Source organism: Mauremys reevesii, linkage group 4, assembly GCF_016161935.1.
Source record: "Mauremys reevesii isolate NIE-2019 linkage group 4, ASM1616193v1, whole genome shotgun sequence".
NCBI classification, from domain to species: domain Eukaryota; kingdom Metazoa; phylum Chordata; order Testudines; family Geoemydidae; genus Mauremys; species Mauremys reevesii.
In genome coordinates this window covers 17171489-17290016 of record NC_052626.1, presented here as the reverse complement: position 1 = coordinate 17290016, position 118528 = coordinate 17171489, and the positions used below count along the sequence as shown (strand labels likewise).

General features: G+C 40.7%; 1 protein-coding gene across 1 annotated transcript; it reads right to left on the bottom strand.

The window, feature by feature from the left end:
* Positions 1-12656: 12656 nt before the first annotated feature.
* JAG2 (jagged canonical Notch ligand 2) lies at positions 12657-104455 on the bottom strand. The gene is given in 27 exon segments (XM_039536874.1): positions 12657-14749; positions 17961-18117; positions 19190-19321; positions 19810-20058; positions 22388-22503; positions 22687-22800; positions 25309-25394; positions 26682-26709; positions 27828-27944; positions 29051-29164; positions 29634-29747; positions 31600-31713; positions 32403-32567; positions 33093-33243; positions 35962-36135; positions 36466-36512; positions 37103-37216; positions 37831-37944; positions 39331-39444; positions 42661-42780; positions 43210-43340; positions 57630-57690; positions 58983-59237; positions 69080-69134; positions 102876-103199; positions 103963-104070; positions 104073-104455. Coding segments are annotated over 27 exon segments (3804 nt in total). The 5' UTR covers positions 104124-104455; the 3' UTR covers positions 12657-14270.
* Positions 104456-118528: the final 14073 nt, after the last annotated feature.

Below are 118528 nucleotides of genomic sequence, written 5' to 3'. Positions count from 1 at the left end.
ATCTAGGGCCACCAAGCCTATTCTGTCATTTGTCTGCAAGTATTTGCCAGTTCTCTAAGTGAGAAACCGCCCAGCTTCTTTCAGCTTTTCATTTGCTCTGAACTACTTAAATGTTCAAATGCAGCACTGTAAAAATCTCCACAGTATTTAGACTGTATAAACAAATAAAAATTAAAAAAAAGTTAACCTGCAGATGGCAGATCCTGTGGAGTTTTCCATTTCTGTCCCCTTTTCAGAATCTGTGGCTGGAATCCTCCAGCGTAATTCTAGCCTTGGTAATAAACTCGCCTGATGGGCAAACAGCTCTGTAGCTTGAGGCATGCACCATTCAAGTGACACACACCATACAAACACATGCCTGCTGGACCATCTCTTTGCCATCTGATCAGGGCTGAGTGCTCACAACTACACAAGTCTTGCATCCATCACATAGTAATAGAGCAAGACCCTACCTACAGAGGTAGCTACAGCTGGTCAAACTGTTCTCAGAGTGCAATATATTCATGCCGTGAAGCTTAAGTTTTCCTTCTGCAAATTGCTTGATTGAATTGTACAGACCATTCCCTTTCTGCAGTTGTTTGAAGAAATGTTTCGCCTACAGCTTGTTCAGAAAGTGGCCACTGGTTCAGCCTTTGCTATTTTTATTTTTTAAGGCAAATTAAATGATTGGTCAGTTATATGACATGTACCATTTCCAGTACCTGACTGGGTGACCATAACGTTAGGTTTCTGGTGCTAGTGGGTATTTTCGTGCAAACTTATGTGAAAAGGCCTACCGACAAATATCCCCACAGAAACAAGGGAGGCTATGAGAGTATTTCAATGAGGGAACTCTCAGTGCTGTCTTGAACTGGAGAGCGCATAGATAGCACATTTACAGGGGCCTCCAGAAAACCTGACAGATGGATGCTCAGATATTTTTCTGCAGCATTCACCCAACTCCACGGGTCATTCACTTTGAAATCACCTCTATTTATCCACGTCAGGGCATCTCACGCACTAAAATGCTTTCCAGCTAAACTCCCATTTAAAAGACCAAAGAGCTGCAGAGCTCATGCATTAGGTTTTTAAAAGCCTTAAGAGAAGCCAGATTACATGGCTTGAGAGCCATACATGTTTGGGCATCAATTATTTATTACTGATGACTAAGGAGCAGGAATGTTATTCGTTGACTTCAATCAGATCAGAATAGGAGACCAACGCACTTCACTTGAGATGCATCCAAATATTTTTCAGACAGATGTATGGATTTTGCTATTCCTTGAGCTTATTGTTTTAAATTCACTTTCCAGAACAACACAAACTCTTGTAAGAGTGCTCACAGTCAAATGGGTGGCTTATGGTAAAAGTCATATTGGGCAAATATACCACTACTAACATATAAATGCGTTCATTACAATTAGAAAACACTAGCATGACGTCTTGTTTTAAAGTTGATTTACTAGGGAGGAAAAACAGTCAGATTTATTAGGAATGCTTATGCAGTATCTCAAAGTAATATGAAACTGAATTAGAAAGCCATGAATCATCTGTAATATTGAAGAAAACAGTTGAAAAAAAATCGGTAGGCTGTAGAAGTTGGAAGTTCAGCAATTTCTATAGATCTCTTAGGTGTTTATACGGTTGCCTCACAACCTGATCATCACTTCTCAACATCTGTGAAGTGAGTAAGTGCTATTATCCTCAGTTTGCAGAGCTACTAATCCGCTTGCCCAGGGTCACAAAGGAAGTCCATGGTAGACCCAGGAATTAAACCCAGATCTCTCCAGTCTCAGACTATGGCCCTAACTACTGGGCATCCTTCCTTCCTTCCAAAGTCCAATCTCATGGGGCACTTGACATGCTAGTCAATTTAACAATAGATGGCAGTTTAAACCTGACCATTATCCTTGCATCATCAGGAGTGGATAGGCTGAAGTCTAGCAGTGTTCTGAATAAAAGGAGTACCTGATCAGAGAGTTAATCTGACCCTCAAACCACACCACCATATCTTGGCTCATACCTACATCCCTGAGCCTGTTGGTCAAGTAATGAGGCCATTGTCAAAACTGGCACTTCAAAAGAAAAGGTCCTCCCACAAATGCAGGTAAGTGGACAGCATGTGTTTGTGTGAGATGGTGAATGGTTCCCTCAAGTTATCTAGCTTTGGGCTGGAGTGAACTAGAAGAATTCAAACACTGAGCCTAGACAACCTTTTGGCCAAAGGTTTCCTTGGTGTGTCACCCATTTCTATACATGGGAAGGGTTCCAAGGGCAGTTCCAACTTGGTCACTTTTCTCTCTCAAATGGGACTCGATCTGATTGTAGTGGGATGCTAAGCAATGCAGTTTTTTGGCTCCCCCTCTGTCCCAGGTCCTAAAGAGCTAGGACTTGAGGAGAAGCTCCCCCACGGCAAACAGTGACAAATTGAGCCTCCAGCCAGATGATCAGGCCTCCAATAGATCTTGGGTCCCTGTGTGCTGAATTCCACCCCTGGGAGGTAGAGGAAGAAGGGGGCAAACCCTGGCCCATGTCATCCCCCCTCCCTGCTCATTCTGCTGTAATAAATGGCCAGTCACAATAGATATATCTACCCAAATAAATACATCAATAAATGCAACCCTGAAGAGATCCCTGCAACCTTGCAGAGTCTTGTGCAATCACTGATGGGAATGTGAAGCACCAGATGAAAGGGCAGCAACGTCTCACTAATAGAGAGAGCCAGCCTAGCTCGGCTTCAAAGCTCTACATGGCACACACTCAGGAATTCCCAGCCAGGGCTACAGCCAAACTCTCACTGAAAACCATTCTTGAGCCACAATGTCACAGACCCCCATAGGGCAGACTCAGGAAACGGTCAGTAGATTGCTAGTTTCTCACATAGCACCATCTCCACTTGAAGGAGATTGCAGAGACTTGAATTTCAGAGGGGCTTGAGTGCCCATGGCTCCAGGGCCAGTGCAACCATTTAGGTGACCTAGGCGGTTGCCTAGGGTGCTGGGATTTAGGGGGGCGCCATTTTCTTCAGCAGTGACCATGGCGGCTGGATCTTCGGCCGCCCTGGTCGCCACCAGCATTTAGGCGGAGGGAGCTGGGGCAGGGGAACGCGGGGAGGGCCACCTGCAGCAAGTAAGGGGGGGGCAGCACACAGGGGAACTCCCCACCCCAGCTCACCCCTGCCCTGCCTCCTCCCCGAGCACACTATGTCTGCTTCACTATTCCCGCCTCCCAGGCTTGCGGCACCTAAGCTGATTGGCACGGGAGGAGATGGGGCAGGGGTGAGCTGCTGCACTTCTCCCGCCTCCCAGGCTTGCGGCACCAATCAGCTTAGGTGCCACAAGCCTGGGAGGTGGGAGAAGTGAAGCAGCGACAGCGTGCTCGGGGTGCTCGTGCGCAGAGCAGGGGTGAGCTGAGGGGGGGGCGCCTCCGGGTGGAGGAGCTGCTGCAAAGGGGGCGCCTCAGGGTGTGGGGGGGTGGCGCAAAGTGGAAGTTTCACCTAGGGCGCGAAACATCCTTGCAACGACCCTGCATGGCTCCCATTCACTTTAATAAGAGGTGTATGTGCTCAGTACCTCTGCGGGTTGAAAGGAAATTATATTGGGCCAGTAGGGCTTAAGTATGACCAGCAGTACCTGGGAGAGCATCACCTTATGCCAGTATTCTCTTCTTCAAAAATTCTCCAAAACAAAACCAAAACCACACCCAGCTGAAAGAAGCAGAATATCACAGATCCCAGTAATAATCAATAAGGTGGGTGTGTTTTACACAGAGACCTGAACCCTAACCCTAACCTAGATCTGAACATTATCATACTTCAGATCTGAATCTGAAAGTCCTGAACTTATGAACCACTATATATAATGTAGTGGCACCTACATCGAAAAAATTCAAATCCCGCCCCACAACAAAGTGGCTCCTGAATATATTCAAGACCTATCTCACCCAGCTCCACATACCAAAAATCTGATAAGCCACAGTAGAGGCCCTTTTGAAGACTTGGAAGGAACCATCGGACCAAAAACCTTTTGACTTCACTCCCCTGTGATATTTTAAAATGGTTTAAGTAACTACTGTTATAGCACCTTACAACAGCTATCTCACCATTTTGTATGAATGAACAGGCTGGCTTTCATCCAGGTCTGTCATACTGGACAGCTTCTGAACTTGACAACTTATCAGAGATATTGTAACTTTAGCACCCTCCTGGCCAAGATGGAGTCTGCTCTGCAGGCAGCTCTGGCCAAGAGAAGGCACGCGCAGGAACGCAGCAGGAGAAATCCCTTCCACCCCAGGGGCACCTGTTCCAACCCCCCAGAGTGAACACACCCACCCATCAGAAAAGTACAATGGATAGAACAAAGGGAGATATTTATTGACAACGGGCTGAGAGGAGAAAAACAACAAGGGGAAATATAGGGGGAGCAGTAGAACAAGGCTGCCTCCAAACCAAGGCCCCACAGGCCCAGCGGTAGCACAGTCTGGAAAGGCAGACACCGAGCAATGTGTCTGCACATAGAGTTCAGGGGGCCTGAGCGAAGTTCCAGTCCAGTGGTGAGTCTTGGGTGCTCCTGGTCATCTTCGGTGCCAGTGAATTCTCCCCAGCAAACCCCTCCAGTGCTCTCTTCTGCCGCCCTCTGCAAAGCCCCACAGAGCGACCACCTCCCCACTTAACTAGCTACAGCCTCCCTCCTTGTTCCCAATGCAGAGTCACAAGCCCCAGTACTCACAGCCCCACGCAGCCCTGGGCAGCCGTGATACTGGGTCCAGCTCCAGCCTGTCATCCTCAGGCGATTCCCCCCCGGCACAGGGCTCCTCCTGGCTCCTGTCCTGTCCCCGCTCGGCCCTGTCCTTCCCAGGCCTCAGGCAGGTTCTCTGCTTCCTTTTCAAGGGCCTGAGGGCTGCTCCCCCTCAGACCCGCCCCCTGGATTTAAAGGGGCCATGCTCTCTAAACCCCAAAGGGGTTACAATATGAAAAGGGATTGATTATGGGAGCGGGGATTGTTGCTCTCTCAGGTGCTTAACAATACAGTCAATCATTGTGGACTCATTGCCAAGATATTAATAGTAACGAAGAACCACCATTTCACAAAGCTAATACAGACCATACTGGAGAACAGAAGATTCTTCGTGAACTTTTGTGGCAAACTGAGCCGAAGGAAATAACAGAAGAATTGCATCCCATGAGGAAGTGTCTTAGCACCTACATTATTTAATATTTATACAAACGAGCAGCCAAGCTAACCCAGCACAAGGACTTTTATCTACGTAGATGACCTGTGGGTCACCACCCACTGCAAGGAGTTTGGTATGCTACAGCGTACTCTGGTGAACGCACTTAACATCCTAGACAAGTACTGTGCAGCCAACTACCTGCATACTCACCCAGCAAAGATGCAAGTCGGTGCATTCCATCTCAAAAACCAAGAGGCCAAATGCTAACTCAGCATCAGCTGGCTTGGGATGAAATTTACTCACTCCATAAATCTCATATACACCGCTACCTCGATATAACACGAATTTGGATATAACATGGTAAAGCAGTGTTCCGGGGGCGGCTGCGCACTCAGGTGGATGAAAGCAAGTTCAATTTAACACGGTTTCACCTATAAGGCGGTAAGATTTTTTGGCTCCCAAGGACAGGGTCATCTCGAGGCAGAGGTGTACCTTGATGTTTGTCTGGTGGAGACTCTCTTTTAGAGCTCACATAGAAAAAACTAAAGCCAAAGTTAGCAGGCGAAGCATCCTCAGCAAGCTGGTTACATCAGAATGGATAGCAGACCTGTTCACGCTGATCGACAGCACTGGAACGTTGCTACTCCTCTTCTGAATATGTTTGTGCAGTGTGGGCATAATCCCTTCACACAAAGAAGCTGGACTCTGTACTTTACACTGTCTGCTGCTATATTACAGGATAGCTTAAGCCTAGCCATGTCAACAGCCTCTATATCCTTGCAGGTATCACTCCTCTTGATATGCACCGGGAAGTTGCTACTAGAGTTGAGTGCATAAGGCAACATGCAGATCCAAGACTTCTTCCTCTATGTGAGTCAACTGAAGCCACAACAAAGTTCTCTGGCCACTGCTAGTCCCCTCACATTGTCACCCACACAGACAAGGGTTCAGTTACAGCAAACAAGAGCAGGGAATGATCCTATAGCCCTTGTGCTCCAGCTCCCACCAGCCCAGCTCATACCACCCAATACAGATCAGCTCTGCACTACATGGCATTGCCTTAAAAATCGACTCCACACTGGAGTTGGCCACTCTACAGCTGTGATGATCAAGTGGGATGACATCACTGGCCCCACTACCTTTGTCTGCAACAAAGATCCTCAAAATAGGAAGTGCTTGAGCACAAATGTACTAGTGACCTGGCGGCGTGCAACGATCAGGCAATCACAAGTGCGGCAGGAAGCAGGAGGACATCACAAGCAACAGCAGTACCTAGAGAGCTTGACCAAGTTGGGATTCCATTGTGCTAAGCACTGTACAAACCTGGAGTGAGCAATGGTCCCTGTCCCAACCAGCGTAGGATAATGGTGGTAAGACATAGCAGGTGGACAATGTAAACGAGCAGGCAGGGGATTGGAGGGAAGTAGGAGAGGGTAACAGAAATAACAGGGCATTTTAGCATAGACCTGATGTGTGCTGTTTGGAGTCATTCAGTAATCACGACAATCACTTGAACTAGATTCAAAAATTCTGGATTAACAAAGAAGTTGAGCTACAGACCCAAACAGTTGGGGTTGGGCCCAACTCTCTCATATATAAACACATATATACACACCCCACGCATTGGAAATTACATCTGGGGAGGCTATGTTCATGCGATAAACTAACTTAACATGCATCTTTGAATGCCTCACCTGTTCTGTCCCCTACTGCCTTACCCCAGGATTCATTCCAACATTCCAACCACCAAGCAGCTTCAAACAGCTGCTTATTTTAAAGCCACACACACACGCTCCATATTACAGCTGTCTGGAAGAGGCAAAATTGAGTCCTAGCTCAGGAACTGCTTTATGTATTGCACCTGTGCTAACTCACAGGCCTGCATAGGCTGTGAAGTGGAGATTATCAACTCCTACATATATGGTATATAAAGAACACCTGATGGTGTAGTGTGATATGAAAGTAAATTTTACTGGCACTTGTAGGAGGGGATCTGCATAACTTCCTTTCGGCTTTAGAATATATGAGTAACTCAACCATCCAAAATTCATGCTGACAAAAAAGTCCTGCATATCTAAAGCTGTGCATCCATACCCTCAATTATATCTATCTTCAGACAAAAACTACTTTCAAATGGAGTTAAGATTGAGTGCGCATATCAATAATTTAGGATAATGCACACAACAGGGATGTTGTAATTATCCAAAAAATCAAGCATTATAAACCCACGAAATTCAGAGTTAAGGTTGAAATCCAGGCATATTGTATTTCTTTCAGGTATGGAAATCTATAGTTCGAACACTCAAATAATCTTAATTATTTCCTATAGTGACACCAAACCACAACTACAAGATCATGACTGGGGTAGGGTAGTATTGCACTTATGATCCCATATTAGAATAAATGGATTTTTAGAAAAATCAAATGTGATTTTTCTTTTCTCCTGTGTCTCTCTAGGGCTTTCAGTTATGAAGAATCATGGGAAAATAATTGCCAGTAATCCAAGACACAGAAGCCTTTCCAAACAGCCTATGCAGAAACTTTCAGTGAGTTTTAATGGTAAGGGAAGTTTGAAGTGGCTGTGTTAGTCTGTTGCTAAGATCATTTGGGAGAAAAACTGTCCAATACCCAGTGGTAAATTTCTTAAAATGACCCAATCAACTTTTACTCAAGCTAATTAATTTACCTGAAAATTCTGCAAAAAAGTGTTCTTTACTCAGAGTAAGTACTCCAATTTTGGGGAGGATATTTTATGTATAAAGAATATAGTGTACTTGAATACCTGCTTTAGGTGTAAAACTCAACCTTAACTATGGAACGTATTCTACTGTTATGGCAGGAGACATCCGATGGTACTGTTATATAACTTGCAAAATTGTATAAGTGTGAAAAAATGCTGCATTGTTAGTTTTGTAACAGATTGTTTTGGGGAGAGTTGTTTTCTCTGTTTTAATCTGCCTAATCTGTCTATTTTTAGGGCAGAGTTGATTGGTGATTGCCTACAGGTCATTTGTGAGTAGCTCTGTTCCAGGACTGGTCTATATATTGTTTTATATACAAAGCTACACTAAGAAACTATCCTGAGTCTGCAACACAGATGTCTTTTCCAACAGGAAGCGGAGCTGTAAGGCTTTGACATTTGTTACCATTTAGGAAGACAATACATACCCACCACATTTTCATATACTCACATGCCCCCTTGTACTAAGTGTCTGTTAGAGTACCCCAGGAAAAGAAAAGCGGAAGAGCAGATTTTGCAGATTTTTAGAAAAAAGTTATTTAATAATGACTTATGTTGAAACAAACTTTTTTTTTTTAAAGTTAGGCAGTGTATGTGTGGGTGGATAAGTGAGGTATTGGTAAAGGTTATGTCAAAATTGTTATAGCCTTTCATACTATGTCCTTTAAACTATTTTACTATCTGCTTCTTTATTCTGAGCTCTACAACAATAAATAAAAAATAAAAGTTTAACAAGAACATATGGATGTTTAGAAAGGTCTCTTGTATTTATTTTTAATGCTACTAAGTGATATCCAAAAATCGATAATTCAAATTACACCTCACATCTGCCAGTTCGCTTTTGAGAAGGGAGGGAAAGTGGAGTACAAGACCTCCTTCCTCCCAAAAAAAAGCCTCAGAACGAACGCCCAACAAAATAAGGTATATTAGATCACAACCAGCATCTATTTTACTATGAGTTTTAACTGTCTGGGTAGTTTGAAGCAGCTTTGTTACTCTACAGCAGCCACAGGAAAGAGAAAAAAAGACTCTCTCCGTGCTCACCCATTATTTATTAGGATCATTCTATGGACCCTTACACCTTGGGCAATTAGCAGTCAAGGGTGTAAATGAGAAAGCTACCCATTGCTGGGAGAGATTCTATGCTGCCCCTCCAGGACGTACATAAATAATAAGTCTGCCTCAGAGCCCAGTGCCATGAGCTATGCTCCGTCTGGTTACTCTACCCATTCACTAGGAAATGCCCTTCCATGAATTCCATGTAGTTCATTAATGTAATAAAGGGCAACATCAAGTTATTTTTCTACAATCAACTTTTCACTCAAGCACAATTTGAACTCAAGGGGATTAATTAACTGGCCCGCTGAAGAACAAAAAACAAACAGCAGACGGCAAACGGCCAAAAGAACCACAAGCAACAAAACTCGGTAAGTTCCAGGTCAGTAGCGCATTGGAGCATAAAAGTGAAATTACTTTCAGAAAACCCCAAAGGTTTCTCTGTGAATATACTTGAAAGGCTACATATTAAAAGTCACACAGTACAAAATTGCTCATTACACAGATAGGTCACCGACTCGACTAAAACATGATCACTCTTAGCTGTTTTACTCAAAATAATGTGATGTTGGCATAATGTTAAAAAAAATATCTATAGCAGCAAACACATTGGTGTCAGTCACATGAATTTCTGAAAAGATTAAAATACAAGGAAACAATACAGATGACAGACAGGAGTTTAGAAGGGGCGGGGGAAGAGAAGAGATGCAACTTAAAAAAACCCTTAAAAGTGACTGAGCCTTTATGTTTCATACAGATTTCTATCATTTATATTTAAAATTTGTTTTGGTGTTAATAAAGATTAAAAGCTATCCCTCTCTCCTCTTTAAAAGACAATTCTCAAAAATATACCTCCTCTTCCTTCCTTTCTGTCCAGGTGCCTCATTCCAGGTAATCTGTCTTGTCACCACATACAAGTGTCATGGAACAATGCCATTTATGTAGTAGGGAATCCATCAGGTATAGCATGGAACACCCAGATCACATAATCTTGTTTTTCTGCATGATTTCAGAAGTATACCCAAGTGGGAGCACTCCTTGAACAAAGATGGCTAAGCAACACCAATAGTCTACATCAAACATTTTGCCGAGACACCCTAAATATATTGGGGTGGGTGTGTATTGGGTCACATTGGTCCTGTGAAGAAAATACCAGAGTGAAGCTTTTCCAAGTATAGGAAAGGTCATTTCAATTCATATTAAATTGCTGCTATCACCCTTTACAGTCTTGTTTATAAACAGGTACATACAAGACACTAGGTTAATACTTGTTTTGGCGAATATGGGAAGTAGTTTTGTAATTCTGCAGCCTCATTGTATCATTAATAATCATTTGTTTATGCACATAAAAGGCACTAGTTTTTTTTGGCACTGGTATGTTTTCACTTTGGAACGTGTAAAGATGACCCTACCCTTATGAAGCTGTTCAAAAACACTAGCAACTTCTACCTCTGGTAGGCCCAATAGCTATTTGAAGATTTGTATTTCAAGTGCAATGTTTTATATTGCTTAGTGATCTCAAACATTATCTACTTACTAGGCATGTTACATTATTTAAATAAGCAAAATTAGCTTTACAAATACCATTTCTTAAGACCCAACTTCAAGATCTATGGTGGATAGCAAGAGCCATATAAAATAAGGCCTGTAATTTCTCATTCTGCTGCAGTTGTACATCTTTGCGATGGTGTTTGGACATCAGTCATCCAAAGCAGCCAGTAAAAACACCCCCTCAATTACTATATCAGCACTAACTTCTAATACCGAAGTCTTTCCCCACCCTCTGCAGCAGGTAGCCACAGACATTGGCAGGAGTTCCCAAAGGCAATAGGCTGAGTTTCTGCATCTTGAAAAGATATTTTCTTCTCTGACTGTCATAAGCAGCTAGTGCTGATCCCCTACTGATGTGGCACAGGGATATCTTCTAGCAGATGGGAATCCTGGAAAAACCAAGACTGGCTTTGGGAAGTCACAAGGGGAGTGAAGTCTCTTCGCTATAGCTTTGGATGTTTTTTGTGGAACCAAATTTGTTGTACGGTTCATGCACCCCACGGCAGGAATCAGGCTTGTTAGCCTAAAGTAAAAGCAGATAATTCCTGAAGTATCTCAGAAACAGCTCTAGTTTAAGTCAAGCAATATCAGTACACACATTTTCACTGAAGAACTAACTGTATGAAGATTGAAAGATGAGCTTTCAGGATCAAATAGACTCCAGTGCCCCTGTTCTCTCTACCTCCAGATCAGGTGCTAGGGCAACATCACAACACCGAGTCCCATATTTCACTACAGAAATATTAGTCAGTCAATAGAGGAACTATTTATGGTAGAACCTCAGAGTTAGGAACACTTAGGGAATGGAGGTTGTTCGTAACTCTGAACAAAACGTTAGGGCTGTTCTTTCAAATGTTTAGAACTGAACGTTGATTTAATAAAAAGTTTTGAAACTTTACTATGCAGAAGAAAAATGCTGCTTTCCATTTATTTTTTAGTAGTTTGCATTTAACAGTACTGTACTCGCTTTAATAAAAAAAAAGTCTTTGCTGGTGCCTGATTGTGTACTTCCAGTTCCAAATGAGGTGTGCAGTTGACTGGTCAGTTCATACCAAGGCTTTGGAGCACAGCCCGGAGCAGCTCCGAAGCAGTGGAGCTGCAGGTTTTTGCCTGGAGCTGGAGCTGAGATGGAGCACAGCTCCAAAGCCCTTGTTCATACCTCTGAGGTTCTACTGTAGTATGTTAGAGGCATCATAGGTTTGCATTAATCAAATAAGTCACCTATGTTTAAACCATGTAAGTTACTACAATTGGCAAGAATACAGTTGTACCTAAAGCAGACCATATACTAATATGGTGTCATCTCGTACAAGGACTGGACAGCTGCAGGTCCACAGTGTGATTCAAGTACTTGCAGTGAATGTTTTAGAGTCTCCCATCTTCAACTGAGGAAGCAGGGGACTATAGCAGTAGAAAGGCTGCTGTTTACATTAGCCAACAGTTGAGGTTGGAGCCCCTCCATACGGCGCACAGTCCTGGTGGGCAGCATATCAGCTAGTGCTTCTGAAATAGAGATGGCGAAGGATGAAGTCTGGAATTTGATCTAGAAGCTGAAGGTGTAGTGCCCCCAGGTTCAGTTTCTAGAGCTAGCAGTTATGTTGAACAGTAAAGTATTCCATTTTGATGGAGCATCAAGGCAGCCAGATAGCACAAGATACTGCTACCATTTTTCCTTAAGTGTACAGATGTTCACAGGAAGCCAGTTACTCATGGCTATAGGAACAACCCACAGCTAAAGCAGCACTCTGGTTCCTTGTTAATCTCACCTCCTGACTGACTCAAATTTGAAAGTGCTGCTGCTGAAGCAAAGTAAAACAGACTTCTTGAAATAGCAACTGAACCCACTACTCTGCCCTTCCAAGTCTGATGTGGTAGTTCAGTAGAACAAGGAGTGTATTGAATACATTTTGAAAGCAAACACAGTTTAAAAATGTATTACACACAATGAGGGAATCATTTTATTAGATTATGGAAGACAGCAGCATTTACAGTACAAAAAGTTACAAGGGTAGCAGAAAAAGTATTTTTGGTTTAAATACTTAGGATTATACTGGGGAACATGTGAAGGATAGTACCCTTTCTAAAGCTACCTTCTAAACCAGGTTATCAAAATAAGTTTTGAATATTTAGCACAAAGTAAAAAAAGTTACAACAAACATTGTTATAAAATGCTTTAATAAATAGTTTTCTTCTGAAAGTTATTTAAGAACATGTCAAACAAAATGTACTAAACAGAAGATCCTGCAAAACAATTCCTGCGTTCATGTATAAAATAATTGGTTTCAAAACATTCATGTTTACATTGTTCATTGGCCAGGGTTTATACTTTCAGATAAACATCCGCTTTTCTCACTGGTAAGGTAACTAAGCGTATGTAGTGTTATGTTTTTCCAGTAATTAAAAATAAACGTATAGTTTGCCCAGTTATAGCAATAATAAAGCTTTTAAAAAGTCAAAAACAAAATGCACAAGCCTTCCATTACGAACAACCATTTCTCTTGAGGTACTCCATCTTCTGACTTTGCCAACCTTTTTCTTAGAGCGATAGATGAATAAGCACAACAGAAACAAGAATGAGGAAAATATTGTTCCCTTCATTAGGCCTGTATTTAAATGCAAAAAAATATGTAATACCACATGTAATTAACATTCACAAAAGAAAAACAATGCCTTGCTATGTTGTATTGTACAGTATATGCACCCTCTAGTGTTCTTGAGATGGGAAGAACTTGGGTAAAATAAACGTTTCTGGACCTATTTACACGTAAAATGATTGTGTTCCAATGTAAATACAAATGACCAACAGATTCCTAACATCGATTGTATCAACTAACTTCTTCTAATCTGGACATAATACAAAAAAAGTTTTATAAACTGCCATAAAACCTCCCTTTCGGCAACATAAATTAAAAGGAATGACGTAAAAAAAGACCAAAATATTTTAAGTTATTAAATCAAATATACAGAGTGATTCATTTAATATATACATATTTACAAAAGAAGCATTTTCACAATTACAAAATAAACCATGTCAGTTAGGGAAACTGAGAGTTCTCAAAATTTAACTATATCGGTATGGCAGTCTTTGACAGTTGCTATAGAAAAAGTTTAATCTCAAGGCACTTGTCACATGCTTCAATACTGCAATTCTAAAGTAATTAAAACAAAAAATAAAAAAGGCCACTTTTAAACCACAGTTGAAAGATCTCTATAATTTTTGTTCCTATTACAAAATGTGTAAGGCAAATTTGAAAAAAATCTTACAGAAGCTACTAACGTAACAAGTGCAGTGAGCTGCCATTAATAGAGATTTGAAGTCAAGAAACAGTTTAAGTTCACACAATTTCCTCAACCAGGAGGTTTTAAAGCCACCATTAAATTAGAGCAAGTAATAAAAAGAAATACATTCTGTAAACAGTGTACAGTCTCTTGTAATAAACTTTACACATATATTGAAAATACAACCTCTCTCCTCTGCCATACAGCGAGTGTATTACAAGTAAACTTTACAAAAATAGCAACTATCAAAGATTACTCTTTTTTTTAAATCTGACAGTCATTGAATAATTTATACAAGGCTAAAGAAACAAAATAAACTTTTTTTTATTTTATTATTATTTTTATTTTTATTTATTTAAATTTTTTTTTACGCAAAATAAAGAAACTATGAACATTTGACTCCAGATATTTTAGTCCTTGATGCAAAGTGGAGATGTCAATTTCCCCCTCCCCATTAAGTGTAGGCACAGCACGCCTATGTTCTGAATACAGGTTAGCCTCTACCGCCTTCAAAGTTTGATGCATTCACATTTTTTACAGATCTGTTGTCCATTTTGCTTATATGATGGGATCTCTTTACTGGACTGCTCTCTGACGTGTCAGATGCCTTTGCTGACAAAGGCATTGCGAGTTTGTTTGTGAGGAATTTGTCCATTTCCATGACCTCTCTTTCCTCCTCCTCCTCCTCCTCCTCTTCCTCATACTCTACATACTCCTCCACTGCATCACAAGTTCTTTTTTGAGGAGATATAAAATTTTTACATTCATAACGAATGTCTTTGTTACTGTAAGGTTTGTCTATAGGATTTCTTATGGGATTTAAAGGTGCCCATTGGTTGTTGGTACTCTCCTCTCTAGGTGGGCGACTTCTCTCTCGCTCTTTTCTTCTCTTTCGAGTCCACCACACACAGATGATTATACAAGTCAGCCATACAATACTAAAAACTACACAGAGTATTGGAACCAGATAATCTAGGGGACAAACCAAAACAGAAAGCCTGGTTATTGAAACTTGTTAAACAATGCTGAGCATCTGCAATAAGAAATATCCAGACATATGCTGTAGGTACATCCTCTCAGAATCCTTTTGGAAAGGATGGAATTGCCACAATATATCAAGTTAATTTTCTCTATTCCTTTTGAGTGGCAAAAATGGTTCCTGAGAAATATGATGGCAGAAAAATCAGAGGAGATTTCTGTTCTACTGGACATTGCTACATGAGCGTATACCAGTGGTATGAAACACTATTAGAATTACATTGATTAGTTGATATCTGGATTGACTACTTCCTGAAAGGTAACTGGAAGAAAGTTACATATGAACTATGTATTCATTGTTTCTCTCTTATTGCATGTCTTTATGTGAATGTATGTACTACTGATATAGCTATTTTCTAGAAAATGTAACTAATCCAAATACTTCTCTATATAGATAAAGCACTCTCACTTGAGTTAATGGAAACTATATTCTTTTCAAATGTGTCATGTTTTTTTTTTTTAAACTTGCTTGGTTTAATACCCTGAACAGTGATCATGTGAATTAAAAAAACCATTACATCTAGCACTTTTAGAAGTAAAAACAACAAGCAGAAAAAAGTACAAGTTTATTCGTTCAAAGTTATTGATATTTGTTGTGACTGCATTCCGTCAGTGCAAACATACCTTTTTGCATATCACACTACAAGGTAACAGTCAATCAAAAGTAGCAGTTTTTCCTTTCTCCTTTCCAGCAAGCCCCAGTGAGTGCTTCCACAGATACATGAATACAGAAATATGGCAGAGAACAGGCTATTTGCCTTGCAAATTATGTTTTCAAAAATCAACCTCTGGGAGATCATTTGCTTTGGAAATGTATTTTTGCTAGCTACTTTTACATCCAGTGGAGGATAATTTTCTGTTTACTTCTCCAAAGTCAGGAAGGGAAGCAGTATTAGAGGCAAATACGGAAGAGGACGTTTCAAGAGAATTCAAAAGATGGGATAGTTGGTGCTTTTCTTTGAGACCTGGGGTATTGCTAGGGAATGATCATGCAAGATTCTAGTCATATCCTATGCCAGCCAACACTATGCAGTCAGACTGTGTAGCAGGAATACCATGCCATTAATTGCCTTAAGTTTATCTAAGATCAGGAAGAATTAAGTCAGACTATGGGTGAGCATTCTCCAGGATAAGTGTTATATGGCCATGGTACCTAGCTACACCAAGATCTGGAACACACTTCCTTCTTAAACAAATGCCAAAGAGATGGATTTGCATGTCTGTCTTGCCTTGTCCAAGAAAGAAAAAATTTGTTCAGAAGTTTTTTTGGACAAGCTATTTTCTTATGTAGAAGCCTCAGTTTATTGTGAATGAGGCAGCCAATGAGGGTTTGCAAATCTGCCCAGCATATCAGATCATCAAATGCAGCTTAGCCATTAAGACTGGAGGGTTGAGTCAACTTGGAATGCAGAGGGCCCATATTATATTTCATCCATTTGGAGGATGACAGACTTCTACAGAGTTATGCTTCTTTTCCCTCTGTCACAGAGGAACTAAGTCACTGCTGTGCTGTCAAATTCAATTAGATGGTGGCTGAAGGTAGAATACTTCAAGGAGAGGAGGGCCATTCCCACCAACTTCACTGCCAAGATGAGGATATTAAGCTTGCATTCTCTTGGCAACTGACTTCCGCCCTCTGCACAACCAATGTCGCATCACCACTGAAGTAGGTTTGTGCCCATGGTCACCTGAATACAAGGAGGTCTTGGAAGGAGTCCCCATTCAGGTAGGTGACTCTGTCCCATCACCAACCCCAGGATGGTCTGTCTGCTTAGATCTCGAAGTGTATGAGAGGTAGATGAAGTGTTTAGCTCAATCTCCTATCTCAAAGAGATGTGCCTGATCATCCCATATACACCTTATGATTCAGATAGTCATGGATGGAGAATATTGGCCTTCAGAGGCAGTTGAGAGTTAAGAACGAGATACTGTTGCCAAGTTAATTTTAAAGTAGGCCAGCCAAAGACCATGAACAACAATATTTAATTTGTAGATTCCATGTGTGTTCTTAGGAAGAGATGGTGCAATCAGGAGCCAAGCACACTGCACCTACTATTTCAAGGATGGGAGGGAGTATTTGATGAGCTTCCTATAGTTAGACTGGCTTCATCCTCTGGAGCTTTCTAATCTATTGGAGAAGTGGGAGACTAAGTGATCCCATTCCTCAAGAATGACTCTCCTGGGGGCAGAAGATATGACAGCCTGGGATCAGAGTCTGGATCCAAACCTACCTCCTCTAGAGAATTCCTGTCCAAGAAAGAGATGAAGTATGCAGATTTTTTTTTTTGCTTCAGAGGACTTGGGGAATACATGAGGGAAAAATGTGTCAAATTTCTTGAAGGATGGAACGTATCCCCTTCCCCACCCCAGTAGTGAAAGCAAGGAGGCCATACATGTGACTGACCAAGACTGTTGGTAGGAGGATTCCTTGGATGAGACCCTGGAGAAGTTAGGAAGAGACTGGGTATATCTCCCGTCACCATAAGGCTCCCATTCTGGGATTCCCTGGGGGGGGGGGGGGGGGAAGTCCACTAGGGATTTTCCACAACTGCTTCCTATACATCTCTTGTGCTGGGAGGGACTGCTGGTCTGGGACACCTAGCATCTAGATGTTCTGCACCTGCCCTCACAGTCTTAGGTCTGTATCGCCAAGCGAAGAATCCATGCAGAGAACCATAATACGATCCGAATGACTATGGAGAGCAATGACTGACTGTATCAGGCCAGATGTTAGGAAACGGTGAGTATCTTTAACTCTTATTGAAGTGACTAGGCATTGAGTATGCTCAGCACCTTGCAAGGTTGCTCATATCATGACCTTTTCTGCTCCTGGGATGGAGACTTTGAAAGTTATACTATATGTTCCACTGGTGCCCTTTTCCCTGTTTTGTTATCTAGAACAAGCTGGGGGGGGGGGGAGGGAGAGAGAGAGAGAGGGGCAATTCAGTGTGCCATTAAACGACACATTTGTTATGAAGCAGGAAACTGGGATCCTGCTACAAAAATGAAGTAGAGAGGGTGACAAAACAGCTTCTTTATGATTGACTGCTATTGCCCCCCTGGCAGGGCATAGGAAGAAAGTCATAAAACTGGTAGCATCGGAGCACTGAGAATACTTAAAAACACCAATGTATCTTTGACTTACCCGATGATGAATGCCCAACAACTATGGTCTCTACTTTGACTTCAGTAACTGCCAGCATAACAGTGCTGTTTTGCCGTTTGGTGATTGCATTTACTATTGTATTAGCAGCGTTCTGTATTAGACTGTTATCTTGCTCATCTTGGTGTGGGACAAAAGACTAAGGGGGAAAAATGGCAAAATCATTTTTATAATTCCTGATCTGTACTTCTCTATATCAATGATTAATCTTAATTTAAATTAGTCGTACAGATTGATAGTTACACTGGAAGCAGTTTAGAACATCCTAATTTACTATTTCCACAGGGTGGCTGGTTCAGTTTGAAGTAGCATGGAAATATTAGGACAATACTATACTCTAAATCTGTCACATGGCAGGAAGACATTGTCTCCTGCTATACAGCAAGTAAAGGCAGCAGACCTCTATACTGCTTACACTGCAGAGCCAAACTTAGTCATAGTGTAAAGAGTTTCAAGGTATCTCGATATTAGCTTGCACTAATGACATAATCCATTATATTTAAACTTTGCAGGTCCCCCTATTTGCATCATAGCTCAGTATGCTCTTTACTGGCACTAGTAAGCAAAGATAGTCTGATAACACACCTTCTGGCTGGATTTACTGTCCCACAACCTAAAAGCAACTTACAAAAAAGATCCTGCCCAAATTCCCTTACAAGGAACCAAGTAGTTCAGCAGATTTGAGTCAACTACCACTTAGCTGACTCATATCTCTGACAGATCTCCCCCACGGCTCCCTCCACTAATGTTTTCAGTGCTTTCTCTGAGTATCCTGGAGGCTGAAGTTCTCTTTACCCACAGTAAACGTACAGCAGTCATGAAAGTTTCTTTACTCGGCTTATGTGCCCCACCAATAATTTTTTGCCCTCAAGGACAGCTTAGTGTCTCTGCTGAGATTGTCAATAACCATGCCAGGTGATTGTTTTTGTGATTTGGGTCACTGTGCACTAATAATTGTACTCAATTTATTTCAAAGAGACAACTTAGCATAAAAAATAAGATGACAGCAATTTTCTGCCAATGTGAGAACTGAGTGTTTTAATACAGATCTATGAGGTAATAAACAATTATAGTCAAAATTATAGTCAAACCTTAATAGGGATACTAGTTTCTGTGTTTGAACATGGGAAGAGTAAATAAAACACATTCAAATCAATCTAACTAGACAAACAATTTTCATGTTTAGTTCAGGAGAACAGTCTAGTACTTACAATAGCAACTTCCACTGCATTCTCTGTGGAGTACGACAGATCACACAATACTATCAAAGTCCTGTCCCTAGAAACACTCCGAGTGGCTGGTAAATATCGAATTTCAGAGCAAATGTTTTCAATGGTAGTGCCCTATTAGAAGTAAGATAAATCATATCTTTTAGTTCAAGTTAAAAATTGTATTTAAAAGGCTACTGGTGTATGCAGCTTTTTCATCAATTTATTTTTCATAGTTATATGAATTCTGGCAAAAACAAGCATGGGACAGATTCTCTGGTCTACTCTAGCAATATCTGGAGAGAACCAGAGTGGTCTGAACAGCATATACTGGTAAGTACTTAGCCAGTTTTATATACATGTTTAAGGAGAAATATAAAATAAGCCTTATTTAGCCCTCTAAATTACAGTGGGGTTTTTTTTTTGCGTGCATTGTGGCTGAATGACAACATCATGGAGCAAAGTTCTCACAGTACAGCTACACGCATGATAAAAGCAGCTTTGTAAACAGAGGGCAGTAGCAGACATTGATAATAAGCATGTTTTATACGCACCTACACAGGGTATACACCAGAATCTAGTGTTTCTATACTATTGGGCAAGTATAACAGTTTTGTTCTCACCTGGGGTACCTTGTCTCTGTTAAAAATTAAAGTAATTCTGGCACAATTATTGTCTAAATATCCAGAACTAGGCGGACACTTGATATTGACAGGTAGAGGCTCTGATGTGCTGCATTCTCCCCAGTTGGTACAAGGTGGTTGAAAACATTTGATATACATTATTTCTTGGCATTCTTGACCAATGGGGCACCAATTATTTGCATGATCCTGATATTTCTGTAATAAACATGGTTTACCCCCACACCACACCTAGAAATTAAAGGAGATGAAAAATGCCGTGAGTTATTGTTGATTAGCTACAATAGTGCATTATAACTAGAATTTACAGGAATTACCAGTAAGCCACAGAAAATGGTAATGATCAAACTCGACTTTTATTCTTACTGAAAACAGTCATTTCCTACACGTCATGTGCTGTAGTTTTAACTACTGTATCTCTCTTTAATAAATAGTGTGCTTCAGATTTATACTCATGATAAAAGCTTGGCCATGTTTTCCTAGTGTGACAATGATGATCACCACCACAGCCTTACAAGACTTTTCATACAAAGCACTTAAAGACGCTAAGTATCATTATCCACATTTTTGGGAAAATGAGGCCCAAGGTCACCCAGCACACTAGTGGCAGAGCTGCGATTATTTGTATTACTATAGCTCCTAGGACAAGAACCCGATTGTGCTAGGCACTGTACAAAACACAGAACAAGAGAGAGAGTCCCTGCTTACAAACTAACCGATGGCTACAGAACATACAAAGGGAAGTGGACGGAAACAGTGAGACACTTTTGGTCCGTGTGATGGGCAGTAGGCTCAGCACAGCAGCAGCTTATGTGGTGTCACATCTTTTCTGTGATGGCTACAAAGAGCTCTAAGGAGGAATTTGAAGGATGACAATACTTAGTCCTGCAGATAGTTTGTAGGCCTCCTTTTAAGCTTGAGGAGTGTTCTATCCACTAGGCCAGGGGTTCTCAACCTTTGTCCTTCTGAGCCCTCTCCCCCCGCCACAAGATGCTATAAGAATTCCATGGCCCACCATGCCACAACTGCTTTCCAGTAGGTTAAAAGCCAGGGCTGGCATTAGGGGTTAGCAAGCAGAGCAATTGCCCAGGGCCCTGCGAAGCGAAGTTACTCAGGCTCCAGCTTCAGCCTGGGAAGAAGGGTTCAGGCTTAGCTTTGGCTCAGGATTCAGCTTTCTGCCCTGGGGCCTCAGAGTGTCTCATATGTTGGCCCCTGCTCTCTGATTTATTTTGGAAGACCCGCTGAAACCTGCCTGTGGCCGCCCAAGGAGCCCCAGACTCCTCGTTGAGAACCACTGCAGTGGGTCATGTTACCTCTTCCTGATAACTTTGGGGTGGGAAGAGACACTCAGGTGAATAAGTACCATGCTACCTCACTAACACACTTCATTCCTCCTTCCTAGGAAGGTGTACTATAGGCACACACAGTTACTGGGAGGTACAGAACACCTCAAGCACAGCTACACTCTAACTGTATACACCAGTAAATGGCGTATCCTAATGTTATACAGATTCTTCTCCTAGGAGCACATATGGTGCCCTTGGAAGTCCAGACTGGATAGCAAGGATGTAGGCAGTCTTGTCATAGCCATGTCAGTCCCAGGACGTTAGACGGAATATCTTTCACTGGACAACTTCTACTAAGGAGAGAGACATGATTTCAAGCTTACACAGAGCTCTTCTTCAGGTAAAAGATATTACCTCACCTACCTTGTGTCTCTGGATATTAAGGAAGCATATATTTTATTCCATTATGTATGAAAGAGCCACAAAAACAAGCTGTTTATTTACTGTGATAAAGTCCACTTATAGCGCATCTTTGATCACCTCACTTGCACTGCACCCACTAGTCTTCACTAGGACCATCATAATGAGCCTCCAAGAAGCTCGTAATCATCATGTTTTTAAAATATATCAGATCTGAAAATGATCTAGAAAATCTTAGTTATAATTTCTTTGCACTTGAGGCATGTATAGCTGGACAAAGAATATAACGGCAGCTAGCTTTACTGCTGGACCAATCTGCAAAGTGGTTAGAATTTTTTTTTTTTTAAACTTGGCATTTTTTCCTACAAATTTTGTAGGAGACTATACTGTGATGTAGTATTACAGAGATTATTGGCGCTCACCTGAAATTAGCTGTATAACTCACAAGCAATGAGCAACATTGGTACTATTTTTCATAACTCTCCAGCTGAAAAGCCAGTCTGTGTTAGTACCACAAGTCCAACCATACAGTCCTGAACACAAGCACTGTATTCTAGTGATAGTCTGAAAGCAACGCAGAAGTTTGGAATGTTCGATATAGCAAAGTGGAGACGAATTAGTGGGCAGATGATGCACTCAAACTGAATTTATCATGCATCTTTACCACTATGATACATATATTACCTTACCCAATATGATACACATATTATAGTATATAGTAGGGGTGATGTACATGGGGAAAGAATACAGAAGGAAGGGGACTGAAGACTAGTAATTGCACATGAAGAAATCCAGGTACAGAAGTACAGCTGAAAAGAGTATTTCAGAAGAATATTTATAGGTCTAATCATTACCTTGGTGCAGTCAATATGTCCATCCAAACAGTGGCAGTTGTTACATTCTTGATCCCATCTGCTGCCATGAGGAAATGACATTCCTTTAAGCCAGCAAGATTTTCCAAAACCAATCACTTTAAAAAAAATTGAAATACAGTTAGTCTTTTAAAGCACTGAACTAAATACAGGCCTACATTAATTTGATCTATCTACAAGAGCGAATAGCATAAATAAAAACGATGTTAGTAATGAAATACTCAGTTGCTTCCTGAGTTAATCTTCTAATTGTTAAAAAAAAAGAAAAAGGAAAAAGTTACCTTCTTGGCATCTAGGGCCAGCTCTTCCAGGAGGACAGGTGCACCTGTATCCATTTATTTCATCTATACAGGTGGCACCATATGCACAAGGGGAGGACTGGCATTCATCAATGTCTAAACAAAATCAACAAGTAAAACAGTGAGTGGCAAAGATTCAGCATGTTTCATTATATGCCTAATTACAAGCAATCAAACAGGACATGATCTGCCATCCTCACTTGTAAGGAATGTGTTGCTATGGGTCTGTGCAAGAAATAATTTGACTTTTGTGCTACATGCAACAGCTGCTTAGTCGCAGCAGGTTGAGCCTTATTAAAATGCATGTCCATTAATGTAGGCATCTGAATTCAAGTACTAAGTAGTAAATTGGCTTGGCCGTGTTTAAAACAAATGGACTTTGTTAATATAATCTGGCCCATCAAATGATGAAAAGTAACATTTATGAGTCTAGTCTCTTCTCCATACACCCATGTAACTTCTGTTAATGTCAACAGGAGAGGAAAACAGATCGAGTTAATAGTTTAACAAAAAACTGAACTATTATCTTACTTTAAAAAGATCTTTAGAATCCCCTGCAATCAGAGCAAGAATTTTTGAAAAGAAACTCATATGCTTGGCCATAAAAACCCAGCCCTTTAAAAAAAAGGGCTAAGAATCAAATGCATATTTAGATGCACAGGGAAATGTATTTTTTGTAATGCTAAGGAAATGAACAGCTGTCATTTATACAACACATCCTTTAATCTCAGAATATACACAGATGCTTAAAGTTGCAAAACCATGAACACTGAGGGCAGGTCTACACTATCCGTTAAGTCAATCTAACTTACATCGCTCAGGGGTGTGAACCTCCCCTCCCTCCCTAAGTGATGGAAGTTGTGTGCTGTCCACACCGGCGCTATGTCGGCAGGACATAGCTGATGTTTCTCGCCAAAATGGAGTAAGGTGCAGTCAGGTGCAGCTGTGTTGCTATAGGGTAGACTTGGCTACTGTTGGAAAGGAAAACGCGTAGGGTGTCTCAGCATTTCTCCTTTCCCCAAACAAACATTTTAAATGATATTTGAAACTTTTAAAACAAATTTCTTCCCAAGATTCACCATCATTATATAAGCGAGTGTGGTTTTTAAGTTGTAGTTTGTAACTGGAAGTGAAAATGGCATGGAACAGCAACATGCCAGTTATCAGCATAGCTAACGGAAAATGACAGCGGAAGTACATGTAGTTCTCACTGTCTCTGATGTCCTCCTGGAGGGCCAAGGGAGCGGTTTACCATTCTGTGCTAGATTCTTAACGAAATCCTACAATTGGCTGGGTTTTTAGGAGAATACAATAGTACCTAAACCAAGCAAGTAGAGTATGTTACCACTCCTTGTTCCTTTCAAAAGGATCCTAGTTAAGTCTATCAAATCACCATATATATGTTGATCAGCATTCACTCAGTACCACTGTCACCCTGAAGAAAGATTCATGGGTCAATTCTCTAGCTTACTACAGAGTAAATAAGGAAGAGTGCAAATCAGGAACCCTGTAACAGATACAGCTGTAACCATGCTAATAGAGGATAGCTTTATCCCTCAACCCATAACTAGGCCACAAGAGTCTGCTTCAGCCTCTGAGCTAATAGACTTGCTCATGCGTTTAGGTACAGATGTCCCAGGTTCAATATCTGCAGATAATCCAACCAAGGGCATCGTTGTAAGTGGGGTGACATAGTTGCCAAGGTAACACCTGGCTCCCCACTTGATATCCCCTGTTGGGTCATCTAGAGAGTAAACCCAGGAACTCGGGGCCTAAAGGCGTGAAACTCTTGCTTGAGTTGAAGGACCAGGTGCACAGGCATAGAGACAGTCTATGTGTGGTCTTGCCACGAAGGGGAGCAAAGAGCCACACTATCAGTGTGGGTTACACAATATTAACCATTTCGGGTTTTTATTTAAATTAACTACAAAGTTAATGTTTCAATGTAAGGGTCATGTTCTTTTGGTCTTCCATTTCCCCACCTTACAAGCCACATAAAATGCATCAGTTAGTTTTTACAGTTCTCATGGTCCGTATTGAAGGATAGCACTAAACAGTCCTTAAGATAAGCTTGCAAATGTGGTGCCACATGTTCCACGCATTACTCCTTATGTGACTATACCCTGCCCTCATCTTTTTGTTTCAGTTAGCTATGAAATTTCCAACCCGTTACATCGGCAGTAAGAATCCAGAGTAAAGAAACACTAAGTTATTACCGCAAAGAAGGCATTTGTTATGGTTTAAGCATAAAAATATGCAAAACTGTTCTCTCTCACTACAAAGCTAACGGCAGGGAAAAAAAAACAAACAAACAAAACAAAACACCTACATAAAATCCAGCAACAGATCTTTTGAGTACAATTTAAGCCAAGTCATTTTAGTTGCATTTATCAAATGAATAAAGGGATTCTGTCCCAGACAAAAAGAGCCCATTATTCACAAGGTGAGGATCAGTGTCTATGAATAATTCAGTTAGCTTCTGCTTCATTATTTGGGGTACAGCTGACCTAAGCTTAATGCATGAAATGTCAAAGGGTCAAGATAACAAAGATTTTGGGTCTTGATGGCATGACCTCTCAGTCCTTCAGCCATACAGGTACTTACTAATTCTGCAGTCAGGACCAGCAAACCCGGGAGCACATTCACATCGAAACCAATTCACACCATCTACACAGATGCCTCCATTGTAACTGTAAAAATAATAAACCTATCATTACAATGAATCCTCTCAGGGTAGGTTCACAAGCCTAAAGATAAGCAAAAACCCCAGTTCTTTCACATAATAGTCTGTTCAAATGCAAATTTCTATTGTCCCTATTCATGGTATTTTCTCACTGTTCAATATGGAATTAAAAATCCTTGCTAATTCATAATATGAGTCTATTTAATAAACCATATGCATTGTTTTGTTAGTCTCTCTAATTAAACCTTTGTTAATTAAACCTTCTGCTGCTGTTTAAAGGTATGGTCTGTTCCCACTAAGAGAAAGGGTATCTGGGATACTGTTAGATAAATTATATTGCTTAATAACGCATCTGATAAAACAATATTATAGAAACTGTGGGGAAAAAAGTATAATTAGGAACATTTATAAAGATATGAACACAACTCAGGAAAAAATACAATGGCTGTGCACAAGCTGTAAAATAGAAATTGAAGGTTTTTCTCCCAGATTGTTTAGAAGTGTACAAAATGCAGAGTTTGGATCAGAAAGTGAAAACTTGCAAGATTTACTGGATGTTTGCTTAACCCAGATAGCTGCATTTTAAAAACTTAGATTTTACATTAAACAAAAAATTATGGGAGTAGCATTGTTAGTAGCAAAATGTGTTAGACAATGGACAAAGGAATCTGTATTTTCAGTATCAAGAAAATGTGTGTATGAATATCCTGCTACTTCTCAAATTTCACTAAGACATTTTAGAAGATTCAGAACCAATATTTGATATTAAATGGGATATAATTTCTTGTATATATTATAGTAAGAGCTAAGCAAATAATTTTCAATGAATAATATGGGTGGACTAAAATTTGTGATGGCTACATTCTTCTTTCAGGGAGTATTTTTCATTCAAACTTGATAGTAAATATTTTAATGTTGATCTTAGTTGAGATTCACTACATAAAATGCTATTTAATGCTTCTATTCTTTGACTGGATGAGCTTTCAAAAGTACTTCTGGCATGAATACTAACACAAGATTTGGAAATAAATTCTTATAAATATTTTCACCAGTGAACTCTACATTGCTCTATTGTTGGCAGAAAGTAAAAAACAAAAAGGAGCACAAAAAAAAAGCATTTTGTTAAAAGTTTCAGCAAGAATGTTTAGAATGTTTTCTTTATAAGCCCTGGTCTAATTATGTTTAGAGTGCAATTCTGATTCACTGAAGTATGAATATATTTAAGAGTAACACATAACAGTATGTTCAAGTGCTATGAAAATAAAAATAAACAGAAGGTTTTTTTAGTGCTTACCATGGATGGGGGTTGCAATCATTGGTATCTATAATAGAAGAGTAAATGAATTGTATGAATTTTAAAATATGTAGCATACCAATTATAATCTGTAAAACTAAATCTATAATAAAACTAAAAACCTAAAGGAAAAAGCATAGTAAGCCAAAAGAAAATTTATTTTCATCTACAATAAAGGAAATGTAATATGGCATGAACTACAAAAAGGGTTGTTTTCAGGTGAAACTCCATAAGATGACAGTAAAATGGTTTAATATTAGCTTTTATATACAATGTAAGTGACAAATGCAAAAGATTGTATCTGGCCATTTAATTCAGTGACCTTTGAACTCGTCTCAGTTGGACAGATCACAACTTCAGAGATTAAAGTGCTGTGGGATAGCAGCTAAACTCAGGAACAGACAGCAAGACTATATTGACAATTACAAGGGTATTGGCTATTGCTAATTAAACCAGCCTCTAGTTTCTTAAAGGAGCTCTACTCCTTTGACCTTTCATATGCATGTTTGCAATTTAGCCAGTTACAATAAAGACTTTTTTTTAAAAAAAGTATATTTTACAAAACCTTGCAATTATAAGCAAATTCAGAGTTTTTAGGGTTAATATCACCAGTATATTCAACTTTGAACAATCTAATGAAGGCATAATTTCAGAGTTGAAATAAGGTGAAAATGTAGTTCAGATGCAATGTTTTCTTCATGTTATGTCTTGAAGCAGCAGAAATGCATGCTTTGCCCCACCTAAACAAATCATCCTGTTGGTATGTCACTAAAATAGTGAAATATTATACTAAAGGAAAATAAAAGCCAACCATTTTAGCATTCTAAACAGGATATATAGTTCAGTCTGCTTTTCCTCCTGCTACTAGTTTTAGAGACAAATATCCACAGAGAAAACAAATCTTTGTAAAGTTTTGGAAATAAACTTTCAAAGATCATTTCTCCATAGGAAATTAAACGTTTACGCTGGCAAAAATTAGGTGCAAAACAAACAAGCTCTCACAGTTCATTAGACAAGCTTTGTCCCCTCCAGCCTGAATGATTCATATATGTTGGCACCTGAACATCAAAAACCTGCTTTGGTTTAGTTAACAGCTTTGTACCAGACACCCCTAGTATCTTAGTGGGAAAAAAAGGGAAGTCTTACTCTGTGTGCATGTACGTCCTTCCCATCCTTCTTTACAGATGCAAGAAAAAGAATCGCCACTGCCAACACATGTTCCCCCATTCATGCAAGGGTTAGGAATACAGCTGCTGTTTTTAGCTTTGATTTAAACAAACAAAACAATTATGTAGAACAGTATCAAAATCTAGGATTTCAAACTCTGAACCTATGAAATGGGGAACTGCCATACTGGATCAGAGTCAAGGTCCATCTGGTCAGTGACCAGTACCAGACGATACAAGGGAAGGTTTAGGAATATAGATATAGAATATTATATCCCCTGTCTTAGGTCTGATCCCTATTAGTCAGAGATTGCCGTAAGCATGAGGTTTAATATATCTTTCAAATTTTTGTTATGACTAACTCTGGATATTCTTGTTATCCATACAAGTGTCCAATCCAAAAGTCTTGCTAGTTTCTTGGCCTCATACTCTTCCTGTGTCAACATCTAAGGACACAATGTGGTAACTATGAATGCCAAGCTATGATTTAAAATTCTATAACCTAGTTAAACATGAGTACGATATATATGAAATGGAACCAGAGCCCAGTGGAATGACTAAAACTGTGCTGTCTTCATCTAATTTTTCATCTCACATTTCTAGTGGAAGATGTGAACAAATGGAAGTGATGTCTTCCATTTGTTCACATCATAGGTACCCCCCCCAAACAAACAAAAAAATAAAACCAGCTCCACCCAACACAGCAATGCAAGCTTTCCCACATTGCTCCCAATGAACTTAGAATATAGAATATTAGGATTGGAAGGGACCTCAAGACATCATCTAGTCCACCCCCCCTGCTCAAAGCAGGACCAATCCCCAAATGGCCCCCTCAAGGATTGAACTCACAACCCTGGGTTTAGCAGGCCAATGCTCAAACCACTGAGCTATCCCCCCCATGCTTCTCCATGCCTATTCCATCTTTTCCTGGAAGTCTTAGTAGGTAGGAGTCTTGGTGCTAATTGTAATGCATATATTTTATTATATGGACGTTCTACTGAATACTAGGTAGAAATGACAAAATTCCTGTTCAGAATCTACATGAAATGAAAGGCATTAAAAAAAAAACAGATGGTCACTGGCCACTGGGTTGGATTTGAACTAGCCCCTCCCAATTACCAAACATTTGAGAGCTATCAAGAATCATCTCTGTCTCAGCCCATTTTGGACTGTACCACAGAGTGAGTAAAGTTAAAAGCTTACCAATGTTGCAAGTGCTCCCTTTCCATTCTGGAGGACATGAACATCTAAAAGTGTCTCCATCATCATAACATGTTCCTCCATTGCTACAAGTATTGGCATCACACTGATATTCACCTAGGAGCCACAACAAAACAAGAACTAAGCAGCACATCAAGAGTAAATGGAAGTTAACCAAGATATTAAACATTTTCTGTGACAGACATTGCAGAGTACGTTTGGATGTAGTTTGATTTATAGTTTTTAGAACAAACTTTATATTTCAAAGTAATACCATGAAGAAAGTGCACAGTTCCATTTGCTCTGGTATTGTAAAGAAATCAAGCAAATGTCAGTTGTCTTTTTCTTCCACTGTTAATTCAACAGACCTAAAATGCTGCACAAGAGTTTTATTTAAAAAAAAAGGGGGGGGCGAATTCACTTTTGGACTGGGAAGGAGATTATGAATATGGACTTTGATTCCTCCACAGGTGCTGTCTCAAATCCATTTCAGAAAACTGGTAGTTTCCCCTCCACCCTCAATGGGAAAAAGAATACAAGTACTGTATGTGCACAAAAGATGAATATGAACAACGTAAACACTTACGTGAATGGCAAGTTTTGCCTTTCCAACCATTTTTACATTCACAATAGAAGTCATTCACCAAGTCAATACATCGGCCTCCATTGTGACACGGATTAGGGGAACAGTCGTTAAAATCTATTAAAAAAATTCAAAATGCTCAACAAAATGCGGTAGACTGGGACAGACGAGTTTCTTTTTCTAAAAGTTAGGTACCGTATATTGTCTTTTGTAAAGAGATAAAATGTCTCCAGACAGAGACAAGAACTGGTCAGAATTGCAAAGAAAGCTTCAGACCTTGGCACAAACAGCAGCAAAAAGATGACATGAGAATCAAGAGTTTAAAGACTGAAAACCATGAATTCAAGAAGCCTTAGATGTTTTGAATCTGAAATATTCTTAAAGGAAAATTTAAACAATTGTTGGGAAAGGTACTATACTGACCAATCTGGATACCGAGCTTTTGCTACCCATAGAACAGGTACTGCGATAGGGCAAGCTTCCTTACACGGGGCTTGAGCCGAAGCCCACTGGAATCAGTGGGAAGATTCCAACAGACTTCATGGGGCTCTGGATCAGGCCCATACTGCCCTACCAATGGGCCTCGACCCAGACCTAGCGGGACCACCTCTAAGTGGTGTTCAGTATTTGTTAAACACTTGGCCCCTCCGATAAACTTTTTGGATGAGATAAACTCATCATCAACTGACACCATCAGTGGGAGTTTTTGAACAGGAAGAGAAGAATGCTTTTTTCTGTTGAACGGGGACAAATTTTTGTAGGCAGAACAATGATCTAAGATGGAATTTAGCCAAGACACCACATTAACATCTCTTGCAAAAGGACCAAAGAGTTAAAGGCCCTTGTTTCACATCTCATCTGAAAGATGAGATGTGAAACCCTATACCCTAGCAAGCCCCTAAATGCAAGGTTTAGAAATGCTTTTCTAATTCAGAGGGAAGAGAGATCTACTAAAATACCAACTCCTTTCTCCTTTGCAGTAATCCATCCAAGTACTGATCAAATATTATCCTCTTTGCGTTCATCAGTCCAAGGTGGTAGGAACATAGGCCCTAAATCATTCAAGAGGGAAAGTTTTTCCCTCATGGAAAAAGATCCAGATAGGATATAACTTGGTAACAATTGATAGTACATTCTAAAATCTAGGTTATATTAAGTTAATTCTTTCCTTCCAAACGCAAATTACATCAAATTGTTATGGTGATGCTTTTTAAAAATATGCTAGTTCAATTTTTGCTATATATTTAATCTACAGTATTAGATGACTCAGTGGGTTCTCATTAGTGGGATGGATGGCATACCTCTGAAGCAGAAGACCTTGGAAAAAAAAAACCAACAAAAAAAACCTGTGCTCTGGGGCAGTTACCCAGGATACTCCAGTACATCAATTACAAATAACTAGCCTAGACAGCCTCTGGCTGGCATATTTTGGTTTGTACTCTAATAGTACTTCTGGAGGTATCAGTAGGAGGATTGACTGTTTGAGCATTCCATTCTTCCAACCTCTAGCACTTAAGATTGAGTTGTGGCCCAAGTCTGGGCATTAATCTAGATTTCCATCATAAAAGACTGATTCATATCACAGGTTTGTTTGGTTTTTACTACACCTGGACTATCAGATTGCTTTTGGTATGGTGACAACTGTGTTGCAAGAATGTTCTAAGGACCAGCATATGGTTTCCTCTAACTATTTAGAAAGCATTAGTTAACAGGATGAAGAGTGATAATTACTGAAAGCTTTTATCAAAAGCACACTATTGCAAAATCAGGTTACATTCACATTTAAATAACTGATCCCCTTAGAAGCTGCATTCTTAAAGCCTCCTAAAAACAGTCATTTGGCAAGTGGAATAGGAAATGCCATGGTTCTATAGAATGAGTTTCTCTGACCAATTCCAACATTATTAACTGCAAACTAAATGCCTCAAAAGATACATTATCAAAGCTGGAAATTTTTAGTTGTACCCACTTGTGTCACACAATTCTCCTTCCCAGCCACTTAGGCAGAAACACCTAAATGAATCTACTTCATCAATGCAAGTCCCACCATTCTTGCAAGGTTTTCCAAGACAGTCATTGATATCTAAAGAGAAAGTCAACACAGGGTTATAATTGGGACTATGTTAATCAGTGCATTAAATGCAGAAGACAATTTCAGGTTTATGTTAAACATTTTAAAGAGCTACGTCCAACAGAGTGTGTGCCAGATTGACAGCTCTGGAATTTATGTGCTCCATTCGTCTACATACAATGGGCGTGCGCGCACACACACACACACACACACACACACTATTAAGTGGTTCTAATCATATTCTCACTGTTGATACTGGGAATTTCCTTCCATCTGGCAAATACTTTAAGTCACTGTACCAAAAATGCTAACAGTGCACAGCAGGCTCTCTTACACTGCCTCACCAATATGCCTCAAAACCTGCTCCAAGAAAGTTCAAACTCTACGTCTAATGAATCCATAGCTTCCTGTGGAGGGATTGCCCATGAGGGTGCCATTTGTAATGAAGACACCCATTCCCTAAAATCTGGATTAAAACCACAACTGGTTTTACAGAGAAAACTAAAATAGTATCATAAATAGTATCAGTCATCACCAATATGATGTGGGTTTGAACAAGTGACCTAGAAGTGAAGCACTCTGTATAACATTAGCTGTCCATTTTTTAAAGAAAATTTCAAAGCAATGTTCCTTTAATTATTGAAAAAAAATCTAAGCCTTCAAGCTCTTTAAAAAGATAGACAGGACAGACTTCCACTTACTTTCATGGCAGTACGTTCCAGTAAAACCCCTCTCACAGGCACAAGTAAAATTCCCTCCTGGCTGACTAATGCACCGTCCATGAGGCCCGCAAACGTTAGATGAAATGAAACGGATACCTTCCTGCGTAGCATTTGTGAATACTTCTATTGTACAGCTGTCTATTACTAAGAATAAAAAGGTAAATCAGTTACTCTTAACACCATTAGCTATATATAGAAAAGATTGTGCCAACCAAGAACTGTGGCTTTTTTAACCTTAGAGTAGTGAACACATTGTTCATATCTTATTGGAAGACATTTTATGCACATTCTAAGATTATAATATTAAGTAATAGACAAGATTACAAGCATATTTCCCATTCCCCCAGCCATCATGTACTTGACATGGTCTGACTTCTGCTAGTGACAGACAAGCTTTTGAGTCACACACAGCTCTTCTACAGCTCTATGTGGCTTGAAAGCTTGTCTCTCTCACCAACAGCAGCTGGCCCAATAAGATATTATCTCACCAACCTTGTTCTCTCTAATAACCTGGGACTGACACCGCTACAGCTACACTGCATACACAGGATAACTACAGCACTTCGGTAAGAGACACTACTCCCTGCCACCCTATAATCCTCTCCATTTTTCTCCCATTGTGTTCTACATGACTGCCCCAGTAATGAATTCCTGGGGGACAGCACATACCTTTGCAAGAACTGTTCTTGCAGTGGTCCTTGAGGTGAGAACAATTCTTTCCATCATAGTCATCAGAGCAGGCACAGTAATAATCTCCTCCTAGATCATAGCATTTAGCCCCATTCTGGCAAGGGTTAGGTTCACAGAAATCAATATCCATCTGTAATAAAGAGAATCAGCTATCAGGAACTATTTCCCAGCACAGTAAGCAGCATTATCAGTGTTGCCATTGACACAGATGAAATTATTTTAATCAGGAAATTAATATTAAACACAACGTTTATAAATGGTCTGTATTGCATGCCATTCTATAGTTTGATACAGGTTGCAAGTTACTTTAGTCAAGTTCACTGCAAAGCAGTTCTGTTACTACTATAAAGGATCATTTTGAAGATTCAGCAAGGACTTGTTTGTAATAGTTTAGTTTTGTCAGCAAGCTGAAAAGGTAAGAAATTATGCACAACTAAAATACAAAATTTAAACTCAAGAAATGTCATGTGATCACTACCCTTTACTAATTCTCTGTGTATGCTCTCTAATACGCAATACTATAACCATGAATGTGCATATTTAAGAAAGGTGGTTTAAAAGATCTCTTAAATCCTGTCTGTTACTATCATTAGGATGAAAATGCCAAACAGACAAAAAACTCACAGCATGTAAACCTTTACACAGACACATACTTTTAAGGAAGTGACTCATCTTAATATATAGTCTTCATATGTCTGCTACATTTGCTTAAAACAGCCCTTACATGTCATTGAAAGAAAAAGTACCCTATACCATGGTACCTTTCCTACCAACTGCTATTCTCAAGGGCCTGTTTTACTTTAGGAAAAGCTTTAAGTACTGTCCTGTTTTAGTGTTCTCCTGGGGGGGGGGGGGGAGAAAAGGAGGAGATTTTATTAGCTTCACTGCAGAGTTTTCATTATTTGCATGTAATTCTGACAACTTTATAGACAGTCTGAAAAAACTGTCCGTAGCCAAAAGAAAATAATAATAAAAGTAAAACTTAAAGGCTCAAATATCATAGACGTGTTTTAGTTCAATGCAGTATGTGCAACTGAAATTAGAGAGTTTTCAGCAAGCTATTTTGCTCTATTCTTTTAGAGAGCATTTCATGCAGACTACAAAAAGCATTTAGATTCTGAGAAAGATATTCTCAGATCTTGTTCTATCAGAAGTTTCCATTTGTTTCCTTCCATTAGAGTAAATTTCCCTTTCTCAATTCAAGTTCAGTAGCTGCTACTTTAGCATCTGGAATCAGCAGCAGCGATTTCCTGCAACACTCATGGCAGTCAGCCAACTCCCTCTATTATTCATTGGGTTTGATAAACGTATACATTGTACTAGAAACCATGCAAAAGGAAGAGCATTCAAATAATCAGACCATGTAGAAATAGCGTCTGAGCTGCGAGTTAATGGATCAGCTTAAGAACTGGTCCACGGCTGTTACTGGCAACTCATTTTTTAAATTTTAAAGCAAAGACAGGGTATTGGTACTGTAAAGTAGCTGTATTTCAAGCAGAGGAATTACTTTTGCAATCTTATTAAATTGAAGAAATCCCTAAATTCTAATCTATCCTCACTGGTGGATGTTGCTGTTCTACAGTTGTATCAATGCTTGTGTGACTGCTCAGAAATTCACACGACTCTGAAAATAAAAAAACAACAACAACTAGATACTGGATGTTAAGGGGAAGAATTATAGGTTTTGATTAGAAAGGGTTGAGTGCCCTCCCCACAAAAACAAAATCTTCAGCATCATGAGTGGATTTAATTCTTACTCATGCTTTTGTATGGAAGTTCTAAACCCTGCTGCAAGCAACATCTCCACACACTTCTGGTGAGATATCAGATTTAATATCCAGATTCTGCACTCTACTCAGGACTGGTGAGGCCTCAGCTGGAGTACTGTGTTCAATTCTGGGTGCCACACCTTAGGAAAAATGTGGACAAATCAGAGTCCAGAGGAGAGCAACGAAAATGATAAACGGCTTAGAAAACCTGACCGATGAGGAAAGTTTTTATTTAAAAAGTGGGCATGTTTAGTCTTGAGAAAAGAAGACTGAGGTGGGGACCGGAAAACAGTCTTCAAATATGTTAAGGGCTGTTATAAAGAGGATGGTGATCAATTATTCGCCACGTCCACTGAAGGTAAGACAAGTAGTAAGTAAGGGACTTAAATCTACAGCAGGGGAGATGTAGGTTAGGTAGTAGAAAAACTTTCTAGCTATAAGGATAGGGAAGCTCTGGAATAGGCCTCCAAGGAATGTTGTGGAACCCCCATGATTGGTGCTTTTTAAAAACATGCTGGACAAACACCTATCAGGGATGATCAAGGTTTACTTGGGTCCTGCCTCAGCGCAGGGGGCTGGACTTGATGACTTCCAGCTCTACATTTCTATAATTCTATGAAACAAACACCTACCCACATGCTTATCTTGAAGCACATAGTCCCAGTGAAGTCAAAAGGACTACTCACAAGTACGTTTAAGAACAGGCTTAAGTGTCTGCAAGACTAGGCCTAAATACATGTTTTAGTATATCAAAAGAGCAGAGGTCTTCAAAAAGAAATTCAGAGCAAAATTGTTAGACTTGTTAAAGAAATAATGAATCTTAAAACACTTAGAAAGATTCACCAATACATGTGCTTACAATGCTTTACAATTACACGCATTAGGCTGTAACTTTAAATGTTACAACCACTATACCACTCACTGTACAACAAAATTTGCTTATTCACACAGAGTATCAAGTAACAGCTGCATTAATCTGTAATGCTCTGGCCTTGGGCTGCTCTAATTTAAACCCGAGATACCTTTCTTTCCAGAACTCAGTCCAAAGCTATTACAGCAATTTCAACAATCGCTCTCACCTCACAGAAAGCTCCCGCAAAGCCCTGCTGACATAGACAACGGAATCCATTGACCAGGTCCTCACAGCGTCCTCCATTTTGACATGGATTGCTTGTACATTCATTTATTTCTATCTCACAGTTTTTTCCTAGATAACCATGAGGGCATAAGCAATGGTAACCATTCACTTCATCCTACATAGAGGGGGAGGAAAGGGCAAGATTGGAAGGAAATGTTTACTGTAAAGTACGGTGTACCTCAGATTTTCAAGACTGATCTTGAATAATGTATTTACAAACAGCATCAGTCAGATTTTGGCTCCATTAAAAGATATAAATCAAACTCATGAATTAAGCAGTACACAAGCAGTTTGTCTCTCCTCCCACTTCTTATTGAACTGATCTGTAGATACACATATTGCATACAAGTGCTAATGAATATGAATTCTGATTTAAGATTTTAAAGATTAGCACCTTTTCCCTTACAAAAGTTAATATGATTAATATATTTTACAAAAGGATTACCTTACAAGTCCCTCCATGTTCACATTGTCCATGACAGTCATTAATATCTATTGAAAAAATATACAAAGCCATTAAGAATTTAAAGCAGAAGTTGGACCCTTTGAAGTCTAAGGGTCCAGAATATAATTTTAAAGAGTCAGTACTAATTATTTTGAGGGAAGAATTTTGACAGGATGCTTAGGGGTAAACAGGTTTGATTTTTGACTGCCTTAAAACTCATTCATGTTTAAATCAGAATACAAGCTAACGTATCATATCAATTACGCTCATTATTTGATAGAATATTCTTCTACGGTAGAACGGAAAGATTGTATTTTAAACTGTATTATTCAATATATGGTGTGTTTGTATGTTTAAAATTTTATTCCAATTCCACAGCGGAAATCAAACGTTTTATATTCAATAAATGCTTTATATCCAATAAATAAAGCATTTCTATAGGCTTCAATATGCACTCTGTTTACTTTGCCAAAAGTTAGGAAAGCTACAGAGACATTTTGAAACAGCGTAAGAGTTCTTTTCCCTCCAGTCACTTAGAACTATGCTACCATTAGGTGGGATAGTTCTTTTTTAAAGAGCAAGTTATCCTGGGGTCGATATATATATATATGCACACACTAAAAGAAGAAATACTAACTGATATGACAATTTACTCCTTTCCATCCTGGAATGCAGTCACAGTAATATCCACCAATGAGATTTTTGCAAGAGTAAGCATTAAGACAGGGTTTCCCCTCACACTCATTAGCATCTGTGAAACAAGATAAAAGAAAGAAGAGAATAAAGAACAAACCCAGAAACAGATCCCCTTTGCACCAAGCAAAGCCTCCATGCAATCCAAGCACCAATTACAAGGAACAGTAGAATTTTACTTATGTATGCCACGAAAATTGTCTCTATATTGTAGCTTTTCAATGAAAATTCATTTACATGCAAGTAAAAGAAACATCTTCCCCTTAGACAAATCTCACAGATACTGTTAGTTATGGAAGTGAGAGAAGGCTTTTCCCTGAGTAAATTACTGTCAAGCTAATTATAAATCAGCCATTGCCACCATTAAGAAGGAGCTACCATCACCACTATTGCATTTTGAAACAGAAAAGTAAACATCTTTTAATATCTGTTACAGTTGTATGTAGGTCTGGGCTTTAGATGCTTATAGGTATAGTGTTTGCTTTTCATGTCCAGTTTTGCTACCAAAACTATTAAGCAGGAACCAAGACATCAAGAGTAAATGACCCACATCTTACAAGTTCACTGAAATATCTATCCTGACATAAGAGCTGAATACAAAAAACCCTTAAAAAAAAAAGTAAACGCAAAGTGTGAAATTGTCTTCAAGAGCCATAAAAAGCAATTACTTACCAAGCTGGCAGGTTGCTCCAATCCACTGTTGTGGACATATACACTCAAAGCCATTAACACGATCAACACAGGTCCCTCCACGAGCACAAGGGTTAGATTCACATTCATCAATATCTGTAAAATGCAAAGGTAGCTGATATAAAACAGTTTTGGAAAGTATGAATTGAGTTTTTTTCAAAAGGGAGTAGGGGATTTAGTCACACATCTTAGTGAACAGTGTGGATAAATCCTCTGCACTGCCTAGAAAAATCCCAACCTTTGTTCTTATTTAACCTCAACGTGAAAAAAGTTTGAGGACTTTCTATTTGTGATCTATGATACCTCAATATTGTGACATTCAGCGATTTTTTTTGGTTTTGCTAGTATACTGTTCTGTATTTTCCCACTATATCCCAATAAAACTAAAATCTCTTTGGGGACTGAAGCCTGCCATTTAAACACAGTTCTCCCACTGTACAGTGCTGTGTACACCATTGTTTATAAATTTATGAGTCCCAAAAATTTTAGGAAGATCTGCCTTCGTAAAGTACAAAGATTCACTAAATCGACTAGCACAGATTAAAAGGTTTAGGAATTCCTTCATAGGTTGCCTTCAGTTAAAACAAACCAAACCAAACATTGCCTAAGGCAGATGAACTAGTACACTCTACCCACTATGAATTGGTTATTAAATTCCACATATTCCAACTAAAAAGGCTTTCAGATCGCTAATATGAAGTCAGCAACAAAACATACTCTGCTCTTAAGTTAGTTTAAGTGGTTCTCCTGTGTTGTTATGGAGTTAAAACATCACTAATCAGCAACCCATATAGAATGGAGTACAAAATATTTACATATAAATTGTAAGTTAAGCAGCTTGAAGAGAAACACTTCTGTAACATTTATTGCAATGAGGGAAGATTGATTTATTTAGGTGCAAAGAAACTTGGAGCATAACATACACACGCTGTGTTACGTAAAGCGGGTAGTTAGACTTAGGGCTTGTCTACACACAGCGCTGCAGCAGTGTCGCTGTATCACTTTTGTGAAGATGTTACTATGCTGCTAGGAGCTTTGCCTGTCAGCATAGTTAAGCCACCTCTGCAAGAGGTCCTAGCTATGTTGACAGGAGAAACTCTCCTGTTGAATAGCGCTGTCTACCCTGGGGGGTTAGAACGGTATAACGATGTTGATCAGCCGTGCAGATCTTTCACACCCATGAAGTTTGTATGCAAGTCTGATGTATGTTTGTAATGCAAACATGTCCTTAGTTAGGCTCTGGTTAACTTTTAGTCTTATACTGCAAAAATAGCGGCTTCTTTCAATGCCTTCCTGTTTTTCTAAGTAACTCAAGAACAATACCATAGAAATACATGATAAAACAGTTTGGAAATCACAATTACTGAACAAAAATCAATTGGTACAGCATGTTACCCACTTTACCACGGAGCAGGCTTATTTATCCAAGCTTATAACAATCCTTCAAGCCCAATATGCTAAATTCAGCTGAATTGTACCTACCAACAGCACATGTTGGTCCGCTCCACCCTGATGGACAAAGGCATTTGAAGCCCGATGAAATTTCATGGCAGCTTCCACCATTAGCACAAGGGTTTGATACACAAGCATGCTCAGCTAAAGAGAAAAGAAAGTCTTCCTAAGCAGAATGATTACACAGTACCATCTCAACCAGGGTCTAAGATTATTTTTATTGGACACCTTCTAGTCAGAACTCACCCACCAGCCAGAGGCAACATAAAAAGGGAGGATGCCTGCACAGATGGGAAGCTCAGGCTCTCCCATCATTACCTGCTGTGATGGGAAGGGTACTAGATTCCTATCAGGGGACTGAACCTGGACCCTGCTCAGGGGCACCATCTTTCATATCAGCCTCTCACCTCCTATAACTGCTAGGAAGCAAATGGGAGACCAACTAACGCCTCAGAACCACCTGACACTTGGAGATATCTCCAACTTATTTCTCCCTGCCACTCCCTCCACAGCCTCTGCTTTTTGACCTTTCACTTCTGAACTGCTCCAGTGCCTTTCTTGACTGGATAAACAGCAACAGTTCAAGTGAGAAAGGTCTCATTGACAGAGTAATTTCACTCTGCTGCTGTTCCTTGGGAATTATTTTGGGGAGTCCGATGGCTGGTAATATACAGGAGGTCAGACTAAACGATCACAGTGCTCTCTTCTGGCCTTGGAACCTATAAAGTAGAGCGGTCTGCAAACTCAGGACAGCAATGCACTGGATTATTTTTGGAAGGTTTTTCACAACCAGAGAAAGAGTTGTTTTAAAATCAAGTTAGACTCTGGATCATTTAGGTCAGGGGTTGGCAACCTTTCAGAAGTGATGTGCTGAGTCTTCATTTATTCACTCTAACTTAAGGTTTTGTGTGCCAGTCATACATTTTAATGTTTTAGAAGGTCTCTAAGTCTATAATATATAATTAAACTATTGTTGTATGTAAAGTAAATAAGGTTTTTAAAATGTTTAAGATGCTTCTTTTAAAATTAAATTAAAATGCAGAGCCCCCCAGACCGGTGGCCAGGACGCAGGCAGTGTGAGTGCCACTGAATATCAGCTTGCGTGTCACCTTCGGCACATGTGCCGTAAGTTGCCTACCCCGATTTAGATTTACCAGGGAATGTTTCCCTTTTTTGACCTTAACCCACAAGGAGGTAACCCTGTTCACATATTTAATGTAAAATTTGCCCTGGGCAGCAGACAGTCATGGGGAAATAGAAGTGATTTAACACTACAATAGTGCAATAAACCTTTCTAGCCCTTAGTCTATCGTAATTATAGCTAAAAAGCCACGGAATTAGGAGCCACACGTGCATTTTGAGCCCCCATCTCCCTTTTTGCCAAGAGAACTAGAAAGTTCCTCCACCACACTTTACCAAAGTGAAGAAAGTACTATATTGTTGTCCATGTTACTCACATTGGTGCAAGAAGCTCAGCTAGCTACAACCATAGGTCAAGATTGACTATTTCCATAGCACCACTAGACCACATAGCTCTGTAGGAGAATAAATTAAACCAGGGGTATGTTTTGATAAATTTACAGTCTATGTATCAAGATCAATAGGTAAGTGGGAGAGAGAAGAAAGGAGGAAAAGTGCTCTGGGGAAAGAGTAGGGACACTATTCCCCCTGCCAACAGTGATGATTCATGAAGAACAGCAGATTTTGATCATCTGGAAGAGTCACATTAAGAAGTTACCATCCAATTGAGATTAGATGCTGGAGTAGCAATGGGGAGCTCCAGTGGTGAACACTGGAGGTTAGCAGTGGAACAACAGCTGAAGTGAGATTTTTGAAGGGGTTTAGGATGTTTGGCAAGAAAAAGAAGAAGAGGTCTACAGAGTGGTCTGAAGAGTTCAGTGAGCAGAGTGATAGCCCATCAATTAAAATGGGCAGGGACAAGAGTGCAAGGGGCAATGGTGAGAACAAGAAATGAGATGTGTACAGAAGATTCAAGGATAATCTATAAATAATAAAATAATAATAATTGGAGATATACCTATCTCCTAGAACTGGAAGGGACCTTGAAAGGTCATTGAGTCCAGCCCCCTGCCTTCACTAGCAGGACCAAGTACTGATTGTGCCCCAGATCCCTAAGTGGCCCCCTCAAAGATTGAGCTCACAGCCCTGGGTTTAGCAGGCCAATGCTCAAACCACTGAGCTATCCCTCCCCCCACAACCATAGTACAGTACAGTCTTGAACATCAACAGTCAAAACACCAGGGAAGAGAGAATAAAGGAAAATATAGCATAGCTATAGAACTGTGGGAGAGGAAATAATTTTCAGAGTGGAATCGGATAGACTCAGAGCTGCGAGACTGACATCAGGGAGGCTACAGGGGAGGAGACTGCAATAGAATTATGCTTGAAAAGCTCTTCTATGCTCCCATGAACATAGTTTTGTAACTAACATTTTAGAATCAACCGTTCTTGGGAATACTCCATAGCAGGCCGTGAGCAGAGTTTTCAAACATAGTTTAACCCTGCTGAATGGGATCCAAATTGTGATATACCTTTGTGGGAAATGCAGTTTCTTTTCTTCAAAGTGAGGGTCAGGAGAATAAGTGGCTAATTTTTGACTTTCTAAAACAATATTTTTTTAAGATATTACTAAGTGCCCTCCTCCCTTTTCTTTGATCACAGAATACCTGCCCAGGTAGACTTCTACTTTACTACAGGGGTCAGGGGCTAGAAGTGACTTTCACAAACGCCTGTAGCATCCTTAAGATGATCCAGGTGTATATGTGCATGTGTGCACAGGAGGAAGACAGGAGAGAGTACAGCTGAAAAAGGTGCACCTGCACCCCCTTCCCAAAATATGGTACAGTTTAATATTGGGAGGGAGGAAGGGGAAGCTGCATAAGAATAAAACAAAGAAAACAAAAAAACCCCAAAAAGGTAAGAAAGGAGACACACTGGGCCTGATTCAATCTCCACTGCAGCCAGCAGACAACTTTCCATTGTCCTCAGTAGTTTTTGGATTAGGTCTTTAAGGAGGAAGATAGCAGGTTGTTGCTACCCAGCTTCATCTGTACCCCTCCCTCCAAAGACCTGAATTTGCAGGTGAGTGGAGAAATCCTCTTCCTGCTTCCCAGAAAGGAAAACACCCGGGATTTTGGAAGTGACCTCTTTTGAGGACTCCCCTTGAAAGAAATAATTCTGTCCTCTCTCCATATGTGGCTTAGATGGGGGAGATGCATCACTGCAGGGAAACCAGCAGGCTGCTGAGAGCACCACCAAGAGCACACAGCTTTCATTCCCCTCTACAACTGCTTAACATAGCTTCACATTCAAATACATGCATGCAATGGTCATCTGTACCAATTTCACAATTCTTTCCAGAATAACCATCTGGGCAAGCACAGTGATATTCATCTGGTTCGGTGTTCATACAGGTTCCGCCATTCAAGCATGGATGGTGATTTCCACAGTAGTTTAAATCTGGACACAGAAGAAAAGAAAATGCCAGTTGACAGGTGTAACATAAATCCCAAAGTTACTGTTTTAGTTCACAGTCAAGAGACTTCAGGCAGACATACAACGCCTTCCTGGCTTGAATAACATTATGTCCTCCTCCCCCTTAATCCATTTTGACTTCAAGTCATCAATCACTAGCAAGCCTGTCATCCCATTGCTCTCCGTGGAATTGGAAAGGATGGACAAGAGACAACTGTATCAGTAAGAGGGTAAAATGTATCATTCTGAACCCCTGGCTTTAAAATGTTTTATTCTTATGACAGTTGAGCAGTCATCTGCCACAAAAAAGATTTGTGACAGATGTGCTCAGATAACTGCACATTGCAAAAACTAGTAAGTTACCAGTTAATGAAGCAATTTTATTATTTTTTCCTGTAAATTAACATTAAGTACCTTTGTTACACAGCAGACCACCCCAGTTGGTTTCACAATTACACTGCCATGGTTCTTTACAGCTCCCATGAGCACAACCTGGGTAGCGGACACACTCATCACAGAACTGTCCTTGCCAACCATAATGACACCTAAGAAGTAAATGCACATGTTAAACGCACTTAATTATCTGCAGCACAGGTATTCAGAGTGTTACATGTTGAACAATCCACTTGTTTAAAATAATGAATGATAAATGTAATAGAATATTGAAGTGTTATTTTCTCTTTTAGAGCTTGTTCTGCAATCTGCCTAGTTGAAGAGTGGTATGCATCTTTACTCTAACTCACTAGGAACAAAGAAAGCAGACCCCCAAAATATCACAGTAACTTATTCTAAACAGTACACACACATACATACCTGTTCTTTCACAAGAGATCCAGCCCCTACACAGTTAGAAATTATCATGCCTTACGGTAGTGTAAAAAGATGGGTTGCATAACCTATTAATTGTTAGAAATGAAGACTGCAAATTCTTTTAGTGGACAAGGAGGCATACATTGTATTTTTGTTCTGTGAAGATGGCTGGTGAGAGATTAGCTAATTTGTTCTAGAGTACTACACTTATTTCAGGACCTGGGGGTGATCAAAGATGCAGCTGTCCTGTCAATTTTCTCTGAGTTATTTTAAGAACTCTTTCTGCAGATTTAGTCTTATGTTCCCACTGTTCTTTAGCAGCTTATTCTAGTGTCCTCCTTACTTGGAGCAGACAAAATAAAAAGTAATGAACACTTGAGAAATACAAAAATTAAAGCAATTAACACTTAGTAACAAAACTTTAAACTAGGTTTCTTCAAAAACCTTTCCCTTCTGATTGGATTGTTTATAACAATGCAGACATACTACAAGGCCAGAATTCCGTTAGCAAAAATACCTGGTGTGCTCTATAGGGAAGTTTTTTTTTTTTTTAAAGCACAAGACAAAACAAACAAACAAAAAACTTGTCTCCAACCAGAAGTTATGGCTTTAAGTCAGAAGGAAACTCTCTGACTAACTATAGCATTAAAGAGACTTCCCCAAGAGATCAGGTGTACTTATCTTAAATTACCACCAACAAAAACAGCAAGAATTCCTTCCTTACCTCAGACTCTCTCTTAAAAAGGACCATCTACATCTTCCAATACAATCCTACTTGACAGTTCATTTCAACAGACAACCAGTTAAACTGGTTGTTAAATATGCTTCACTATATCCAGAAAGTCTCATTAGAAAAATCTGTTAGGCTACATTGTATGGATATAATCCCCATATGCTCTGCGAGGGAGGAGAGTCAGCCAACAAAGCTACATTTTTCATATCAATGTCAGTGTCTCAATATCAGTGCCCCTTTGGAATGCAGGAAAAGAATGGCACTAACATTTGTAGCCATTTTCTGAGTGGAAGAGGAAAATTAAACAGGGAATCCCCATTCACTAGGGACTAATATATTAGACTGTTTAATAAGGAGTTGTGGTTTCTGAGACCATATGTTGGCAGCATGATCATGCTGTCCTCTGTGTTAATACCAACACAAACTACTCCTTGCTTAAAGCTCTGAATTTCTGCTCTTCTGTATTTAGTTACCAAGGTAGCTTTTTTCGTGTACTCACATATGTTTAGTGTCTCACTGGTAAACTTCTGGAACTATACTGTGGAAGTGAGGGTGCTAGAAATTGCTCTGATTCTTCCTACTTGCATACAAATTGTGGGGATTACAATGTAATTGTAAACTCAGTTATCTACTTATTTCAGGAGACAAAGTTTATTCAGATAATTAAAAGATTCAGGGGTTTGCCAGGAGACTGTAGAATATACAAGCTCTGTAGCAGTTCTCTCCTCCTGTGTTAATATGTTGTATATTGAAATAAGATAAATATAATTAGAAAGCTAGTTCATACTAAAAATTCATCCTCTTTCCTCTAGGCAGTACTAATTACATACCCACAGAGTACAGCTGTTTCCAATGCTAGGATACCTACTTATAGCAAAGCATGCATGATTTCTTTAATGTTTTAAATTTTGGCAATACAATTCTGATATTTAAGTGCATTCTCAACACACTTCAGCTTCTGTAACTTGGTTCATTATTGCCAACACAAAATCTGTTTTAATCCAAAGAATAAATACCTACTGACAAATGTGGCATGTCGATGTGACTATGAGAGGAAAGTGTTTCAGTAACTCCTATTTGAATGGGCTACAAAAAACTGTGATAGTGCTCTAGGAGCATGGAGAGGGCAATGTAAAATTATCTTCTGAAAAATGGAATTAAAACATTGTTTTAGGCCCTGCAAGAACACACAAAAATGCTTATTTGGTAGGAAAGGGTTACTACTTCTTCATGACATTAAGTGTAAACTTTGTTTCCGGTATAAGTTGAGTTACCATAATAGCCCTAGGGAAATCATTTCTACAAGCTACCAGCAGTCCAACCAAAGGAACACTATGTTTACGAGTCAAAAGGTTACTATGTGGTAAACTGATCAGTCTTCAGTTTACAAGGAAGAATAAATTAGGATTTCCTCTCAAACAGGAAGTCTGGTCGCATCCTACATTAGCAGGTGCTAGAACAGCTTTAATTCCACTTCCTTCTTGAAAGATAACTTTTACATGGATCTCTGCTCACTCCTAGAGCAAAATGTGATAAAAAGAAAAACTTGTTCAACAGCATGCGTATTGAAACTTGTGAGAAAATCATGTAAAAGCATTAAGGAAAAGAACTTCAGTTCACCATGATAAAAAACAAAGGTTTAGAGAGGAGTGGAGTTATATTTAGAAAAAACAGAATTCATCTATTTCACCCCAGTAAACAAAGCCTAAAGAGAAGCTGTTTATGCAGCCAGTGGACTAGATTAAATTTCTGCCATTATGAATGGAAAAACATTACCTGAAGTTTCCATAATCCGAGGATTAATTCTGAACCCGATTATGAATATTGTAAACCATTTTTCCTATTTAAAGTGGAATTCACCCTGTACAACAACCTAGGCTCAGAAAATGCAAGATTCTTGATCGGGGTTAATTTCTTGTCCCTTTCTCCCTTCCCTTTACTGCCAGTGTTACTAGCACTAACTTTATGACCATGGCTATGTAAAAGCAAATCAGAGATCACTTAATCTAAACTTCTGGGTTACTAACAGTACAAAGGAAGTTCCCATAAATAGATTGTCATAGTTTAGTGACTTCCTGAGGGAAGGCTGAAGCATACGCATCAAGTCTCAGATCAGACAAGTCCACTACGTCAGCGTTAAGATCAACAAAGGGAGTGCAACAGGCACATATTGGAATGATCTTCAGTAATTTTAATTAAAAAACAATGATCAGTTCTACAAACCTATCTTAGCTGCTTTCAAAAGCAAATGAAAAAGGCTGCATTTTCTTTAGACTACAGAGGGATTGGTAACAATGGAAACCTACAGTTTCGATTAAGGCTGAAGTAGGCTATTTTAAAGAACAGTATTAGCAAAACATGTAGGGACATCAAATTTCACAAACTAAATAAAGGTAACCAAAGGAAACAATTGTGCCATAGATTATCACATATGCAGTTATTTTAAGATATATTAGCATGAATTGTATCATCAATATATTTATGTTTGTATAAAATATTTGTTCAGATTAGAATAGAATATCAGGGCTGGAAGGGACCTCAGGAGGTTATCTACCACATTACTAGTAAGTGTGGCATGAAGTAGGTAAATGAGGATGTTACAGCCAATATATCTGTAGAAATGCTAAGTCTGAGTGCATTAAGGCTGTGTGAAACAGCTGACACAAGGTCAAGATATCCCACAAGAGTAAAAAAAAAAATAGCATCTGGTATGCACTGCAGCCCCAAATTGTATTCAGAAACAGCAGCAAAAAGTATTGAAAGGCAATGACGGGTGACAATGTGGCTGAGATATGTTTCTTTAATTGGAGTTTTGATAGTCTACTACAAAGAGATTACTTTTAAAAGTGTGAAGACTATACAAAGTTAAGACCCAATTTTTCAAACCATCCTTTGTGGAAGAGGAGTATTTACCAAAACAAGACATTTAGTAACCATCATGCAGTTGAAGGGTCTGATCTGGCAAAGTGCCAAGATGTGCTCAGCGTCTATTGACCTTAGTAGGGGTTAAGGGTTCTTGGCACCTCTCAGAAGATGCAAGCACCACCAATGATTGGGCCCTTACTTTTCAAAACCAGATTCTAGGTTAAGCACATGGAATTATAAAGCTGCCTGTTCACTTGGCTATTTCATGTAAGTCTTCGCCATTTATTACATGTAATTTACTTTATTTTCAGTTTTTCAACTTGTTCCACTTTAGCTTTTGAGAGGAAAAGTGGATCTAGTTCAACACTCAAAAATTATACCACAAGTGTTTGCAAAGTAGACTCAGTGAAGTCACTTGGTAGGTGGATAAGAGGAGAATAAGATCCAAGTCAATCAGGTTATCCTACTGGTGTTTAAAATAGGCCAATCACTTTGAGGCTATAGAACAGCACATTGTACACTGGAATTAGTTAAATTATCAGCAAAGAATCGTGTGGCACCTTATAGACTAACAGACGTTTTGGAGCATGAGCTTTCGTGGGTGAATACCCACTTCGTCGGACGCATGCATCCAACGAAGTGGGTATTCACCCACGAAAGCTCATGCTCCAAAACGTCTGTTAGCCTATAAGGTGCCACACGATTCTTTGCTGCTTTTACAGATCCAGACTAACACGGCTAACCCTCTGATACTTAAATTATCAGTTTCTCTCCTAGCCAGGAAGTCAGGATTTAGTTGCACAGTTCTTTCCCCAGGAGAGAAGTAGCTGAGCTTAAGTTTCACTTGACAAAACCAGTAACATACGTTCCTGTTGAACAAAACTAACATTCGTGACCAGAGAGAAAAAGTGTGAGAGGTAATATATATATATTTATTGGACCAACTTCTGTTGGCAAGAGACACATGCGTTCAAGTTACACAGAGCTCTTCTTCAGGTCTGGGTGGCCAAAGCAGTGAAACTGACATACAAAGAGGGACATCTTAATTCTGAGAGCTCCTCCCTTGCAGAACTAGAAGCCAGGGGAGCGTTTCATATGTCAGACTGTCACATGAGTCAGACTCCATGCATAGGGGCCAGGGATAGCACCCTGACAAGAATCTCAACAACTGAAAGCAGCTGGGCTTGGAGTTGCATATGGACCTCCCTTGGAGAGTCCAAATAATCTTTTGCATCTACTTTTGGATAGTAGGCTTCATGTTCTGGCTAAATATGTCAAGCCCTGGTGGTGGTAAATCTCAATTATCAATCTTCAAAACAAATATGAGGAAAAAGGTATTTACACTCAGAGCTAAGGCCCACCTTAAAGGCTAATTGTCTCTAAAATAAATTAACTCCAAGTGGGCTGAATCTAGTGATCTTGAATCCCACCACTTTGCTTTATTAGTCTATCTTTATGAAAGAGTGACATGGAACTGAATGGCTTAAACACACACACACACACACAAAACAAAACAAATTTGGGGGGGCACAGATTTTATGCCAATTTGCAGACCACACGTCTATAGACTGATAAAACGCCTCAAAATATGCAGGATTCTTTTATTATATCTGCACTAACAGGTACTTCTCCACTACAGTTATACTTCAGTATCCCACTACCATGTATGCGGCTGGCTGTGGAACATTAGGCTCCTATCACTTTTTTGGTTAAAGCAGTTCAAGGAAGCGGAAGGAACCTATTATGCTTCCAAAGGCTGAGCTGAAACACTTCAGCCTAAAATAAAAATCCTACATCCTGCAAGGCAGAAGCAAAACATCATAACTGTGTCCTGTTACTCACATGTGTATTTTTTCCCCTACTGAACCTTCCTGACAAATAATAAAACTCCTCCCGCACTTAGACTTCAATTAGAAATTTTAGCCAAAACATTCATGACAGGAAAACAAATCAGATCCAGTGATGCTAATGACAGAAGCAAAATGCATCATTCAGTGGGTGGGAAAAAATCCACTAAATTTTCTGATGACATACACAGGATGGTGTTGCACAAGCCAAAACAATAGTCATGTATAATTATTTACTTAAATAGGTATAAAGAGGCTGCTTAATTTAAGAGTTAAAAATTGTTATATATTAGGAGACAATGTGATGTAGTTACTAGACGCAGACACTGAATTGGGGATCCAGGTTTTAAGACCTGTTATTGTACTAGCTCAATGAGGAGTGCTCAACGATGTCTGCTCAGGTCTGTTAGAGGCTTTTCCCCTCCAGATCTGGGGGGCACTCATTAACTGTTCCAGGAGAAAATGGGTCTCCCTCACCTTCTGAGTTCTTTTCAAGAAAGAATGCCAAACCGAACCCCTCTCAGGAATATGTCCTCTACACCAAAACAGAAAAGGCACCATGAGCGCCAGGCATGCAGCAGGGTAACCACATTAAAAGAGGAGAGTTTTGAAGCCTGGGGACTTTGCTTCAGTCATAGGTTCTAAACCCCCATGTCAAGGAAGGCCCTAACACCTTTTTTTAAAATTATTATTATTACTGTTGTTGTATTTGTATTAGCCAACAGCCTTTAAATAACTAATCCTAAAACTACACGAACTACAACTGTATTATTTACACTAGTACTATACAGATACATATACACACACAGAGAGGACCTAAATTATATAGTGTGCAAAAAGCAGTGGACACTGCCAAGGGTTCCCTCTTGTAATCACAGGCAGTAAGAAGGAAATGAGGAATGATTGGGCCCATCTGCTCTTTATCCCTCCGATAGGGGGAGAAAGTGTAGCTGGGGCACTGACACCATCCCAATAAACAATGCTGGCCAAAAATTCTCATTTCCAGTCCATTTAACTTAGTCTAAACATCCTCTATAGGACACATTTTTCTTTATCTTTTAGAAATGATTTTTTTTTTAAAAGAACAGATGCATGATATACACCTACCCTAGTTCTATGCTGATTAAGTTTTACCTTAACAACATATTGAATATTGAGATTTGGCGCCTTTGAATTGTTTTTGAAGAAAGATTCTCTGTAAAAGCTTAAAACAAACAAAAGGGAAGTACACAAACTTTATACACAGCACTACCATCCTGGCAATGTGGGAACAATGAAGCTCGGATACTAGACATACCTGGAACTTCTCCAAACACATGCCAAAGTGGATCATGAGGAAATGAGAGATTAAATTATTAAGTGTACTGACAACTTGTTGAAAATGGTACCAAAAGATTCAGATAACTTATCTCGAACAACTAGCCTTTACGTTCTCCCATATCTATGGCCATCCAGGATCACTGTGGTGTGCAGAGCCCAGTTACTCTGAATAAGGTTACCTCAACAAATAACTGTTACACCAAAGTTAACCTCATTGCTGTGTAGCACAAACAATACAATCTAGTATTTAAGATCTGCTGTTGTCCAAACTTTGTTTAAAAAACCCCACAGCATCCCCCCCCCCCCAACCACCTGAACTTTTAAACAATGGTCTGTGATGTAAATCAGTTCAAGGTACTGTGAAGTCACTGATCAACAAGACCACTTAGTCTGCAACTTAAGAAAAACCCAGTTTTTAAGATAGATTAGTGGTCCCAAATCTAGCTATTTTATCACACAGTTTTAGCAGCTGATTCTTGTCTATACAAGAAGAAATTGGTTTGATATCAATGTCATTTTGCCTGTCATCTGAGCAAGCTTCTGAAACTTTTCATTGTTGTTTCTTCTGAACTGACTGCAGTAAAACCACCACCATATGAGGAAAGCCATTTCTGAAGCACAGCATATTCCTTAGCAAGTAGAATTCCTGCATATATGTTATACCCTGTAAAATATTTTAAAATTGCTCTACTCCATGTTGACACTTATTCTAGAATGAGGTGCCAGCATAACCACCACTTTCTCAAGAGAAGAAGAAAATAAAGCAATCTGAAAAATCCTCTTCCTCACTCCCCAACCACGAGACACATCAGACCATTAGTTCTCAAGATAACTTTTTACAGGGGCTTGCTATAGGGGTTCCCAAAACAAGTTAAAATGAAGACCTGTATTTTTGTTTTCCTCTCTACCTTGCTAACCAAACAAAAAGATTCATTGATAAATAGCTCAAGCAACACCAACAAAAGGACTTAAAAAAAAATCAGAGGCAAGAAAGCTTTCCAGCAGATAAGGATGACAGTTCTGCTGCTGCTAAAGGCATAACTGAGAATTTAGTTATTTACCAGCTGAATGGCTACATCAGACTGCTACGGTTCTAAGGTCTGCCTCTACAGAAGCACTTAGTCCAAGGAATCACTTTGAATTACTTGATATCAAGAGTAAAAAAGCAAAAAAACTACTTCAGTAAAAAGCTGTAATTAGGATCCTCACACTAAATCAGAGATGAAAAACAGATTTTGCATTTTTTCTGTATATAAAAAACAATTGTGAAGTTTGAGAATAAGGCAAATCAGTTTATGAGCCAGACTACTGGCACCAGCAGACTTCCACGCCTCTCACACCCATTCGCCTTCCTCCCATTTTTCATTTTCCTTTAGAATTAGAAAGCAGCCATTGTTTTTACCTGTTAAATGAGGGTGGCAATAGTCCAAAAATCCAAAGAAGGAATTTAGATTATAATTCAATAGCGCCAAACACAATTATCCCAAGTACATCTAAACAGTCTTCCTTGCAAGGCTGTAAACAAAAGGTCACGCCTGCAAGCCTTGTTTAAAATTCACTCCACTTTTTTTTTTTTATAAAAAAAAATTTCTACCATCTAGTCAAAGTATTCTTTTCTAACATTCACCGATCTCTACCATGGCATGCAAGTGCAGGGTACACTAAGTACCAACTGTGAGGTTGGCTTGTCCAATCAGTAACAAATCATTTATAGAAACATATTTTATAACTTGTTGCATTAATGGGATCTTTAGTGTCACTGTATTAACTTCTATAGATCAGTCCAATATCTTTTTGGCGGACATGCAGATCAAGGGCAACTTTTTAATAAAAGAAAACAAAAAAAAAATAGGGTATAAAAACTGTAGTATCGACCTACTAGTAAATCTTTGATACCTTAGTTGATTTTAACATTCTCTCTACTTGCTAACCAATTTCATGGATTGGTGACATCACTCGTAGGTATAAGGCAAGTCTCCAAAGAGGGCCATATATTTGGAATTTAATGAACCCACCCTACATCCCTCCCCCATCATATACATAAAATAAGCTTTCCAATGGTATGTTCAGAAGAGCTGTCAAGTGGTGCTGTAAGACTGTAGGCGAGGTGAAACAATGGTATCCAAAATGAGAAAAAGCCATTTTTTGCAATTCTAGAAATACTGCAACATGACTATGACTACAGGTTTTGCTATTTAAGTTAATGTCAAACACCTTAAAGTGGTGTTTATTGGCCAAAACTACAATGTATTACAAGATTTTTTTGGTTTTGCACAGGCAAGTTTTTTCCCCCAGAAGCGATGAAGCTGTTTACATGCAGGAAAAAAATGGCAAATATCTACATTTTGCAATATACTAACATGAAATGTTTTCATATGGCATATTCTTAATTGTCAAAGTATTTTACAAGGAAAACATTTTCTATACAGACGCTCCCTGGGTTACGCAAGATCCGGCTTACACAAATTCATACTTACGGAAAAAGTTCCATAAGCCAGAAATAGGATTTTCAAGTTGCAGAAATTTTTGCGTAACATACGGGTATATATTTCTGACTTACGCAAGGCTTTCCGGAACAGAACGATTGCGTAAGTCGCGGGGGCGTCTGTATTTCCAACTGAAATTTGCTGACCAGATCAAGCTCTCACTGAAGATTGTGCACCAGTAGCACTAGATTGCATGCCAATAGTTTGTACTGCATAGTGGGAAGATAAATGTATGAATTCCTAATGTCATGCTTCTCCATTTGTACGCTTTTGTACATACATTGTAACATGTAGTCTGCCTAGAAGAAGGTTTTAGTTTGTAGCTGGCTCTGCATGCAGTAGTAGCCTTTGGATATATTCTAGAAACTAGCTTTTAAATTCAGTTATGCTTATGTACGGGTCAGCTATAGTGTTAGAGATGAACATACATAACTTTATAGTATGAATATGCAAAACCTATGGAAGAAATGGCCAAAGTAGCAGCAAACACACATCTACAAAAAAAGTCCTTGACTCTGCACTGAAGAGGGATGAAAAGAATGTTCTACCTCTTCCCAACTATGTCATCCACAATATGACAAACCCATTTGATGCTGAGTCACAGCCAAAAAGTGCTTATCAACATATCTAATGGACTGCATGTGACATCAGACATACAAGAGTCTCTACTAAAATAGCAGATGTTGAAGAACAAATGGAGAGATTTGAGAGAGGAACAGCTGATTCTGATGGGACATGTAGCTTCTTCAGACAGTTAAGAAACCTGGCATCACTACATTTGCTGACATGGCCAAAACCACCAAATACAAGTCTGGCAAGAGAGGGACAATCACAACAGCTATCAGTCCAAAAATGGTCTTCCACAGAGCCCTGTCCTTAGCAAGATGCCGAGATTATGTTTCAATAGCAACTGTTCTAAGTCACCCAATAGGACCTGTGCCTATGTCCCTCTTCCTTGCTGACAAAACAAGGATAATACCAGACACTCAATTAGGGCATCAGCTGGAAGAATCCATGAGCTAGGAGTATGCAACAAAGAAACCATGGTGTACATCAGAGATATGACATGGTTATTATACAAATGATGGCCAGAGAAATTCCATACACTTGATTAACTGGCTGCTGAGTACTTGAGGCAGGTCGTGAAAGAATCTGACCAAGCTAATTCTGTAACTGAAGTCTTTGACAGATATGACAAAGTAAGTGTGAAAACTGCAGAAAGACTACGCTAGACAGGATCTAAAGATGGCTACAAGAGATACCAGGTGATTGGTGGACGCCCTGTGCCTCCATGGAAAAAGAGTTCCTAAACATGGCATTCAACAAGCAGTCACTTGTAAAATTCCCCGTGAATATATGGTTTAAATGTACATGATAATGTAGGAGCACACCCAACACAAACGCTCCTTCTAGCTGGAGGCTTTTCCAATGGTAAAGCAGCAAAGTCCATCATCAGTAGAGGTGCTGAAGAAGCCCAAGGTGGTACTCAACAGGAATTGGTCATAAGGATGCTTCTGCATACTTTATGTGCAAGTATGGCTTCTGGGTCTCCTGATACCAAAGGAACCATGGTAATTAGGTCATGTGATCCATTTTTGGAAACAGCAAGGACCAAAATGTGTAACACATACATAACATGGATTGAAACAGGAGCCATTACCAGCACAATGGACATGCATCACTTCACATCTGTGCATGCAACTTGTGAAGCACTCACTCTTGACTTCTGTAACATGCTTCCTGTTATACAAGTATTAACAGGAGTTTCTAAAAGACCTTATTTGTGCCTGTACCAGTAGGGATCACTGCACAATCAACTGTCTCTGTAGCCAGAACAATATTCCCCGCAGAGAAATATGTGCGTGCCAAGGCAATGAAGATGTGGTAACCCAAGCATGCTCGGCGGAGATCATAACGATGAACAAAATGACAATAATAATGTTGACTAGAAATGTCACCCGTGTTATTACATTTCCAGGATATCTGTTCAAGTTTATTATTAGATTTTGTTTTGCCCTTTAGTTTGTTGTTGTGATGCTTTGAGGTCAAAGAAATCCAATTTTGTGTCTTGAAATACAGAGTCATTAAACTAACAAACAAATTAAAGTGACCACTGAAATACTTGCATGTGTTGATGGTGTCATTGTTTACCTCAATTTCTGTGGAAATGGCACCACTTTATAGCTCCACATCATACCGCATCTTATAGTAGACATAAGCAGCTTTAAAATGAGGTGCATGTGGGTAGAGGGTACATTAAGACAACCAAATTGGTAGTGTTTGCCACTTTCTGTTGAGACCTTAGGTGTATTTTCATATCTGTCAAGAATCTGGCAGGTGGAATACAATCCAACTGTAGTATTTTTATACCTAAACTTTCCTCTGCTATTTTCTCTTCCAGCAAGAGAGGCTGCTGTTTAAACTTCCTGAATATATAGGAGTGAATCCAACTAGATAGAACAGAATAATGGGAAGAGCCTCTAGTCAGAGCCCGTAAGAGAGACTGGGACTCTACTTTTCTGAAATTTAACTCAACTGGGGTACCTTAGAAGAGCCATATGGATATCAAATATTAAGGAAACAGCTCTTGTTCTTTAGAAACAAAGGGGATACGTAACAGGATTCCCTCCTTTAGTTTTAAAGCTACCCCTTTTAAAAGCCCCCTTCAAAAACATCTGGTCTCTTGGGAGCCTCAACCTAATCTTTGTGATCCTGTGTGTTCTCCCCCTTTGAACCTTTCAAAGGTATTTTCTTGGACTCTCTTTTGCGAGAACACATTCCTGTTAGCCTTTATTTGTTTCAGCAAGATGAGGGTACTCACACTACCTCTCCTACATGGTTACATGTCTAGCTTTTCCCCACTCCTTGTAAAAAAGGTATTAGCCTTAGGCAAAGCAAGGTATGATTACACCAGCACCTCCCCCCCACCCTTCGATAAAGCTTTTGTCAATGAGGGGTGTGAAAAAAGATACACCACTGACCGACAAAAGTGCCAGTGTGGACAATGCTCTGCCGACACAGCTACCGCCGCTTGTTGAGGGGGAGGTAGTTATGCCAACGGGAGAGCTCTCTTCCATTGGCATAGAGCAGCTACATGGGAGACCTACCCGAAGTTTCTGTTGTCTTTTCATCTCAACTGGTATTCCCTTAGATGCCTTTTCACATTCCCACCGTGCTGGGCCAAAGAGATCCCGTGGCACTACCTGGACATCAATAAAGCTCTGAAGATGCCCCACTTACCTGAACCAAAATTCAGGGAAGTACTTGCTCAGTTTTTTTCCCCCTCAAGAGTTTTCACATTGGGGAACATTCCCAATCTAAGCTGTTGGTCATTTTCTCAAGTCAAAGTCACAGTCTGAACTGGTGGCAGTGAAGTCATAAATGCATTTTATAACATTGTATGCTGTGTTGTTGCAGCTGTGCTGATCCCAGTATATTAGGGATACAAGGTAGGTGAGGTAATATATATTGAACCAACTTCTGATGAAGACAGACACTTGAAATTTATACAGAGCTCTTCTTCAGGTCTAGGAAAAGAACTCAGAGCATCACAGCTAAATACAAAGTGGAACAGATTCTTTAGCATAGGTAGTTAAAATATATTTCAAAGGAAACCTTCAAGGTAAGCAGCCTGTTAACACCTCTCCAGTCATAGAGGAGAAAAGGAAAAGAAAAAATTTGGGGAAAGTAGGGGCAAGTTTAGTAGGTTACATAACTACCCTCCCCCCAAGCTTTTTTTTGTATTCCACAAAACTAACCTCAGTTAGCCAAGACTTTCATGTTGAGAGCGGCAAGATGTTTCCTTAATAAAGAATGTGTCTAATTAACAGAGAACTCAGTGTTTTGATAAGTTGGCAAGTAGTACATAATTACAGGAGAATAGACTGATGCTTATGCTTTGGCTACAAACATTTTTGAGTACTTGTACAAGCAGCGAGTTTTGAAGAGTTGGAACAAGTATATTTAAAAAGCCAGTTGCAATAAGGTAGCACTGGTTCTCTCTTGACCAACCCTGTTAGCAGATGTTAGAACTCCTGCATGGAAGTAATAACTAATTCATGTTCACTGTGGCAGGCACTACCTGTTCACCTTCCCTTTATTTCAGAGTGGAGTTAAGTTGTTCAACCCAGAGGGAAAGAGAATCTGGGACATACCTGCAAGAAACCCTAAGAACAGGCCTGGCTGCGGGTAGAATGCATAGGCGGTGTTTTATTTAGTGTTATCTCAATTGAAAAATATCATCTCAAGAAAAGGGTTGAGTTTGGCACCAATCCAGAATGTACCTTTTGTGCTGGAGTTGGGAAAATACCATCTACCCATACAATCCATTCTTTAAAAATAAATAAAAAACAATTGAAATGAAAGATTGTCTCTTTTCAGAAGACCTGGATGAGACCTATGGGAGACCTAGAAATATTCAAAGTTAGAGCAGGCTAATAAATTTTCTGCTATTGCAGGTGATCTTTAAATAGAATAGAGTGCTGGTTCTTGTTTGAAGTGCCTCATCTAATCCCAACTGTTTTTTGCAAATCCCTTCAGTCACAAACACAGAAGCAGACAACCTCCGAAAGTAAAAAGTTCTGTGAAACTCAAAGTCTGAAATAAATGTAACTTAATATTGCACAGTTGGAATATAATCCATATCTATACCCATCCAGCCAATTTTTATTTTACTGTACACTGCCTAATTGCTAAAAATCACTGTTAAAAGCAAAAGTACTAGAAAGCCAATGTTCTTCCTTCACACTAAAATAGCCAAGTACATATACTTACTTGCATTCCCCAGGTACACTGCAACCCCCATGGAGTAAATTACATCCTTGTTTACATACAGCTGTGAATAGAAAAAAGGTTTAGACTTCAGTTAGTATGGGCAGTAAGACTTCAGTTAATACAGAAACCCTAGCTCCTAGTCCAGCAATTAAAGCAATTTCATAATGGAGTAGCTTATTCATTGCTCATTCCTAAAACAGTTTTCCTTTCAATTAATTCTTACATAGACATCAACAAACAGCACAACTATTTAAACAACAAACCATCAACTCTTCGAGCTAGCTATTTCATTAAATCAACTCCAAGTTTTAAATAAAACCAACCGAGCCTCTTGTTTAGCCTGGATCTACAAACATGGATTACATTTTTAATGTTATACCACTTAATTTGATTTGTTACATGGGTTCAGATATTTTAAGTTAATCAACCTTTTAAAATAAGATATAGAACTAAAGTACTATATAAAGTACACCTTCAAAAATTATACAATATTGGCTAAAATAGCTATAAATTGGTGTTTTCATCACTTTACTTCTGTCATAAAGTGAAAAACCAAAACAATTTTAGTGCTAGTTACTCACTGAAAGATAGGAGGAAGAATGCTGTGGGACTAAATTGAACATTGCAGGTATATTTAAGGACTGCACTTGAACATTAACGGACATCAAAAAGCTTTCAGCTTTGTATACATTAAACAGCTTTATCCTCATTTTCAAGAGTTACAAGGACATTTTTCCAGGACTGGAAAACATACACAGTATTACTAATCTGGTACTGTAAAATGTTATTAAAGCTATCTTCATTTTAGAAATCTGTTAAGCTATAATGTATCATTTTTTCTTTAAAAGTTAGCTCCTTGATCAAAGTTAACCAGTACCTTCAGTTTAAGTTAAAAGGGCATTTAATTCACTGGTTTAAAGACCTGATTTGATAGGCAGACAAGTCTCTATTAGATTCTGCCAAGACCCTCACTTCACTCTTACTAGAGCAAGTCAGGTTTTTGTGGTTTTGCTTTTAAAAAACAAAAAACAAAAGAAGCATCCAGCAACAAAATAGTGCTTGCATTCATAGTGGCAATTCATAGTCGTTCATAGGGATAGTGAATAGGCATTGGGCCAGGAAAAGAGAGAATGATCAAGTTAGCTTATGGTTCAATTCTAAATGATTTTTTTGGAATTGCCAGCAAACTGAAAAAATCCATTATTTGCCCAGCTCTAACAACAAAGCAAATCTATTTGTATTGTGCTCGTGCACATGGCAGTGTAGTTGGTGCAGCGTGCTAAAAAAAGATTTAACCTCAATATAACTTCTAGTTTCAACAACAAGTATGTAAAATAGTAAATAAAGTATTACCTTGTTTACATTCTTCTCCCATCCAACCTTCCATGCAGGCTTTGTTTCCATATTGGTCACACGTGTAGTGACCAACAAAGTCATTACGAGGTCCACAAAATTTATTGCACCGTGTGCTGTAGTAATTCTCATCACATTTCACTCTTATTTGCACTTCAAAATGAGCTACATGCCCCTTAAATGGTAGGGTCTTCCACCGATCCTCAGGGTTGATCATACCAGCATACGACACTCTCTCTATTAACAGCTCTTCATCTTTTATAAAGAGAAAACAAAAACCCTAATATATTGCAAGCCGGATGCACACTATGCAAAATTACTTTTCCCCCTGTATTAATTGGTTAAAAAGACTTTCAGTACAAAAAAAACCTCAAGCAAAAAAGACTTAAGTTGCTAAAGGGCTACTAACCCCAAATTTATTTTTCTCTGCCTTGCAAAGTTATAGGACTTTAAGAAATGGAACATAATCAATAGGAAATGGCTTTTTGTCAATACAGCCAAATACATCACACCCACGCAATGTCAATCAACAAGTTTATCTTTATATGAGACTCTGTTCTTTTTTATTCTTAAATTGCAAAATCTGCATAAATCCAGTAAATAAATTGTTAGACTAGGGGTTCTCTGACGTGAGTAATAAAAAAACAAAATAAAAAATAAAGCCCACAGTATGGTCAGCTAGGTTGCTCTAAATGGATACAATTGTATGTGTCTCTAAATAAATCTTGTTTTGTGTATGTAAAAAGCGCATCCACCTCATGGAACTTCCCTCCAAAATTTGAAATCCATGACTTAAAAAATGCCCAAGTGAGACTGCACGTGTTATTTGTAAGTAAGACATCTAGAATTAGAGACTAAACTCAAAGTAATCATGAATATTCCATATATTACCTTATCACTAGTTCATTTTTTCCCAGAACAATTAAATGAATAGCATTTCACCATTGTGTAACTTTCATATAATTCTCTAGGAAATGACAGTCTACAAAATAAAATAAAGCATGGCAGGGGGCAATCACAGTGAATTAAAGGACTGAGTTGACAGGAAGCCTTGCCCGACAAGAGGCTTATAGGACACAGATTTAAGGAACTGCTACCATTACACATATTTCATAGTTAGAAGACTAAAAGATTGCCAGCATTGAAAAGTTTTCATGAGCAATACAAAAAAATTAATGGATTTGTTTGCCAGAAGAGAGCTTTAGCTACCATTCAGTGTTTAGAAACCTATAATAAGCATTACTTCCCCTACTCCAGATGTTATGTATATAAAATCCTAAAAATGAAAGGTTACTCACATGGTATTACTTACTGAAGTTAATCTAGAAAAGTCATCTAAAATTGAATGTGCTTCTTTTACTCCTGTGAAGAGGTTATAACAACCCCTTAAGTGGTCATGAATGTACTGACTTCATGCATAACAAAATGTACTAAATAAAGATACTGTAGCATTTGTTTTCTCTGAACACCAAATGTTTCAAATAAATAAAAATAAAGCACATAAGGAAAGCTAAGATGAGTAGACAGTTTCCACCTGGAAAGATCAAGTCCTATATCTCCAGGTCTATGGTTCACATCTAGCCTGGCCCACGCTGGTAGTAGGGTGACCAGATGTCCTGATTTTATAGGGACAGTCTCGATTGTTGGGTCTTTTTCTTATATAGCAAGGGTTGGCAACCTATGGCATGCGTGCCAAAGACTGCACGCGAGCCGATTTTTAATGGCACGCTACTGCCTGCCAGAATCCCTCCGCTCCCTCCTCCCCCACCTCAGCCCGCTCTTCGCCACCCTCTGCTCCTCCCTCCCCGCCACAGGGGCAGAATCTTGGTCCTGCTGGCTCCCCTGCCTCTTCCTGTAGTGTGCTGGGTTCCTGCCCTCCTCCGCCTCTCCATCCCTCCCTCCCTCCCGGCCAATCAGCTGATGGCCCTTGCGAGGGAGGGGGTCAGGAAGGAGCAGAGTCAGCATGCTCGCTGCTCCCAGCGAAGACAGAGCCTTGACGGGGGGTGGGGGTGGAATAGGGGCATATCCCCTCCAGCCCCCTGCCCTAATCCCCCCCTCGTACACTCCCAGCCCTCCGCCCTGACCCCCCCATACACACACCCAGTCCTCTGCCCCGCACACCCCCGAGACCTGTGCCCTGAGGCCTGTACCCCCCTCACACACACACTACAACCCTGGCCCTGACATCCCCACATATACCCAGGCCCCCTGCCCTGACACCTGCACCCTGCCATGCCCCCTGCCCTGACCTCTTGTACCTCCCACATACCCAGCCCCCCCACACCCCATGCACCCCCCCACATCCCCACCCCAAGCACCAAACAGGAGCTCCTGCACTACCACCCCACATTCCCACCTGCACCCCTCACACCAAATGGGAGCTGCCCAGGTAAGTGCCCCACACCCAAACCTCCTGCCCCAACCCTGAGCCCCCTCCCTCATTCTAGCTCCTGGCCAGACCCTTCACCCTCAGCTCAGTGCAGAGAGAAAGAATGGGCCAGAACCAGGGAGAAGGTAGGTACCCACTGTATGTGGGCAGGGCCGGGACCCCAGACCGGCAGCAGGCTGAGCGGGTCCGGCAGCTGGGATCCCGGCTGGCAGGAGCCGGCAGATGGAACCCCTGAGTGGCAGTGGGCTGAGCAGCTCAGCCCACTGCCAGTCTGGGGTCCTGGCTACTGGACTCTTGCCAGCCAGGGTTCCGTCTGCAGGCCCCGCTCAGCCTGCTGCCAGTCTAGTGAACAGAACCCCCAGACCAGCAACAGGCTGAGCGGGCCGGTGGCGTAAGATCAACATTTTAACTTTAATTTTAAATGAAGCTTCTTAAACATTTTGAAAACTTTGTTTATTTTACAATACAACAATAGTTTAGTTATATAATATATAGACAGAGAGAGAGAGAGAGAACACACCCCTGGTATATAGGATCTTATTACCCCTCACGCCCCCGTCCCGATTTTTCACACTTGCTGTCTGGTCACCCTAACTGGCAGTGAGTGACACTATGTTCCTACTGCATGGTTTCAGCACCCTATGCAAAGTAAGTTTGTGTTGTCTATCCAATTGCTAATAGACAATCATATAATTAGCATAACAGTCTTGCTGGCAGTCTTAGAAGATGAACATGAGACCTGTGACCCTGCTTGCCCTTATCATGGCTAGGCACACTGTGATAGTATGAGGCCTCTTGTATGTCTGTTGCCATAGTTATCTCTCTTCAGTAAAGACTAGAGGACTTTAGTGGGACTAGAGGTCAAGTGAACATTTTTCAAATAAAAGTCATTCGAACATTATACTTCTATAGTCTTTTTTTTCTTTTAGTCTCTAGAAGTATAAGTCCTGCCCCCTCCCAAAAAAAAAAAAAAAACAATGAGAGGGTCCAGAGAAGAGCAGCAAGAATGATTAAAGGTCTAGAGAACATGACCTATGAAAGAAGGCTGAAAGAACTAGGTTTGTTTCGTTTGGAAAAGACAAGACTGAGAGGGGACATGATAGCAGTTTTCAGATATCTAAAAGTGTGTCATGAGGAGGTGGGAGAAAACGTCTTCATCTTAGCCTCTAAGGATAGAGGAAGCAATGGGCTTAAACTGCAGCAAGGGAGGTTTAGGTTGGACATTAGGAAAAAGTTCTCAACTGTCAGGGTGGTAAAACATTAGAACAAACAGCCTAGGGAGGTTGTGGAATCTCCATCTCTGGAGATATTTAAGAGTAGATTAGATAAATGTCTATCAGGGATGGTCTAGACAGTATTTGGTCCTGCCATGAGGGCAGGGGACTGGACTCGATGACCTCTCGAGGTCCCTTCTAGTCCTAGAGTCTATGAATCTGTAATAGCATTTCCTCTTAAGTTCTGTCATTAGTGTATGCTATCTATATCTTCCCTTCAAAAATTAAAGAACTCAGATATAAGAATTATGTAAGTTTAGTTCAAGCATGACAAGGCGCTCTACTTTCAGTAGGATTTGGGGCTAGTTATGCTCACTTCCTTCAGCCCAGTAAATATTTTAAAAGTTAAAAGTAAATATAAGAAGTAGGGATATCAAACAGTAAAAATCCACACAAGAAAGCTATTTTTAGGTCTGTTAAGACTGGCTTGTATTAAAAACTGAATTTATAAGATAGATAGGTTCAAATATCTGCCTATTGCTGTTCTTTAAGGACATGCCCATAAGTCCTTTTATGTGGGTTCTTTTCTTCTGCTGCAGCACATGGACAGTTCAGAATAGGCAAAATATACACCTTGGATGGGCCACCCTAAAGCTCTGCAAAGAAGAAATTTCAAAGCCAAATAAGGACACATTAAAAACTAGTATGGTGTATTACATGTGAAAAAAGTTAGTGACAGTGAGATCCAGATATATATAGCCAATTATTTTTTTTAAACTGCAGGAACAGAACCAAGTGGTAGAAGGATGTAGAATCCACTCTAACTGCTGTAGTTGTTTATCCTTCAGCTTAGTACAATGGCACTCTTCCTCAGTTAGGAACCTACATGACCCCAAAGATGGTGGCTCAAGTAAACATGCATTGATAACTGTTTTCCAAGTGTGAGAAATCTACATAGTGTCTACAAATTAAGAGCTGCAATGACTATCACCATACACTCTTGGAAAAACCGACCGAGGTATTGCTATCCACCTGACTTAAGACCTGAACTGAAAGGAGTAGCTTTGGTAATGAAACCTCATTAAACATAAGTGGGCTAGTGCACATTCATTAGATTCAGTTAAGGCATTAAAATATTGATCATTTCTGGAAGAGTTGGTGCAAGCACTTCCACACACAACCTTGTTCTTATGAATCTGAAGTGAGGTTCAAATGCCCCAAACTCCCCACTTTGCCTTCTTTCAGAATAAGTTATAACCATCCTGGAAAATATTTTCATTTTTGGGAATTCTTCCTGGAGCTCCTGCCTGACAGATTTAGAAGCTGATATAAGTATTTATTTAGGAAATACAAGGAATTGGCTCTGGGTCAAGTAGAGGAGGTAAGGTGGGGGAAGGGAGGAAAAAAGCTGTTAATCAGCTCTCAGAGTTCCAGCATCCAGTGTTATCAGGGCCATAGTCTACTTCAAGAGTAGAGATGAAAGCGGCCCCTAAATCCCATGTGTGTTTTAAAACAGGGACTGCAATATGTAGTCAGGAGTTGGCCTATCCAAAGGAAGAGTGGTGGAAGAATACTAACACGCCTCTTCCACTGCTAGGCCAAAATCTCCTCCTAGTAGAGCAGGGGTGCTCAAACTGGGGGCCAGAACCCCACAGGGGGTTGCAAGGTTATTACCTGAGGGGTCCTGAGCTGTCAACCTCCACCCCAAACCCAGCTTGCCTCCAGCATTTAAAATGGTGTTAAATATATTTTAAAAAGCATGTTTAATTTATTTGGGGGGCGGAAGGGGGTCGCACTCAGAGGCTTGCAATGTGAAAGGGGTCACCAGTAAAAAAGTTTGAAACCCACTGCAGCAGAGGCTGAGAATCTGACTAGAGGGTCTTGGATTTTAGAAACTCTTATTACCCCTTTATCTCTTGATGAGATGAAGGAGTTGCCTTTTAAAGTTTATTTTATGTCCTTGTCTAACGAGTCACCAGGCAGCCTACGAAACTTCACTTCTGTAAATTTGGCAAAAGGGACTTTGCCTAGTTCTCAGCTAGGGTTACTTGGCAGGGTATTTAAGAAACTTATCTTGCCGCAAGTCTTACCGATTAAAGGAAGTGTATGCTACAGACACAAATAAGAGACATCACACTCAATAGCGATTTGACTTTTTTCTATGATCAGAAATCAGTTTTCCCACAAGCCTATTTCTTTGGAAATAAGGTGGGAGAGAGGCTTGCATGACAGAAGAAATTCTAAGAGCATCAGCTGCTGAGTTAATATTAGACCTCACAGCCCACCTGATCTTTGGGAAAGGAATCCCCACAAAAGATGGCTTAGACAGAAATGCCATAGCTGTAACTGCAATTGGTAGCTGGGCCACAGATTCTATCTACTCAAGAAACCAAACCAAAAAAAGAATGATTTCCCCGTTTGCCACCAGATCTGCCACAGACATGGGTTTTACATTAACAAAAAAGTAGTTACTGGTTGGTGCATAGAGACCACCTACCAGTCATCTGCAAGGAAATAGATACCCAGAAACCTGCTGTTAATTTCAATACTGTTCTGCCATATCAGAAAGTAGGTTCTGGAGAAATTAGCCTCTGCTGAACCACCCACTTCCACAGGCTCTGCCTGAAACCTTGCAGCCCTTCAAAAGGAGGACCTGGAAGACAACAGCCAGTGTTTTGCCTCTATGGCCTTCTTATATTTTATGACTGATCTTATTCTAAGTGGGATAAAGCACATAACAGAGGAAAGTGAATGTGAGTCTATCCCCTCTTCACAGAGATTTGCAGTAAAGGAGGAAATATGCCAGGACCCACAAGTAGCAGGCTGGGAGGTAGTTAAATTGCAAGCTACTTTACCAAGCAGACACTAGCCTGCTTTCCTAAGGGTCTACACTGGGTTATGCTGGGCCAAGACAACCTCCCTTCCCTCTCCTAGAATCATTTCCTTTTCTACTATCTAAAGGCTTGTCTACTTGAGGTCACTCTGGAATGTAATCCAAATTAACTAATGGTGTGAATTAGAAGTAGATTAGTTAAACTGCATTAAATCCCTGTGTGGGACTTGTATGATAACTGGTTTACTGAATTAAGGCCACTTGAATTCTGAATGAGAGGGTGCACACAATTAATGCAGTTTAATCCCTCTGTAGACAAGACTAAATCAAATGACACCTGGTAAGTGGACAGGGAGGGCCTGTTATGTTTGAGAGAAGAGAAGCTAGACCTAGACATCAGTTTTACATCCATGCAATTTGTCCCTTCCTTCCACCCTCTCCCCCCCCAAAACCCCAAAACAAAAAAACCCAAGAACCTCAGCACATCCACTTTCTTCCAATCACAAGTAAAGTAATGCTGCTTACAGCAGCTCTTTGAAGCATCAATTTTTTAACAAGATCCTGGGCTAGGAAAATTTGAGAGGAAGCAGAAGAGAAACAAAGCACAAAAAGGGAAAGGGATGGATGAGAAAGACAGGAAGTAAAGTAGAAGACCTGGTAGTTCTGGCCTTCTTATAAAATAGGGTCTCTAAGCCTCATCAGATAAAGAATGTTCTTTAAAATCTCCAATGTTAAAAAGTCTTTCCTAGAACCCTAAAATAGCAAGCTTAAATTGCAACATGGCAGAAAGAAAAAAAAAGTTACTACATTAAGGGAATGATAAATAGCTTCACTTCACAAATCAGGTATTTTGTTTAATTGGTGTTTTGTCAGGTTATGGGATTGATAAAGGCTTCCCAAATTCAGATTTAAGGTTTTGTTTTGGGGTTTCGGATGCCAGTCCGAATAACTACGTTAGCATGCACCCAAGAATGAAGGAAACTTACTCAACCGCACTTGTATGCCCACACATTAGCACTTTCTTTAGCGCTGCAAACTGTATTCTGACAATTCTGTGGTCTTCTACAGGTTATGCAAATCCATCACTGACAGAGACCAAAAAATGCTTACGGACTATCGCTCAGTCCACAAGTGTTTTTCTAGACTCAATGAAGATTATATTAAAGCTATGCATTTTACAAGATTGTAAAACATTAGCCATTCCCTCAGGCCCAAACAACACCGATTACCTTTCCACTAAGCTTCCTTTAAAATTCAAAGTCATTTTAAGTTCTGAATGTACACGACGTAAGAAGTTACAAAAAACTGTCACAGAAGCACTGAGGTTTCATCAGTTCATGTTTATAAATGTCTTTAAAGAAAGACACGTCAAATGTATACTAGATGTGACATCACATCTCCCCCTCTGAAAGCAGAGACCTCCATGCATACTCAATGGATAGTTCTTTCCTTCTCCACCTCTGAGGGGATTTGCCAGATAGCACTACGTAATTTGAGTATGCTAGTGTGAAGCTTTACTTCATGGCTGCTACTTCAGTTCCTTCTAGAGATTTAAATGCATCTTTTGAAGTTTTCAGGAATAGAGGCTGGATTTATATAGTACTTGAATTCCCCCACTTCGCACAGAGCTATGGTCCAGAGATCGAGGCGAGCTGAACCCATTCATGCTGCACCCCCTACTCCAGTTGTCATCCCTGGAACCTGGAGAGAACAGGGAGCTTTGACAGACCATAGTGTTAGCACAGACTAGTAGCAGAACCTGGCTTAGTTAAGTGCTAGCAGCACAAAATATAAAGTTTTAACAATCAGCTTGATTTTATTTTTCAATTCTATAAGCAACATAGTTCTGCCAGAATTTAACAAGGATATTTCTTATAGATATGTTCTCAAAGCACTTTACAAATATGAACTTATTACAGATGCTAAGGAAGTTAAAAAAAATGAACATCTAATTATGCTCCTAAATGCACTGGTGTGGAATGCTATTAGTGCCACTACCAGCTGGATTCTTGGTGGTTTCAAGTTCACACGAGGCAATCCAAGAGAACAGAGTAGATTGGATGCTAAACTGAAGTAATCACTCAAAATATATCCAATTTTGAGGACATTCTGGAACGATACCAATGCAAGACAAAATTCAGTGTTTGATATCTGAAATAGACAATTTTCTCTTTGGTCAGGTTCACCTTGGCAAGCCAGCTACCCTATTATAGGTGTCCCACATATAAAGCTATCAAACCACTGTTTTGATTTGTAACTACATTCTTTAGTGCAGCTGAAGTGCTTTTTTGTTTTGTTATACAATATAAAACAGATTTAAATATCTGTTACTAGAGCAAAAAGGTTTGTATCAAGCCTTAGAGCATTTACTCTAAAATCTTAACTTCATATTACCCAACCTTCACTAGAACCTATGCTTTAGGTCTCATTTAGGAAGGCATCCATCTACTACTTGAATAATCATGGTTGTCCTCTTAAATGGGCTGATACAGAAGTGTTGGGGGAGCCCTGAGCTAGTCTGAAAAGGGAAATATTTTGCCAAAGTTTTTAAGTTTTCCAACCTCTTTTACCTTCCTCTAAATTTAAATCAGCTTTAACAGTAGCCATCATAGAAGTCATGAAGCTTTAACTACTCTTAATATTCAGAACCCAGCACCACTAATCAAGACAAAAAAAAGTTATGGGGTATCACATTTATATGTTCTCCTAAGCAGTGTGTTCAAATTAGATTCTTTTATGCTATTGGGAGAAGAAATGGTGACCAGTTTACTCAGTCCATTTTAAATGTTACATTACGTTCTATTTTTCAAGAAACTGCAAGGGGACATCCCTGCCCACATTGTCTGCACCAGCCAGTAAGTAAATACATTAGTACTTTTTTTTTTTAAAAAAACCAAAAAGTGACAATGAAATTATAGGGCAAAACAACTTAGAAAAGGAATTTATTTATCTGTATCTATATCTATAAAATAAACAAACACCACAAAAGTATGGTAAACGTTAGCTAGAGAGGTCAATCATATTTAAGTACAATTTCTTCTGATGGATGAGGACGAGAGAAATAGGAGTTAGTTAATGCCCATGAAAACTGGGAACTGACCACACTTGTTAAGTATGAGTTGCAGAGACCAAAGAAGAGTGTGTGTGGGGGGGGGGGAGGGGGGGAGGTTCAATAGTGTGGGCACAATTCCCCTCATAACAAGAGCATTCAAGACTTGCTTGTCTTTGAAACAAAATTGAAAACTACAGGGCATCAGGAACCAATGACTAGAATATATTCACTTGCCATCATCCAGTCCCTCAAATAGCTTGACAAAAATATGAGTCACATTTTCCTTCCATCGGGCTTCTAACAAGTTTTCCACTTATCACAGAGAACTGCTATTCATAGTGTTTGCTTATGGAAGTCTGCCCCTGATTATTATGCTTTCAGAGGTTTCATTTACCTCTAACAATGAGCCACATTAGAAACTTTAGTGACTATCAACCTACATTTTTTCCTGTTAAACTTCCAATTTTCAATGCAATATCCCAGGACACATGCATTAAGAAAATGCTTCCCAAATCCAAGATTCCAGTTTCAAACATACACAATTTGACTGTACTCTGTGTCATATACTTTTGGATGAGTGAAATATGGAAGTTCTTCATAAATACTCACCATTTTTTGTTTCGTTATCCCAGTCCCAAGCTTCTATTATTAATGTGAATGATCTCTGAAAAGAAACAGACACCGGTTAGATACCAGTTAAACAAAACCAACCAACCAACCCACCCACCCATATTTACAAAGCCAGCCACAAAACAGTGATTTGGAAACAACATGTGTTACTGCCAAGAGAGATCCAAGGTTCAAAGCTTCAAAAGGTACTACTTAAAATATTGCATTAGCAGCATTAGTTTGTGAAAGAGCTGGTTTGTGTTGCTTAAACAACACAACACATATGAAGACCCTTTATAGCCAACATAAATTTTAGTTCCAATTAGGCAGAACACCACAACTGTACACATTACTGTCCTATTTCAAATAAATCAAACAAAAAACACTCCACTTCAGATGTATGGAACTACTAGCTACAAGAAATAGCTAGTAAGTGTTTAGGCTAAGAAAATAAATTAAGAAGAGGAAAACCACCATGAAGATGTCCAAAAAATCCAATAATCTAAATCTAAACCAGGGATCAGTTTAGAGTGTTTCATTATTAAGACCTACTGAAAATTTTGACTGATCTTTTCATAAAAAGGGGAAATGTGAAGAATGCACCTGGAAAAGGCTGGGCTCGTCAGCAAAATTAAACAGAGCATATATGGGGGGGCAGGGAAAACCTTCTTTGGTGAACAACATGTTCCCTTTCTAAGAAAGAAAGAAAGAAAGAAAAAAAGTGAAAGCAACAACACTTCCCAGGTTTTGCGATCTAGAATGAAGTAGCTATAGTTTGGAGGCAGCAGTGGGGAAGAAGAAAGCTTTAAAGTTAAAAGCTTTCAACAGTCTTGAATACTGTTTACACCACAGTATCCAATTAGTCCGATCATAACTGTCTAGCACATTTAAGTGCTGTATTTACTCTGAGGGGAAGCTACAGTCCTATTTGTAGGTCTAAATATTTACTTGAGCTTAGTTTCAACGGAGAATAGCTGTTTATCTACTATATTATCTTACAGTCTTGTTTACATCAAACTAAAGTGCTCATATAAATTTAACTAAAACAAACCCAGCTGTTCAACAGCACCCCAGAACTCTTATGGGAAACATACAATATTCATACAACTTTATGCTTAAATTAGAGGCATTAAAAAAGTCTCAAGTTCTCATATACCACACTTATTTGTACAAAATTTAGTATGTGCAACATTCCTTAAGTACAGCAAGTTACAGAGTTGAAGTGACCTGGACAAGTTCAGTTTTCAAATAGGAGGCCCCTTGTTAGGAAAAGGAATCTGGGTCAATTTACATGGTTATTTTTGGAAGGAGGCAGCAAGGCTATCTAGGGCTACCCTACCTTTACATTAGCAGCTGTATACCAGTGTTTTACCATAGTTCTTTAGCACTTAACAAGCTCTTTTGAGAGGGGCTAAGACTCCGAAGTTTACATGCTTTAAAAAGCATAACTTGTGCAGCACGCCTAGAAGATAAAAACAGTATTTTTTAAAATGCCAATTGTTCTGGTTCCTGTAGGCATACTACAAGAAGTCAGCAGAGCCTATTTAGACATGCATCTTCTAGACCTCATTTTTTACAAAAATAAATACAAAAATGCTGAGAGTTATGTGGATATTGGGGACATTGGTTACAATCTCTGAATAAATGCACCTCATGCACTTTCAGCTAAAAATGCAGTTTGTTATGGTTTGAGGGGTCTCTCTAGAATTCTGCAGACTCCTGCACTTTGCAGCTTGTCAACTGATACTTCGGTAAATGAAAAGTTACCAGGAAAGATTTAGCCCAATTTCTGACTGGAGGTAACAAGGAAACAGCAACAATGTGGGGCAGGGAAGTGGATCTTCTCTTTAGTGAGAGATTGCTTTGGAAAAAGGACAGCTGATAAGAGCATAGCTAGGAAAAAGAATTCGTTACTTGTTCAAAGTGTAACACAGCAGCCTTCACATTTCCAAAAGACCTTCCCCATCCCCTTTAATAATAATATTAATAAAGCGTGGAGGTAAGAGGGATCATTTCAACTGTTCCTCACAAGATATGTAGCTGTGCTACTCAAAAGTTTTAAAACTTACCTAAATGCACATTAAATGAATAGTAGCCGTGTAAGTAGAGTATAAATGTAACAATCTCAGAAACTACATACAACAGGGATAGACAAATACTCCATGAAAGTTGTATTCTAGTGGTTAAGAGATTCTCAGCATATATTCTGGCAGCCCTCTGACTGAACATTGTTCTAGTAAGGATACTGTAATCTTTGATGTATTACATATAGTTTCTCTCTTGCTCTAGAATGTGAGCTCAAATACCGGCCCTAGACCAAATGGCACCACAGGCTAGGAGCATCTTCAGAGTTTCTCCCCCCCCACCATTTGTTAAGCTTTTGAATACCTTATTTTTTATTACGTGTGGCCCATTTCACAACTTTGATGCACAATTTGCACACATGATTTATCCCTGTCATCTAAGATGATAAATTTGCACACTAGGATCTGTAAATCTGTATTATTCGTGCCATATAGAAGCAAGTAAAAAATGTTTTCCTCTAAGATTATAGAAACATTTTTTATTTTAAGACTAACTGAAGTATACTAACATCGAGAAATTTAACTGGGCACCAAGATCGGGTGGACCAGTATTAAATAGTGCTACAATAGGTGACAGCCTTAGAACGTTAATCCTAGTCATTTAGTTCAAAAAGGTTGCTTTTCTCACCTTTACCCTCGTGAACTGAAGCACAGAGTCAGACAGATCCAAAGCCTGGCCAACTGCATTTTCAAGGAATAAAATAGCAGGCTGTCAATCTCTCAGCCATCGTCCAAAGATATGTTTTAATGACCCTGAGCTTTAAAAAGTTGCGTTCACCACTCACGACTGTCAAACATTACTTCTTTTGCCATGCTTAACACGTAATAGTATTTCTTTGATACTGTTGCATAGACAGGAGTTTGCTAGATCTCTGGTGTCTCATTAAACATGTCCTTTATTAGTTGCTACTAAAACTCAGAGTTTAAGAACAAGTGTACACTTTCACAATAAAACAAGATTCACAATATTGCAGCTGAGCTCTCACTTTGTTTTTATCTCTCATTGACCAATTGGCAACACCAAACCCTATATGCCCAAAAGAATATGGCTGACAACATTCCAGGAGGTTCAAGGAAAGCGTAATTCTCAGAAAGTCTGTAGAATCTCATGGAACCTTCCAAAGGTCCAGAACATTCGGAGGTTAGTGAAAAATGAATCCACATTAGGGCGACCAGACAGCAAGTGTGAAAAATCAGGATGGGGGGGAAGGAGGTAATAGGAGCCTATATAAGACAGACCCAAAAATCAGGACTGTCTCTATAAAAATCAGGACATCTGGTCACCCTAATCCACATATAGAATACCTGAAACAAAACAAACATTCTATTTTCCCTTTTGTCACTAACAACAAAAACACCCCAAGCCCAACACCCTCAGTGGTCACCTGGGTTGCCTGCCCCTAAATCCAGCTCTGCTTGGTAGCATCTATTCCTTCCCCCAAACCCCAACTCAGAATTTTGCTTAGGTTCCTGCTTATATTTGTATGTAATATAAATTAATAAAAGGGATCAAAGTTTTCTAGTCTGTAGTTTTACCTCTTAAAGGTCTTCCTACCATTAGTGTGCCATTGCATCCAGTTTTAATTGCATTAAAACAATAGGTTACATGCTTTAGGGCCTGATTTTAGTCTTGACAGCCTAAAAGGTTTCAGATTGTCTCACTTTTTGCACATGCAGTAAACCAGAGGTGCCTTCTGCATATACAATGATTTCTGTTTACACCAATCCCAAAAGGGTTCTGCAAAGTCTCCACCCATCTTGAATGTTACTCAAAAAAATAGTCTCTGCTGTCCAAGAAAGTTCTTTAAATTGCAATCTACTCAGATGGCTATAGTTTAGTCTAGATTCTAGGAAAGTTTGAGGCAAAGTCCAGTTTAGTTATTCCACAGCTTCTCTGAATCTTTATTTCAAAGATGTGTTCAGCATGACCCACTCCAGGAATCACTGTCCTTACATTAAGTACACTAACGATTAACTTGCATACACTAACATCCCCAATTCCAGACCTCAAACTAGCAACATGCGATTCTTCCACATTTCTTAAAATGAGAGTATGCAATAGCTTTGTCAAGTCCATTGGAACCCAAAGGTCTCATGATTATTAAAAGTCTAACTCATGCTAGATAGATACATAGTGGTAACGATTCTGCCACAAATTAGGTTTGCATTTCAGATGCAATATAGTATCTATTTGCTGTTAGAATGCAGACACTTGTGTCCCTTCAGAAGGTTAAAATTCCTCTGAAATAAAACAGAGGAAGGGGACTCAAAAGGAGTCCAATCCTGTATGCAATTCACCAATAATGTAAACAGTAGGTCCCCTAAATCAGATAACTACTTATGTGTTGCAGCTTTAAAAAACAAAACAAAAACTTTAAGCATGAGTAGTCCCATTGATTTCACTGAAACTACTCACTTGCTTAAAACACCCACATAACTGTTTGCAAGATGGGACCAAGGCTTATACGGGGATACTGGTTGTCAAAACCAGAACAGTTCTGGAAGAGTAGTGACCACACTTGTTAATTAAGGCGGTATAATCCGTTTCTATCTTCAGTTTCAGTTCAGGTATCTTTTTCAGTTTGGAACTCTCCCCAAAAGGAGGAGGATCATATACACATTTTTAGCCCCCGCCCCCTTTAAAAAAAAATCTTGCCTTTTTTTTATTTTTTTTTAAAGTATTTTTACAGCTGAAGGTTTAAAAACTACAATTTAGTGTGGTATTAACCCACACTGAAAACAAGATTTGACCAAGATTTGATACTTTGAAAGAGGGTGTTTCTGTCAGAGGTGAGTGTCCGGTTTATTTTGCCAAGCATATCAAGTGTACAGCTGAAGAGCACTTTACTGACAATGCATACATAGCTAATTTAGTTGCATACTGTAGTGTAACAGAGGTGCATATATGGGCTGAGAGAAGGATTTCATAGGAGTCCAAAAGTGTGAACAGAGTTATGAGGTAATTTATGTACTTGAAGTTGTGTGTAATAGGGAATCCCACAGCTGAAGGTGCAGTGCCTCCAGTCTATACTTACACAGTAGTATACGATTTCTAAAGTAATACAAAACTTATGGTTTTTTCAACAACCTTATATCAACTTGCAGCTTCTTGTACTGTGTATACACAACACTGTATTTACAATATTTGGAGCAACAGAAATTTTCTGGCATACACAGGTCACCAAAGCCAGCTTAGGCAAACTGCCTCATTCCCTGAATTACACCAGGCAAAGGCTGCATGTTGGCTAACGAGAAAATTTACAACACAGAGGTGCCCAGAATGCTAAAATAAGATATGCCACACCAATATGACAAGGAAATTAGAAGTATACAAGAATAAAATTGCAAGATGCTATGCATGTAAGGTGCAAAAAACTGTATGGTTTTATTTGACAGTCACGAATTGCATGATCACACATGTGCAACTTAAGTTTTGGACTCAAATTTAACATTTATATATTTGTATTAATAAATAATTTAGACTATTTAAAGGTGCAAGACAGTCTTGTAAAACTGAGGAACTACATTAAAAGTACTTTCTCCCTGCCCCAAAATGATGTTTAAAAGCGACATCTCAAAACTTAAGACATAAATAGGGCCAGAAAAGTGATGAAGAAAGGACCCATACCATTAAATTTGGAGGAGACTTGCTGGTATCCCACACTCTCACCTGGTCTTTCACATCTACTTCTGCCTAATACAAAATAGCTGGATTATGAATGTCATTTTTTTAAACTACCACTGTACCTATGAGAGTATATGACTATTAAAAGGCATTGCCAAGAAGTTTCATATTAAAAATGCTATCAAGTACTACATTTGTTCATCTGTAGTTTTCTTTCAATAGTTCTTTCATTATACTTAAGTGACACTCTCAGGTTAGGGTAGTTCTCAGTTATGAAATTTCCTGATTTCTACTTGGCTGTGGAAAAGAGCATGAGTGCTTTTGCATAATCATTATTTTATTCAGCTGTTCGGTTATGAGTGTGGTATCAGAGCCTCTACCAAATCAAACTATGCTCCAATTCGCGGTTTGCTCTTCTACCTCTCTAGAAAAATACACCAATACACAGCCATATCAGCTTCTAACCCCATCCTCAACTCCAAATATTCAATATGTTTAAACAAAGGAATTAATTTTTGTGGTAGGAAAAGGTCTCATCTAGGATACAGTTAACACTAAAACAAGAGACAACTCCATAACTTAGTCCTCAATTTAGTGCACGTACAACTATTACAGTTTCAACATCTGCAAAACAAAAACAAAAACCCCCACACTTTTTTCAAGCTAATAATGGGTCTATGAAATAAAAAAACCCTTTGTATTAGCCTTTTTGCATCCCCAGTTAAGATAACAGCAGGTATCCATCTGATATCCACAGAGCTACTAGACCCTCCAATTACCTCTTTGAAGGATATATGCTGCATCTTGAGGCACCTAAGATTATAGTCAACTATCAAAAGTTATCCAGTAGTCATGTGACTGCATTAACATTATATATAAATATTGTATATACTGACCTTATCATAAGTTCATTTAACAATCATTACCAGCTCAGAATAGTGACAGATATGTACCAATGCTAGATAGAGTATAATTTTGATAATAGTACTGAAAGATCAAATTTATAAACACAAGATTGGTTGAATGTAGCAAAGATCATGCTCTTCAGTTAGAAATAAATGTTACCTAGAAGACCTTATCTTCTGCCACATGCAAGACAAAATTCTCCTCCAACACAAGGTGTTTTATACGAGAACATTGCTGCCTTTAGGGATGCAAACAATTTGGGGAAGATTTATGGAAACCAGTAGAAGCATTGCTCTCTCCCACCAGGGCCAAGCCTTATTTACATCTGATATCTTCTTATATTAAGAAAAAAAAATCCCCTATAACACTATTAAAGCACCAGCCAGAAGCGTAGCTCCAAAAAGTCAGAACTAGATCAAGCGATTTAGGGTTAGTTTTAAGTACATTTAAATTAGAATATAAGCTAGTAGTCTAGACAAGATTTCCCTATTAATGCAACCTGTCGTTCTTGCATAGAGACTTAGTCACCTATGGTTTTTTAACTATAAAAACCTCTCAGATACAATATGTCCAGTGAAGCTACTTTGAAAAGTCAAAACTACTGCACATTCTCTAAACCAGTATGAAGTTGATATTTTATCAGTTTTTATGTTATATGAAGCAATTAATGGAAGCTGTTTGATATCAGACAGCATTTACTGTTCATCATGTGGTAGCAAATGCTACACTAGAAGACAATTCCCTCACCCTCCCCCAAATCAACACCTAATGTGAGTTACTGACATATGAAGACAGTATGAACAGCTGATAGCACTATACTTTTTTTTGACTTTGATGTGCAAGTTTCTCTTTCAAGAAGAAAGTGATTAAACCCAATCAAGTGTTCATGTGAATGAAGCAACTGAGAATGTGTCAAAGGCTACCAGTTATGCAAACGTTCAGTTTCTATTTTCCTCCAAGAAATACTACTGTCTGTGAACTAAAGAGAACTATCTGATGAAATCATTAGACTACTTGTTCAGCTTTCTGAAGAGATGCATTTAAATACTTGTTAAATAAAACTGAATCAGTGTCTTCAGGATGATTTTAAGGCTTCATGTTGACCAAAACCATTTGCTGAATGATTTTCATTAAACAGACCCAAAAATAAAGTTAGTTTTGCTGGGCAACGTCTTTTCATGGGTTAAACTTTTAACACTTATGATATATTCTCAAAAAGCAACCACCACACAATGGATCAAATCCTAATTTCAAGGACATTATCCTACCAAGAAAAATTCATTTCAATCATACTTAGCCTGCTGATGTACACACCACAGATTAGACTGTAGCTCACAACTTGAGGTTAAATTTGTAACCCTCCCTTCATGTTCAAAAAAGATTATATATATATATATATATATATATAAAATATATATTTTTTACAACTGCAAATTTTAAGTCTGTTAGCTGGAAGTGACCCTAGATCAGTGTGTTTCTCAAACTGGGGTCGCTGCTTGTGTAGGGAAAGCCCGACAGGCCAGGGCAGTTTATTTATCTGCCCCATCCGCAGGTCCCGCCGATCGCGGCTCCCACTGGCTGCGGTTCACTCTTCCAGCAGCTCCCATTGGCCTGGAGGTGGCTGACAGTAAGTCCCTTGGCCCACGCCGCTTTCAGCAGCACCCATTGGCCTGCAGTGGCGAACCGCGACAAGTGGGAGCCGCGATCGGCCAGACCTGCAGACGGAGCAGGTAAACAAACCGGCCCAGCCCGCCAGGGGCTTTCCCTACACATGCAGCAACCCCAGTTTGAGAAATACTGCCCTAGATGCATTGTTTCCTGTTTCAGATTCCATGTGACTGTATATTAAAAGGGACCTACCCTTAATTAACAGCATTTCAACTGCATTTGGGATTCTGTCATTAAAACAGTTTAATCAATATTTTAATAGGATCAGAAGGTTGGAAGAAACAATGAATGCATTATGAAATGGAAAAGATTGGCTAGTGAACCTCTCTACATTCAAATGTTACAAAGTGTATATTTTCTGTTCCATGGTTAAATTAGCACTTTTCTCTATGCATCGTCTACTCTAGTTTCACAGTCTGCAGTCTTCAGTGAAGCAGGATCCCACCAGTATCGAGTGACATCACTTATCCCTGGCATGCCTCAGAGGAAAAAAAAATAGATACTTTTATGTTGTAGAGATGCTCAATTCTGTCGTTTTGGTTGCCTCACTTCAGCCCTCTTGCACTTCACAGAGCAGTATTATTCTGACTTGATAGTTACCAAGGGTCAGTGAACTAATAGAAAGAACCTCTCGCCATTGCTTCCTGTCCAGCTGGACCTATTAATCCGGTGCAGTATGGCTGAATCTCCCAGCTCTTAAGATGTCTTCCCCTCCCACCCCATTCTTAAGAGAACCCTTTAGGTTAGTGAGACAGAACACTATCCAGGCTCCTACTCATTGTCTGATAGCAAGGGGATTGGGTACAGATGCTGCTCTCCAAAACAATCCAGTTAGTTCACTCAACTGCATGGGAGGCAAAGAACAGCTAGTTCAAGATCTTGATAAGATGCACCCAAGAGAAAAAAAAAACAAGGTGCGAGAATTAGATCAATTTTTTTGGAGGTGTCAGAATTGAGGCTAGAGAATCCTGCAGTGATCTCTTCAGATAAACTGAAGAGAAGTAACTTTTTCCTTCACTTAGAATACAAAAAAAAACCAATCCCAAACCAAAAACACATTTTCTTTATTACTCCTGGAAAGCAAGAAACTTTAGGGATGTTCTAGATGTGAAGTTAAAATTGCAACAAACCCTACGTGCAAGAATTATCCAGCTGAAGAGAAGGAACATCCTAACCACCACCACTCCTCTTACCTTGGAAAAAAGTCCCGGGCCTGGGGAGTCCCAAATACAGATTCCTTTTTGGAAGTCAAAGCCAAGCAATTATACTTTGTGTATTAAGAGGGGTGATCAAATAGCTATTTTACAGACATCTGTAACAGTGGTAGCAGCCTTGCCTCAATTTTAAACAAGCTTTGTTAAAACCTATTTTCAAACTAAGTCAAGAACTACAAAGATAGTTACATGCCTCTTGGTGGATTTAAAAAAAATAAAATCACAAAACCTAGCTGAAAGGCTCAGGAACTTAGGTCCATGGCCAGGTCAAGTTTTTCAGACTCTGGATTCAATCAAAGAAAAGTGTTGCAAAACAATTCTTCCTCTTCAAATAAGCCTTTTGACTATAATAAGAATTACATTGACACAACCATCTACCCAAATAAAATCTTGAAACAAACAAACAAAAACAAAAAAGACACACACCACACCCAAGCAGAATTTTAACTCCAGAAGAGGCGATCCAGAGGCTCCATGAAATCCACCCCAGACTTCGCTGCCGATATTAATTGTATGCGGAAGGTACTCAGATGCCAAAATGATAGGCTAACATATGTAACTTTAAGACAGAGGTAACAATGTGAAACACTGACATCTGCGCAGACATAGCACTTTGTTGGACAATGCTGTTAAATGGGTATTTAAAAAACAAAAAGCCACATATACACAAACAAAGAACTGAGTGCTTTAGTCCATTCCAAGTAGCACCCCAAAAGGATCTTTTAACATCAAATGCACAGCGATGGGCATACATTAGCTGGAAGGACACAGTCAGACAAATAGACGCATTAAAGACGGAGAATGATATTGTAGATTTCCCTCCAGTGTGCCAAATCCATAGCACTGCATTACTGCAAGTCTGATATTCAATGGCAATGGTTCAATAACTAGAGCCTGAGACTCACTATGCAAGTCAGTCGGTGGTCAGGAAGAAGAAATACTGTTCCAGAGAGTTTCAAGGGGCAGGGGGAAGAGGAGGAATTTTTAGCCACTTTTTAGGACCTCATTAATCTGTTAAAGTACAGAGATTTATTTGATTTTAAGCCACAGAGACACTGATCTACTTTCAGTTAGTTCATGATAGGCCAAAATGTCTGGAGAGAGCTGACCTTTAAAGTTAAGCTCAAAAATTAAAGTACTCCATCACTCAGTTTTTGCACAGGGTGAACAGAGGACTCCACATTGATCTGCAAGCTTTTTCCATTGACAATTATCCCCCCTCTGGCATCCACCAGAAAGACATTACTCACCTGCTCTGAAATACAATTTCCTCCATCTATACACACTCTTTTACAAGCCAAGCTATCAACGAAGACTCTGGGGCTGGGATGAAGTAAGGTGCCCAAGTTTTGAGGGATCCAAAGCCTGAATCACAACTTGATGGGACACTTTGCATTGCTGTCTGAAACAGAGTTCACAAGCACACTTGTCTGCACCAGTATAGGGATATTAGGATCAAATTTTGTTTCAACTGAGTTTTGCCAGTACCTTCACTGCCAGAGGAATTGGTGCAAAGGCATATAGCAGCCTCCTTCTCCAGTGACTGAAGAACACGTTCCCTTGCTAATGCAGGTCTTTAGCTGAGCCATGAGAATTCAGACATTAGTTTCTTGTTTAGTCCAATGGCAAAGAGATTCCCTCCCAACAGCTCCCTAGAGGAAGGTCTGATCTTTCACTCCCAAATCCTTACGAGTGGTCTCTGGATTAACCAAAGAGACTCATTACATCATTAAGTATTCTCCTTTCCTGCCAAGTACATGGCAACCATAAAGCTCACATGGGACAGAGTGCACTCCTGGAGGGAGGGGTGGGAAGGTAGAGAGAAGAATGCTAGGTGTCTAGGCTGTAATCTCCAGCATGTTTACATATAACTCCTGTTCTTGGACAGGCCAAGTTCCAAGTATGTGGGCTCTTGATTCCAGGCAGTCAACTCTAGCCACTACAGTTTGGACATCAGTGTTTGAAAGTCCATTTTTAATTGTATCCTCTCCCTAGACTTTGACTAAGCTAGACAATCCCAGATCATAGATTAGCGGGCTTTCAAGGAAGGGAACTTTCAGTCTGAGATACTAAAAGATTCTCCACCTCACCCCACCCCCAACAAATTCAAAGGTAGCGATAATTATGACACAGAACAAAGTCACAAAGCAGCTTGATATTACAGTGATTTCTGTAAGGTTATGTACATGTTCTCACCATTAAAGTTAGTAAAAGCCACCATACGAAACCAGAGTGCACTGCATATGTACAGGAGTCCACTAAATGGTAGTTACCTCTAAAAATGACTGTGCAGAAGAGGGTGCTAGCTTTGCTACTTAAAATACATCACAATAAAAGCTGAAAACAGACTTTATAAATAGTAAAAAAATTCTGTGGGATTGCTACAGTTACTAACTAAGTACACACGCTCTGAATAAGGCCAAAAGTGTTTAGAACTGTTAATTTGAGGCTCCTTTACTACATGTAAAGGAAAATAAAGAAGAAATGGAAGTTTGATATGCAGATGATTAACTTCTCCACAAGACAAGCTCATCTAGAGGGACAACCATCCATTGACAGCTAGCCACATAACCAGGAAAGCTATTTTTTGGTTTGTTTGTTTAACACTAAGGACAAGTCTAGACTTCATCAGGATCTACATTACAGAAAGGTGATCCAACCAAGCAGTTTGTCGTTGAGAAGATTTTTTTATTTTTAAATTAAAAGAAACATCTTATGCCGATTTGTCCACCAGCAACATACATTTGCGTCCTTAACCACGACATCTGGTTCACTGTTTATGCAGCACCCTTAGGGGCAGGGATCTTTTTGTTCTCTGTTTATAAAGCACCTAGCACAACTAGATTCTGGGCCAGGACTGTGACTCTTAGGTGCTACAATATTACAAAAATAAGAGACTAACTAAACTAAAGATGCACTTACCAGTCTATTGTAATTTCAACAAAATTCCATTTTTTAGGTCTCAGGAGAAAAATAAGTTTACAGAAAGAGGAAACTCAAACAGCTACATTGAGAAACTCACTGTAGACACGCACCCTTAAACTGTAAACTATCCTGTTATGATCGTCTTGAACAATTTCATGATAAGGCTTTGCTAAAGATTAACGGCTATTCCCCAGCCTCATTCTACTCAGTAATTGGACCCAGGGTTGTCAGTCTGTTCAAAAACCTAGGACCAGCTTGATACCCATATTGCTGAGCCACACATCAAATCTAATCTTGAGGCCAAACTCTGCAAGGACTGTATCTGTTAATCAGACAGCCATGCTCCTTCACATCACTATAACCACTCAAAACCAGGAGTGAAATACAGGTTTGACTGACTTCAACTGGGCCAGGATTTCATCCACAGATTTTTTTCTTATTTTAAAAAGTCTCAGGAAACAAACTCCTTCTTTTGTTTTCTCCTTTACCAATCTGTCACCCACAGAGAGGGTAGAGAGGCAAAAAGGCATCCTTTAAAAAGTGGAAGTTAAATCTTATTGAGGAAAACAAAGGAGCATAAACTCTGGCAAATGAAGTGTAAAAATATAATTAGGAAGGCCAAAAAAAGAATTTGAAGAACAGCTAGCTAAAGACTCAAAAATAGAAGAGACATTTTTAAGTACATCAGAAGCAGGAAGCTTAGTACGCAACCAGTGGGGACACTAGATGATCGAGATGCTAAAGGAGCACTCAAGGAAGATCAGGCCATTGCAGAGAAACTAAATGAATTCTTTACATTGGTCTTCAACACTGAGGATGTGAGATTCCCAAACCTGAGCCATTCTTTTTAGGCGACAAATCTGAGGAACTGTCCCAGACTGAGCTGTCATTAGAGGAGGTTTTGGAACAAAAATTGATAAATTAAACAGTAATAAGTCACCAGGATCAGAGTGCATTCACACAAGAATTCTGAAGGAACTCAAAATGTGAAATTGCAGAACTATTAACTGTGGTATGTAACCTATTTAAATCAGCTTCTGTACCAGATGACTGGAAAATAACTAATGTGATACCAAATTTTTTAAAAAGGCTCCAGAGGCAATCCTGGTAATTACAGGCCAGTAAGCCCAACTGCAGTACCAGGCAAACTAGTGGAAACTATAGTAAAGAACAGAATTATCAGACACAGATGAACAGGATTTGTTGGGGGAAAGTCAACATTCCCTTTTGTAAAGGGAAATAATGCCTCCCAAGTCTACTAGAATTCTTTGAGGGAGGGTCAACACACACATGGACAAGGGTGATCCAGTGGATATAGTGTACTTAGATTTTCAGAAAGCCTTTGACAAGGTCCCTCACCAAAGGTTTTTAAGCAAAGTATGCTGTCATGGGATAAGAGGGAAGGTGCTCTCATGAATTGGTAAAGATAGGAAACAAAGGGTAGGAATAAATGATCAGTTTTCAGAATGGAGATGTAAATAGTGGTGTCTGCCACGTCTCTACAGGGAGCGGTACCGTTCAACATATTCATAAATGATCTGGAAAAAGGGGTAATCAGTGAAGTGGGAAAATTTGCATCATACAAAATTACTCAAGATAGTTAAGTTAAAAGGAAACTATGAAGAGTTCTAAAGGGATCTCACAAAACTGGGTGACAAAAATGACAGGTGAAATTCAATGTTCATAACTGCAAAGTATGATGGGGTCTAAATTAGCTGTTACCACTCAAAAAGATCTTGGGGTCATTGTGGATAGTTCTCTGAAACCATCCACTCAATGTGCAGTGGTAGTCCAAAATAAAATAAAATAAATAAATAAAGCTATGTTGGGAATCGTTTAAGAAAGGGATAGATAAGATGACAGAAAATATCATATTGCCTCTGTATAAATCCATGGTATGCCCACATCTTGAATACTGCATGCATCATCTCAAAAGATATTGGAATTGGAAAAGGTTCAGAAAAGGGCAACAAAAAATTATTAGGAGTATGGAATGGCTTCTGTATGAGGAGGGATTAATAAGACTGGGACTTTTTAGCTTGGAAAAGAGACGACTCGGGGGGGGGGGGGGGGAATATGATAGAGGTCTATGAAATTATGAATGGTGTGGAGAAAGTAAATAAGGAAGTGTTATTTACTCCCTCTCATGACACAAGCGCTAGGGGTCACCAAATGAAATTAATAGGCAACAGGTTAAAAACAAACAAAAAGGAAGTATTTCTTCACACAACAGTCAGCCTGTGGAACTTTTTTGCCAGAGGATGTTGTGAAGGCCAACAGTATAACAGGGTTCAAAAAGAGACCTAGATATAGCCATGAAGGATAGGTCCATCAATGGCTATTAGCCAGGATGGGCAGGGATGGTGTCCCTAGCCTGTGTTTGCCAGAAGCTGGGAATGGGCGACAGGGGATGCATCACTTGATGATTACCTGCTCTGTTCATTCCCTCTGAAGAGCCAAGCATAGGCTACTGTCAGAGGACAGGACATTGGTCTAGATGGACCTTTTGTTTGACCCAGTATGGCTGTTCTTATGTAGAACAATTTAGTATGGCTAGCAAGGAACTCATCACCTGAAGTCATGAGGCACTATGACAATCTGGAAATTCGAGCGATGGAGGCAAACTTGATAGTACCCTGAAGCTAAATTAGAAACAGGATGTAGGCATCCCAGAAGCTGATGGCAGAGAATTCCCCTAATGAACCACTTCAGTCACAGACTGAAGTGTTGTCACCCATAAATATGAAGTCTCCAGCTACTTTAACAAGTGCCTAGAATCAGCCCAAGATACTTCAACCAGGGAATATTTTTCTATCCAGTCTCTTCCTGAAGGAAAAGGGTTGTTACCTGAATGCCTGGCAAGGGCCATTAGATAGCCTGAATTGCTACCTGTTAGACGGAAGAGCCTGCCATCTTATTTCTGTTCCCCCATGTAGGCACCTACCGAGTGATCAAGCCACTGCTTAAGGCTACTTAAAGAGAAGGTTAGGGAACTCAGTCTAACTGATCACTATAAGGACATGTTTTCCCATGCTTCAATCATTCAAATCACACCTCAGCAAAAAGGATTAAAAGGTCTAAAACACATGACCCTATGAAGGAAGACTGAAAAAAAAAATGGGGTTGATTTAGTCTGGAAGAGACTTGAAGGGGGACAGAGTTTTCAAGCACATAAAAAAAAAAGATTACAAAGAGGAGGGAGAAAAATTGTTCTCCTTAACCTGAGGATAAGACAAGAAATAATGGGCTTAAATTGCAGCAAGGTTTAGGTTGGACATTAGGAATAACTTCCTGTCAGGGTGGTTAAGCATTGGAATAAATTGCCTTGGGAGGTTGTGGAATCTCTGTCATTGGAGATGTTTAAGAACAGGTTAGACAAACACCTGTCACAGATGCTCTAAATAATATTTAGTCCTGCCTTGAATGCAGGGGATGGGACTAGAAGACCTCTCCTGGTCCCTTCCAGTCTTATGATTCTGTGATCTCATGGCTTTTCTCTGTTCTGTATTAGTAACCTGTCTTCATTATTTACCACTCTCCCAATTTCTTGGGTCATCTGCAAACTCTTTCAGTGATGATTTTATGGTTTATCTCCCAGGTCACTGAGAAAAACAAACATAAGGCCAACAACTGAATCCTGTGAGACCCTGTTCAAAAAATGCCAATTACTGACAGTTTACAGTTACATTTTTGAGATCAGCTAGCCAGTTTTTATTTCATTCAGTACATGCCACACTAATTGTATATTGTTGTAGTTTGGTTTTTAAAGGGGGGGGGGGGGAAGTCATGCAGATATAGATGCATTCCAAAGAATAGCCCCAGGAGGGTGCACCTGGCATCAGCTGTCAAATAGGGCCAGGTCAGAGTAGAGCTTCAGAATTAGGAGAGAAGGAGGGAATAATGAGTCAAGACCCAAGCCAAACCCAATTACATTTTTGGGGGAGAAATACAGGCCTTCTGGATCTAAGACTGCACAGAGGCCTAACCCCAGGTTTTAATAGTTCTCAAACGACTGGATTAACATTTCTGTACTAAATTCCAAGAAGTCACATTATTCAGTAAAGCCATAAGCACTGCCAATGCCGGGAGAGGTTTTGATTAATACACAAGTACTGTGAGGAACAGTCTTCTCAGGGGCTTCTTTCACAGGCTGGAGAAATTTCCAGAACTCAACATTCACATCTAGTAACGCCAACACTTCTTCCACTAAGGAGAGCAGGATCCCACCACATTTTGTATGTCCTCAGCCTGAGGGGCACTGTTTGATTGACTCTGCCTGAGACATGGACATGCCTCCAGAGGTCCACTATGCAGGACCAATGCTCCCTAGTAAGCTGTATGCATCAGGAGTAAGAGCTCCTCTTATAAAAGAGAAGCAAGAGCCTCCTCCCCTGCAGTGCCATTTCTTCCAGATGTCAGAGAAATAGGACACACTGTTCACACACGGATTCTTCCACAAGTGCTGTGATGTCAGGAACGAGAGACTACTCAAGCAAAGATAGATACAAACTGAAATGTAGCCTTATTTCCCAGGCCTAACCCTTATCAGCTTCTAAAACAAAGCCAGGAGACAGCATGAGAATTACTTCCACTTGCTGGAGCCAGAACAGGGAGCAGAGCTAATGCAGCAAGCAAATCTCTGTTTGAGAAAGCAACACTGGAGCCCCTCCCCCCGCGCTCTTCCTTCAGTTAGCGAATGAAGTAAAAGCCACTTGTACTGGTATGAGAGGCTAGTGAAGTAGGCATGTTTCGGTATAACATCCTTAAGTATAATCTTTTATAACAGTTTTAAATACTTAATATTTTGGCAACATAGTAAATAGCTAATTTAAGTCGCCAGGAATCTCAAACTACAGCTTTTTTATTATAATCCAAAATTAGGGTAAAAGTCAATTCAACAAAGCTTTTAACAAAAAAAAAAAAGCCACACCTCAGAAAGGCTGCTGACCAATATTAGAAATGCTAGTGTAAGTTGCTGAAAACAAAACTGATGGTCCCATGCATTGCAAACATTATTTTAATAGCTGTTGTATGTAGGACTACCACCATGCAAGTGTTAAAATCCTTGTCCCCTCAAACTTAACTTATATTTCTAAATTAAAAAAAAAAATAGTACTCTGAGCTGGGATTCAAGCTCATCAACAGGCTTAAGTCATACGAATCCAATTTTTTCTATTCTACCAGATTCCTAAGTGAGTGAATCCTGTGAATCCTCCCTCAGTGTCATTCTTCATAAATACTTCTGAAGTGGTGAGAGGTGAGCACACACACAAAAACTGACGTGTATATCAATTTTTTTAAAGTTGTCACAGGAAGTTCATTTTTATGTCCCTCCTTACTATTCAATCTTTTTATATATATATATATAGTTAATCATGTTAAAGTTAATTTAAGAAATCATAGTCACCACTTCAACAGAAAGTGTTTAAATTGTTATGCTAATATCTTTTTAACCACTTTGAACTTTGGTTTCAGACACAGCCAAAGATTTCTCCTTCCACTAGTTTTCTGAAGAGGATATTGTCTTCAGAGGAGAGACGTGATGGATGAAGATAATAGACATGCTTTTTGCCTGGTCATAACAGCCTAGAGCAATTTCCTTCTCTACTTCCATCCCAGATGCTTTCATGACTACACAATTATTTAAGATTTAGTGCTCTCCATGCCAGCTGATTGAAGTGAGCTTCAAGCCATTTCCAGGAATTCACATGGAGTGCTCCAATAGCAGAAATATACAATGAAGCATCTATGAAGTTAGAAAACTTGCAATGCATCACACTTGTTTAGTAGTCTTGTGTGAAGTGGAGTCAACACCATTTTTACTCAAATATTTGAATATTCAAAGAAACTTCCAGCCTTACTACCATCTTTTTGACCTGTTTTGGACATGCAGGGTCATCTACCTTCTATTCACTTCTCAAAAGTCACTAAGTTTTGATATGCAAGTTCTCCATGACCTATAGTGTTACAGGGAAACATGCCTCCTGCATTCTCTCCTTATGCTGATGAAAATGAAGCTAAATTGTCTCTTTCAAAGTGTATGTAATGACCATGAAGAGCCATTAATGGTTTACATAAATTTTATGCCGATATTTAGAATTCAAAGCTGAACCAGTAATTAATACTGTTCTTCCCCTCCCCCCATGCTCCATGTGGCATGGATATTATCAGGTCCTCTGGGTGTTTCAAGCTGTGCATCATTATAATTTCAACTTCAAGTCAAGAGGGAATTAAACTAGCCATGTAATAATGTACTTTAATTACTGTTCTAAACAGAGAACACCTGCATGCATTGTATTTTGTATTGCAACTGTGTATACTAAAAGGTAAATTTATATTTTGATTATACATGTCTTATAGTTTCTCCAATGTATGGCAAACATGTTTGCAAGAGTGAGTTATTTTTAATTCTTAGCAATTTTAATATTCTAAAATAAAATCTTGTAGCACTGTAATCTAAAAGCTTAAGTAATTAACAAATATTAAACAAAAAAAAGTTAGATGTGTGCTTTTTAACAAAGCCTTATTCTACATACACATCCAGCAAGACAAGAGACTTGTTTAAGTAATTAGAACTTCCTGCTAAAAGATGAAACATGTATCCATTCAAACGTGCAATACCGGACATGTCCCTATGTAGACAGCTTAAAAATAAAAACAAAAACCTCTGTACTGTCAATATGAAGTCACCCCTATATTGAAGGAGCAAGTACTTGAGCGAGTTTCCCCCAATCCTTGGCTTCTAGCTAGTTCCTCAAAGAGTAGCAATTGCTACTGCTTCTGTGGCATGGCCAAGTGAAGAACTGGAATGAAGCCACTTACAACCATCAAGATGTTAACAGCTCTTCATCACTTTTTAAAATCTAGTCCCATAATTTAGAAGCTATTCCCAAGCACTCCTAACACAGCATTGGTCACAATTAGTAACAGCAAAACATGCAACCACTAAAAAAAAAAAGTAGTGTGTTTTTTAAGCTGCAAAAGTGTCCAGTTTATCATGGCTTCCTTATTTATGGTTGCTCAATCCAGTTTCTTGGCAAGCTAGTAAGTAGGAATACTTGATTTTGCAGGATAGCAAGCTTCTGAAGATCTTAGTTGTGACAATTACAATCCATGATACTTTGGCTGGTAGTTTTCATGAGGGGCAGCAGGACCTAGTGGTTAAAGCACAGGGCTATGAGTCCAGAGAGCCAGTTTCTTTTCCAAAGTTTTTTTTTTTTAAATGCACAGGTCATTTAACACCCTGTTTTCCTCTCTGTAATAAAAGAATAATACGGCCTTACTTCATAGCACCTCTGTGCAGTGTGAAGTATAAAGCTTTGAAAGCCTCAAACAAAAGGCACTATATAAATATGGTGATAGTTCTCGGGGTATTCAGGACTGTGATTCACCTGATTACCCCCCTGCCTCCAATGAGACTAGCTTGTGCTTAACTGGATGCCAGTTCCCTGATACCTCCTGCCTGCTAGTCACCCAAATAATCCTCTCTGGGCTATGCCAGCCCTTACTTTGCCTCAGAGAGTAACAAATGGTGCACCTCAGTCCCCACAACCCTTTGAAGCATTCCCTTGAAGTGGACAGCCCCTTATTCACTGAACACTTACTAGCTCTGCTGCCCCCAATGGGAACAGCACACACACCTTCTTGATTAGTTCAGTTTAGGATCAGCTCCTTGAACAGATGCCACAGCACAGCATATATTATATATACACACACACACACCCCTCTTTACATAGTAGCAGTACATAAAATTTATCACAATATTCCTAATCAGTGACACACCTGTTTTCCTTTCAGAGTAATAGCCGTGTTAGTCTGTATCAGCAAAATCAAGGAGTCCTTGTGGCACCTTAGATTAACAAATTTACTTGGGCATAAGCTTTTGTGATGAAGTGGGTTTTAGCCCATGAAAGCTTATGCCCAAATAAATTTGTTAATCTAAGGTGCCACAAGGACTCCTCGTTTTTGCTGTTTTCCTTTGATACGCTACATGACGTTCTTTGGTGAACCAGGATGTAACATACCAGTCTCAGGAAATACTTGTAAACTCTATGCACCCCCCCTCTAAGGTTGCCAATTTCGGTTGGACATATTCCTGGAGGTTGCATCACATGACAATCTTTAATTAACGATTAATATATTTAATTCCTGAAGTCTACAGGATAATCCTGGAGGGTTGGCAACCTTGACTCCCTCTGTGCCCCTTTGCCAGCTGGCATTAAGATGTTCTTGGATCACAAGTGTAAGTTATTTTTCCCCCCTCTAGAGGGCTTTACAGCTGCACAAGACTAAAGGATCTCACCTCCCTATTCCGCCCCACCACAACATTTTTCTTAAATGGTTTATAATACAAGCTATTAGAAGACTTTACATAATTTTGGTACAGTAACATTCTTTCTAGTCAGTGTGAATTTCATATTGGAAAAGCTGTTCATTGCTTATTTTGAGAAGGAATACACATGTATACTTTTCTAACTGAAGCTGTACTTTTGATCTTTAATATGTGCATCTTCCTTTCAAGTTAAAAGGTAATGCTATGGAAGCACTATGGGCTATCAAAAGAACCCAGAAGTTAGTTTCTGGAGATGTGGATAACCAAGTACAGTAGAACCATGATGTTACACACAACCTCCATTCCTGAGTTGTTTGTAACTCTGAAATGTTTGTAACTGAACAAAACATTATGGCTGTTCTTTGACTTAATGCAGCTTTGAAACTTTACTATGTGGAAGAAAATGCTGCTTGTAACCATCTTAATTTAAATAAAACAAGCACAGGAAGTTTCCTTATCTTGTCAAGTTTTTAAACTTTTAGTAGTTTGTTTAACACTGTACTATACTGTATTTGTTCCCCCCCCCACACTACTGCCTGATTGAGTACTTCCAGTTCCAAATGAGGTGTGTGGTTGACCAGTCAGTTCATAACTCATGTAGATCCATAAAACTTCACTTACATGATTCCTTTACATATGCAGTGTTCATATACAACAGTTAAAAAAAATCCAAAAAAGGGCTAATACTATATGAGCAAAGACACTATGGATTGAAATCCCAGCAAGACAAAGCTTACCATTCAAATTGCAATTAATCCCCAAGAACACTTGCACTGTACAAAATTTCTAGAATGTGGGGCAGATGTTATCATCAGATATTTAAAAAAAGCAAGGTAGACTGGTTTGCTCTGCACAAATAATAGAAAAGACCCTTTCCCAGAAAAAGGCACTAGCGGTCCAATGAAGTACACAAGCAATAGTTACCCAGGAAGATTAGACGAGTCACAACAAGTAGACACTGAAGATCAAGAAATTTAAGTTTCACATGTATCTAGTTTTAACCTAAGATAGGGGACTGGAACAGTTTCCAGTATCTTAAAGCAAAACACATGTTAGAAACTATTCAGGGGGAATAAAAAGGGAAGAGGAAGATTCCCTTTAAAAAAAATATATATACACACATGAATGCTAAATACAGTACAGTCTAAAGAATAATACAGGGAATAAAAAACCCCACCAGAGAAGATGTGCAAGAAGGGACAATTTTTTAATATATACACACTTTAAAACTTAAGTAAACTGCACTCTATCTACAGCCTGCTTAATACTCCAGTCTTATCCCAGGTTAAAAAAAAAAGTTACTTCAGAGAGCAAGCACCTGTGCATCTGTCCAAGGGGCATATAATTGGTTATTCAAGAACTATTAGTCTGTTTCTTAGCAACCTCTGTAAGCTCTAATCAAGTAAGGCCAAGATTGTCATTTATCCTTGAAATGCCATGCCCCTTTCATCTAATAGAGGATTCTAACTGCTATTAGGCAACAAATAATAGTTTTAGCCATGGATAATATCCATGCTCACTACACATTTCAGCTGAGAATTCTTTCTGATGCCAGAGATCAGGAAAGCTCTTCACTATATGCCTTTCCCTTTATTTCATTTAGCTAACAACTGAAATGCTGACTGCTGAAATAATCCATTTTCTTCCCCTCAATTTGTTTAGATGAACTGCCAAGCTAAAACCACTGAAACTAGGGGCTAAGTGTTTGTAGTTGGATCCTGTGAGAAGAAAGTCACTATATAATCAGAGTAATTAATCATTGGAATAATTTACCAGTGTCATGGTGGATTCTCCATCGCTGACAATTTTAAATCAAGACTGGATGTTGTTTCTATAAAATATGCTCTAGGAATTATTTTGGGGGAAGTTCTATGGCCTGTACTATAGAGAAGGTCAGAGGAGATGATCACATTTGTCCATTCCAGTCAGACTCTATATAGAGGTAAAAGAGCCTGGTTCACGAAACAAGAATTTTTGCAACAGTGAATGTCTTCAGTATGACTTTATATAAGAAAAGCATCTTTATACCAAAAGCAGCAGTACGGACATGTTTCCAAGCAAACCATTATAATTCATGAGCCCCCCAAGAGTATTTAAGCCCCCAGAACTTGTGAGATGTGTAAGCGGATTATTTTATCCACCATAAAATGCAGCCTTTTCAATGTGGAACACTGCTGGCAGAGCAACACTATGGCAAGAGTTGAGACTAAACAGTATATTGTATCCAATTTAAAAGCACACAGTTAACTTAGGTAGCAAGACTGAAATTATCCAAGTAGGAATTTGGATATATGCCACTGAGGACTAAACTGACCCACAAACTGTCTTGGTGGATTTCTGATGGCCTCTATTCTAAAATTCACCCAAGAATGTTCCATATGACATTTTGTTACAAGTTGAGCCCTACTAAATTACAAGCAACAATCGAAATGGTTTAGATACCTACTAGCCAGAAGTGAATGGTGGTACCAGCAGCAAGATCCAGGGCAACTCACTGGTACAAAGTTTAGCACCCTGACACACCTCCACTGAAAGGGGCAGGATGGTAGGGTTCCTGAAAAGGTGCTCTCCCTAGCCACTGGCCAGCAGCTCCATCTTTTGGATGATCCTCTGTTAAGTTCTGATCCACCCTTGCCCCCAACCCATTCCTGGGAAAATTTTTCTTCTTTCAACCTGCTCCTAGGAGCTTCCTGGCTGCTATAAGTAAACCAATAGGGTGGGGGAAGAAGAAGTAACAGCAGAAAGTAAACTTTTCTTCAACTACTGTACCACATCCCCCCTGCCCCCAGCCCATGGAGTAGCACCATTGCTTGCTTCTGCCAAGGACTTTTCAATCAGCATCTACAGAAAGTTGATTAGTTTTATTCCACTGACTGGGGGGGGGGCAGGGAAGGGGAAAGAAAAATTTATAAGCACAAGAGTATCTACAACTGTCTGTAGATCAAAGGACAGTGCTGCATCTAGTCACAATTACTTTAACATAAGGTTAGTTGAGGTAAAACTACATCTTGCCCTGTCTACGCTTAGTTTTTATAACTTTTTAGTTATCTCCTTGTAAAAATACTTTTCTTGCAGCAGACATAGCCAGAGTGGCTTCACACGTCATAATAGGGTCAAACTGCTCAAGACAGTATTATAAGTGGAAATGATACAGAGCTTCTACAATAATAAATTGTGACAGATAAGAACCTCCTTCCCCACCTTTTACCCCAGGTTTATTTTGTTTAATTATTATATTATAAATATAAATAAAATTCTTTGATTGCAGATGGACTATATATTAGAACAACAGATTAATGCACATGTCCTGTATACTGCAACAAGAGTGTAACGATCTCATTGATGCACTGCCTGGAGTGCCTTCTGAAATGGATGGATACCTGGCAATCAGAATTTCTTTCACATCTATAATGCTAAAGCCTGCACAGCCTGAATTAAGCTTCAGTATCCTTACAGAAGAGAACTTTAGTAAAACATTGGTGTGTCAAAGAAGTTTTAAATGTTAGAATTAAATAAGGTTTCAGAGGCACAGATACAGAATCAAAGAAATGCAAGACTGGAAGGGACCATCTAGTCCTGCCCCCTGCACTAAGGCAGGACTAAGTTTAAACTGTCCTTATATTACTGCTATCTGAAGAGTTATTCAAAGTACTCTTAAGGGCATCTGAAGGAAGAAAGGTCAAGAAAGTATAACAGAACAGGTGGCAGGCCACGAATCTCTCTGCACTGCAAGATATTTTTACAAGAAATTCTAAGTTCAGTTACATCTGAAATATGCAGAGGACATCAAGGGTTACCTTTCCATTGAAGTTTGGAAGAGAGGACTTCTCTATATAGTTACACAAAACGTCTCTCTTCATACTTTCTGCTCTGGGCAAGCTGCAATATTAGTTGTTGGTACACACAGCATGCCAAGTAACAAAAGCCCCCCCCCTTTATTTTTTGGTAGGTGGCACCTGCAACTACCACTGAAACCAAGTGAAATAGTCCATACTCAGCATACCTGAAGAATCAGAGCCTAGATCACCATCTCGCAAATGCAGCCACCAGGGCCGCATGCGGCCAGCAGGGGGTTTCCCTGCAGCCACAGCAGGTTCCTGGCCAATCGGGAGGAAAGGGGGGAAGACAAGAGCATCAGCCCCTACCCTTCCTCCCTGTTGGTCCTGCATGCACCACCTCTCTGGAGACACTGGTGGGACAAACAATGCTTAAGGAGCAAGGTGAGGAGTGGGTGAGGTGAGCAGCTGTGGGGGAGAGGAGGCAAGTGGCAAGATGAGTGGCAGGCGGGGAGGGGAGCGAGGAGGCAAGTGGGGGGGCCTGGCGGGGTAGTAAGGAGGCGAGCGGTGAGTCAGCAGCCGGGGAAGGAGGTGGGGGGGGATGTCTGGCTGCAAGCGGGGGAGTGAGGTGAGTGGTGAGCCAACAGCAAGCAGGGATTCTCGTGGCGGGCAGGGGGGTGAGGAGGTGGGAGGAGTGAGAAGGTATGCAGCAGGCAGCAGCAGTCAGGGGTGGGGAGTGGGGATGAGGCAGTGAGGGGTGAGCACATGGGCAGTCAGTAGAGCCCCTGACTCCACCCCTTCCCCACACACCTCCCCCCTCCAGCAGCCAGAACCCCAAGCCCCTCTGCCTGGAGAAGCCCCAAGCGCCCCCCTTGGCCGGAGGAGCCCCGGGCTAGCCGAAGCCCAAAGTCCTCCCACCCCCACCTGTTTGGAGCATCCCTGGACCAGCCACACCCGTGCCTCCCCTCCACTCCCCTTCCCAGACATGTTAATTATTATTTGGACTTCTATTATGTCAAAGCATTTTTAAATTTACTTCAGAATTGTTATACAGACACCCACTTCTACCAAAAAAGCAAAAGAAACAATAATAAAAAAAAGACAAGAACGTGGAAAGCACCTTATTTGTGTTTCTATTCTGTTGGTTCTCTCTATTCTTTACTGGACCCGTGCATTATTTTTAACCAAGTCTGCAAAAAAACCCAAAGCCTTACATAAATAAATTACAATGATTTGGATGTATAGATGTGCCTATTACTTTATTAACTTTAGGGGGTGGGGGAAGTGTCTGTGTTGGTGGCCACACTCTGAGGCGACCAAAAAATTTGATGCAAGAACCCCTAGCCTAGATCATCGCTATATCATCAGTGAACATGCAAGATTTAACTCAAAAGCTCTCTGATCCAATACGGAAGGGATTCTGTTTACATATTGAACTAGTCTCTCACACACACACACACACACACACACACACACACACACACACACAATCCCAAGAGAAGTTAGAGCTGTGAAGACAAGTACTAAGCAGCTGGAAATTTATCCAAACTCCCGTATCCACTAACCCATATGAAACAGAGAGCAAAATTTCCTTGTACACCCCCGTCTCTGTATTCATAAATGCATTGCAGAGAGACTGCAGGGGATGATTTCTGATGCACATTCATAAATTATCTGTAAGTGTCATTTTGGGTTATTAGGACTGAGCATGTCCTTTTAGAGTCTGAGAAAACTTCCTGTGATAGTTATTACAGTACTACTAGAATGTTCTCTAATTGCCTAGCCAAAATGCCACAAAAAGGCACTAATTAAGAGTAAATATTTCATTTGAAAGATTATTAAACTAGGGGCTTGCCTACACAAACACCTATTTTGTGGCAAGCTGGGGTGCAAATATACCCCACATTACGTGTCCATGTGAACATTGCTGCTGCACACCAGAAGTTCCCTACCATACTTGGATCTATCCTGCTTTGAAACAGTGGATTGATGCGCACTAGGGAACTTTTAGTGAGGGCAGTAGTGTCCACCTAGACACTACAGGCACAGCAGGCTAGCACAGAGTAGATTTACACCCACCTTACGAATATGAACAGCTTGTGGCAAGTCTTAAGAGTTTATAGCAGGGGTGGCCAAACTGTGACTTACAAGCTGCATGCGGCTCTTTTACAGTTGAAGTGCAGCTCGTGGAGCCCCTGACACCCCGCCCCTCCCCGATTCTCCACCTACCAGACTGGACAGGTGAGTTGGGAGCCTCTGCCTTGCAGCAGGGTGGTAGTGTAAGGGCTTCTGCACAGCAGGGAGGGGGATCTCAGGGCTTCAGCAGGAGTGGGGCTGAAACCCCAACCCTGGCAGGCACCTCCCGCAGGGCTGAAGCCCCGAGCCTCGGCAGATATGCCCTGGGTCTCGAACGTCTGAAGATTGTCATGTGGCTTGGAGGGTCAGTAATTTTGGCTACTCCTGGTTTATAGGGAAACTTTGTATGGTCAGCACAGATTTCCATCAAAAAAAGCTGCATTCAGTTGGTTGCAAATATAAAATATCTATGCAATGTGTAGCTACCAACTACTTCATTTTTCATATTAATTTCCCATTATACTGGCCTAATTCATATAATGTGCTTATACTGCACCTATCCCTGAGAACTTTAGTTTGTTAGATGATCTTATGTTCACTTTCTCTCCTTCCCCTCACGCACTCTATTCTATATCAAGTTTTGTTGTTTTAAAACTGGAGTGTCAATGGGGTTAAGAGACAGCTTGTCAAAAGTAGGAGGTTTTACATTTCATTCTAAAGGCATTTACTTTGCATCATTAACTTGGGCTAGTCCCATGGAAGACTGAAAAGGACATGACCTTGAATTTGATCCAGTAATCAATGGGAATCCAGTGAAGAAAGCATTGCTGATCAGAGATCCCAGGTGCATTGCATTATGGTAATCAGTGCCTGAGTGACAAAAGAATGGCTCACTGCAGCCAGACCCAGAACTGAAGATGGGGTGCAGTTTCCTAGCCAGGGGTGGGGGAGGCATTTTCCAGCCAAAGCTATTTGGGTGCCCAAAGACAGCAAGGAGTCCAGGTTAATTTCAATCCAAATCTCTAATTCTGCCCTTGCTACAACCATGCAGTTCTCAGACTCCCCTAACGAACTATGTGAGCTAGCTGTGTGCGCAGGATTATGCTTAAGTAGACAACATCTAAAGAACAGGTTTAAATTATATATTAAAAGGTATAGTGTCAGGTGGATCTTGGCTGTACTGATGCAGCCAAGTTAGTCTTTCAAACAGCTTTGGGTATGATATATTCCACACTCTAGTTCAAACTTTATCTAAAGCATAAACAATTCCAGACATCTGGATGAGATGGATCACTCTAGTATCTGGGTACAGCATACAAAACTTAGAGTTTAAAAACACCACTCACACACTTTCATACATAAGATCCAATACCTGAAAGTTCCCCTCAGTCCCACAACATTTTGACTGAGAAGGATACTTACAGGCTAGATAAGAAGAGCTGAAACACTTATGGAAATCCTGGACACATTCCAAAAGCATAGGGCACGCTGATCTTCTGGCAAGTTCCTGGAAAAAATTAATTAGAAAAAATAGAAAAAAGCCAAGCCTAACCACTCAGGATGCAGGATTTTGGAGACAGAATCAGCACTTTCAATTTTACCTAGAGAGTTTGACAGCCTGTGTAGCACACTGGTGTAATATGCTCTTACCTGACCATCACAGTCAAGGGTTTGAAAAATGGGGGTGCAACTCCTGGTTTTCCATTTTCTCTGTTCAAAATTTTCAGCTTCAAGACCGGTCAGTACAATACACCTGCATGTTTAACTCAACTGCACAGAGTACCAATATTTTTGGTGCCTGTTGCAGAAAAGTGAAACATTTTTGCCATGGAATTCCCCATTTCATGGCATGGAGAGGTGCAAGATTGCATGGCTACAGAAGACTAGAAGCAATGGAGCCTTGAATGCAACAGTTCACACCTTGTAGAGCTATTGTTTCAGCCAGGAATCACTGCAATGGTTTACTCTGGTTCACACTTTCCAGGTTCTCTGCTACCATAGGGGCTGAAGTACTATTTCATGAAAGGAGGACAGAGGAATGGTGGTAGCAATCCCCAACACCATTTTGTTGCAACCCACAGGTGGAGAAGCCCTGGTCAACATTCTAGGATGTTAGCCCTCTGATAGGTCAAAATGTGATCTAGTGTGTTAAGGTGTAGCTTTTTTTTTTTTTTTTTTTTTTTGCACAATAGCCTTCAAGATATTGGCATACATGCCCATCTTCTTGGCAGAGACCTTACAGATACAGCTTGACTTTCAGAGGAGCAGACCTCTTACAGAGCAGACACAAGTAAGCCCCTAACAGGTAGGGGGAGGGAAGGCAGAGAGAAGACAGACCCTCTTTTTGAGTTGGCAAAGCCTTGGATAATTAGATACACATAATTATTATTAAAATACCCAGTATCTTCCAACTAAGATTCTTAGGAGCGCCTTACAAACACTAAGCCTTACCGATGTGATGGAGAGTCAGTATTAAGTGACAACTCCCAATCTTTTGCTCTAACCATTAGTCAACACCCCACCAGTCAAAACAGGCTGTGCTGGAATAGCCCCCTTCATGTATAATACACCTTTCAATGTTTCTCTCCTGATCAAGGTATAGAACCAATTTTTAAAATTAACGGAAGCCTACGCATTTTGTGGAAATGCAGGACCAATTATTATATTCCTGCATCTTCAAGATGTTTGATAGTATCTCTTTAGTTGGGGCTATTTCAGAAAGTCTGAAAGCTACCTTATCACTTATTTCTTACATGTCACTTACCAGTTGCCATGACAAACTTATTCTAGAATCAATCCATCAATTTAGGAAGAGCCTGTTCTGAAGCAAGACATTAAACTCGACTATAAGTGTGATGTTTCTCATGATCTCTTGATGCAGACAGTTCCTAGTAATGTAAGTTAATGCAATGCATTGGGCAAAGAACCTACCACTTTTAAAATCTCACATTCCACAAACTTTTAATATAAAAATCCAGTAGAGCTGAACTTCTGCATACAGAAGCATCCCAATTGCATTCAATATTGAACAGTTTTGTTTGTCAACATGCCTTGCAATGAAGTCAGTTTTCAGTAGTATTTTAGTCAGATGTTGAAACTTCTATACTTAGAACACAAGCAATTATTGCCATCTATGTAGTTTATATTTATGAATCTAATAGTTGTTATAACATTTTATGTAGTTCTCTTAACTTGAGAAATACATTTTAATGAAGTAAAATTTGTTTATTGATAATATCTTTTACATGTTAAGATTCTCAAATTTTAGAGGAGGGCAGAGTTGAGGTGGGTGGGTGAAGACAGCTGTATTGTTCTAGCTGTTCCTCAACTTCTCCCACTGCCAAATTTCTGCAAAAGACATATTTCAAGGTAGCAATTTTAGAAACTTTTTGGCAATATCCCAACCTTCTCTTGAAAGCAGATCAAGCTACAAAGTTTTAATTTAAAAAAAAAAAACTAACAGGAAACAGGGAATGAGCAACAATTGACACTTCATATCACCTTGTAGGTATCACTGAACTCAGGTGTTCAGCTTTATAGAACAGATTTGTCATACCTCAGACTACTCTAAAGAAGACTGTCTTTTTAAAAAGAGACTTGAGATATGCTAATCTAATTGAAAAGTAGTATGTTTTATTGTAATAAAGCATCTTAACAGGTGAAAAGGGTGTTTCTATTAACAGTTATAAACATTTCATTTACAGCCATTGTTAATTTGTGATATTAAGAGATTACACAGAGGAAAGAATACTGGAGACAAGTTTTCCTCAGTGTTCAATTTGTCCTAATCAATAAGTTAAAAACAGTCTCCTTAAGTAGGCAACCAAGCCTTCACTTAGTGGCCAGTAATATGCTGGCCAGTAAGAAGTCCGCATATACCAATTTTTGTTTCATTGGGTGATATTTTATCCACAAAGATTTTTTTCCTCTGGCTTACACAAGAAGTTTTAGACTTTAAGTCCCTTGCTGACAGTGGATGCCAAACCAAATGCATTTTATGTAAGTTAAGGATATGCTTTCTTGCCCTCTTTAGTGGCATCTCCTCCAACTTGATCAGTAAGTGACATTACTCATTACTGGTGTGCTTATGTGCACACTGATGTGCATAAAACTAGCCTCATGACAAGAGTACAGCAACTGAGAGGTATGCCAATATGAAGAGTTTACACAAAGTGACCTGTTTTGAAAATGGCAGTTTTAAGAGTTTGATGTTTGAGTCATTAAAGTCAACTTCTTGAGGACTATTCACCAATGAACACAATTCAGCTCCAAAAATGCAATTGTTTCTAGCATTTATGTTAAAATAAGAAGTCTTATATGAACTGGAAAGTCTTTCAATTTACTCTTGTTCACCACAGGTCTTATTGTATAATTTATCACAGAAGTATGGCATTCCCAAGATCTTCCTCTTAAAGCTGGACACTCGTGATGAGGCTACAACATACCAGTTTAAATGCAGCATATAAAACAGCTTGGGTAGTTTTTAAAAGCTGTAGTACAGCTAGTCTACAGTTATTTTTAGAGTGAAGGGTGGGCAGGGAGAGGACTTTATTTCTTCCAAACTCAAAACGCAAGCCACCCACCAAATTGCATTTTGTGACTGGTTGCACTGTTTAAATAAATTACAGGTTGCTTTGCAACAGCTGCACAGACACACTGGAAATGAAACACCAAGTGTTTCAGCTTCAGTGCTTCCATAAAGTGGTGTGGGTAGTGGTGTAAAGGATTTGATGGTTGACAGATATTACTTGGGTGCTGGAAGTATTGCACTAAATGTGCCTGAAGAAGACAGGCCTGTTAAAGTTTAGGACTTCTTCAGGATACAGAAACATAGATGGTAGCTGCAAGATAGGAATGTGCTTATTCGGACAGCAAACAGAGAGTTGAGCTCAGGAACCTGTATTATGAAGACTACCCAATTCTCTGCCAGTTTCAAGAAGCAGTACTAGAAACTGGCACAATAAAATAATGAGCTAAGTTACCTCTACGTCCTCATGCACACCAAGTATAAAACGTTTTCAGATGCAAATGTTGCTCACTTAGCTTACTCAAAGTCAAGTTTATAATTTCACCACACCTTTATTTTACAGCTGACTTTTTAAAAGCAGAAAACATCTTTGTTTAATCCTTTATCACATTTCAGCTAGCTGTTCAGTCATCCCAAGTATCATTTATATAGTATTCACCATACTCCATCAGCAGGGAACCTTATAATTCAATAGAAGACTAGGAAAGAGTTGCAGTGGCCATTAGAAGCTAAGCCACTTTGTACAGAGATCAACATGTAAGAGCTTGTATCCATTCCAAAGTTCTGCACTTGGATTTAAACAGCGAAAAGTTAAAGTATCTTTCTAATCTGAAGCATCCCCTCTCCCTTCTGTACTAAGAAAAGCCAGTTTAAAGCTGACCAGCTCCCCCATTAGCGGGAACTGTTCGGAGGAGGAGTCTTCAGTAGTACTGAGGATTTAAATGTTGTGGGATTTCTTTAGCATGACCAGTCTTAGCTTCATCATTTAACACTGATTTCCAGAAGAGGAAGATCTTACAAGCTTTGCACAGCCCAAGGCAAGCACGGATCCAGTCATTTCTTGCTCAGTACCAAGAATGTGCTCGGCCCTAGAACTGCCATAGCCGGCGTTCGTCCTCCCATGCTGGGCTCCTACCCTAACTAGGGCCCGCTGCCACGACGAGTCCCCACGCCTCTGACACGAGCCAACCCGCACCCCGACCGCCCCCTGCAGCGCGGCCCTTGGCAGGGGCAGAGCGGTGCCTGCGGGGCCACACCTGCCTGGCGCGGGGCGGGAAGGCTGGAGCCGGCTCCCTGCGCGCGGCCTCTCCCGAGCTCACCCCGCTCAGCGCCACGTGACACCGACCCCTTTTCCCCCTCCCCCGCGAGGGGCCAGTCACACGGGCCGCCTTGGATTTCGCGCCTCCCTCAGCGCCAGTCAGCGTCACTCTCAGCCCCACCCCACCCCCGGGCAGGGCGCCACCAGGAGCCCTGAGACCGAGGGGGCGGGGCGTGACCGGCCCAAACCCACCGCCCTGCCTCAGGCTGCCTCAGGCCCGGGCGATGGGGACCCCGCCCGCGGGGGACGGTTCCTCCTGGCGCCTCGGCGCCGCGTACCCCACAGCGGAGCTCACGCGCCTACCAGGCCAGCGGCTTCCCCTCCCAGCCTCGGCCCCGCCCACCGCTGCTCCAACGGCCGCCCGCCAGCCACTTCCTCCCGCCCCCGGGGCCGGTCTGGTTCCAGAAGCTGAGCAGCTCGCGCCCTTCGCGAGCCGCCGCACGCGCTCTCCACTCACTCCCCATCGCCTGAGGCCAGGGCAGCGGCTGCCGCCTCGCCTCCCCACGCCCTAGGCTCACCGTGGTGCACGCGCCCCCTGCCGGGAGGCTCCCCTCACTGCATGCCCCATTGAACTGCAAGCAGGCAGCACCTTGCGCCACAAACAGGGGAGGCTCCAAGTCTGTGCAAAGCTGCAGGACCGGGAGCCAAAACAACGTGTCTCCTTCCATGCAGAAGCAAATGCGTCTTGCATGGCTTAGTGCTCACACCTGGAATCTGCGAAAAGCAGGAGCTGTCACGCAACTGATTCCCCAGCTGCTCCTGCAGGACTGAAACGCCCTTATGTAGATACTTCTGGTATTAGTTTTTATTGTGTTTAATTTATTACACTGCCGCCTGTGCTTTATATCTACTACTGCCACAAATACTCCGAGTCACTAGACTCGCAGCCTGTTGCGAGCGTTTCTCGAATGCCTCCCTATCACACAAGGGAGTTAATACAGCTCCCCTAGCCCTAGAGATCCCGATCTGCAAGACAAATGAAATTGTTGCTGGTGAAAAGGGAAACCACAGCTGTGCAAATGTACATGCAAACAGCAAGCGTTAATATTAAACCTGGTAACCATCTTCCATACCTCCTCTAACCTCCACAAGCAAGGAGCACACACTCCCTTCAGTAGTCTACTAGAGGGATTGCAGCGCAGGGTTGAAGGAAAAAGGCAACTCAAATTAGAAAGTGGAGCAACGAACACAGGGAGGTCGTAACTATTCAGTCATCCATTTGCAACCATTAGGGGAAAACTATTTCCTAGTTTATTCCTTCCAGCCTATTCAATGCACACAGAAAAATGATTTTGCGTTGAGGAAATTAAAATGTGATAGAAAAAGGGATGAGAGTCAACCTACCGGCCATGCAAACTGAAAAGGTATAACAATCCTGCCTGCGTCATGATTTTTGCCCTGATGAGAATATTTGTTGCTGTTCAAATAAAAAGTATTTCCACCGAGAACTGGGGTAGATCCGGATCCGTAGTTGCAAGGTCCAATGGGAGTGATCTTGGCCTGATATTCCTTTAAACAAACTTTCACATAAGTATCACATTCATCCCGGGTACAGTTCAGGTTCTGGGGACTTTTCATGCCATCACAACATTCCCCATTCAACAATTCTCCGTTTACATTCTTCACCGAGTTAAGCTGCAGCTCGAAATAGCCCGTGGATTGGGACACCTAAAAATAAAAATCAAAAGGGGAGTCAACCTCATTACTATAGCGTCTTGGGAAAGTGCATGGAAGTTTGCAAACAGCCAATACAAGGTTTCCTCCCAAGCCTTTCAGTAAAGCGTTTTGCTATTAAAATTCTATTTACTATAAAATAATACAACTAGAACTGTATAGCTGTTACTGCAGCAATACAAAAAGCTGCACTAGGTAACTGCGCTGCAAAAGTACTGTACATAAATATTCCACTGCAAGGGATACAGACATTTTTAAATCCCTCAAGGCTGAATAAATTATTGATAAAAGGTATGAAGAGGAGACGTATACAGAAGTGAACACCCAACTCCTGAAATACAACAGTAATTATGATCTCTGCAAATGTAACCTTCGTTTTCATACAGAACCGCTTAAAATAAAATGGGTGTGAAGGAAACGTAGCTGCAAGTTGTATATGTTCTTCCAACACAGCATATTGATTTCCTCCCCCCCCCCTCGTTTAAACCCACGGATCTAATGCCATGAACAGGAGACTGATTGAAAGGCTACAGAGACAGAAAGAAGCCATGGCAACCCCCACAATGAGATCAGGGTTTTAGGTCTAGGAGCCATGCCCCAAAAGGGGCAATGTTAAAAAAACAGTTACCTCTGCCTACGAAATTAAATGCATTCCCCCTCCTCCACCGCACCCCATTTGGTGGGAGAGGTGAATCCCTTTTTCTGCTGTAGCCCCCAGGACATTTCCCCACCACTCTGCAACCGCCAAGCTTCTTACCTGCACCCACAAAGTTAGGAGCAGCACCAGGCTCAGTGCTGCTGTGAGGGGAGCCCAGTGCCGCCGGCTAGACCCCAGCATGCCTGCTGCTCCGAGCCGAATGGTGCTTGATCAGAGACGGGCGAGGAAACCAGCCATGGACCGGCCGCGGCTCGGAGCATCGACGGCGAAGGTCTTTACATGCACACGGCGGAGGCTCCGCTGCTGCCCGGGAAGCTTTCCCCAACGCCCCGAGAGGTGCAGGGCATGGGCTGTCAGCGCGGACCGCCCAGAGCGCTCCCGCAGCAGCAGCGCTGGTTCGCAGGCAGCTCGGCTCGCTCTCTGCGCGCCCGCACTGCACGAACACCCAACAAGTAGGTGCCAGAGTGACAGCTTCATTACCCATTAGTCACCGGCGCCTCTGCCTTCATATTAATGAGGGGGACGGGCCCAACCCAGGAGCAGGCGGGTGTGGCCACACGGCGCTGCTCCTGTTCTTAAAGGGCTGGGGCACGGGGAGACGGAGGGGAACGCCGGCGATGGGCACAGCCCAGGGGCGCATGCCGACTAGCCGCAGGGATCGGGAGTGCGCGCTGTGCGCACTAGTACTGCTCGTGCGCGCCCAGGCAGCCGCCACCTGCGCGCGGGGGGTGCCCTAGTCACTCCGGCGCGGTCACAGCTGCGTGCCCTGGGGATTGTGAGAGGTGCGCCATCAATCGTTCAGCGGGTGTGTCCGGGGGGGTGGAAAACTTTAGCAAACTGGGAGGGAGCGGTAAGACAGCAGCTAGGGCGAATGCACTGGTTAGAAGCCCAGTCCTCTTCCCGTCCCTGGCCCCACCTGCTGCTGGCAAGGGGAAGGCTGGAAGGAGTTCGAGGGGTCCCTTTTCTTTCAATCCGCCCTTGGGTAATGAGACATGTGACATTACCCTCTGGCTGTTGAGTAAGACAAGGAAAATCCATTTTCCTTTTCAACACCCAAGGGCCCCTGGCCGGGGGAAGACGTTGGTACAACTCTACTTCTCCCAACTTTCCTGCCAGCTGGGAGAAGGCTGGCTGCTCTGCCCCCCATCTACCAGCCTCCTAGCTGCTGAAAGGGGCAACTCCAATTTCTGCTCCTCCATTTTTGTGGTCGTCCTCCTTTCTGAATGGCAATAGTCCCGATTTCTGCTGTTGCCCGCAGCTTTCCCAAGCAGCAGACTCTGCTGAGTGAAATTGACATGAATCTTGCCCTTTTACTGCCCTCGACGTGGTTCTGAACAGTACCGACCAAACTGAGCAGGGTGTTGTTAATTTCACTTTGCTTGAGAAATCTCAGAACAGCAGACGCAGTAGAATTGCCTGTGCAACCTTAATTTGGCCCCCTTACGCACGTGCATTATGACACAGTCCTTAATTGCGGGGTCACTTTTTTCATGGGACCCCCTGCTTTATTCTGCATATGCTACAGACCTTTTCTGGGGCTGAATCAGGGTATTGGAGAGGAGACTGTTGTCTGTAGGATCCCTATTTCATTTGTTGCAGACGTTGGAAGGTGTTTAATGAATGAGTCAGAGGTTTGTAGGAAGAGAAAGGAGAGTCTCATTGTTAAAGCAGTTGAATGCTGCCCTGGAGAACTGGATTCTATCCCTGCCTGCACCACAGATTTCCTGTGCAATGCCAGGCAAGTCACTTCAACCATACTTCTGACAGGTAGTCACTAATTATGTGTTCCTCATTTCCTGGGTGCCTGACTTGAAATGCTGGAGTCTGATTTGCAGAAGTGCTGAATACTCACAGCTGCAACTGAAATCAATTAGAATTGTGCTTTAAACAGATGGCGTGTTATCAAATGTTATATCAGGGCCTCGGCATCTAAAATTGGGCACCCAAAATGAGTGGCAATTTTTTATCTTAATCTCTCTGCCTCAGCTCCCACTCTGTAAAATTGTTTCTGTCCCTGTCCTGTCTCTTTCCTACTCCTAGCTCCTTAGCCTAGTCCTGTTCTTCCTGCCTACCCAATCTCACCCTCCACGACTCTGGATTCTCATCCCAGTTCCAGGTCCCTTACTCTCATCCCAATTCCTTGTCACTAGTCTCCTTGCCCACCCAGTCCTAGTTCTCCCCCTGCTGGGCTCCTCATCCAATCTCAACCTCCCTGGCTCCTTGTCTTCCTCTCTTTGTCCAGCCAGGCCCAATATGCCCCTCCCCCAGCTTCTTCTCTGATTTCAGCGTTATGTCCCCCTCAGGCCAACTGGCTTCCACTTTTTCCAGTTTCCCTCACTGACTCCCAGCCTCCCCACCCCCACTGGCTCCCAAGCCCAGTCTCCACCCCAGCCTCTCATCCCAATCTCCTTGCCCACCAGTCCCAGTCTCTCTCCCCTCCAGCTCCTAGTCACAGTTTCTCTCTCTCCACTCCCCAACTCCTTTTCCCAATCTGCTCCTTTCCCTCCATGCCACCCCCCCTCCCCAAGTCTGGCTTTTCTCCCTTCTGTATCTAATCAGAAGGCTTCCTTCTCCACAACACCTGGGTGTCAGCAGGGGTGTCATTGAGAGCACTGGCTCTCTGCTCAAAGCTCCAGTGCCTGGCCCTGCCCCACCCCACCTCACCCCACCTCAGAGCAGCAATTACAGAAAAATCTGGCTTCACCACTGTAGCCATAGACAACATGCTCAGTTGCTCTGTGGGAATGGTGCAGGCACAGTCTGGTCAGCACTAGCAGCTGTGAGGGGATGGAGCATGGAATCTTCGGAGATTTAACTGCTAGTATGAAAGAAGTCTCTACTGAGTATTAGTGAACTGTGATTACTCATTGTTTTATAACTTGACCAAATTTGGTCAGATTTTCATGAGGATGGCAAAAAGCACATCCCTGACACAAAGGCCACCCTCTCTGACAGAAAGCCTGGGAGCACTGTTCAAAGAAAATGTCTCAAGAATTTTTTTAATATGGGCAAAACAATGTATTTTTCCCTAGCCTCGTTCTTAGGGCAGGTCTACACTAGAAGCGCTACATCGGCCCTGCTGCTGTAGAACATCTGGTGACAATGCTCTATGCTGACGGGAGAGCATCGCCCACCGACGTAGCACTGGTGTGGACAGCACTTAGGTTGCGCAGAGGGATGTCTTTTTCACACCCTTGAGTGACGTAAGTTACATAGACTTAAGCGGTAGCGTAGACCTGAAGCACTTTGGCTGAAATTTTCCAGAATAATTCAGCCTGAAGCAGATACCCAGCATGGAAACCATCCAAAATGGTTAAAGTTTCACAAAGTTACAAGCAACTGAAAACAGGATCTTATCATGGGAAGGGCTGGACAACCTTAATAAAAGAGGGACACTACTAGCCCAGCCTATAGTATATAGAACAGAGGACTAAGTGGTGGGATCCTGTCCTTCTCGAGAGGCTGGCTCAAGGAAGTGTAAGAGCCTGCGATAAGAGTAGCACAGGAAAGGATTTCTCCTTTAGCTCCAGGGGCACAGGTTTTGGTGCTAAACATAGCAGGTTTGATTTCTTCTGACCACAGAGCTCTGGTGTATAATGGATACATTATATGACTTGCATCCGAAGAAGTGGGTATTCACCCACGAAAGCTCATGCTGCAAAACGTCTGTTAGTCTATAAGGTGCCACAGGATTCTTTGTTGCCATTATAGAAGACTGGCTCAACCTTTAGGCCCTAACATTTTCTGCCACTCCTCCTCATTAACCTTTTATTACTGATGATCCCGTAAAGTGGACCACTGGGAACAAATAGCTCAGAAATCAAAGGGCTGTAGCACTCCCACTGTGCTGAAAACCTCACAGAGCCAGCCAGCCCTCCTCCTTTCCTTGCAGAGACCCAGCCTGACTCCTCATTCCCTCCAGCAGCCAGCCAGCGTACCACTTCTCCACTATTCATGGCCAGCACGCAGCTGCAGCTACTCCCCTAGGCTGACACAACAGCAGCTGCGATATGTGTGCCAGCTGGCCAGCCACTCACCAAAGTCCTCCTGCCCTCCCCATCTTCCTTTGCTGCTGTGCTTAGCTGCTTACCCACCGATTGGCCTGCTTCTCCTCCACCACCCCTTTCCCCACTCACCAGAGTCTGCTACAGGTACCCATTGCCTTGCTGTTCTGGACCCACCCAGCCACCCCCACAGCTATCATTACTCACCTGACTTGACTTCAGGAAGCACCCTTCAATCTGCCAGTTACTCCTGGTTTTCTACTTTCCCCTCTAAATTAAAATAGCTCAAGCCTGAAGAGATGAATATTCATTTATGCTCTCCGACCCTTCCCCCCACACACACCCCTGTAGATGTCCCCCATCATAGCTGCATCCATCTGTCTATTGGTTAAGATAGCCTTGGCACTTTCCTCTATGGTGTGTGCACAAATCTTCCTCCTCAAGACCTATGGCCATCTTTAGAAAGAGGCATAGGGTAATTTTCAGCAAGGAGGAGGAACAAGAGTCAGTACTGGCATGATATTTTACAGTTACTACATTTCATTGCTAGGCAAAAACCTTCACTAACTCCCATCCTCCCACCTCTTTCCCTTCCCAGGTTCCAAAAGGAAGGGGAAAGTGCTATTTAGCTTAACCTTTTCTCCGTGGCTGCTGGGGAGAGGTACTAAGCACTGCTCTCTGTCTAGTGATGAGAGCATGGTAGCTAGGAATTGGTTATACTGAAGTGGCAAGCAAAAAAAAAAAAAGAGTTAGCCAACAGATCAAGCACAAAATGCTAAGGCCATTCTATTTGTATATACTTGTAATGATGATATCACACGTCTGCTTCAGCATTCTAAAGCCAGTATGCGTGTGGAAAAAGAATACATGTATTTTTATCACTAAGCTAAGAAAATATAGCACAAAGAGGAAAGAGGGTGCAGTAGTTACAGCACTGTCCTGGGACTCTGGAGACCCTGCCTCACTTCCTTGCTCTGTCACTCACTGCCTTGGGCAAGTTGCTTCATCTTTCTACTTTCTGTGCCTCTGTTCCCCATGGGTAACTATTATCAGGTGATCAGATAGTCTGGCACATAAATAGCTATGACACATATAGGGGAGAAGATGTGCAATGATATGACACCATTTAAAAATCTCTCTCAACTATAATCATACTTCAAAAAGAACAGACAGAGATGATCTACTTCCTAATTTGTTGTCTTTTCTGGTTATGCGTTTCTCCACAGTTTTAACTATTCCCTATTGCGTCGCAGCCTGAATCACGTTTTCCTGATTTTACTGTATTTTACTGTAGTTATTGAGCATGAACTTGCTTCAACTTTATTTTCTCAGAGTGTCATAGGTTTTCACTTTTCTTCTTCTACAGGGAGGCATTTGTGTGTATAATGCTAGTTTTTGGAGCAGGTGACGATAATGTTCACATGCCACAGAGGTGCTGATGAAAATGTTTTTCATTTGTGAATTTAGTTCCTTAGAAATGTGCTATGTTACCAGCCCTGGGCTCTGACGTTCACTATTCACAGAACAAGTATAGCACAAGCAGCATCAGAGGAAGCTTCCCTCATGGCTCAAACAGTGTGCGTTAGACCTGGCCCAGAGAGACCACCTCTAAAGGGAGGCAGGTGAGTCCTATTTGCTCATTGTCTTCTCTCCTGAAATGGTCAATGGTAGTGGTGGTTTTTGTGATGCAGATTAGTGTCCCCTGAGAACTGTACAGAGATCACAAAATCCATGTAACAAAGGGTATCGGACAGCCCTGGGAGTTTTCACACAAAATGCTAAGGTCAGTGGGTGTTTTAGGTGAGCCGTAACAGCAGGGTCTACTCTCAAATGGTAACAGTTTTCAGTCACTTTTGACCAGAGCCCTGATCCTGCAGGCTGCTTGAGCAGGCACATGGAGCAGTGATTAGGGTCCCAGACTAGATTTGAACCCAGAACCCAAAAGGTGAAAGGGTGCACAGCGCTGCCAAGTGTAACACACCTCACATTATACACACCCCTGCAACCCAGCCTGATTGTCACCCAATCCCACCTCCTGTCCCGAGTGTCATGCGTCTGGCTGGGCTGCAGAGAAGCAACAGCAGGTGTTTTGCTCACAGTTGTTACTCCACATGGCCAGGGACTGCTGTGGTGCCTGTTGAGCAGGCAGCCCCTTCTGTCTCCCAACGTGCTACTCCCCCTGCTGGATCCCAGTGGGGAAACAGGGGCTTCCTTCGTGGGCCTAGGTTACCCTCATCACCGACGTCTGCTCCTCCAGGTACTTACCCCAGCATGAGTAATTATCTGACTACCCTCCACACACCATTTACCCCTGCAGCTACCCATCATAGCTCCCTCACCACCCACACAACTGCCTCGGCACCAACACCCTGGATTCATTAGGCTGCCCCCCCTCCGGTTCCTCCTTCACCTTAACAGGCCAGGCACCTGGCTGGTAGGCACTGTCTGCTCAGTGCTTGGCACACGGTGATCTGTGCCCAGAGACACCTACGCTCTGCCTGGGACTCCCCTTCCCTCCCGCACCCTCTTCGGCTTCTCCCTCCGGGGAGAGGCAGGCTCCCAGATGCCCCTTCCTTACCCTCTCTTCGTGGAATCAGTGGCTGCTGAGCTGAAGTTTAACATCTAAATGAACCGTCTCTTCCCCTCCATCAGCCCCTTTCCATTGGCTCATTCCTATTCCACCTACAATCCATACTGGTAAGTGTGAACTATGGACGGTATAAGGAAGCAGCACAACCCCTGTGGAAATGGGACTGGGAGAGGCTGTGCTGTCTTTAAACATGTTTTAAACTTAAATTTGTCATCTATGCATTCTACACGCCAAAGGAAACCAGAGAGCATTGGTCCCTGTGGCAGAGGAGGGGCTCAGCTACCAACTCCTTCAAGACAGGGTGAGATTCCACTCCTACTTGCTCCCAATGCTCCAGGGCAGGATTTGGGCCTCTCACACTTGTTTATGATTATATGCAAGTAACTTGCAAAATGTGCACATTGGCTCATTAAATCATTTGTATAAGCGGTGACATGGAGCTGCAGAAAACTTGGCACCTATGAAGACACAGGAGACGGTATTCACTATATTCACTTGCCTTGTTGTCTTCAGCAATACATCAAAATGGACACTCAATGTGTGTGTAAAATGGGAACCCTCATAGAATTAACCCAAGCCAGAATTTATCCACTGGGAAGGTTAAGGGCAGGAGGAGCATGTTGGAAGTGGTGGTGATGTATATGGACTCCATTAAAAGTTTAGCAGGGAAGGGGTTAACCTTCTCCTTCAGGGTACAAGGAGGACCACAGTTTCTTGTCCTAAGTGCAGCAAATTGCAGGACTGAACCAGCTTGAAAAATTCCTTCCTTCATCATCCAGCACACTCCCAGAGGAAAGTGTGGTGGGCTGAGTCTACTAATAAGAGTGGAGAAGGCTCTTCAAGAAGAGAATTGGTGTTAAAAGGTAATTGAAGGAGAAGGATTTCTTTTCCTGTCAGGAACTTGGCTGAATTGAGACACTTTTGAGCTTTGCTGTGGACATGACTGAATCTAACTATGTCTTATCCCTGGACTTTGGCCCATTTAGTATTTTTACAAGCATCTTTCTGCATGGAAACAAAGCAGCCTGAACTTGAAGAATATTGTTTGATTGGAGTCACTAACACAAGACAAGGGACCGGATTCACCCAAGTGGGACTAGGATGGTATAAATTGCTGATCCCCTGGACCTCAAAGAGGACAACTGGTCATACTAGCACCAAGATGGACAAGAAATGCTCATGGATGAAGAACAGCTGCTTGAAGCTGAACCGTAGCAAGATGGAGGTTATGCTGGTGAACACAGCAAAGCACTCTGGGGCACTCACAGCCACAGTGCCACCTTCTTAGGTTGAAGGAAAACACCCACAATTGGTCAATTCAGTCCAAAGTTTAGAAATGTTCCTGGATTCCTTATTGACATGAAGCTCTCAGATGGCAGCATCCTCCAGTAATACTCGAGTCTTGGCTAGGAGACTCTTTCCTAGCCTGGCAGATGATGACATGGCTGTGGTTACATATCTTTGTCACTGTCTGGACTATAGCTATGCAATATACTTGGACATGAAGCCATCCACCCGTAGGAAATTTCAACTGGTACAGAATACTGCAGTGCATCTCTTCAACCACACAGGGTTCAAGTACCACCTCAAACCTGTCCCCAACTCCCTACATTAGTTTCCCATAGAAAATCGAATCAAGTTCAAGGTCTTGGTCCTTATCATCAAGATGCTCAGTGGCCCAAGTTTAGGATACCTAAACATTTTCACAGTTGACAGCTCTGCTCCTCAGGCACAATAGAACTTTCTCCCATAAGAGTAAAGCTTGTCTGTGCAGAAGACAGAACTGTCCTGCTGGCTTATCCCAGACTGTGGAACAAACTCACATCACAAATTTCATGGTTTTCTTCTCCAAGTGCTTTGACCAGCCTTTGTGTACAGTTAAAATTTTTTAAATATATCCTCCCCGAACGAAACACTATTCTGCACCCACGATCTTCCCCCTGGGGAGAGAATGAGAGCAAGTCACATGTGACAGAAGTTAGTGATGTCACATAATGCACTACTGGAAGGGCTCTCAGACGCTATGCTATTAAGGGTGTATAATAGAACACCCCCCACACACCCCCTCCACACACACATAATGCCAAACATTTTTTTTAGGTTGTGTCCCATTGTACCTGTTGGTACAACATATATTTATTTGAAGCTGTGTCCAGCATATAATTTTATTTAATGTGCACCTTTATGTGACCTTTCTGCTCTCCCTTCTGCACCTCCTTCCCTTTTATTTTGATTATAAAACTGGTATCGTGGTCTTCCACATTTATTGTGTCTAGGTGATTTCTATGTAAAATATGCTCAATTTACAGTTAAAATATCTTTCTATCTAAACTACCAGCCCTGCAAAGTCCACATGGGATCTGCAAGTCAAGTTGGGTTCCCTCTTCTCATAGATCACCACCAGCAATGAAGGTGCTGCAGGCCAAATTATCAATGGTCAGTTGAGGCTCTCCTTTACATCTGTGCCATCCTGTTACCATCAAAGGGCTTGAAACTGGCTAGAATTGAGTAAGCAATTCTATTCCTAAAGCACAAGAACGAACAGAAACTAGCTGGTTCAGGACTGTGGGGATAACATGAGTAAAAACTGATTTGTCACCAAAGTCAGCAGAATGGACTCTGAATACACTCAAAATCAGATCCGAGCTTCAATCCTACAATGATTTTTTCAATAGCACAGGGAGCTCACTGCAGAATCGGGGCCCTGACAGATAAGACGGTATCAGTTTTACATAGTCACTTTTATGGGAAAGTGATACTTAAAAATCACATACAATAATGGCAGCAGATAGATTAAAGTACCTCTGGGTTTATTTGGGGCCATTGTTACTTGGGGCACAAGAATTCTTGGATTGAATTGCTTATACCCATTGCCTCCATGAGCACTTCTTTTCATCAGGATTAGATTCAGCCTTTGCCCTCTCTTTTGGTCAGTGCCTGACATTGCTTTTTGTAAGAAGTTTTGTGGGGTGGAAGGAAGGAGCACATGCAAATATGGGCTCCTTCTTCCAGCCAAGGTCTCTTGCCCCAGAATAGAATTCGATTCTTTTCCTAGAGCCAGGTGAACTAAGCCCTAGGGGTGTCAGATGATTTAGCCATCGGCGTCTGCCTGTCACAAACCATAACTAAAACAAGATTACCCCGGAGAAGAGTGCTATTATAGGAGGATACTACTGCTGTAATTTTGTTAAGGGACAGGATATTATTTAAAAGCCTTTTAAAAGCCTTTTTTATACTACTTGCTTTCCAATAAAGCTTGAAGTTGATTTGTCTTAGCCAGCTTAGATAGTGATGTCAAGACATATCATAGGTTTCATTACATTAGTCCCAACAAATATTTGCCACCTTGGCTTATCAGAGGCTGTTAGCATACAGTGAAAACTGTATCCATTGCCAGGGTGGATTCAGTGTGCAGTACTGCACACAATTGTAGTTTCGGATTTTTTCCCCTGCTCATTTTTCTGGCAATAACCACTCCCCGCCCAGCATTTCTATACTATAACAATTTTACATTGTTCAAAATGCTGTACAACTATTAAAGCCTTAATCTTGCAAACACTTAAGCACATGCATAACTTTACCTATGTGAGCAGAAAGATCAGGACCTAACTGCTTAATGCACACAGCACCACTGTGAAGCAAGTAGGTGGATATTATCAGCAGTGATTTGACAGGAGATCCAATGTATGTTCATTTAGTCATCCATATAGACTCTCCATGGATGTATCCACTATCCCCAAGAGTGCTGAAAAAAAAGTTAAATAAATTGCATGGCAAATATTTGTTTCGCTAACCCTGTGGCTATGGAGGATTGTGAAAAACCAGCCTGTATGCAATGCTGTAGAGATCCGTGGGTGCAGAATCACAGATGGTTACATGTTGGCACATCCACAGAACAACAGAAAATTTTGGTAAAATCTGTCACAAAATTATCTCGCACTTGCTGCAGAAATAAGCCCTGGAATGCTGCAGAATTCCATCTACCCCAACTATAACAGAGTCCCTGCTGAGCGGAGCTAGCCCAGCTGCTCCTTTAGATCAATGGCAGATCATTCACTTGGAAAGTTACTGATCCTATTCTCCTTCTCAGAGTGACTTCTTCACATACCATCTGTACACACTCTGTGTATATTGAGACAGATAAAGAAGATTTGTGATGGCCTCCAGTCCAGACAGATTACTGGCCTAGGGTAACATATAGCACCTTCCGATGTGATTTTTGGTGAAAAAAGGAAAATAGCCTAGCAGAAGCCCAGGGTTAGTAAGTAGGGTAAAACCAAGGGACTAAAAAGACCCATTAAACCAGATGCTTTAATCAAAAGAAAAACATTTTTGTACCACGTCAATCTGCATGTGGAACTATCTGTTATCAGATTCACAGATTTTAAGGCCACAAGGCTGATCAATCTAACCTCAGCTTTTTCCAGGCTTTCCTTTGCTTCAGTATTTAAAAGAAGAATAGACTAAGCATCAGGTGTTGGTTATGTGAATAGATTTCCCCATGACAAAGAATATTTTAGAATGAAGTGAAGATAAGTTTGTCAATGTAACATTAAAGTTGTGCTTTATTCTTCACAATAAGTAATTGATTTCCTATGCAAACCTCCAACGCACCATAAAACACAGGCTTTAAAACGGCACTGAGTTAATATTGCTGTGGGGCATTTGGCCCGTTCTGACTTTATTATTATTTTAACTGCACAACTTTAACACAAGGATCCTGAACTCCACTCAGAAAGGAGTCCCCCTAAAGTCAAAAATACCAGATAAAAGGCCTGAATAAAATTTGAATATGAAGTTCCAGATTTGGTCCATGGTTTCTTTGCATTTAACTTCCTTTTTATAGTTAAGAAAAAAGAAGAAAAAGTTGTGTCTGTGCTTAACAAGATGGTGAAGTCTGTTAAATTCAGGAAAAATTCCCCTTTTTTTCCCCCCTCCAGGTTTCCACTAGTCTCACTTGATCAATCTTGCAATAGATAAGATGTGAATTAACATTTTTTAAAGCAAAATCTAATATTGAGTATCTTGACTGTCTTTATGTTACAAACATTCAAACTAAAGCATAATAGGGGTGCCACACAAAAAACCTTCATGTTTGCACACAAACGTGTAGTTAGACCAATATGCACATGCTGCAATGCAGGATTTTGTGGGCGTAACAGGTACAAGTGCAGTTACACTTGGCTTTGAAAGACAAACCTTTCCAATTAAAAAAGAATGATAACTGACAAAGGACTAGCCATTCCTTCCATTTCCTGTGTTTGGAAAGGATATTGCAAATCTGTTCTGAATGGAATTGGACTAAAAATGCTAAATGTGTTGATGCAAGTACTGAGTTAGCTGTCTGTTAAATTAGAATGAATGTTGCTCATTTCCCATCTGGTCCTCTTTGACATTACTTCCAGAATGCATTCACAGCTCTTATTTGTACAGTACAAGTGGCTGGCTATAATACCAAGTTTACCTTTTATAGGCTGCTAAAATACCTCTGTGCCAAATCACAAAATAATGCTCTATTTCTACCAATGAAAGGTAAACATCCACAGCCATTATGAACTCCAGCCACCTTCACTTATTAACCTCTTACTTTCTTTGCATTTAACATAATATATAAGTGCATTTCCTGCATTTGAAAAATTGGTGACTTGACAGTCCTGGAGACTGGACTCTTCCTTGCACAGAAAAGATACAGCACATCCAGAGGCAGATCAAGCAACCCAACATCACCCCCACACAACTCTGTTCTGCCCAGACTACCAACGGGGCTGAAAGAGCAGTTAACTCTCCATCTCTGTTCACTCTTTGCCCTCTCTGCTGGGACAGCCCAGGAGAATGACAACTAGTGACAGTTGTGCTAGTGAATTTTTGATGTGAAGCTGTATCTACTTGGCACTGTGCTGGAAATGCCAGCTAATTTCACAAACAGCCATCAGACAGTAACAACTTAATTACTACTGGATTTGAACAGCTGATCCCTCAATTTCATATTTTCTTACCTAAATCACTGAGTCACTCTCCTATGGTCACTTTCACAAGTATTTGGTTTTGACTGCTTCATTGCTAGATTTTTTGAGTATTTTGATTATTTTAGCTTATCTCCTATAATGCCGTTCAAATATAGCATTGTGGATATTGTATTATACATCTGAAATTCTATCATGGGGTACTGCCTCCCAAAAGGCCCCCCCTTGTGGCCCCTGATGGCCCGGTGGGTCCCCCCTTGGGTTCTTTAAATCAATGTAGCCACTTTGTTGGGTCTGATTAAGTCTTTCTACAAAGTGTCACTCACTCCATTAGTCACGCTAGTTCACACCCACTCTGGGTGCTGGCTTCTTGCTCCTGTTTGGGAGGTTCCCTAGCCCTTGGGTTGCCAATTTTGGTTGAATTTATTCCTGGAAGTTTCATCACATTACAATCTTTAATTAAAAATTAATCTTTAATTCTTGGAGCCTCCAGGACAATCCTGGAGGGTTGGCAACCCTACCCAGCCCCTTTCCTGTAGTTGAGTTTCTACTTTATTCTCTGTCCCTTCTCCTTGGAGCTGGGTGTAATTTAGGTCAGCTGTAGGACCTCAGCAAGGTTCTCCTCCACCTGGCCCTTTCCCTAAAATTAGTCCTTCAGTCCCATAGTAGGAGGGTTCAGCAGGCAGACCATCCCCTGCTGGTGTCCTGTCTGTTTTGCCCTGCCCTGCTACAAGGGAGGAGGCAGCATATATGCCAGTCCCCTTCTCCAGCTCATCCCAATTGGTCAAGTGAAGATAACCTTGCCCTGTCCATTCTGCAAGGCTCCTGGTCCCTTAAAGAAACAGTAACTGAACTTTCTCCTGAACATTACTTATGCTTAAGACTGCTTCCTTTCTACCAATACCTCTTATTTCCTAGGATTGTGCATACATCAAAACCTCCCCAAATCTTAAAGGGCCATGCCACATGATGAGGGGGCAGGGGTTGACCTGTACGCACCACTGTGTTTAAGGGAGCAGATTATCTTGTCACAAACACCTGCATTTTTGTCTGTTTATAGTGACCAAATAGTACAGCACAGCACAGAATTCTCTCCATAGCAACTACCAGTATTGACAGAATTTCGCTGCTTATTAAATAGGCTGTCTGTTTACATTTTAGGCATGAAAGAGTAGATTGAAATTGCAGTGAAATGCTGTAAACTGAACAATGCCATCCTGCCTCTAATATCTCCACATATAAAACATACAATTATAGCATTTGGCAAATGAAGTATGGTTAGAAATTCTATGTGGGGTATGAATGTTGATGGTGGATTGTGACACACTGTCATTACCATAAAACCAACAAGGGAGTGCTTCCGAAGCGGAGGGTATAATGGATGTTCTTGACATACATCCAGCAGAGTGAGAGGAGTTATACTGGTCACATCTCCTGGAAGGAGATTAACAATTTAAGTGAAGGTATTTACCAGCTGGCAGACAAAGTGTCAGCAGGTGGTTAGAAAAAACCCATCAATGGTACGCCAACACAGAGGTAGCAGGCGGTCACTTCCTTGTAAAAGCCACAGTGTAAATGGCTTTTCAGATATTTTTCAAAGATCCAAAACAGGGAACAAAAAACACAGGACAAACCCTGTAATGGTACTAGATTAATTTCCAGGACACACAAGGTTTTCTAAAATGTGCAGCTCTCAAAGGGTGGTCCATAAAGCTCCTCCAGTCATCTATGAATTGCTTCTGTCACAGTGATAAGGCACATCAGTTTCATAGCCCATGGTATCCAAAGGAGTGATGTGGCCAGCATCATGTTGGCCTGCCTTTGATTGCTCTAACCCCATGGATCAAGTACCCATTTTGCAGCTGGGTGAACTGTAGGGGTAACTGATGTGCCTTAAACGCATCAGCCTGATGAGCAATTGGCTCGAGGAAACGAACAATGATAAGGTACCTCAGTCTTTAAGTAATGATGCTTCCAGTAAGTTCGCTCAGTCCAGGACTCCCTTGGGCTTCCTAGAGGCTTTTTGTCTTGCTGTTATGGCACAGGAGAAGGAGTCAGGAAATTTGGGCTCTACTCTTGGCTCACTTCAGTCCAAATGTTCAAAAATG